This window comes from Bombyx mandarina, chromosome 23 (assembly GCF_030267445.1).
Source record: "Bombyx mandarina strain Sakado chromosome 23, ASM3026744v2".
Taxonomy (NCBI): Eukaryota; Metazoa; Arthropoda; class Insecta; order Lepidoptera; family Bombycidae; genus Bombyx; species Bombyx mandarina.
The window spans coordinates 20,198,091-20,342,269 of NC_143229.1; the positions used below are offsets into that span (position 1 = coordinate 20,198,091).

Genomic DNA, 144,179 nt, shown 5'->3' on the forward strand with positions numbered 1-144,179 from the left:
CTACATTAGTTTTAACTGTGTCTATGACTTGCTGAAACAGAGGGTAATCATAAATAGGATGTACATTAAGGTAATAATGAATGTAGGTCTTATTTTGGAATTTCTGTGCGTTGATTTTTTTTTATTGCTTAGTTGGGTGGACAAGCTCACAGTCCACCTGGTGTTAAGTGGTTACCGGAGCCCATAGACACCTACAACGTAAATGCGCCACCCACCTTGAGATATAAGTTCTAAGGTCTCAAGTATAGTTACAACGGCCCCACCCTTCAAACCGAAACGCATTACTGCTTCACGACAGAAATAGGCAGAGTGGTGGTACCTACCCGCGCGGACTCGCAAGAGGTCCTACCGCCAGTAATTAAATTATAATTTTGCGGGTTTGACATTTATTATACGATGTTATTCCTTCACCGTGGAAGTCAGTCGTGAACATTTGTTGAGTACGTATTTCATTAGAAAAATTGGTACCCGCCTGTGATTCTTACACCGGTGCATCGCTCAACACGAATGCACCGCACATCTTATCCTTCAGGCCAAGACGACTGACCAGCTATACGTATCTATAGTAGAATTATTTTCTCCGTGCAGTTTGGGTCATAAAAAATCGAAGCGGTGAAGCGAGTATTTCGCTCTCTCTTCCACTCACGAGCCTTGTGGACGGGCATAGTGATGCGCATTATTGTTGTCGATAAGCTTTATCGATAGTGTATTTAGTGTTGTCATTTTGTAGGTTAGTGATAGAAATAAAAGAAAAAATCACTAATCGAACACTTACAGCACACATCGCCGCAGCAAGTTCACGAGAACGGCAGAAATTAACACTTTGTAACTTTTCGGGATTTATTCTTATTTTAGTGAAAATTTTTAACACATTGTTGATACCAACACGTGCAAATATTATTTTGAATAAATTCTGCCGTTTTGATACAAAACAAAGGAGTAGCCAGCCATTGTGTCACTAAAGAAATTCAGAGAACGAATGCATAAAAACACCTTTCTCTTCGACATAATGTACTATAATTTGCAGGTAAGTACAAATGACTCATAACATAACAATGTCTCACCACCCTTCGTATACCACCCACCGCCGTGTACCTGCCTTCGATGACTCATTTGTTTTTATCGATAATGGCGTTGCGCCCGCGCAACAAGCTACCGCTCTAGCCGGGCTATGTTTTATGACCCAAACTGCATGGACAAAAATATAATTCTACTATAGTATCTTCTTTTTCTCCACCTTTTCCCACTATGTGGGGTCGGCACAGCAATTTTTTCTCTTCCAATCTCTTCTATCAGCCGTCATCTCAACACTCACTCCTCTTTCTCTCTCATATCGTCATTCACACGCTCCATCCATTTCTTCTTCGGTCGATCTCTTCCCCTCTACCTTGCACTACCGTTTCCATATTTCCATAGTATGTAAAGAGAAAATTCGATTGGCAATGTAATAAAAATCAAAAGAAATCAAATGCGAAGCCATTTTGAAGTTTGTACTCACACGTCTCTGTAAATGGTCATACACATTACATTGCAGTCTCTGTACAGCGACATTGAGCCGTTGATCACGTGCTTCTTCGGCGGACGGACGCCAGGAGGTGCGCCGGGTTTCAAGCGAGGTCCTATCGAAAAGAATAATCCTTGAGCCCTCTACGGATTCACCTCGGCTGTGATAAGTCCGTTCGGAAACGTTCGCGAAATTATAACGATTTGAAAGGACCTTTGAATGCCTAGTTTTATCAAAAGAATCTACTGCCTTTCTCAGTTCTGCATTAGAGCTCCTAATTTACTACACGAGTTAAGAAATACAAGTGAACATCAATATGAATCGGGCAGATCTTTTTTTATGAATAAGGCTTTACTGGTGGCCCGGAGGCTTCTCCAGTTTTACCAGGACATGTGGGCGAGCAAAGGTTCAGCCAGGAGGGGTGGGATTTGTTAACTGCTGCCCGAGCGCCTCCAAAGGAGACCTAACAGCTCAAGAGGCAGATCTCTATCAGCATTGCGAAAAGGATTCGCGACACGGAGGGTGTTTCAAAAAGTTACTTTTACTAGAGGTAATACCGAATTATTTTGGTTCAAGATAAGTAAGTACCTGTGACTGTATATATCGAGGGGCGAAAGGCTATTTATGTTTAAGCGACATTTCACTTAATAATATATCTTTTTTAAATAAAGGTCAGTTTATTTGGTATTAATATTAAGAATTCGATGTTTTTAATTGAACTTCAATTAAGTTTACTCCATATAAATAGCCGAATAAGTTATTTTATTAAAATTGCAAAAATGGCGTTTGAATGGTAGGTACATATGTATATGCCAATAAGGTATATTTTGAACCTTCTAGTACTATTATATATCAGACAGGGAAACCGAAAAGCCCATAGACATCTACAACGTAAATGCGCCACCCACCTTGAGATATAAGTTCCAAGGTCTCAGTATAGTTACAACGGCTGTCCCACCCTTCAAACCGAAACGCATTACTGCTTCACGGCAGAAATAGGCAGTATCTGTTTTACCAACACAGTCGAGACTTTAGGCCTTGTGGAGCGCGCGATTTATTGGAAAAGTCCTTTTGATATCAGGCGCTACAGCGCTCATCTCAAAACGGGTCAACCTCCAAAACAAGGATCAAACTTTAATCTCACGTTTGGTCATTCTACTTTTAGGAAGTCCCGTTGTTGTTAATCTGAAACAGTAATCATTAGACGTGAATAAAAATCGACATCGCGTCCTTGAGTAGTGCGTTGACCAATCGCGTCAAATCAATCAAATGTGTATCTATTAATAATAAAACATGCTTATGTATGTGATTTGTTTGTTGTCAATGCCAGTCACGCAGCCCAGCATAGACTGAGCAGGATAATCCAAGAGACAGTTATTCGGAGAAGCCACGACCTTCAGAATTAAAGTATTATCAACCCCAAGGGGAGAGATTTGTTGTTGGAGATGCCAGATCCGCATCAGTCTATACGCTACTGAAAAACGACTTACAATTTACCGACGGTGTGATGATGTTGATGATGATGATGATTATGATGAGTAGTTGAGGTCGGCAGCACGCAGCCCGGCTCCTGCTTACCTCAGAAACACCCATTGTCCATTCTGCCAGTACGGCTCATAGTAAGTTTCCTCGCGTCCATCATGGTTGTCTTCGTTCAAAAAGTCTTCCAGCTCGTTGAAGCCTTCAGGTTCGTTCTCGTAGTTACGGAACGCTATGTTGCTGGCGCTGTGGAAAGCTGATGATTAATTGGACTCAGCCATGCTCCTTTACTGGACCCTAACGGCCGAGAACACATGTATGTTAACCCTTTGACTGCCGTGTAGGTCACCGCATAGATAATACACACAAAATAGTCATGATGATGAATTAGTGATGTCAGTAACAAATTACCTATCCTATATTTTGTTTTTTAATGAAGGATTTTGTAAATTTTCAGAAACCACTAATAGATAAAATTTAATCAATTTGTCTTTATCAAATAAAGACGTTTTTTTTCTGTGTTTAGTTACACTCTGTTGCACAATAATTAGGTAAATGTCTTAACTTTAAGAACGTATAAGCTTACGGGCATCCGCTACAAGATGTCGATAGTTTCCATACAAAAAAAATATTTATCTTAAAGTATCGCAGTTTCAGGATCCTGGGTCACCAGTGCCCTACGCGGCGTACTGAAGTAACAGAAGGGTTTTGGGATATAATGATTAAAAATATTTATAATATCTATCTACTTACTATTTTTGATCTTTAAATTTTGCCGTTTCATTTCCAACAATGCACGTTTTTACTGTTAAATTAAATATAAACATTGAGATGAATTTCACTGGTGGTAGGACCTCTTGTGAGTCCGCGCGGGTAGGTACCACCACCCTGCCTATTTCTGCCGTGAAGCAGTAATGCGTTTCGGTTTGAAGGGTGGGGTAGCCGTTGTAACTATACTGAGATCTTACAACTGATATCTCAAGGTGGGTGGCGCATTTACGTTGTAGATGTCTATGGGCTCCAGTAACCACTTAACACCAGGTGGGCTGTGAGATCGTCCACCCATCTAAGCAATAAAAAAAAGATGATATCGAAACAAATATTGATTTCAAGAATTACAAAACTTACGAATACACGAAACGAAAATTAAAAAACAATAAAACATTATTATGTTGATGTTGTGCCCATGCTTTATCCAACACTATTAATTATTTACTGCTTCGTGAAACTACTGAATACAATACAAAAGTTAATCACACGGTTGACTAAGAAAGACATTTAGAACGAAAAACATTACGTAGGCAAGTTTAGTGGTGGTAGGACGGTAGCAACTCACCGATCCTGCCTATTTTCGCTGTGATTCTGTTAGGATGTCTTGTGAGTCCGCACGGGTAGCTACCACCACCCTGCTGCGTTTTTCTGCCGTGAGTAGTAATGCGTTTCGGTGAGGCAGCCGTTGTACTCTACAAACTGAGACCTTAGAACTCGAGGTGGGTGACGGCATTTACGTTGTAGATGTCCACGGGCTCCGGTAATCACAGCAGGTGGGCCGTAAATTCGTCCACCCATATGAATAATAAAAAAAATTAATTTCGTAGAGTATTTTTTGTACGTAAATTCACAAGCTTACATGCTATAATAATTATTATACGTCTGACAAAAATAAAATACCACATAAACTTGAAGGCTTTAGAAGTCGTCGTGGCCTAAAGGATAAGACGTCAGGTGCATTCGTATGTAGCGATGCACCGGTGTTCAAATCCCGCAGGCGGGTACCAATTTTTCTAATAAAATACGTACTCAACAAATGTTCACGATTGACTTCCACGGTGAAGGAATAACATTGTGTAATAAAAACCAAACCCGCAAAATTATAATTTGCGTAATCACTGGTGGTAGGACCTCTTGGGAGTCCGCACGGGTAGGTACCACCACTCCGCCTATTTCCGCCGTGAAGCAGTAATGCGTTTCGGTTCGAAGGGCGGGGTAGCCGTTGTAACTATACTGAGACCTTAGAACCTATATCTCGAGGTGGATGGCGCATTTACGTTGTAGATGTCTATGGGCTCCAGTAACCACTTAACACCAGGTGGGCTGTGAGCTCGTCCATCCATCTAAGCAATAAAAAAAAAAACTTGAGGGCAAAAATTAATTGTTAACTTAGTTTTAGAACTAAAACGATTTGCAGTTACAATACGGAAATAAAACAGAGTATCATTATAAATGTATTAATATATTATTATATAAAATGAATAATCACAATACAAAACCTTATTAACAGATTTGCTTAAACATCAACAGATGTTGTAAAAATGTCGTGTTCTCAAAGGCGTTGATTTTTTTATTTTTAGGTAATACGAAAAATTAGGAAATTATTATTTTAAATAACAATAATAATGGGTAAGGGTTTTTAGCAAATGAATGAATTTGATATTATTTTATTTGACGGTTGGTACTTCTAACGGCGTCCCATTTAAATGTATTCAAGATATGTTGAATGGTTTTTGAGTTATTTTAATTAACTTCGACAACAATCATGAACTCAGTTTATTTTGTTAAAGTCTTAACGCTGTTTCTCTCAACTTGGCAAAGCGGGGGCGCTGACCCGGCGCTTCGTTGAATTTCCATTGCGCGGTAAATAAAAACATTACTGAACACATTTTTTCTTAATGTTTTTTATGACTATCGTGTTACGGTATTACCGGCGGTTTTCGATTAACGGTTCCGTCTTATAACCAGCTTCATTTGACATTTAAATAAGTATTTATAAATTTTAAGTTAAATTAAATTAGGTGCTTCTTATGCTATATTCCCGCGCCGTTTCTGCGAATAAGAATGCGACAGGAACCAAGCGAAGATGATCGAGATGAACTGGAATCAGACAATTTTAGGTTAGTGCAATGTTGATAGGTGTTTCGACTTTATGGCGGGAACGCGAGATGTGGAGCTGTGTGATTTGTTTTATTTTGTCTTTTTAGTGTTTCTTGAGGTTTAAATGTGTAATAACGGTGGTTTATTAACCGTTTAATATCGGTGAAAGTGCACAAATGTGGCAAAATTAAACAAAGACGCTGGACATTAATTCCTGGGGATCCTCCAAAAAGTCCACTGAAAAAATCTCAGTAAATGACAACCATTTTACTGAGATTATATTTCATCCCATATCATATCATATCATCTCATCTCGTTTCATTTCATTTCACTCCATATTATCATTTTTCATAAAAATAAGAATGTGGATTGAAAAAAGATGTGACTTAGGGGTCTTAGTTACTAGGTCATAGAATCCCTTTAAAAAACATAGGTTTTTTAGTTGTCGAAGCTCGTAGGCTACGTGAGATCGATCAATTAGGCTGTATAACGATTGTCCCGCCCTTAGGACCAATAAGTTAACTGCTTCGTGACAGAAATGATTTTTTATCATTATTACTCGCTTGGTACCTAAATTGGCTCCTTAGAGGCGTCTTAAAAAGACTTGAATGGACTGTTTTAAAGAGGATAGGCGATAGAAGGATGTGAGTGCTGAGATGATATATGGTAGGTATGATCCGAGGAGATCGGAATGGAAACGCAGGACATGCTATGTCAACACCACACAGTGGAGGACAAGGGCACGAAGGGACAGAGGAATTTCTTGATGGCTCGTCTAACTGTCGCGGTTTCGATTGCCATCTCGCGAACCCTCGTCCTCTTAAGTAATTAGTAAATATTATTTACTTAGAAAACATTGAATAGATAGCGGCTTGGCTGTGCCCCCATGAGCGATGGTGACTCACCTTAAAGTGAGCGGTATGCCTCCAACGACACTAGCACCCCCGTCGAGTCGAACCGGGGTAAAATCGCATTGGCTTAACTCGGGCCTCTTATCCTTTAGGCCACGGTTCCAAATATGTTGCGATTAGTGCTTAGGGCTTAAGCGAATCTAATTACCTCAAGAAAGATGATAATGATCAGAACGCTGCCGATGGCCCCACCGAAGGTTTCGAAGTAATCAATCAGTCGAGTGGTGCAGCCGGGGAACGCGTTGGGGGCATAGCAGGTGTTGTCAACGGGGCTGGCGCAGCACGAGGGCGGCAGCTGTGACAAGATACCGTCGTACGAAGAGGGGCCGGTTGTTCCACAGCAATTGAACTGAAATTCAAAGAAGTTAAAATGATCGCCAGAAGAAGGAATCTTGAAGAATGCGGGCAGGATGACGGAGTAAATAGAATCCGGTATTAGTTTTTTTTTATTGCTTAGGTGGGTGGACCAGCTCACAGCCCACCCGTTGTTAAGTGGTTACTGGAGCCCATAAACGTCTACAACGTTAATGCGCCACCCACCTTGAGATATAAGTTCTAAGGTCTCAAGTATAGTTACAGTCAAGTATAGTTATAGTCAGTAAGTATAGTATAGTTCTAGTCTCAAGTATAGTTATAGTCAAGTATAGTTTGCTAAATATTGCCGATACTGCGAGTGTGTACGGTCAGGTCAACTTGTCGAAATCCAGCGGTAACACTCGATGGACTAGAGAGAAGGTAGACACGAATTTGTCTGCTCCTAACAACCCGCATACTTGTGAAGAAGGTAATTAGACTGCGATCAATAGAGATGAAATGAGATAAAGTCTTTGTAACATTCCGATTATAAAGAAAGTTCTTACTAGAGCTTCCATGACGTGATATACGTCTCTTAAGCTGCTCGTGTTGAACGCTGTGGTCACCCAGCTGGTTATTGTGCTGGTGACGTCGGACAGAAAACCGAATACCACGATAGCCAGGTAGATCTTCACGGCCACCAGTATCACCATGAATATGGAGTACTGAAATAAATAAAAACCCAAGTAATGTTGTGTAGATCTCTCAACTAGATCTAGGCTGGATCTGTGTCTGTTTGTGTACGAGAAGAGCTCGGGATCAGTACAGAGCTGCAGAGAACTGTGTCTGTAGTAGTGTAGTATAGGACTAGAGGCTAGATGTAGGTCGGATCTGTGTCTGTTTGTATACGAGAAGAGCTCGGGATCAGTACAGAGCTGCAGAGAACTGTGTCTGTAGTAGTGTAGTATAGAACTAGAGGCTAGATGTAGGTCGGATCTGTGTCTGTTTGTATACGAGAAGAGCTCGGGATCAGTACAGAGCTGCAGAGAACTGTGTCTGTAGTAGTGTAGTATAGAACTAGAGGCTAGATGTAGGTCGGATCTGTGTCTGTTTGTATACGAGAAGAGCTCGGGATCAGTACAGAGCTGCAGAGGACTGTGTCTGTAGTAGTGTAGTATAGGACTAGAGGCTAGATGTAGGTCGGATCTGTGTCTGTTTGTGTACGAGAAGAGCTCGGGATCAGTACAGAGCTGCAGAGAACTGTGTCTGTAGTAGTGTAGTATAGGACTAGAGGCTAGATGTAGGTCGGATCTGTGTCTGTTTGTATACGAGAAGAGCTCGGGATCAGTACAGAGCTGCAGAGGACTGTGTCTGTAGTAGTGCAGTATAGGACTAGAGGCTAGATGTAGGTCGGATCTGTGTCTGTTTGTATACGAGAAGAGCTCGGGATCAGTACAGAGCTGCAGAGAACTGTGTCTGTAGTAGTGTAGTATAGAACTAGAGGCTAGATGTAGGTCGGATCTGTGTCTGTTTGTATACGAGAAGAGCTCGGGATCAGTACAGAGCTGCAGAGAACTGTGTCTGTAGTAGTGTAGTATAGAACTAGAGGCTAGATGTAGGTCGGATCTGTGTCTGTTTGTATACGAGAAGAGCTCGGGATCAGTACAGAGCTGCAGAGGACTGTGTCTGTAGTAGTGTAGTATAGGACTAGAGGCTAGATGTAGGTCGGTTCTGTGTGTTTGTATACGAGAAGAGCTCGGGATCAGTACAGAGCTGCGGAGGACTGTGTCTGTAGTAGTGTAGTATAGGACTAGAGGCTAGATGTAGGTCGGATCTGTGTCTGTTTGTATACGAGAAGAGCTCGGGATCAGTACAGAGCTGCAGAGAACTGTGTCTGTAGTAGTGTAGTATAGAACTAGAGGCTAGATGTAGGTCGGATCTGTGTCTGTTTGTATACGAGAAGAGCTCGGGATCAGTACAGAGCTGCAGAGGACTGTGTCTGTAGTAGTGTAGTATAGGACTAGAGGCTAGATGTAGGTCGGATCTGTGTCTGTTTGTGTACGAGAAGAGCTCGGGATCAGTATAGAGCTGCAGAGGACTGTGTCTGTAGTAGTGTAGTATAGGACTAGAGGCTAGATGTAGGTCGGATCTGTGTCTGTTTGTGTACGAGAAGAGCTCGGGATCAGTACAGAGCTGCAGAGAACTGTGTCTGTAGTAGTGTAGTATAGGACTAGAGGCTAGATGTAGGTCGGATCTGTGTCTGTTTGTATACGAGAAGAGCTCGGGATCAGTACAGAGCTGCAGAGGACTGTGTCTGTAGTAGTGCAGTATAGGACTAGAGGCTAGATGTAGGTCGGATCTGTGTCTGTTTGTATACGAGAAGAGCTCGGGATCAGTACAGAGCTGCAGAGAACTGTGTCTGTAGTAGTGTAGTATAGAACTAGAGGCTAGATGTAGGTCGGATCTGTGTCTGTTTGTATACGAGAAGAGCTCGGGATCAGTACAGAGCTGCAGAGAACTGTGTCTGTAGTAGTGTAGTATAGAACTAGAGGCTAGATGTAGGTCGGATCTGTGTCTGTTTGTATACGAGAAGAGCTCGGGATCAGTACAGAGCTGCAGAGGACTGTGTCTGTAGTAGTGTAGTATAGGACTAGAGGCTAGATGTAGGTCGGTTCTGTGTGTTTGTATACGAGAAGAGCTCGGGATCAGTACAGAGCTGCGGAGGACTGTGTCTGTAGTAGTGTAGTATAGGACTAGAGGCTAGATGTAGGTCGGATCTGTGTCTGTTTGTATACGAGAAGAGCTCGGGATCAGTACAGAGCTGCAGAGAACTGTGTCTGTAGTAGTGTAGTATAGAACTAGAGGCTAGATGTAGGTCGGATCTGTGTCTGTTTGTATACGAGAAGAGCTCGGGATCAGTACAGAGCTGCGGAGGACTGTGTCTGTAGTAGTGTAGTATAGGACTAGAGGCTAGATGTAGGTCGGTTCTGTGTGTTTGTATACGAGAAGAGCTCGGGATCAGTACAGAGCTGCGGAGGACTGTGTCTGTAGTAGTGTAGTATAGGACTAGAGGCTAGATGTAGGTCGGATCTGTGTCTGTTTGTATACGAGAAGAGCTCGGGATCAGTACAGAGCTGCAGAGGACTGTGTCTGTAGTAGTGTAGTATAGGACTAGAGGCTAGATGTAGGTCGGATCTGTGTCTGTTTGTATACGAGAAGAGCTCGGGATCAGTACAGAGCTGCAGAGGACTGTGTCTGTAGTAGTGTAGTATAGGACTAGAGGCTAGATGTAGGTCGGATCTGTGTCTGTTTGTATACGAGAAGAGCTCGGGATCAGTACAGAGCTGCAGAGGACTGTGTCTGTAGTAGTGTAGTATAGAACTAGAGGCTAGATGTAGGTCGGATCTGCGTCTGTTTGTATACGAGAAGAGCTCGGGATCAGTACAGAGCTGCAGAGGACTGTGTCTGTAGTAGTGTAGTATAGGACTAGAGGCTAGATGTAGGTCGGATCTGTGTCTGTTTGTGTACGAGAAGAGCTCGGGATCAGTACAGAGCTGCAGAGGACTGTCTGTAGTAGTGTAGTATAGGACTAGAGGCTAGATGTAGGTCGGATCTGTGTCTGTTTGTGTACGAGAAGAGCTCGGGATCAGTACAGAGCTGCAGAGAACTGTGTCTGTAGTAGTGTAGTATAGGACTAAAGACTAGATGTAGGCCGGATCTGTGTCTGTTTGTGTACGAGAAGAGCTTGGAGTCAGTACAGAGCTGTACTTACGGTTATCAGCATACATCTTGATTCCTTTACCGCTCCACAACACGCTAGGAATGCAATGATGAATATGATGCATCCGAGGACGATTATCCCTATGGGCAAAGCGTTGACTGGTAGAATATCTTGAAGATCCCGTAGATTTATTAAGACGGCCACTCCAAGACCTATAATAGCTAGACCTGCCAACTGTGAAAGGGGAGAGGTTATTACTCGACCGCTTTGAGAACTCATGTTTGCGAGTTTATTTGTTTTTTTTTATAGATGGGTGGACGAGCTCACAGCCAACCTGGTGTTAAGTGGTTACCGGAGCCCATAGAGATCTATAACGTAAATGCCACCACCCACCTTGAGATGTGAGTTCTAAGGTCTCAGTATAATTACAACGGCTGCCCCACCCTTCAAACCGAAACGCACTACTGCTTCACGGCACAAATAGGCAGGGTGGTGGTACCTCCTGCCGACCGAGAGGGCTGGTGGTCGTGGCGCCGACGACCGCCAGTCCGGCGTCCCGAGGGGGAGGGTGATGGGAGAGATGTGCTCCGCACTAAACATTTCACTTTCCCCCCCCCTGCCTTTTCATGAGTTCTGTCTCATGTGAGATTTGGACGTTGGTTGTTGAGCGACAGGAGGTTTTTGCCCGGTTCGACTCCGACATGCTTCGCCCGCCGTCCCCAGTGGAAGGCGGAAGTCCGGCGATTTCCTCGTGACCAAAAAAGAAAAAGGGTAGTGGTACCTACCCGTACGGGCCCACAAGAGGACTTACCACTAGTAATTACGCAAATTATAATTTTGCGGGTTTGAGTTGTAATACACGATGTTATTCCTTCACCGTGGAAGTCAATCGTGAACATTTGTTAAGTACGTGTATTTCGTTACGAAAATTGGTACCCGCCTGCGGGATTAGAACATCGTTGCATCGATAGATACGAATGCACCGGACGCCTTATCCTTTAGGGCACGACGACTTCTATCTTGTTCCACCATAACTTTTAAATGCCTAGACAACTTTGGATTTGTGTAACGTTATTATCTATAATTAAATCCCGCGTGACATTGGCTCGATCTTTTTTTTCTCTCTTAACTTATTTTATATTTGGTTTATTCTTTAATTCACTATCAAAACTATTTAGTCTTTAATTTATTTTAAAATCTTCAATTGCAATTATTTCTAATAATTATTGTATCGTGATCATAAGTAACTCATTTTTATGTATTTTATTTTGATCTAAAAGATCGGCTTATTAAAAATTAAAACCGCAAAACTATAATTTGCGTTATTACTGGTGGTATGACGTTTTGAGTCCGCGCGGGTAGGTACCACCGCCCTGCTTATTTCTGCCGTGAAGCAGTAATGCGTTTCGGTTTGAAAGGTAGTGCAGCCGTTGTACAGTTAAAACTGAGACTTAGAACTTATGTCTCGAGGTAGGTGGAGGTAGGAGCCGTGAACTCGCCCACTCACCTCAGCAATAAAATTAAAAAAATATTTCCACACATCAACAACCGGACACCGTCGGTCTATCGAGCAATTTCGCACGTCCGGTGGATCCTCCACAACTCTTTTTAGAAAAAAGTCAGTAATCATCAATTACTTACCGAAAAAACAAGGTTGGCGATGAAGAGTACATATTTAGCTATAAACTCGGGGCAACACATTGTTCTTAGATGTTTTCTAAATTGACTTTTATCGTTGAACCACTTTTATCGAATGTTTGTACTGAAATGGCACAAACGGATAACGCTTAATTGTAGATAAGATAACTTTATATCTGATGGACTAAATCGCGGGCCTGGTTTCGGTTGTATAATCAGCCCCCGCGGGTCGGAGGAGCTCGGGCAGCTGTTAGCAAATCCCACCCCTCCTGGCTGAGCCTTTGCTCGCTCACCTGTCCTGGTGAAACTGGAAAGGCCTCAGGGCAACCAGTAATCCTTAAATCTTAAAGAAAAACATTAAGCTCTCGGCACATAATGCCAATTTTTTTTTTCCTTGCGTAAATGGCTGGACGAACTCATAGTCCACCTGGTGTTAAGTGGTTACTAGAGCCCATAGACAGCTACAACGTAAATGCGCCACCCACCTTGAGATATAAGTTCTAAGGTCTCAGTATAGTTACAACGGCTGCCCCGCCCTTCAAACCGAAACGCATTACTGCTTCACGGCAGAAATAGGCGGGGTGGTGGTACCTGTACCTACCCGTGCGGACTCACAAGAGGTCCTACCACCAGTTTAAATGAAAATATGGATATGGGTTCGTATGCCTCTAACACTGCAATTATTGAATTATAAAAACCTAAATTACTTCGTGCGAATGCTGGAACTCATAGTACTTAGTGGGTTCAGTGGCTCCTGGGCTTTACCAGCGCAGCACCGGAGCAGCGGACATCTGTGTTGTTTAAAACCTTTGCTGTCATAAACAGTACCTTACCAGAGATCGGCTTTCCCACGAGAGCGACTGATATCGATGTGAACTGTATGCTTATCTGCCATCGAAGTTAAGGCAGCCGTTGCATTTAAGTCCCCGGCTAACATCCGTTGCCATGGAGGCTAGTGTCGTCTAGAAACGTAACATACGGAAACACGTGCAACTTATTTCGCGATGTGTTCAAATAATCAGATTTCCTTATATTTGATCTTTGTTTTTTTAATCGTTCCTATTGTTTTACGATTACCGATAAGTGATAAGTCGATGACACGCCCGTCACAGACACTCGCTTCACGAGTGAGCGATGAGTCATTGAAAAATATCTCATTTTTATCGATTCCCCCTGAGTCTCCGCTATGGCTACACACAACATGTGGCCCGGAGCCTGCCACATGAAGCGCGACTGGTCACAAGGAGCCCTCGGGCAGCAGCTTGGCTGTATCCCCCTAGCGTTGCTAGTTCCGAGAGTGACAGTTACTCTTACCATCAGACCGGCTGCTGCTCTACCAACAAAGATATTTGAAAAAAGTGAAGCGTGTATACTTATATATTACAGCATAGCATATCATAGTATTCGCATAGCATTTAATATATAACATAATTAATAGGTGTTATCACGTATGTCCCCCCACCCAGAAACATAGGCTTCTTCATAATTGTAAACTAGGATTAAGATGATAATTAAACATGGAATACAGTATATATACAGAATGTAGTCGTCGTGGCCTAGAGGATAAGACGTCCGGTGCATTCGTGTTGAACGATGCACCGGTGTTCGAATCTCAGGCGGGTACCAATTTTTCTAATGAAATACGTACTCACCAAATGTTCGCGATTGACTTCCACGGTGAAGGAATAGCATCGTGTTATAAAATTCAAACCCGCAAAATTATAATTTGTGTAATTACTGGTGGTAGGACCTCTTGTGAGTCCGCGCGGGTAGGTACCACCACCCTGCCTATTTCTGCCGTGAAGCAGTAATGCGTTTCGGTTTGAAGGGTGGGGCAGCCGTTGTAACTATACTGAGACCTTAGAACTTATATCTCAAGGTGGGTGGCGCATTTACGTTGTAGCTGTCTATGGGCTCCAGTAACCACTTAGCACCAGGTGGGCTGTGAGCTCGTCCACCCATATAAGCAATAAAAAAAAACGCGCAAGAAGACGTTTTCCTTTAACACCTTCCAAAGTACAACATTAGAAAAGGAAATGACTCACTTATCATTTTGATACGGTACTGATGGAGAAAGAGCCCCAAACGTTGGTCCGACCAGATCTCCGAGCAAACCAGCGGACCACTTAGCGCTGCACTGCACACGCCAACTGATCTGAACCGATGGAGGGTGGTAGTCGACAAGCTGAAACGGAGTCACAATCCTCAGCAATCAGGGAGAGATGGAGAAGAAGAAGAAGAAGAAGGTGGAGAATTTGGATCGATTATTTAGAACGCGTTTTACTTGATAATTTAGGTGGGGATGGCGGGCGTAGTCTGCCAGAGTAACCATGATGGTTCAAAGGTCCTTAGGTGACCGCGACCAGCTATCATCGCTCTTCTTAGTTTCATGAGTCAACCATAAAATCTGTCGCAATGGATGTACCTGGGTGCTAGACCACGAAAGCGGTGCTTCAATGAAAAGTGCACGCAGCAAAAATGCGAATGTTGAGCTGGATGCTTGCAGTAACAATAATCTGGAAGTGGAAGATTATCTTTGTGTGGGAATTTCAGGCGAAGAGAGGATGATCGTGTGTCCAAGAAAAGTAGGTAAAAACTAGACGGTAATGTGAGGGATGTATTAAAAAGATTGGGAGGATCTGCAAGAAAATGGTATAAGGAGGATAAGGGAAGATGAAGAAGACGCTTCAAACCAGCAGTCCGTAGACATCATATACGATGTTCGTAGAGCGTCCTGTAGATATTGTATAATAATGCTTTCCAGTAGCTGCTACGGTTGCTTCGTATCTGCACTGCATCAAGAATGATTGCAGAACGCAACGTAGGCTTTATGCTGCCCTTCACAAGCAATGTGTGATATTGCTCGAGCCAACCCTGGCGTAGATGACAGCTGACTCGATCAACTCGCCGCACTGACTCGAGTGCCGTCTCGGGTGGGATTGAACGTCGGGAGAGGGTGATCGATGGGGCCGAGTCGGCAGGTTGAGCCCGTGAGCTTACCTACCATATACGAAAGAATATATACTGCTTATTCAGCAAATTAATAGTGTAACAGAAGAATATGGACAGTACTTATACAAGATGATGGATACTTCGACATGTCTTAATGTCAGCGTCGGCGTTGACTTGTGATATCATGGATGGAAACAAGAGTATTGTCGTCTGGTCAACAAACATGATATTGTTACCATAAATCACGCAGCTCTATAAGCTGCCTCGTTTGTAAATCCTATCCTCCATTATGACAATGACTCCTATAGACACGGTCCGCTGTTCCTTGCTGGATCCGGTGGTAGATTCAGCGAAGTACTGCTCTTGCTAGGGCTGGTGTTAACTCATTCAAACTGAGCTGGCCAGAATAGCCCTTCAACTCCACCACACGCTCCAATACATTTCATGTCATAATTAATAGAACAGTCAGATAACGTAATCAGTACGATCCCCAGAAAACCGATATAATGTTTACTGATAATCATAATTATACGCTTACGCACTGAATTTCCAACAATTTATAGACGGCATATGTTTGTGACAGATACGGCTAATTAGCTCCTGCCTCATTCTAACTGAACTGGTTTGCTTTTATAGAACAAATTAAACTTAAAAGCATTCCAGACATTGGTGTATAGTGAAATGTATTTTTTCGATGTATAGTGAAATGTATTTTTTCGGTATCAACGGTGACTAAGAGATTTTTTATTGCCCTAGTAGGCAGACGAGCATAAGGCCCACCTGATGGTGAATGGTTACCGTCGCCCGTGAACTTTAGCAATGCCAAGGGCAGAGCCAAACCGCTGCCTACCGTAAAGTACTTTTCATGAGTGTCGTTTGAAGAAGAACATGTCGTACCGCTCGGGAAACACCGTGGAGAGGAGCTCAATCCAAAGCCGGATGGTACGTGTCATGAAAGCCTACATACTGTCATACATACTGCATCAGGCCATACCAAACGCTCGATGGTCGGCCGGAGCTCATTCTGATTCGCTCATTGGCGTCAAGAATAGACGGATGTTGCACATTCGCGTGTTAACTTAGCTACCCAACTTTTGTCATTTCTATTTAAAATCATTCATTATTGAGAATTGGATTTTGTATCGCTTTACTTATATTTTTTATGTTTTGAGTCATCATTTCTAAATCCATATTATTTTTATTAAATATTCATTTCGTTGTAAGCGCACTAAAATTAATCATAATATCTGAACTTTATGATCACGAATGTAACTTGTATCTGATTAGATCATATCAGGCGACAGATAACATGGTGCTCCGACGCAATGGCCAGGACTTTAATGAAAAATGTATTTTTGAAGTGAAACTTCTTTAGGCGCATGAGGGTAAACTTTTTACAGATGTAACATCACGCAGGTATGCAACGGAAGTGTCGAGCCCTAGACACGTCCTTACGAATCCATCAGATCCAATAACCTTTGCATTAGACGCCTTCAGCTCTAACACTAGGAGCAGGCTTAGGGACCTCGGTAACCGTACTCGTCGAACTCGACAGAGTTCGCCGTGCAACCTAACCCATGAATCAGCTCGCTGAGTTTCTCGCCGGATCTTCTCAGCGGGTCGCGATTCCGATCCGCTAGTAGATTCATTCGCGAAGCAGCTGCTCTAGAGCTGTTAGGTCTCCTTCGCAGGCGCTCGGGTGGCTGTTAGCAAATCCCACCCCTCCTGGCTGAGCCTTTGCTCGCCCACCTGTTCTGGTGAAACTGGAAAGGCCTCCGGGCCACCAGTAATCCTTCAATCATAAAAAAAAGGAAGTGTCGAAAGAGAGAGAGAGAGCGATCGAGACCGATTGAGAGAGAGTAAGACAGGGCGAACGTAGCATGAAGCAACTAGCCATGGAGTGAGAGTAGGGAGCAAGCAAGTGAGAAAGATCGAGAGAAAAAGTGAGACAGAATGCTCAGTTCCTACATACTTTAAAACATACGTATAAAGTATTTTATTTTTAATACAGCGCCTTCTGTGAGATGTTTTAATACTAACGTGTGTATGAAACCTCTTGTAGTGAATTTTAATTTAGGATATACGTGAAGTTAAAATATCAATTCACAGAGGGCGCTACCTCATACTATAAAAGGTGATTTATAATTATTTACTAATGACAAAATTTTACTAATAATATACTTAGACATTTAGGATAATTGTATTTTAATTTTTGAAGGTTTCACTTCTAACACGTGTGAATTGCACACATGTTATTTTTTTTATTGCCCTTGTAGGCAGACGAGCATACGGTCCACCTGATGGTCAGTGGTTACCGTCGCCTATGGACTTCAGCAATGCCAGGGGCAGAGCCAAGCCGCTGCCTACCGCTAAAGGTAACGGTAACGGCTTGACTGTGGTGTAACCACGGCCACCCGGTGCTTTTTATTACTTAATGGACGAGCTCACCATCTGGTGTCCAGTGTGTGTCCAGAACGTAAATACCGCCAATCACCTTGATATATGAGTTCTAAGGTCTCAGTATAGTTAAAACGGCTGCCCCGCCCTTTAAACCGAAACAAATTATTGCTTCACGGCAGAAATACACAGGATGGTGGTACCTACCCGTGCGGACTCACAAGACGTCCTACCACCAGTAATAACGCTAATTATAATTTTTACGAGTTTATTTGACGTAATAAAATGTTTACCGCGAAACTCATTTATTAAGTACGTGTATTTCATCAGAAAAAGTGGTACACGTCTGCGCGATTCGAACACCGGTGCATATCTAGATACGAATGCACCGGGGGTCCTTATCCATTAGGCCACGATGACTTATCTACTATATCACCGATAAATCGCGAACCCGTTAAATAATAATGCTTACAATGTGTATACATGTAGTATATATTTGATATTCCACCGGAGCAGATTTCATCCATACTATAAAACTGCTGGGCTTATCGACAGTGCGTCTCCAGAAGTCTTTTCTGCCACGTACCAACCGGCTATAGAATGAGCTCCCCTCCACGGTGTTTCCCGAGCGCTATGACATGTACTTCTTCAAACGAGGCTTGTGGAGGGTACCTAACGGTAGGCAGCGGCTTGGCTCTGCCCCTAACATTGCTGATGTCCACGAGTGACGGCAATCACTCACCATCAGGTGGGTCGTATAATCGTCTGCCTACAAAGGCAATACATAGGTACCTATCTACGGAAGTTTGTAACATCAATCTGTTGTTGATTGGAGTATAAAAAAAATGCGCGTTTTAAAAATTGCATCGTCAAATCTTATATCTTTAAACGAGCGATTCTTGTATATACTTATATATAATCTGAATCTCGGAAACGGCCCCAACGGTTTTCATAAAATTTAGTAAACAGGTGATTTCGGGGGCGATAAATCGATCTAGCTACGATTTATTGTCAGAAAATGTTGTATTCTTGGTCTAAACTTAAACCAAACACTCATTGGCTTCGGGTTGCTGAACAACGCCATCTGCTGAAGTAGCTTTAGTGCTATTGTGTCTTTAAAGCAGTTAGTTGCTAGTTGCTAGTTGCTCTCAATTAAGAAAATAGTATTATTATTCGCCAGTAGATGTCGGGAAGAGTCATATTTTTCTGTTTAAGCGGCAATATTGGGCTACGCAAACGCCACATTCTTGTTATTTTCTTTCAATAAAAAAAAAATGTATAAGTTGACTATCGATAAAGTTGATCATTGAAAACACGAATAAGATAAGATTTCTAAAAAACACAATTTATCATCCAGGTACTTATTATTATAAATGTAATTATTATATATTTAAAAACTTGTTATATATTTAAAGAAGTTTATTTATATCATTTATTTATTGACTCAGATGCGTCATCAATGCCTTTATCTGAAATTCGTATGAAACTTATTTCAGGTGGACACTAGCGACGACTCAAAGTCGTGCGGGCGCCCCTCCAGCAACCACAACAGTCTCTCCGGTGATGTAGCCGGCGTCATCCGAAGCCAAAAACGCTACGGCACCAGCCATTTCTTCTGGTCTCCCGAATCTTTTCAATGGGACATTCGATAGGCTCTTCTCCGCCCCAGCCTCGGAGTTTGTTATCTGAAACAGTCAAGATAACTTCACTTTATTTTAAAAATCTCCACCACCCGACCACTCCTGCTTCAGGAGTTTTCTCGTATGTTATTTAACGTCATTTTTTACTGGTGGTAGGACGTCTTGTGGGTCCGCACGGGTAGGTACCACCACCCTGCCTATTTCTGCCGTGAAGCAGTAATGCGTTTCGGTTTGAAGGGTGGGGCAGCCGTTGTAACTATACTTGGTACCTTGGAACTTATATCTCAAGGTGGGTGGTATATTTGCGTTGTAGATGTCTATGGGCTCCAGTAACCACTTAACACCAGGTGGGCTGTGAGCTCGTACACATCTAAGCAATAAAAAAAAATGGCTACCAACGATAGGGTAGGGCATAGAAAAGTTTTAATTACACAAATCTTTTTCTACCATTTTTAGTTGCTCTAGAATCTATATGGTTGAACGGGGTCACGGTTCATCTGATCTAAGCAATAAAATAAAAATAAATGCTGAACGGGTACCGGAGCTCATGGCCAACACAACGTGAGTGCCGCCACCCACATTGCGATATCAGATCGAAAGGTCGATTGTGTAGGTCAACATTTCGACATTTGTGCGACCCGCAGAGTATTTAAGACCATATCACGACATAAACAGAATAATAAATCCATAATACACCAATCAAGTCCGGTCGGCTTGGCTGGCCGATGTTTGATTTTACTTTGATCCGATCTGTAGCAAACAGAATTATACGCTGGGCCAATCTGAAGGTTTGCTGAATGTATCATCGAAATCGGACGAGCTGTTTCAGAGTCTTTAAGAAATATGCACACATCCACTTTTTTAAAAAGCTTTAGATGTATCCAGCAGTTTTTTCTCCATCGAAGACGTGTTTACTTCAAGCTAACAATGTTTTGGAAAGTATACGTATATTAAGCTACTTACCGCGGATGCGAACTTTGTGGCGACGATCCCGGGAGCGACGCAGTTCACTCTGATGTTCTCGTGTACTATTTCGTTGGCTATCGCCTTCGTAAGTCCAAGGAGCGTCGTTTTACTAACACCATAGGCACCTAGGGGCTGAATGCACCAGACTATTACCATAAACAGTGTTGCTAAATGGATATGAGGTGACGTTCAGTCTTTTCGTTTGGATCCCGGCTGCACAGGAGTACAGTGGTAAAAGTGAATGGTTAGCAAATACCGGCTAGTTATGGGCGACGCATGATTTGAGTCCAATTCGATCGCAACCACTATTCCGTATGAATCACTCCGCCAAACCCTCCGCGCAGAATTCGTTCATACTACTTGGAACGGGGGTATGTATCCTGATACCTTTTTTCGCTACCCGGAATCCAGTTTTGAAATGAAATCGCTTCATATGTGCTCCCCGAGCGTTGTAACATGGCCTTCTTCAAACGATATTTGCAGCGGTAGGCAGCGACTTGGCTTACGATATTTTTGTTCCACCTACCCGCGCCTAGGGAGTGCGTGGGATATATGACACTCGGCGGGAGGCGGTACTATGCCATGTTCTCATCAGTAATCTACACAATTTCCAAGTTTGATGATGATCCAAGAATTAAAAGAGAGGAAAATGGAATTGAGAGATTCAGCGAATTCTACCTTTTTTGCGTGGATGAATGCTTACGGCGCATCTGGTGGAAGAACGTATTGTAAACCCGCACAAGTCGATAATTAATTGAAACTCTGCCTCTATACTCAAGGTAACGACAGGACACACTGTTCTATGTATCTCTAGAGAATTAGAAGTGTATATACCTCCGTTGGTTGATACGCTGCAATCGAAGATATGAATACGATACTGCCCCCTCCTCTCTTGACCAGCTCCGGATACGCCTCTTTGGCCAACAGCCAGGAGCTTTTCACGTTAACGTCAAATATTTTGTCCCAGATTTGTTCGTCAGTCTATAAATAATTATTACCAAATTATAACGGAAAAGGTAACGCTCCCTGGCTAGGTGCGGTGACCTGCGAAGGGTGGCCAGGATGTGGATGAGAAGAGCCGAAGGCCCGTCTATGTGGCGTGAATTGGGAGGGACCTATGTCCAGCAGTGGACGACTATGGGCTGATGATGATGACCTAATTATATAGGTATATTTCGGGAAACTGACTAACCGTACAGCCATATAAATTAAGCACAGGTTAATAAAAACCAAACAAATATCCATTACTAATACAAAGCATGAGTAGATGGTGACCGAAAATAATTGAAATTAATGACTTAAAGTTTACAAAAAGCTGACGACATACAAAAATAGGATATATAGGATTGTTAAAAATAGAACGTATGAAAAGAGTTTGGAACGGAGCATTAAAGTGTGAGTGAGAGAGAACGATAAAATAGAGAATGACAGAAAAAAGGAAGATAGCGAAGATTATAATATGAGCAAGGCGTGAAAAAGGTGTCAATTAATTTTTAATTATTACAATAATGAAGATTTTGAAAAAGCGCAAAAAAGCAATGTCTTTTGTTTATGTGTCACGATCCAAATTCTACATATATTTTGTAATACACAAACCACTCCTAAAATGCTTTTCTAAAAATTTCTTTTTTATAATTAATCTGCTAAACTATGACGGAAGCCATTATTGAAGTGCCAACCACCTTTAGGGATTACCGAGCGGTTTGATTAAGAACAAACAAAATCAATCGTATGCATGAAGGTAGGTATTTCAAGACACGAAATCTGGTACATCTGGTTCTTGCGTGTGCAAATTGTCAATATGACCAGGGGTCTTGAAGTCAGCGAGAATGACGTTCAAAGATATATGTAATTACATTCAAACAAACATACCGAGATAATAAGAGCGTGTTAAAACTAAAACGCTTCTTACATCTAAGATCGGAGCCACCGCTGGATTGACCGCAGCGTTTGATACCAGGATATCCACTCCGCCAAACTTACTTGTGGCCTGTAATAATAACGTATCGTACATTGAGTGACGCCTTGTAAATATTAAAATACAGGTATCCTCCTATAACACGGTAGATACTGCTACTTACTGGGGTTCGGGATAAAAAAAATACCAAAGTACAACTTAAAACTTTATTTATCACTTAGAACACACACACAAATACTTTAAAATTCTCAATTCGCTTCTTCCGCTTCGCTTCAGGTGATCCGTTCGCTGTTTCGCCTCGAGTAGTTCCGATTACTGACTGACTGCGTGCCATCCCTGCAACGCTTTTATAGTCGATACGCCATCCCTAGAATTGTCGAGAATATTCCACACAAGTCGAGTATTGTGTTTCCGCTATCTGACAATAGATGGCGTTGTACTTCTCGAGCGCTCTAGGTCCTTCGATATTCGTTTGACTATCGGCGATAGATGTCGTTACTCTAACCGAGAAGTATAACGCCATCTATTGTCAGATAGGGGAAACTACTACTAGAGATGTGTGGAATATTCTCGATAATTCTAGGGATGAGGTATCGGCTATAAATGCTTTACAGAGGTGGCAAGCAGTCAGTTAGTAATCAGAACTACTTGAAGTGAAACAGAAAACGGATCACCTGAAGCGAAGCGGAAGAAGCGAATTGAGAATTTTAAAGTATATGTGAAGTGTTCTAGGTGTTGAATACAGTTTTAATTTGTACTTCGGTATATTTTTTATTTATTCCGAACCCCAGCGCGTAACGGTAATTTTCTATATAATTTTAAACAAAAATCTCGTTATCGTGTTGTAGAAATACCGTGTTATAAGAAGGTTTTGGGGATTTTTTCATTCCGTGTTAGAATCGAACCATGTTACCGGTTGTCGTTACCATGTTATCGATAAGCTTAACCAAATGTGTGGCAGTCGTGGAGCTCCTAACTACTAGACAGAGGTCCTGGATTCGAATACTTCTTTGAGCCACCGGAATAGAGCTCATCCCTACCACTCCAAACTGCTTCTTGAGACTTCATGAGACTGTAACCCGTTCTGTTTTGAGAGTACAGCCACAAGCACAAGATGTCTATGAGCTAAGTCATCGAATACATCGGGCGTCTTCTTTAGGATTTAGCAACGAATTTCTTGCACACTATTACATATCCTTCTAAAGCCTAGGCTTCGCCAAAACGCTGTGTGGTAACTGGTAGGCAACGGACGCGCTGTGCCCGGACGTTATGACCAGGGCCCTGAAACTACGATACTTTAAGACAAAAAATTTTTGTTCGGAAAATAGCGACCTCTTGTAGCGGATGCCCCTAAACTTATATGTTGTTAAAGTTAAAGTATAACTAAACATAGAAAATAATTTTTTTTACTAAATCATAAAAGTCTTTATTTGTTATAGACAAAGTGATTAAATTTTATCAATTTGTGGTTCCTGAAAATTCACAAAATCCTTCATTAAAAATAAAATATAGGATAGGTAATATGCTACCGCCATCTACAGGAGCAATGAGAAACTAATCGTAATGAAGCCATCTAGTGGCCGACGCCCGCAAACATTTTTGTTGAGCGCTTGAGTTGCTTATCTATAACAATTTTTTGTGTATTATCTATAGTTATGACGGTCTGGTCGTTTGTCTTTGAATCATATTAAAAACCTTACCACTTCAAATAATCGTCTCCTTTGTTCATGATTGGCGACGTGACAGACGACTCCTTCCACTGTAATGCCCTCGTCGCGGAGGCTCCGCACTGCTTTCCCAACGTTGCTCTCTTTCCGGCTGCAGATGACTACGGAAGCACCTTCACTTCCCAGCCTCTTAGCTATTGCGTACCCAATTCTAAAACAAGCTCTAGTTAATAGGGCTCCAAAATACGACATTCTGAAGAAACCGGTTAGTGTAAACTGAGCAATTCCGATCCGGTGGTAGGTTCAGCTCTTGCTAGGGCCAGTGTGAGCAAATCCTCCCAGGTCTGAGCCCCGTGAGCTTACCTACCAAACCGCGTAGTTGGAATAGCCCTCAAGGCTACCAGCAATTAGGGAGGATACAAATTTAATCTAAAACGTTTTTTTAAGTTGTGAACTTTGTAACTATAACTATATTATATAGTGAGAAGCAACCAACGCTTCGCTATACATTTAAACGTAACATCCGGCCTTGGTATCCCATCCCCCCACAGTGTTTCCCGAGCGCTATGACACGTCCTTCTTCAAACGAGGCTTGTGGAGAGTATTAAGCGGTAGGCAGCGGCTTGGCTCTGCCCCTGGCATTGCTGAAGTCCATGGGCGACGGTAACCACTCACCATCGGGTGGGCCGTATGCTCGTCGCCTACAAGGGCAATAAATAAATAAAAAACTATGTATGTCAGTCTCCAGTACCCATAACACAGGGAAACTTAATTTGGGGCTGGATAATCGGACGTGATTCTAGTTTTATTTTAATATGTTTTTTTTTAATGCTTAGTTGGGTGGACGAGCACACAGCCCACCTGGTGTTAAGTGGTTACTGGAGTCCATAGACATCCACAACGTAAATGCACCACTCACCTTGAGATATAAGTTCTAAGGTCTCAAGTGCCTATAGTTACAACGGCTGCCCCGCCCTTCAAACCGAAACGCATTACTTTTTCACGGTAGAAATAGGCGGGGCGGTGGTACCCACCCGCGCGGACTCACAAGAGGTCCTACCACCAGTAATTACGCAAATTATAATTTTGCGGGTTTGATTTTTATTACACGATGTTATTCCTTCACCGTGGAAGTCAATCGCGAACATTTTTTGAGTAAACAAGTGTGTGTAAACAATTCACACGGTAAAATCCTAAAATGAGAATATCAATTCTACATCACAATCACGACTATTAAGCGAAGACAAACCTATGAAAATTCAACTGAGAAATCAACAAATAAGTTCCATTCAATTGTCTGTTGTACAAAAAAACGAAACGATTGACCTTTGAACCGAAGCAAGGCCGTTAGCTTCCCTCCTAATTGATAAATGACGTTTTGTCTATAGATTTTGAGACATCTTAATCCCCACTTACCCTTCAGTCGATGCTGTTACAATAGCCACCTTCCCACTGAACCGACCGCCCTGAATTGCACGAACAGGGTTTGCTGAAGTTGACATGTTAAAATCTTACTAATCAATGAAACAACGGACCTCTTAGTACCACTATAACAACAAAACAAAACTAGTTTGTTATTATTCGTCCCGAATACCACATAGTTTGATTTACACGATGTTCCCTGCGTATCTCTTTATCACAGATAAACAGCATAGATTACGGCAAGTTCAAGATAGAATCTGTCAAATTAAATGATGTAATTTGTTTTTTATTAAGTCGCTGTTAAATAAATGTTTCACGATTTTTTATCGATAACTAGATACTAATAATCGATTTCATTTAAAACCCGCGCCATGATGATTTGATGGGAACTTTTTTTTTGCATATATGGGTAGACGACCTTACAGCCTACCTGGTGTTAAGTGGTTACTGGAGCCCATAGACGTTTACAACGTAAAAGTCGCCACATACCTTGATGTATGAGTTCCAAGGTCTCAGTATAGTTACAACGGCTGCCCCACCCTTCAAACTGAAACGCATTACTGCTTCACGGCAGAAATAGGCAGGGTGGTGGTACCTACCCGTGAGGACTCACCAGAGGTCCTACCTAGCGGGTTTGATTTTTATTACACGATGTTATTCCTTCACCGTGGAAGCCGTTCGTGAAAATTTGTTGAGTACGTATTTCATTATAAAAATTGGTACCCGCCAGTGGGATTCGAACACCGGTGCATCGCTAAATGAATCGTCTCATCGTTTGAAACAGTACAGGTGTTTGTAAAATAGTATGTCTATGCAAGTTCTCTGTGTAAGTATATCCCTACCTAAACGTTGATAGCCTAAGAAACTATTCCAACTAGCTCACGGTGATAACCTGAGCGAGTTACTGACACTGATTCTAGAGCAGTGGTTCGTTGAATCTACCATTGGATCAGAACCGCGACCCACTGAGAAGATCCGGCGAAGAAGCTCAGTGGCTAAGTGTCTGTATAACGTACTCGCTTTGGGAGCCAAATATAAACCACAAGGTAAAAGCGTGTAGGAGTAGTAACCGGCAGTGATCCGGGTCGCATGCCCGTATCGACTTCTCAATATCCGGTTGAACTTTGTAGGTTTTGTAGGCAGCGGCTTGGCTTTGCCCCTAGCATTGCTGGAGTCCATGAACGACGGTTACCACTCACCATCAGGTGGGCCGTATGCTCGTCTACCTACAAGGGCAATAAAAAAAGAACTATCCGCATATCATTGGGAAACAAATAAATGAAAATCATCATCATCATCATCTTGGGCCTTACAGCCCGGGGTGGGCCTTAGCCTGGTCCAGTATGTCTCTCCAGACTGCTCTGTTCAGGGCTTTCTCCTTCCAGTTCCTGACACCGATAACTTTGAGACCGTGCTCGACGCCATCTAACCATCAGATTTTGGGTATACCACGACTCCTGGGGCCCTCTGGTTTTCCATATAGTAATGAAATGAAAATGCCTCCCTCAAAATGACACATTAATTTATTTCAAACCTTAAATTACAATGCTTTAAGTACATACATGCAAGCAAACATCAAGAATAATTATTTATATAAATAGTTTTGTGAGTTCGTACGTGAATTGCGGCACCGCAGTGGATACGCTTAGGTGCAAGCGACACAGTGCCCGGATAACTTGAGACAACAAAAGCTTGGATGTGTTTGGAATAAATAACATCCTGGGTTTGTTTCATTAAAATATACGTCGAAAAATGATAATTGGTGAGCTTGTTTTGTATCGCACGCAATGTACATCTATCTTTTATAAGACGCGCTGGGGTCGACGACCTAGGGGGAACGCAGAGGTCGAATTAGCACGTGCTACATTGCCGCGTGATATCGACTTACTAAATCGACTAATATCTGTTGTTTGTTTGAACAATGTTTTCTGATTATGTTATGCTAGAACTCACACATGTATCGGCACACTCTTTCAGGAAACTGGTATAAACTCGGACGTCACTTAAGAAATATCAAGGATTATATTTATATTAAACGTTTAGAATTCATCAAAAAAACTTACACAAATAAAAATTACAAAATACAAAATAATTTCTAAAACAGTGAAGTAAAAATAAAATATATCTTAGAACAATAAAACTATAATTAAAAAATGGTATATTCATTTGTAGAATCATTGAACGATATACAAAAAAAGCACCATTATTTTTTGTTTTTGTCTCCTAATAAATTAAAATACATGGACGGATATGCAGAGATTCTGGTTAAAAACAATTTAAAATCACTTAACTTAAAAAACAATTATCATTTAATTAATACTTTGTACCTTTGAACGTAGACAAAGTGTAGGCGAGGGTTATAACACAGTTCCCAGGCCCGGCGTACTGGCAAATTTACTGGTGGTAGGACCTATTGTGGGTCCGCGCGGGTAGGTACCACCACCCCGCCTATTTCTGCCGTGAAGCGTTTCGGTTTGAAGGGTGGGGCAGCTGTTGTAACTATACTTGAGACCTTAGAACTTATATCTCAAGGTTGGTGGCGCATTTATGTTGTAGATGTCTATGGGCTCCAGTAACTACTTAACACCAGGTGGGTGGCGAGATCGTCCACCCATCAAGCAATAAAAAAATTAAAATACAACTCCAGGTTCGACAACGAACAAACTGACAAACCGTCGAAGCTATCCTGATCAAATTTGTCCTTTAAGCTCTTAAGCTATACTCAATCGATTGAGATGAAGCTCGTTGCAGTTTCAGTTAGCTTCGACCCTACCGAAGACTTCCAAGACCTTCGAAGACTCTATTGTGTACCAGCTGTCCTTTACGTGGTATGTATGGGAATGACACGACATCTATTCATCATCCTCCTATCCAGTTATCCTGCTGAATAACGGACGAGGCTCTGGCGACCGGCTGATAGTGGTATGGCGCAGTCTGAACTTGACACAACTAAACCTGATCACCGACTTGCAGCAGTGTCAGTGGTTTAAAAAAGAGCTGCGTCTCCGACGATCTCCAACATGCCTACCCAGTGTGGAGATTATGGACATTTCCTCCATGAAAGAAATGAAAGACAAATATGACGGTCCCTAGTTGCCGGTCGCTCTGCTGTTCCTAGTCACGGTAGCGACGATGGTGGAGGGTTCTAAGAATCCCCGGGTTGCGGTAGGGACAAGCCTATGTCCAGCAGTGGACGACTGGGCTGATGACGACGATGATGATGTCCTTCACACCAGAATGCACGACTGCTTAGTGGCAGAAGTAAACAGGATGGCGGTGCCTACCCGCGCGGACTATTAGCACGCCTCTAGCCTCTACCACGAATATTTCAACAATATTGTCTGCGGTAGTCAGTGTTTCAACTATAATTATAAGTATATTTACGGTTTAATCTGGCGTTTTTTGATTATCATTATGTTACTACGATCGTTTTAAAGTTTTGCATGGTCACCGATGATTGTCGGTGTTGTCCATCGACAGCTCAATATCGCGTTGACTACCGTCATAATTGTCTATTAAAAATATTTATAGATTATTTTTTTTAGCTCAAGACCGGAATATATCCATATTGTGAAGTTGAAGACTCAAGTCGAGCAAACTGTCTGACCCAAAGATGCTGTTAGTCCGTACCGTGTGTAATTAATCGACAAACTTTCCGCGCGAGATTAAGCCGTCAAAATAATCCTAATTGTGTCCACGAGGCGACAGTCGAACGGTAACACTACACGCATTAGCCTCCGTGTTTACCCTGATTTGTATATTAATAAAATTAAACACTCTTGTGTGTGTGAAACTTTAGTGGTATGAGAGTCCCGTGTTGACATGGTCACTTGCAAAACAACCGCCATTTGTCATACACTTATTTATCTCATCGTGTCGCATCGTCAAATGTAGACATTCTGCAAATGAATTCAACTCTAACGCTAATAATAATGAAATTACAACATTTTGAATACATCTGTAAATCAAGATTTAGAAATTGGTATATACAAATTTTATTTAATTGTTTTTTTTTTGTTTTTTTTGTTTCAAACATAATCTAATGTTATTTTTATAAAATTTCATCCTTACTTATGTAAATTTATGGTATATATTATAATATTTAATTTGTCGCATCGGTGGATTCCCAAATATAATATAAAAATAATAATAATTCAAAGTTTGTGATGTGAAATTTCCTTGTCAACTTTCAAATTATGAAATGTTTAATTTCAAAACCAATATTAAGGACACACGTTTTTCGAAACACGTCACTGAACTTATACATCAAAAGAGTTTAATTACTAAATGAAGTGAATGTTAAAGTGAAAGTGAGAAAATGTGTTATTATATTTAATGATTTCTCCTGCTAGGGCTGGTCTTAACAATGTCCTCAGATTAGAGCCCTGTGAGCTCACCTACTGGTTCGGTGACGGTGGCATAGTCCTCAAAGACTACCAGTTGAGGAGGAAAAAAGAGGGGTGAAAGATTCGATATTATTATATATTTATAAATATCTATCGCCCGTCTCTCTCGCACCCTGATCGCACTGATGTTCGTCAATATACACAATATTTTCGATAAAAATTTCAATCGACATCCCTATTTGACAACGCTGTTACAATAGCGCATGCACAGCGAGACCTCAAGCGCAGACCTCAACAAAATAAACAGAATAAGCCGTCAGCGCGGATTCCCCGCTGCCGCAGCGCGAGTTTTATTATTAAAAGCTGACTGACACGTGCGTTTTGCAGTATTGAAATATAAAAAAAAAATGATGTATATTTTTTTCAAGGTGTTCAGATTTGTCCGTGTTCCTCGAAGTAAATCTTCTGTGAATTCGAGAGCATAAATCCTAAATCAGTTGACAGTGTCTTTAGATTGCGAAGAAGTACGTAAGACCATTATCTCTCTCAATTGGCTGTCAAAGAAATTTCACTTGCATTACACGTGCGACCAGCATACGTCTTCTTCTATTCTTTAACTTCCTTCTGGCCGGGCTGGTCCGTGTAGACTATTTCAGCGTACTCCGTTGACGGTGGAGGGGGCTTATCTGCTGAAGTCTGATCTCCGAGAGCTAATTCAGCGTAAATCACGCCTTTCTTCTCTTCTGATTGTGACTGAAACACATAATTATGTTTGTTTGAGAGACAATTCGGAACCATCTGATACTAGACGGTTAAACTGAGACTAGGAATAGAATAGAAGTAGATAGAGAAGGAGCTCTGTCAGTCTCCTATAGGCCACAGAATTGTTCGCGCGAAGACCGCGAAGATGCCGTCGTCATTAAGGCTGTCAGAGTTTGTATCCGATCCCACAATACGGCCTATGCGCCACAAAAGATCTCAAGACCTCTCAACAACTAAGGCCCGGTCCTACACTAAGCTTACCTCAGCGTCATGAGCGTCGGTGGCCTGGACGCGATCCTTGGCGCGCGGTATGACGGCCCTCACCCGCGCCCCCAGCGCCGCCAGCCGCGACCTCCCTGCGCCGGCCGCGCTCTCCGTGTCGCTACTGACAAGTGCCCACTGCTTAGTGCTTACCGTAACTAAAGCACCAAAACCGAACCAAAGCAGTTTAGGTAGGTAGCGGCTTGGCTGTCTCTAGCATTGCTGACGTCCATGAGCAACAGTAACCACTCATCACCAGGTCATTTCCCTACATGGGTAACACACAAACCAGCCTTCAGATAAAACGTGGCTCTTCAAACCTTCATCTTGGTGTGCCGGTGATTAGCGTCGACTGTCTATCAATCAGTAAAACTAGCAGTGTTTAATACGTGAATCAACTCTTTACAAACACATGCTGGTACAGTGAGGGTACACATGCACATCAACAACCCACCTCCACCAGTCCACGTGGAAGTGTCCAGGGTGTATTGGGAACCATTCCGAAACTGAAGACAGACAATAAAACTAGCGACGTGCACTTTACAAGTTGCGAATGATTTTGTGTTGTTCTTTTTTCACAGCAAGCAATGTAACGCAATAAGAAACGTCAGACGCGTGAGACGCGCGCTCAAGCTATAGACTGCGGGTAGTCAATGAAATGAAGAAAAAACTGTTTTTATTACTATTCGCATCTTTAGGGTAGGATAGGGTTCTGAAGTTCACGTTTCTCAGTGGAATATGCAGATCAATTAGATGTACACAAGTAAAGCTTAACTGTTACAGCTCAGATAAAGCTCTTCGTGATGATTAGGAAAAAAATATCGCGAGGTTCTAAGTCAGATCCTTCAGGAAGACGGAGGTTGGAGAACTAGAAACAACTCATCGATAGTTACAGTTCTCACCAAGCGAAATGGGATCAAGCTGAGATACTCTATGAGGTTCTGAGTGTCCACCAACCGGTATTGGTGGTACTCTCTATTGTCATCATCATTTCGTGTTAAAGAACAGTTCCCTTCACCGTGCATCAAGTTTACCAAACAGGTGTTAGTATTACCACTTACGAAGAAGGAACCACTTAGGACTTCATTGATGGAGTCCAACAAGAAGCCTTAAGAGAAACTCGCTTTAGAAAGACCTCTACACATGACTGCAGCAAGAGTACACGGTAGTGGCCTGTAGCCACAATAAATATAGCCATAACGAAAGGTCGCATTCGATCCCCCCCTCTGAACAGGTTGTCTGAGGGTCCTTGTTTCTTAAGCATGTGCTACAGCGGATGCCTTCTAATAATAAAGTGCAAATGACAAAGCAGCACACGGTGCGGTAACCTGGACACAACGTACGTCGGAGACGACAGAGGCAGCCCCGACTCTATGAGGACGTCCCCCGCCGGCGTCCTTCAGAAATACGCAGTTTATTTACATTACAATAATATATACATATGCTTAAAGACATGCGCGAGGCTGACTAGAGCGAAAGGACTTTTCAGATAACACAGAATTTTAACAAAAGAAGTAAAGCGAAATGAAACGAGAATATCATCAATGTTGTCGAAGGTAATTAAAAAAGTACTGATTGGATCTTGAAATTTAAATGGGAACACGCGAGAAGCATCTCGTTTGAAATAAGAATCGCCAAATTCGATTCATTTAAAAGAGAGTTCTGATACATAAAAACAATACGGACCTAATGAAAACCTCCCTCCGAAATAATATTGGCATACTTTTGCCCGATTCATTGTCTATTGATGTCTAGTTTTAAATCAGGTTTATAAATAGGGCCATAAATTTACTAACTCAAGTACCCCCTACTAGAATCATGACTAAATCTTAACATTAAAACTAAAAAAATAAAATCAGGTTGGATTTTGGGTGAATATTGTCCGGCAAGTGGGCCACTCGTACCGAGAAAAACTCGGCGCGTAATTACACTAGTCTGACGGAAATATGGATCACCCATTCTCTCCTAAAGTTAACTTTAGAAACAAATTTGTCGTCACTACCCAGACGCACCCAGATGCACGGATGGGCAATATCCAACAAGGATTAGTCACGTTATTGATTGGGATATATATTGCGAATACTTCTATTGCTTCTGCACATAAAAGGTATTGCATGCTCGAATCTGATTGACGGCTTATGATGAAATACTCAAAGAAGTCACCGATAGACAACCGCAGATGCGGTACCTACCCGAGCTGGCTCACAATGCGCCCTAATACCAGACCATGGTCACCTCATATCAAGCTCTTTCTGCCTGACCCTGGGTCAAGAGACGAACAAATTTGTTTGCCCTATATTTTTGAACATATGTAAATCAATCTGTTAGCACAAAGTCAGGGTTGAAGGTCACGACTATGAGGTGTGAGGCACATGTATAGAGGAAGAGGAGGATATATGTCTTTGGTACACATAATACATGGAATTGCAGCTTGGAACCAGACGACTTTGTATAATGTGTGCCCACTGAATTTCTCGCCAGATCTTATCAGTGGGTCGCGATTCTGATACGGTGGTAGATTATTAGTTTGCTCTTACGAGGGCTGGTGTTAGCAAATTCTCTGAGGTTGAGCTCGTGAGCTCACCTACCGGTCAAGGCGTAGCTGAAATAGCCTCTTAAGCTACCAGCGAATAGGTAGACAGGAAAGAAAATGTATAATGTGTGCCACATAATAAACTTCATTAACATATTTTCTGGTATAAGCTGAATTTATACGTACGATTCTCCGGAGTTTTTGGCGAGCTCGCGACCGCGACCTGGGGACAGACAACAGTTGGTTCAGCCGATACGTGGTCAAGCCTGCGCAACGCACCGACGTACAATTCACACATCACGTTTATTATTATATATATTATGCAGATCTCTTTCTGTGTGAGACAAGGTTGCAATTATCGTTCATATCGACGGTTGAAAGGTTGTTTAGTTTTAGGGTCATTTCGCTTAGCACGCGACTTTTATCTTTGTAATCAAAGGTCCGTTTTATTTGGTATCAGCATCAAAAATTTGATGTTTTTTCTTAAAACTTAATTGAAGTTCAATTAAGTTTAACTATTCAAATAGCTGAAGAAGTTTTTTTTTTCAATTAGAGTTGTTCAATTAGGAATAGAATCTATAATCTGACGAAGCGTGTTGCGGATAATAATATGTACTTTTAGGTTATTAAACGACCTTGCATTTAGATTTAATAAATTTATAAAGTATAGAAAATAATAGAATAGGTACATTAGGAAAAAAGTTCTAAAGTGACACATAAAAAATAACCTTCTCATTTTTTGGAGTCAAAGAGATCTTACCTTCCCTTCTCTTCTCAAGGCTGTGCCCTTCGTTGGAACCGCTAGAGATAACATTTAATATTTTGACATTCGACCCCTGAGTGGTTGTTGTACTTCAATTCGTAAATCTAGGTATTGCTTTGATGATTTGTTTTACTATGTCTATCTTTGTATATGGCAACACTGAAATGCAATTCCTGTGTCATGTAAATAAAAAAATGACATTTAATTTACCTTAAAAAAGGTATAGGTATTCTTTTTTTCTTTATGTAACAGTTTTTGAGATAACATACTCGCTACTATGTCGCAAAATTTTAATAAATAAAAACGGGTTAAATCGTTTGAAAATAAAACAAAGTGATTCTTAATCAATAAATATTTTAATATTTAAGTCGAAAGTGGTGGTTCAAGGGCAGTAAGTTGTCACATTAATTATAATTTATAAACATTCATAAGTAGCAGTATCACACGCTTAAACGAGTTTCACTTGATTTTAAGAAAAACATTCCGAGATAGAAAACACACACAAAAAGCTTTCCTTCCAACCTTAAATGCATGATTACCAGACTCTGAGAATGAAAGAGCAAGAAATTAAAAGATTGCCAGCCTGTGAACAAAATTTTCCTATTTTTTTCGGCACATTGTGATTGATTACTTTGGTGATATCACAAATAAGCTATATCTCACGAGTTCATAGTGAAAATTTTATTATAAACATTTAATAATCAACAAATTTACTATAAAATTCATAATATAAAATTGTATTATATATTTTTTTTAATTTCGTTTCAAATTTCTAAACTGCCAAATCTACTGAATTTATACGAATATATTTAAGAACATTGATTAAGCGTGTGAACAGATATGTAAATATAAAATTCTAATTATTATATTTTTTTATTAATATAAAAATGGCAATGTTTCGATCTTACTATTAAAGCGAAATACATACACAATAATTATATGACAGTTCTGTTTGTGAACTTTTACGGCATATTGGATCAATAATTGTCAAATGACAGTAACTTAAGACGCGAACAGTGTAATGTTACATATTTTTCGGCATAACATACTCTAGTATATAAAAAAAAATTCTCCTCATGATAATGTCTACATTACCTATCTAAAATAACAAGAAATGATAAATACATTCGGAAAAAGACTAAAGCAACTATGATTTGACAGAAATTCTTAAGTAAAGCGGTTTTGTAACATTATAGGAACCGTGCGAGAGAGATAGAAATACGCCTTCTCTCTCGATCGATTAAACATTCATCTCTAGGAAGGAATTTTCATTATTCAGGAAGGAATTTTTACAAAAAAAATATTTGTTTTAAAACAGAACTATCACCGCCACTAAAAAATAATCCGACGTAAAATTTAACTTAAAATTAAACTACAATAATATAATTCATTACAAAGAAAAAAATACAAAAAAATCACAATATCGGTGAAGCGAGACTTAAGCTTTAGAATACAACTAAATTTGATTTTTACATCTAAAATCGGCAGTTCATAAGCCGTGTCATGATTATTTAAGTAGTTTAAAATTCTATGTCATTTTATGAATTTCACTTATCTGTGAATTCATTGCTAGATTTATGAAAAGTACACATAAGCTAAACTGTAAAACAAGGTCCAAATTACTTAGAAATACGAATCATAAATGTCGGTTCATTCCTTAACGATATAGACGAGAAAGATCGTCTATATCGTTATATATATATAAAAAATACCTCGTCAGTAAATAAGTTTAGTAATAACTTTAAAAATCACTACGCAAATGACGTATTAAAATTTATAAATGCAAAAAAAAATCAAGTATTTTACCGCCATTTTGGATATTTTAGATAGTTTTTTTTCTTAGACAACACCGATCTTCTCTGTATTTGTATCGAATCCTTGAGAAATCCATTTTATTGACGCGAATCGACATTTATGATTGAAAATTTGTATGTAATTAGTTAATTAAAACGTTAGAAATAATAAAATAATAATTATAAGCGCGAACGCTAACAGTAGCTTTAATTGCGCGTAATGAAACTAATACTATTTTAATATTAACGTTACATACATTATCTGTACCTTTCTATGCATTAAACTAAACATTTATTTACACAACTTGGTGGTATGTATGCTATATAAAAATAAAGAGGCCGTCTCGGTGAGTTTTACCATAGCTTCAACTTTCAGTCACGGCGCATATTATACCAAAGCCTAGGTTTTCGATGTTACTCTTAGATTAGCGTCAGTTTCCGACAATATGCGAGGTTGGAACGGAAGTGTAATATGCGCCCGACCTTAGTCACGATCGCGTTTACGTCAAGAGCAGACCAATTCAATATATCATCAATACATTTTGTTGGCTGTTTGTTCAGGTCGAATTGTGGGAATATCAAGCGATCATATTCGAAATGCAGTGAGTTGTAATGGCGGACACACTGACAACTAGCTGTCAATGTCAAACATGTCAAACTGTCAGTGTCAAATTATTTCGTTTGCCATGTTGGACCGGCGACGAACCGGAGTCCAACCGGTTCCTGACGGAGACGTGGATCCCGCAGGCGCCCGGCGGACACTTCCGGCACAGGCCCGCGAGTATCTCCGCGGCCACGAATCATACATGAACAAACACTAACAGAGTGCACGTGACGTAAACATAAAATTTAAACTAATTCGAGACAATTTCATTCGAAATCTTCGTTTTTGTGTCCTTGATCATTATTAAACTAAAACTTATGATGTTACTATAAAACCCTTTCGATTTAAATTAGTAAGAAGCTGGGTATTCGTTGTAATATAAGCATTACAAACATTCTGAGAGATTCCTATCAACTATAATAAAATATTTCACGAAAAAATCATGCAAGTTTTTTAAGCAGCTGAAATTAAACCAGGCGCATATTGTACGACCGTCTCGATCTTATGTTCTTATCGGCTTGTAATGCGAGAATTCAAGAAGAATGATCAAGATTCTGGCGTCAAGAGTCGCAGTACAAATTGCATGTGAGTACTCAGTGGCCGTGAGTATTACCAGAGACACACCAACCGCTGCCCACCGCTGGGAAATATTTACTTTAAATAATTAATCTAAATATTATAGTCTAAGAGGTTGTCACGCTGAGACATAACAGTCTAATGCACAGGAGATCCCGCAGAAACAGCTTCTGCAAATTTGTATTTGAATTTTATCTCTTGCTGGCGAAGTTTGTTGATCGTTTTTGTAAAATTAAATAGTTGATTGCGTGATTTTTTCGTTTTATCGCCTTGAAGTTCTTTGATACGATCAAAAATTGTAAATCTAACTTAATCTTAACATAAATACAAGTTTGAATGTATTTCAATTAGATAGAATATGAATCGTTATAAAAGATAGAACTGTCATCATTTCAGCAGCGCTATTCTAAGTTGATTTATGAAAGCGACATTTTAATACGAATGTACATTCATTTAGATATAATATATTTTTGTTACAAAAATTTATTCAAAAAAGTCATTAAGTTATATATTTGTTATTAATATATTTGTGCCGTATATAAATATATAGATCTATTTTCTTTTTAAAATTAAATTAATTAATTAAGTAGAAATATGTTTTATCGATTGTTAGCATTGTTCCTGAGCTTTAAACGAATTTCAATTTCATTTACTGAAACGGAAACATAGCCGAGAGTCAATTATTAAAATTTAACTGTAACTGTGTAAGTATGTAATGAATTTCTATTTCGTTCTTGGCTCAAAAACTACACAAGACTTAATCAAATTTAAACGTCACTATGACATTTAACTGTCAATGTCATTTTGAGTTTGGCGGTAATCGATTTTAAACCAAGACAGCGGCGAACGAATACGGTATATCGATTATTTTCGTTATCAAAGCTCAACTTAAAACTGTAGCTCTGAATTAAGCAAGACCCAGGCTCCCAAGAGCCCCCAACATGATTATATTCATTCGCTGCTATTAAATTATATTTAAACATAGCTTTATTACAGACATTATCAACGCAAATCGATTCACAAGTTCCACGGGCATTATTAAAACCACTTTAACGGTTTTCTGGTCTACGTCGACCGTGAGGATGACATTTAAACATTTAACATTTAAAAATTTAACCCTTTGAGAGTGAGCCGTCGATAAATCGACTCTTTATTAATGCATATAAAGTGGGGAGCGTGGTAAAAAAGGTTAAGATTTTTTTGAATGTCAGAAATTGTAAAACAAATATGTGCATGATTCAAATCGTGAATGCAGTTTTAATAATACTCCTCGGGGAACAGGAGACGGTAATGTTCCACCGGCCATCGGGTAACATGGTTGTGGGCAGGGCGACTAAATTACCGTGACTTACTCATTACTCAAACGGCCGTGTCCGGTTTTTTTTCTGGTAGCTTAGAGTTCCCGTTCGTAATGTACTCGGCGTGGTCGTGGGTGGGATTCTCGGAGCCCTTGATGTCATCGTGGGATGGCAACGGCGCTTCCGAGTCCGCCCCGTCCGGCATATCGATCCGGTGGGATCGTCCTGCCACATGTCAACATTTGTAGCGATCAAGAACTCGTTCGTGTGACGATAGCCAGAGCCGGATATTTTTTTTGTGATTTGTCATTTTAGAATTTATATCACAAATTTACTGACAGCTGAATCTATTATAGTTATTGTTTTAAAGGCCTTTAGGGATACGATTATTTGTAAATTGAAGGGTGAGTAAATAGTGCGAACAATCCTCTCCCGAGTGATATTAAAAACACAAATAGTTGATTACCGTCACCGTAATAATATACATAAAACAAATTAACTTTTCATTAAAAATTTTAATGAGCTGTCTTAATATTAAATTAAACATTTTCTCATTAAAAAAGGAATTGATTTTCAGTTTTTTTTTACTTTTTAATCAATAAACTCAAGAAAATTGATAAAACGCATGCGAATTATTTTAGACTTGTTATTGTTATGAAAATTCATGCAAAATTTAAACACAAAATATATGTTTATGACTGCTAATTGTCAAATGTTTTATTAACCGGCAGACAGAGGGGCGATCTGAGCCAATCGGCACCATTGACGTTGTCAATACATTGTCAATAGACCGCTAGAGTACTACTAGTGTCACTTGTCTTTACTTAAAATAGAAACTATTTTCAAATACTCAATATAACAGTCAAAAAACATAACAAAAACACAATATTAGTTTTAAAACACTAGAGGTCATGCGTGTTTTGTTATAAGTTAGTTTCAATGCATGCAAATTATCAAATTAGATATTTATTTATATTAAAAAAAGAAGTTCTTGATCGCAATAAACATTGATACGGGGCTTACATACGTATAGTCAACACATACTAAAACCGTAAGGTCTAAACGTCCATATTTGCACAGGAGAAGAACTTTTCAATGCCAATAAGCATGTTAATTATTAAATCTACAGAACTTCTGACCTTTCGATTTTGCTATATAACCACTAAAATAACTAGAAGGCTTTAGGTTTTAGCGCTTTGAAACAAGCCACTGGTTAATTAGTTTAAAATAAATGAAAAATCTCACGAATTCTTTTTAAATAACCTTTACATATAGGATCAGCAAAAATGGCGCCATAATTTTTTCACCACGGCTTATGTATAGCTTCTTCCACAATGTCTTTTGACATTATTTTATGGAGAAATATCGCGTCTGAGCAAACTTTTGGCTTTTTTACGCGCTCAAATTATTTCTTCGTTCTGAAATTGTTTCAAATTTATATTACGTAAGGAAATAATTGATATCGGCTTCAAAATGTTATAAGTGAAATTTGTTTTAATCTTATTTTTTTGTACAGGAACTAGCTAGTATTTCGAATGACGATTGATTAACCATAGCATTGTCTACGAAACTAATAATATTCACCCAAAGCCTCCTTATAAATTGCCATTTTTATATAACTACGCAAGCAGAAATCATTGCATTTCCAAGATGCCTTAACTACATATAAATTTTCTACTACAATATTTTGATATTATTTCAATATTTGTGTTGTTGGGCCGTGTTAAAGCTATACTCATTATAAATTGCGGGCATTTTTTTGATAGTTTCTTTGAAGCGAAAACAATAAATTGTAAATTAATATTAATCTAACACTTAGCGTTTTAGGTTAAGTTTGAATTTAATTAAATGAATATTTAACAGGTTTTTGTTAAAATAATTATGCAAAGACTAATTCTATCAGTGAAAGTGTTTACGATTTGATCGGCTTTTTGCACAGATCACTCGAGATGGTGGTTCTCAAGTCGTGCCAACAATTGGATCCAAACTAATTTTGGCGGTTGGCTTTCGTCTCGGTCATACTTGACCAGCTCATTAGTGCCGCTTTGTATCGCCATAGCATTGATTTTGTTAAATAAAAAAATATGCCGCAAATTTATAATGAGACACATTAAAACAGTGATTTCGGTGATATTATTTCTACATTTATTTACCTATCGACCGACAGCCCTCGAGCCTAAAAAGGTATTTTGTTCGTTAATTTTGATAAAAATGATAAAGTATTTCAATTGAAAAAAGATATATTTTATTATTTAAAAAAACATGCGATGATTAAAAAAATATGGTAATAATATAATTGGAATAATTTGATGGCAAAACCATTTAGGTTTTTTAGAGTTGCCGATATAATGTTATTAAAGTCAGTTTAATTTTGTATTCGTTAAAAAGGTTTATTAAAATGTGGGAGTCAGATGACGAAATATTAAATGTTTTTTGTCATAAATGCTTGAAAAAAAACTATGGAATGCACTAAACTTGAAATTAACGTTTCAATTTTCACAATCCAAATTCGACAACATCGTCGAAACTCCTTGAGTTTAAAAAAAAATAAAAAACTAGAGACTAGAACGACTGACAGCATCTGTCCGAAAATTGAAACGTCAACTGTCAAAACTATTGTAAATGAAACGTCACTCACCAGCGAAGCACCATCTGTCGGTCGCGAACGCGAACACACCCAGGAACACCGCAATCAAGAGGACGAGCACGGCCACCACTATGCCGACTATGGCTCCGGTGTCTAATTCAACGCCTAGAAAAAAAAAAACTAACAGTCTAAGACTTATTTGGGCACGCTATTTTTTTTTATTTCCCTTGTAGGCAGACGAGAATACGGACTACCTAATGGTTACCGTCGCCCATGGACGTCAGCAATGCCAGGGGCAAAGTCAAGCTCCTGCCTACCGTTAATTCTCTGCAGGTCTCATTTGAAGAAGGCCTACACGTTAGCACGTGAATACTCTACCCACATAACAAACCACAAAGTCCCCTTATCCATTAATGCCTCCAGTTGTTGTCTCAACATCATGCGGCCAAGTGATTCCGTACAGACCGGGCACCATCAGGCTATTGACACTTCATTTGAAGCTCCTTATTTGTTATAGCGTCTACGTTGACACTGTACGAAAGATTTCAGGTGTAACCTTTTATATTAGTGTCTTAAATGACGAGCTGGAGAGTCGTAATAGTCTCCGGAGACATGAAATCCAAGTCTAAATCAGCCGCCTCAGCCTTCAAGCTGTAACTGTAGCTTTACCAAGCAATTTATAACACTATCTCGCCTCACACGTCAACGAACACCTGCATTGTCCGTCCATTCTTCTATAACTACCAAACACTAACTCATTTATAATATATTCCTTTAAATAATTTCTACGCTGATAGAGACATGCGCGTTCCACATGCGCATAGGTTTACATGCAGTTTTGTTACCATGCATCTTTTACTAGTAATCATTTTTAAGGATCTTATATTACTTTTTAGAATAATGAATATCCTGCCTAGTGACATACTGGTCAAACCTTTCTACCTCAATTATCCACAAAATAAGACCAAAATTGGTTATTATGTCTGATTGATTGGCCAAAAGGATGTGGTCTGTACAGTACCCGGCGATAAATGTTGCACCTCAACGACCTTTTCAAAGAGCCAATCGCCTAATTTTGGCTTCGTAAAACATTATTTGTGTCGCAAGAATCACGAACAGTCCTGTATCTATAGGACCACAAGCTATTGCACTTAAACAAACTGACAAACAGGGATAACGCTCGAAGAAAGCCGAAAATAGCCGATTGTGTTTGCAAAGACGATGTGCAATATTTATTGTCGGGTACTGTACAATCAATGCTCTTACAATATTGTATTTTAGACACAAATGTTACTCAAAAATTTAATTTTTAACTAAGGCACCATTATTACATGTTAGAAATGCTGAATTGACGAAACAACAGTTCACATAACTTCATTTTTGTGGCTCCCATAAAAAATATAGGACCCAATAAAATAGCTTTCTCATTAGGGAAAAACCACAAATTCTGTCCACTTAATATTTCTTCGAAAATTTAAAATGAATTTAAATAAATCATTCTTGCAACACCAAGCTCCTAAACTACCATTCAGTGACTTCAATTTCTTACCATATAATTGTAACAATAAAGCCGAGTTCACAGTAGACGCTGTCGACAATAAACCCCTTATGGGCATAATTTGGCATAGTCAAGTTTTATTTCAGTAAAATTCTGCTGAGATGCGAGGTTGATAATCAGACGTATAGTGCTGTCCCGCTCATTGTGACTGCTTTGCGGCAGAAACAGGCAGGACGGTGCTACCTACCCAAGTAGGCATCCAAACCCTCTATCAGAAAATTACCGCATACCACTATAATACTCAGATAACGCTGCTGTTCATTCTTAGTCATCTTCCGACACCCACGGAGAGAGGAAGACGTAGTGGACTGTATATCTTTATCCGGATGTGAATGTTCGTGTATATAAAGACCATTGCTTAGCCATGACTACCTTTTATAGCCGTAATTTCCTCGCTTTTCACTTAAACCCCCTCTCCCCCTCTAATTGTTGGTAATTGCTAATTCAATACTATCTACTGGAGAGTAACGTTAGCAAAGTGATCAATATGAGCCAAATCATATTAACGGGGAAGTATAGTAAAAAATTCAAGATATGCAGCGGAGACTTAGATCCCCTCGACGTGGGGAGGTAGACATTCAGTCCAGATGTGCTGCGACTGTGGCCAGCAAGACGTGATGCACTTACCAGCAGGCTCGTCCATAGTGCTCATTCGGAGTGTGAACTCCTCCCTCCCAAGGTCGTTGAAGACTTGAAGGTAATACGTTCTCTCAACGTCTTCTTTGGTGATGCGAGCGAGATGGAGGCTCACATTGTAGTGTCCATTACCCTGGTTAAGGAGAATTTTTGTAAGCCTTTATTATTCCACTTCGTTCTTTACTCTTGAAACTTTCGTTTCTTAGCTTCAAAGCTTTGAACCGATTTCATTTAAATTTGGTATAGAAATAGTTTGAGCTCTGCGAGAGAATAAGGTTATCAGTTCATCCTACTGCTGGGTATCCGTCCACGCCAGTAAAGCTGCAGGCGGAAAGCTAGCCTCGATTAGTTTACCTTTCTTGAGTCATGAAACAGAATCCCCATACCCTTAAAATCCTAGTTGTCCTCACTCCACTTCACGGTCACCTCAATCGGTGTTAAATAGTCAGTGAACCAACGTCAGGATGTGGATGCCGCCACCCACCTGGAGCCATGAGGCCAAAGCTTCGAAGTCTAAGATTAAAGTAGAGTTTGCAAATATTTGTTTTCGTAAACTTTGTGGTTTTGTTTTCATTCTGGGTGAGGGAGGACGTTGTGGCGGTCCAGGATTCGACCACTAAGCACCAGGAGGTGGACGTGGAACACATTTACTAACAAAGTAATACGCACCAAATGAAGAGGCTCCAAGGCCGTGATGGCTCCGTTGTCAGTGGAATGTGGGGCAGTTATCCTGATGTCACCCACCATCCACACCGCAGTGGGAGGGGGGTTGGAGCGGACGGTCACGTTCAGCTTCCCTTCAGCTCCGAGCTTCAGTCCGAAGACGGTGATAGGACCGGATTCAAGGCGCTTGGGTGGATCTGCAGGGGGACACCAACGCTTCATTAAAACCAAAAATTATCAAGAGGTTTTTAATAGCACAGACAGATAAACAATAGCTCAACTGTTTGTGGTTACTGTAGCCTATAGACATCGAAAGTTTCAAAGGTCGAAAGATAATTGTATAATAGCAAAGATGTCCCGATCTTTAAAACCGAAGATATCATTGCTTCGTTGCAGAAATAGACAAGTTGGCAATACCTACCCGTGCGGGCTCATAAAGATCTCACGGACGATCTCCAACACGATGGACCGACCTCATAAAATCTGTGACTCACTTCAAATAAATGATTGCTCTCACTCTGCGGAAAATCGTGCCGCATGGCGTCGCATCGCGAGAGCATCAGTATCGCAGGATTCGACTGATAGATGACCACGACCACTCTGTCAAGAATATACGACTAGGAAGAAGAACCCTAGCCCCAAAGAATCCTATACACTTACAATGCACAATGAGTTGTCTCTTCGCTTCTCTGGGCTGGTCCAAGGCCTCGTGTTCCGCCCGGCAGGCCAGCATTCGGTTGTTGTCGTCAGCCCTGATGGTCCTCGTGATGTTCTGGCTGACGGTCTGCAGGTCGGAGCCTGGCTCGTCGGTGACAACTGGCTGATGGACCCCTTCAAGCAGTTGCTCGTCATCTGGAAGTTAAACGATAAATCGACTTCAAATCCGTGAAAAATACATCAAGATTTTGAATATCAATAACAAAGATACTGACGTCGGCTGACATCAAATCCAGTGCTCGTGCCTCCAAACTCTGTTAACTACTTACCGTAGTCTATACAACGTAAATGCCGCCACCTACCTTGAGACATGACTTATACCGTGTCGGTTTAACAGTACAGCGGCTGCCCCGCCCTTCAAGCCGAAACGCATTACTGCTTCACAGCAGAAATAGGCAGGGTGGTGGTATCTACTTTCGCGGACTCACAAAACGTCCTACCACCAAATTACAATTTTGTGAGTTTGATTTTCATTACACGATGTTATTCCTTAATTGTGGAAGTCAATCGTGAACCTTTAATAAGTACGTGTATTTCATTAGAAAAATTTGTACCCGCCTGCGGGATTCGAACACCGGTGCATCGCTCAACACGAATGCACCGGACGTCTTATCCTTTAGGCCACGACGAGTTAAGTCGAAGGGTTAAGTGTTTTATTTAGATATCCTACTGGTCGATTTTTGTATAAACAATTTTCTGCATATTGTCTGTCACTGTTGGTTACGTAAATCAAAGAAACTATTATTTTATATACATATACGGATTGTTGTCCGCTTGTCCTATTATTAATTTCGACGACGAGCATACGGCCCACCGGATGGTGAGTGGTTACCGTCGCCCATGCACTTCAGCAATGTCAGGGGCAGAGCCAAGCCGCTGCCTACCGTAACTGCACGTATATTGGCAAAAGCAAATTTCCAGCTACACGTTTGTCGTTTTCAATCTTACCTAAGAACCACAGGATCTTGGCGGCCGGTCTGCCGTTCGGTACAACGCACTGCGCCGAGAATATGTCCTCTTCTTTGAACTGAGGCTGGGGGGGAGAGATCAGGTGCGGGTCTCCGGGGGGCCCTGTAATGCAATCGTCACATATTCCAGAGCGTCCGCAAATGATTATTATAACTCTTATAACTAAAACTTAATCTTACATTACTCGTCTTTTTAGATGTTATGTCATTTTGAAAATCGGTGCGAATGATTACTGTCCTGTAGAAATAGGCAAAACAGTGATGCCTGATCGTGAGGTTTTAAAATACGTTGTATAAACAGCAATTGCCGGCAATCGCATTACGCCGGAGTAATTTTTGTTTTTTATGTATTGCATTGATGGGTGGACGAGCTCACGGCTTGCCTTATGTTAAGTAGTTACCGGAGCCCATAGACATCTACAACGTAAATACCGCCACCCACCTTGTGATATGAGTTGTAGAGTTATGCGTTGCCCCACCCTTCAGACCGAAACGCATTACTGCTTCACGGCAGAAATAGGCAGGATGGTGGCACCTACCCGCGCGGACTCACAAGAGGTCCTACCACCAGTAATTACGCAAATTATAATTTTGCGGGTTAAATTGTTATTACACTATGTTATTTCTTCACCGTGGAAGTCAATCGTGAACATTTGATATTACGTATTTCATTAGAAAAATTGGTACCCGCCTGCGGGATTCGAACACCGGTGCATCGCTAGATACGAATGCACCAGACGCCTTATCATGACGAAAAATCATGGTACATAAGGATTATTTGTAAAGCGTGTTTAGTAATCTCAAACTGACTGGCGACAAGCAGCCTCATGGTGCCGGTGACCTCGATGTTGCTGGACTGTGGCGGCAGGACGCAGGTGACATTGCCGTTCCAGTCTTCCCTGATGTTCTTGATGTGCGCGCCACATTCTCCGGTCTGCGGACGACAGACATGTGTATTATCAATAGGGCATGAGTCTCCGCATCACCGGATTTTCTCCGTGGGTCGCGATCCGGTGGTAGATTCAGCGAAGCACTGCTCTTGCTAGGGCTAGTGTTAACAAACTCTTTCAGTTCGAGCCCGTGAGCCCACCTATGGGCGTAGCTGGAATAGCCTCTTAGGCTACCAGCGAATAGATAGAGAAAGAAAAGGCTCCGCAGATAATTTTGCTTAGGCCGGTGGTAATAAGGTCGTCGCTCTCTGAGACATGAGGGCTTAGGTCCAATCAGGAATACAGAGAAACACATGCTAGACATGATGCCATCCCACCCCCTTGCCATCAAATTCCTCAATTCTGACGGTCGTGACCTCTCTTCTGAATCACTTTCTCGCACACGATTTATGAAGCATATGAAACAAAATTTCAGCATCAGCAATTTATTATTTAAAGAGTCAGCAGTTATGGCCGTAATCCCATCGTTGGTCGAAAAATCGGTTAATCGAGGAAAATTTCACTATTAAACTTTGGTTTGGTTTCCTTTACTACACACACACACACACACACACACACACACACACACACACACACACACACACACACACACACACACACACACACACACACACACACACACACACACACACACACTTACTGTGAGTCCTTGTCCGGAGTACACGACGTCGCCTTCCTGGTTACCAGGTATCAGCCTGTACGAAGTGGTGCCGACGATCATTCTGTAACCACAAGATATATAGGGTCATGCCATATCCCGTGTCACTATAGAAGATTCTGAGAACTGGAGGAGTGGATGAGATCCGAGACAAGTTTCGGTCTAAGAACAATATGGCGCTAATGTCGCCTCAATAGAACACTTACCGACAGGAGTCTATCTGATACGGCACTTTGCAGAGAACGATGAGTTCGTCGCCGATCCGACGGACAGCTTTGATTGGGGTGATCTCCACATTTTGACCTGGAACAGAGAGGAAACAATTAAGAATCATTACGCAGACTTCCGGAAAATCCGTCGTGCATACTGTACGTTAGAGCGAACGGTATTACGACGGTTTATTTAGTCGTCATTCGGATAAAGAACTCGAATAGGCTGGTTTAGGGCATAATGAGTGGGGTATCATCTTGCTTAATTCTAAAGGCAGCATCCTTCATGGCCTGAAGGATAGGACGAATCGTCGTGCAGCTGGTACTTTAAAATTAGGCATCACGAATATTTAAGCCCCGGCGACTTATCACCGGATCGCTAACCAGCCTGTGCAATAAAGAGAAACAAGTGTTTAGTGCCCGTGAGCCCCGGGATCTGCTTCACGCAGTTGAGTCGTCATTACGTCTATGTGAAACTACTGATTTAATGTTTCCAATACACTAATTTTGCCTAGCACGAACTGGCTGGAACTGGATCCCGCCGGTTCACAGCGGTCCCTCACTCCGGGGACTCATAGAAAGCTTTGTTCTGTTCCCTAAATTAGTACGAGAAGCTTCTAAGTAACGAGATAACTACAAACGCTAATGCGTCTGTCTCTGTCCGAAGACCGTTTTCGCCAAAAATACTAGTATCATACATAACATATATTTTTTAAGATGATACAGATCCGTATTTTAGTTTTAGTGTATTATTTTTTTGTATCATTGTTTTACCTATTTGTAAATTTAATTTATTCTCCTTGACTATCTTACTCACGCGTTGTGTTAGCAATGGAAACTTATTTGGTTTTTGTCAACCTATCTTTAGTTTCCGTGTATACATTGTGTTAGTTTCTCATATAAATAAACAATGGCTGAGAAAGTTAAATATAATTACAATTATAAAATAATAATAACATGACACCCGACAAAGAAAGGGAAAAGCGATTTGTTAAAAACCGTCTCCGAATGCAACACAAAAGGATGCAAGAGGATTGGGGTCTCGTCTGAGGAAAGTATTTTAAATAATTGACTGTTGTTAAGAGAAGCCAAACAAAATTGATTGAATAAGCGGGCGTTACACTGAGTGATCAATGTTATCTTTAGAATAAAGAAATATATTGAGCGAACTGTTCTAGAAAGTTTAACTATTAAATTTTAAGTTTAAAGTTCTTCACTCAAAGTTGAACTGTCGGAAATCAATAGAGATAAATAAAATAAAATCGTCCGTTTGTAATTTCGATATCGTTTATCGTTTGTAATTTTCTTGAGACGGGTCATTTACAAATTTGGGGCCAAAAGCGAGTTATTTGATTTAATTCTCATACCGTAATTGACATGACAACAGACCCGTGGTCCTATAACTATATATTCGTAAACACCATTAAATTAGGAGTTATACATTAAAAACTACCCCAAATCTCATTCGTATCACTGGTTCGAAATTAAAAATATAACTTGTTTGCTATTTTTCCAGTAAAGAGTGTTGAAATTCGACAATATTATTTAATCAATATATAATACCTACAATAATAAAGGAAAACTTACCGGTTATTAGAGCCTTATCAAAAACAAATAAGTACGATTTCTAAGCTTTTTAAAAAAGTTCCTATTTAAATTGTCATCCGTGTGGCGTTATCAAATGCGTAAAATGAAAAATATAAATAAATATTATATAATATTATCAATAAATGAGTGATTGACTTCATTATGATGAAGCACTTTTAATTTTGAACATGCCTGATTACAAAAAAATGGAAAATTAGAGAAAATTTAAATTAATGAAATCGTTACTTTTTTGGCCGCAAAATTGAAAACGACCCAGACGTGTTGAACACTTTTTGGTAGAGTAAAATCTTATGGGTTCGCGTCATCGACACACTAATGTTATGTATACATGTATAACACACCTTAAATACCTGACCATGTATTGTGCGCGTTACACTTTTTAACTCACAATATTTCGTTATGACAAAAACTAAACAATTTTTTTGTCAGTTTTTATCAGCCCGTACAAAGATAAAATTAATTCCTAAAATATTTTCAGTGATATCGTCGGCCGTCTGTGCTTCTGTATTACAAATATTAAAGATCCAACTAGCTTGATGACTATTTACTACATCATAGGTCACGGGCTATCCATTTATAGCGTTATTTATGGAGCGTACGAAGTGAGAGTTGACGTGTGGAAATAAATTGAACATTTAGGATGTTTATGAACCTTACCGTGTATTGTTCATAGACCTATATAGTAGTATTGTTTGTTGACTGACAGTGACATCTAGTGACAGCTGCGTGTTCTGTTATTCCGATCGCACCCGAAAACTCCCGATGATTCCCGAGTGCGACTTGGTGTGCTAATGTTGCACGCTACAACATCTAATGCAATAAAAAAGACTCCAGTCAAATATCTAATCAAGTAATGCGCTTATCAACTCCCCCGAGCATCGAAACGATCTTGCAAAGCTATGAACCGTTCGTTATTATTTTCTGTCTACCCCAATTTGTAGGGTCGTAATGGTATGTCATGTAAATGACAAGGATTCTAATAATTTTACTGCAGCCGGTGTTGTTACACTGAGTCAACTGTGGAAGACATTTATATCGAAACATGAGTTCCAAGACTCAACATCAGCATAATTCTCTTGCTTCTTCTAATTTACTTAGAAGTTTTCGACTTTCCCCGATCATTTATTTCCGACCTTCTCATCCCTCCACCTGGCCGGGGGTGCCTCACATTACGAAGACTTAATTGCTATTAAATAATCAGTCTTTTATCTAGAACGCATAATTTCCTTGCAGCTAATAGAAGCTAATAAAAGATTTTTTAATCTAAATCTTACACATTAACCATTCATCTATTAGAGCGACCGGGATACGACCGCAATCGCTGACAAATTGCTCAACCGCCTCAGGGGTGCGCTAGCCTCAACTGATTTTATTGAGTGCTCAATAACGCGGGGCTCTACCAAACAATTACGAGCCCCTGTGTTGAGGGATGATTTTGAAAGTGTTACGTGGGTGCTTGCCGCGCCCGTACGGACTGGTACCACGAAGCAAGTATAATCTGGTAGCTTACAGTAGTAGATACTTGATATCAGATTAGAGAGAGAGAGAGAATAAACTTTATTGCACAGCAAAACGCTATTAACATTAACAAAATAAATTTATTGTCTGTAAAGTCGAGTTACGGATGATAGTTTTACGTGATAACGTTAGTAGCGGAACTATTGGAACTGCCAGCTGAGACGTCACGTGAGAAGAGAGATAGACGTGTCACAAGCCAACGCTTGGGCCGATCGTGTCTCTCTAGCGCTTGTTCCGCGCTCTCGCTTGCACGCTCAAGCTAGGGCGGAACTTGACAATTTTTCATGCGTGCAGCCTCGTCGATGTATAAGACAAAAAAGCAATCAACATGCAGATATATTTGTACAATAGGCGGTCTTGTCGCTAAAAGCGATCTCTTTCAGACAACTGTTTTATTTACGGAAATTCTGAAAATGATAAAGATACAGCAGGTATGTTGCGGTGTGCTTATTAATAATACATTATTAAACAAAATACATACATACCACAAATAGATATATACCGTTTACATATGATATAAAATCACTACTATATGATTTATAGTATACGAAATATAGCATAGATTACCGTTTTTAAAATATTTTTTTAGAGATTTTATGACCTGGTATTTAAGACCTTTAAGTCATGTCTTATTTTAATTTATATTCTTATTTTTATGAAAAATGATAATATGGACTGAAACGAAATGTAATGAAGATGATTAATCTGAGACATTAATCAACTGGGATCAAAATTAAATGAAATGAGATGAGATGAAATATAATCTCAGTACAAATGGTGGTCAATTACTGAGATTTTTTCAGTGGATTTTTTGGAAGATCCCGAGAAGTTACGTCCAGCGGCTTTGTTTCATTTTCCCACATTTGTGCACTTTCACAGATATTAAACAGTTAATGAACCACCGTTATACCACACATATAAACATGAAGAAACACTAAATAGGCAAAATAAAACAAATCACACAACTTCACTCCTCGCGTTCCCGCCAAAAAGTCTATATTCCGTTTTTTTAATCTTTATTTTTATACACAGATCCAATCATTGGGTTTAAACTTATGTTAACAAATTCGAGTCAAAAAGTTATTTTACGTAAAAACTGACATAGAGAATTTTCAGATTTATACAATTTTCATTAGTATCTACGGGTAGGTACCACCACCCTGCATATTACTGCCGTGAAGCAGTAATGCGTTTCGGTTTGAAAGGTGGGGCAGTCGTTGTCACTATACTGAGACCTTAGAACTTATGTCTCAAGGTGGGTGGTGGTGTTAACGTTGTAGAGGTCTATAGGCTACGGTAACAACTCAACACCAGGTGGGCTGTGAGCTCGTCCACCCATTTATGCAATAAGAAAACAATAAAAAATATATTTCGTAGGGTATTCAAAATAATCACAAAAAAAAAGATTTTGTTTTTTGTATATTAAAAAAAAAGTAACAAGATATGCGAATAGGCCACTTGCAGTGTCGAGTGTCTATTGTGATAACGAGGGGGAATATCCCTTTATTTGGCGGTTTTATGGTCACCCTATTCATAACGTTTTTATACTATTTCGTTGAGTGCTATAATTTTGATAGAGTTATATATATATATATTTTTTTTTTTTTTTTTTTTAAATTTTCAAGCAGAGTCATTGTCTTTTTTTAGCCTACGATACAGATACAGCATGCTTCTTTAGTTATTGTCACTTTCCGTATCGATTCAAAATATTTAAAATGTTTTGGAAGTTCACGTACCTACTGCGCAATGTATTATTATAAATTATTTTATTTGTTAAATAGTAAGCTCTGAGCTTCTCGTCGCTACCTCGCAGTGGTGAAACTGCCATCTCTACCAAATACCAGTTACGTCCTATACCAAATTTTTTTTATTGCCCTTGTAGGCAGACGAGCATACGGCCCACCTGATGGTGAGTGGTTACCGTCGCCCATGGACTTCAGCAATGCCAGGGGCAGAGCCAAGCCGCTGCCTACCGCTTAATAGTCTACACAAGCCTCGTTTGAAGAAGGACCTGTCATAGCGCTCGGTAAGCACCGTGGAGGGGAGCTCATACCAAAGCAGGATGGTACGTGGCAAAAAAGATCTTTGGAAACGCACTGTCAATGAACGCATCGGTTTCAGATAATATGGATGAACTCTGCTCCGATGGCGGGAGGTGCGATGATAAAAAGGAGATGACGGGATCATCTCAAACTATTCCTCAGAGCACTCTCATGGAATATACGGTATAAAATACAGAGGGAACAAATTAAAAACAGTATAACAGTTATTTATATAACGTTTATTAGTTGCTTAATAAAATTACAAATACCAAATATTCTGGAAACCAATTAGTGGACACTTCTTGTAGTGTAGGCATTAACTAGTTCGTGGAACTGACTTTTTACTACTTTTTTCAAGGCGAGTGTACGTCTCATCTGATGATGAATTGTCAGCGTCGCTCATGGACGGCTTGTGGTTTTTATTTGTAACCCAGCGGACGCAGCCAAAGCTGCTATTGCTCTTTTCAAACCTAGATTAAATGTTCCTCAGATGCGATAGCACTCCAGAAACACCGTCATCTTTCTTGAGACCTAATATTCGCGAATATACTCAAAGCTCACTGGTGCTAAGTGATTTCCCGAGCGCATAGTCGCCTCAACGTAAATGCTCCACTCAGATAGACATGAGTTCGACAGCTTCGTTTGTATAACGGCTTCACCACCTTTCAGACCATAAGGCATGACTTTGAAGGTCGGAGCAGCCGTTGTAATTACACGGAGACCTTAATCTCAAGGTGGGTGACGGCATTTACATTATAGATGTCTATGGGCTGCGGTAACCACTTAACTCCAGGTGGGCTGTGAGCTCGTCCACACATCTATGCAATAAAAAAATCCTTCAGCATAAAAGTCTGTCCGTATACCCTGTGAAGTATTGGTACCCGCCTGCGGAATTCGAATCTAGGTAAAGTAACTTGGCACCAGGCGTCTTTACGTCACGTTTTCAAAGCATCTGTTTCATTATTACAACTGGATCTGAGTTGCTGCCTTATCTATTTAGTCATACGCATACACTCACTCATGCTCAGACTCATTACACACAGAGGGTACATTAATACACTCATCTCGATATTTTAAGCTCAATTAATGTCACTTTTATGCAATCCATGAATTTCAGTAAAATTTTTGTCTAATAATTTTCTATTTTTGTGTATCTGAAGCAAGTAAAGCTGTTGTATTCTTTGCACGAGGAGCACTGCTGCTTGAGATACAGGTTTTATTACCCAGTTTAAGCACAGATGCAAGTTGTGTTTCTCCTTCTATGTTAACAATAAAAAAAGAAAAAAAATGCTGCAATTGATATCTTGGCGTCTACCGAATGTATTCCGTGCCCAGTTATGACTCCATCTCCTGTTTCATTAGTTGCACCTTATTTCTAGCGAGGGTCACCAATTCGGCATGCGTCACAATTTCGCAGATTCTCAATCGAATTTTGGCTATTTCATCCGGGGGCATTTGGCAAACCACATCAGCCATGCTACTGAAGAACGCGTGGACCGGACTGTTGCCCTTATCCCTTATCCGGCTCAAGATAACTTCGTTCTCCTCTTTATACGTGCTTAATTCTTCCGAAAGACTATGGTCTCTTCTTTTTTCTGGTCTTACGCTATGAGCTGCCGCCGGTTGCTGTGTCAAGAGATCTTCGAAGCATTGCGTTGAAGTAGACGATGCTGGACTTGAACAAACTATATGCACGGGCGTTTGCTCTTCTTCGTAAGTTTCTAGATTGCTGCTGGGGTTCGTGCAAGCATCGACAGCGTCGCTGGTTCTACAGGACTCGCCCTCGCCTTCGTCACAACTAGAATCAATGAACTTCAGTCTTTCGTCGTCATATTTCGAAAACGATGTGGCGCAGCCGGACTTCTTCTTGTTTTTGTTCTTTTTGTAGTTGTCGCGTATGTTACGCCATTTATTTTTACATTCCTCGGCTGTAACAAAGTTTGGATATGTTTATACTTTTAAGGCCCTTGTGGGCAGACGAGAATTTAGCTCATCTCATGGTGAGTGGTTATACCAGGGGCATAGCCAAACCGCTGCCTACCGCTAGGGACTCTTTGCAAGCCTCGTTTGGAGAAAGGCATGTCATGGCGCTCGGGAGACACCGTGGACGGGAACTCATTTCAAAGCCGGATGGTACGTGGCAAAAAAGATCTCTGGAAACGCACTGTCGATGAACACAGTGGTCCCAGATAATTTGGATGAGCTGTGTTCCGATGCGAACGCTGGAGGTGCGATGGTAAAAGGGAGACGAAGGATCAAGTCGAACAATTTCTCAGACTTCTCAAATTAGATTGGACGACATTGAACGGTTCGATTCTCAGATATAGAGACATGACACCTAAGTTTCGAGGAGGATGAATTAGGCGGTAAGCAGACTTAGCTTCTTCACAATACGCCCGCCCTTCATAAATAATTACGCAAACTTATTATATTTTCCTTACATTTTATGAAGCGATCACTGAAGATGTCTGCCTTTCCTCTGTTATAGTTAGATTAGACTCTTACTTTTATGTCATGAATTAGTGACAAGATAATGGATGCATTACGATACCGAGAATAAGATTAATTATTTTAATTGCTATTTTTGTTTCACAAGACAATGGCCGCAGTAATGTAGTGGCCTCGTTAATTTGCCTAATTACTGCACTAATATCTTTTAAGTAAATACGTAACTGTATGTCAAATGTATTGACGCATTTCTACCATTAAGGAACAGCATCGAATTGCCGAAGTGTAAGCTGCAGGAGTTATAAATGTGCGTAATTACTGGGCGTACTGTGGGCCTAAATGGGAAGGCATCACTGGCCTGCCCATTTTTTGCCTAGAAGCTGTCATACAATCCGGTTAGATCCCGGACAGGGGTATCAGTTATACAAATAAAAGGCAGACTTCTATCTTACGTTTCAAGGTAGCGGCATTTAGGTAGTGAAAGCAACCACTTAATAATAGCCACAATAAAGAATAAGAATATGTTGTGAAAGGTGTTGTCAAGACGAATGTAGTTGAAACAGTCTCGTGTTTGAAGCGACACGTTTAAACCCCCTCTCCCCGCCCCGCGCCGCCTCAGAAAAAATCCCAGTACGCGGCAAGACGTGCACAAAATCCACAACAATTACTCACGTTTTTTATTGGAGTTTACTCCTTTAGAATCGATTTACATATATAGGCCCGGGGTATGAAAATTATGGGGACCAAAATCGTACTAGCATGTCACACGAAATGCGTTATGCGCATTTCGTGTGACATGCTAGTACATGCGCCGGCAGTCCGCCACAAAGCCTCGTACTGATCGCGCGTTTCTCTCATTATTGTATTTTCATATATTTGTTAGTCGTTTGTTTTGTGTCTCGTTAATTTGTTAATAATCTGTAGTGTATCGTGTTGTCGTAATATAGAACTATTTCTCGTATTGTTTCGTTTAATTTTTTATATCCAGTAAACTCCAGTCGTGCGTCGGAGCGGACACACACACTTTTTTTTAAACTCTTCGCTATCTCCTTCCAACAATTCTCCTTTAAGATCAGACTTTTGTGTTTTTTATCTTTGTTTCTGTATAGTGTCGGATGAGAACGAATTAATTCCAATAGATTGTCTTCGAAGGAATTCATGGTGACGCGGTGACGCGCGACGCTGCGACCGAACAGACCGCGTGTGTGTGCGGTGGCGCGCCGCGTTGCGTGTGCGGAGTGCGGAGTCCGGACCGCCCGCCGCGCACCTCACCGCCGTGCCGCCGCCGCGTGAACCGACGCGACAATGGAACTTTCTAGATAATATATTTTTCCAATCCAATGTCCAACGCGTGTTTATTTAAACTAGAGGTCGTAGAGTGGCCGAAATTCGACCATAATTAATTTAAACTATAAGTTCGAACATTATTATAGTTCTATTGTCACATTTCCATAATCATCATTTTTATATTAATAATTATTGTTCTATAATCACAGATTTTGTCATGATTGCACTATAGACAAATAATAATATTTAAAGACACACTATATTAATCTATTCTGAATTTGATCAAAGATTGATAAACAATATACAAAAGAGTATAAATACGTGTAGGTATGTGTGTGTCAAACACATGGTAGTGTGTGTAATGTTTTTTATTGATTTAATGTATTGGCATATTTTTTTTTAAATATTAGCATTCTGCACTACTTCTAGTCTCTCTAAGTGTGGAAAATTTCATACTCCTCCGACCGCGCAATTTTCGTAAAAAGGGGTAAATCATTTTTGCTTCACGTATTAATTTAAAAAATTCCATTTTTAGTGGATTTTTGTCACCACAAAATAAAGGTCTTGCAATGTAGTTACTTACCTAAATGTTGTTTTAAAATGTAGTCATTACGTAAATGTACATGTTAGAAATGTTAAATATTTAATGTACCTATTCTGTGGTTGTAACTAGCTGCGGTCGTGGATTCAGCTCATTTCGTTTTCATTTCATATTATCATTTTTCATTTAAATAAAATTTTCATCTATATACATATATATAAAAATGAATTGCTGTTCGTTAGTCTTACTAAAACTAGAGAACGGCTGGACCGATTGGGCTAATTTTGATTGATGATTTTGGGGGTTTGTTTAAAATTTATTTTATACACAAGTTTAGGTATTTTATTTATCGATTGAGGCACTACAAGTCTGCCGGGTCAGCTAGTTATAATTAAAATAAGACTTGACCTAAAGGTCTTAGTTATCAGGTCATAAAAACATTTAAAAAAAAATCGCGGTCATGGAATTTGCACACGCACAAAAGACCCAAACATACAAAGAAACAATTTTCTAACTACACTGTAATAACCATTGACCAGTGCCAGCATGCTCAAAAAATTGCTAATTTTAATAGGTTGTTTGGATTCAATATTCAAACACGTTTTTTTAGTCTTTAACCTACATAAATATATTATTATTTAATTTAGCTAAAAAACCAATCAGGTAATTTTAGCGGAGGCCATTATATTATCTAAAACAGCTAAACGAAGACCTCAAGGCTAATGAGACTTATTGTGACCAGTCGCCGAAAGGTTACTTATAATTAATGCTTTTTGGTAGAGACATGAGGAAGAAACAATTTTCAATAATTTGTTCGGAGCTCGAATGGCGGGAATTTTTCTGGAACTCACGACTTTTAGACAAAGGGCCAGTGATTGTGACTTTCGCAGATTCTAGGCGAGAAAAAAGGCCAATAGGTATTGTACGTTTAAATTAGGTAGATATTACGAGTATAACCAAACACAAAGCATACTTTCGCGCCAAAAAACAGAATGTCAATAATAATTATGTCAAAATAAGTCAGTTTTAAGAGATTTTATGACCTGTGTGCTTAGTGCGAGTTTTATAAAGTTCTCGATAGCGTAAAAGTCAACCCAATTTTGTATGCAGTTGGAACAGCGCCCCTAACAGAAAACGTAGGCAAACGATCCTATTCCATACAAATATGAGCTAACTTTTACGCTATCGAGAACGTTAAAAAACTCGCACTAAGCACACTGGTAACTAAGACCTTAGGTCAAGTCTTATTTTAATTTTAATGAAAACTTTTTTTATATGAAAAATGATAATAATATTATGAAATGAAATGAAGTTCATTAATATGAAACATGGCATGAAATGAAATGAGATGAGATCAGATGGTATGAGATGAAATATTTCAGTAAAATTGTGGTCATTTACTGAAACTTTTTCAGTGGATTTTTTGGAGGATTCCGAGAAGTTACGTTCAGCGGCTTTGTTTCATATTCCCACATTTGTGCACTTTCACAGATACTAAACAGTTAATAAACCACCGTTATTACACATTTAAAGACATAATAAACCAAATCACACAACTTCACTCCTCGAGTTCCCGCCAAAAAGTCTCAAAATAAGTCATAAACGCGGCAACGGGTTTAATTCTTTTGCAAGTAGGTACCTACCTAATAATAATTTTGCTAATGGTTCACGCGGAATTCGCGGTTTATTTTGGCGCGAAATGGTGTTAAATCGATACAATGTATTGCGCTTCGAGTCTGTAGTTTACGCGACAATTCACAATAATATTATCAAACTTTTTCTTCTATTCTCTTAAATATGTGGAAATTTTATTAACATCGACCATAATTTTGCAGTTTTCGAATTAATTCCTTGTTTTCATAGCGATAGCGATGAGTTTTATGTGTGCTAAGCAAACCTACACAAAATCGTGTTTGACATAGTCATTGTTGCCCAACATTGTATTCAGTTCCCGTGCGTAAATAAATATTTGAATAGGCACCGTTTTTGATTAGACACAGAGCTGTCATTTCAATAACCCCGTGATTATCTCTGCGCAAATAAGCACAGTAATAGTGAATTATTACGCAAAAAGAATTGAATTTTTTTTATTTACGACCAGAAGCGATTTTTAGATACAAATAGACGTTTTGCAGCGGTTTAGGGTACAATAAATCCATTAATTTGAAGTTTAGTCTGGAGTCAATTAGATCGATGTCATTAACAATGTCGATATTTTGTTGATTTAATACTAATCACCCTAAATCGCTTCTGATCGCTCAGATTGAGAGAATATGGCAATGATTGTATTATACATAGACCAGTCAGCATATGTGGAGTATCTGTCAAGTCCAGCAATAGCTTAATTGGAACTAGGCAGTGAACTCCTTTGTCTGTCTTTTAAAGAATAAAAAAGATGTGTGGTGTTGTGGGACACACCGGATAGGAACGAAGTTCCTTATTATTAAAATATTAATTTTAAGTTCTATTCGAGGTATAAAGAAAATAAAACTGGAGGTTTCGCAACAACCCACGGTCATTCGGTAACGTGCCAACTTATTGTGGCACACTTCATTCACGGTTGCTTGCATAAGAGTTAGTATATTGCACAAACGAACGCTCTGAGATCGTGATCAATGAATGATAAAAAAATGTTATTTTTTGTACGTTATTACAAAGTTAAGTTGTACACCGTGTGGATTACTATTATAATAAAAATCTTACGTTACGGACGTTTTTTTCTCGGTTAGGGTACCCCTCCGCATCGTCCCATAAGGAACTTCGTTCCAAAAAACACTAAGTTCAACAAATCATAGCATATCTTTGTTAGTAATTAAAATTTTATGAATCTCTGGACGAATGTAGAAGTGGAAAATGTATTATATGTCTGATGAGGGGCTGATAGTTGGACGCGGGGTTCTCATTTCAATGGGGCAGCGATAATCTCGGTGCAAATAACCGCAGAGCTGCCGCTGGGGATGGATTAATTGTTCGTGTGACAATGAAGTTTAAAAAAAAATACTAATCTCAACTATTTAATATTGAAATGGTTTAACTTGAGCAAATATTAGGTTATTACTTAACTTTTATGTATATATATTAACATGATATAACATACATTGAAAAAGATATTATATGAATAGTTGAGAGCTACATACGTTCACAGTGCCGCTGCCGTGTGCGCGAGAGAGAAAGGGAAGCAAGACGGACTGGCGCCGTAACGCGTTACGTTACGAAACGGTTTACCTTCACATAAGAAGTTATCACTACAAAAAACCTAAGAGTATTGGGAAAACCGTTTTAACCCGTTTTAGTGCTGAGGTTATTTTCATATATTTTGCAGAAATTGTTATAGAATTTTTGAAACAAAAGTACGTCACAAAAAGGTTTAACTTAAAAATAATACTAAGTTCATTGAAAAAAAATTTTTAAATTATTATTGGTAAATGTTATTAAATTCCGTACGGGCCGATAATTGAACTGAGCAATAGTCGGTATTCCGACTTTCCGCATTTTATACGCGTTAATAGAGTCGATGTATCGACGTTTGCGCTCAAAGGGTTATTATAATAAAGAGATATTGACCGTTTATGGCTAGTTCTTTAAAACAGGTTAATGCGCCATGAAAGTTTTAACCTTACAAACATTATTAAATATACATACAAGCCCCAGAAACGAATATAGCCACTGGTTTAGCAAATTTGAGGTCACTAACTCTTTGTTTGTGTGTGTCTTCTTCCGCTGTTCTAGCGAGGATCTGGCATAGCTAAAATTGCTGATATCCATAGCAATAAAGTTATAAGCTTCTATGTGTATAAAGAAAAGATATAAAAATAATACATCGAAATCTTTGTCACCCTATACTCATACACTTAACTAACGAGGGGTGCATATATTATAACACTTTTTTGTGTATTTATCCTGATTTTTATTGGTCGTCATTGTGTTTTTTTTTGTCGCACTGAATATCTGATTTGTAAGTGGTCAAAGCGCGCATCTGCGATTGCATTTTATTTGCAACTGTTCGAAGATTTGTTTGTTGTCACACGCCGAAATACAGGATGTTTGTCTTTAATTATTCAAAAACCAGGATCACACGTATTGAAAGCGCCTTTAAATTAATACTATACTATATGGCACTATAGTATAGCGTAGTCTGAAACCAGCTTTAAGCGGTTACCGGAGTTAATTGATATCGCAGCGTAAATGCCGTCATCCTGGTCCAGAGGTCGAATCCCCACTAACTCAACTGATTTTTTGTTCCTACCTAAGCTGATGGTCTAGAGAGACCATATCAGCGTAACCTTAACTAATAGGTGAGCTCACGGGGCTCAAACCTAACGATCTTGCTAACACGAACCCTAGCAAGAGCTGTGCTTCACAGGATCTACCACGGATCGGAATCGCGGCCCACTGAGAGGATTTGGCGAGAAACTCAGTGGGCTGTGTCTATAGGTTAATTTACTCGTCGAGCCCTTCGTCACAAGCGACGGGTTCGACAAGAACGATAACCGGACTGACGCTAGTGTTGTTCGTAAAAAAATATCCAATAATTTGGAACGAAGGGTTGCGGTCAAACGAGGTCTTTGGAATAATAAAAATCGGCTTAAGTTCGGTCGTCTGAGGGGGCGAGCGAGAAGAGCCCAGGGGCTATAATCCATTTTGTCTCTTCGACGTGTACGTATGTATGTATGTACAGAGCGTATATTTATTGGAACTAGTATCGAAACGAGGCTCCGGTCAAAAAAGCGTTCGCTTTTGACACCACAGCGGTAAACAAATGTACGTCTGTTTAATTGCAAGCAATGTATGATAAATTGTAAGTCAAATGTTGCGTCAGGTTCAACGGCCTCGAGCGAACGCAAGCTAGCTTTGTGTTACATTGCAGGCTCGCAAAATACGTTATAACTAATACCATAAGTTGTCATATTTAGTTTAGTAAGTGAATAATGCTTAAATTTACGTATTTAGGTAAAACATCACCCTGTATATTGTGTGACAGATAGAAATATGTACACAAAATATTGTATTAACTCCGGTTTCAGGACTTATTATTTATTCGTAGGATTACTTAGTAGAATTGTTTGTTTTTTATTTCATGTAGTTTGAGATGTGTAGACGAAATTTTGGATGTTAAGCCGCCGCCACTGACTGAAACGTTACACCGGACTCTAAAATTATGTTCATTGGCATCAACTAAACTGCTCAAGGCACCTTGACCTGTCTCTCTCTCTTTCTCAGACCTCGTTTGAAGAAGGATCATAAGAGAAGAAAAATCGACTATTTACTCGTTATTTTCGTACCTGCCGTAGGATGTGACCACCGGCATCAGTCGCGCTTGCATAACTCAACTCCACCCTTCAAGTTCTAGTACATGCAGCGACGTGTACCTTCACGGCTGACTGGCAGGGGGGTAGACAGAAGGATTGAACGAGCCCGTGAAATTGTCAGAAGCTCATTTCGGAGTCGACATGTCGGAATGAATTAAATGAGACACCCTAAATATGTAGATTTGGTTTTCATGCCATTTGTAAACTATGCGAACTGAATTTAACTGATTCTAAACTATCTTTGCTATGGATCATCTTGAGAAATGTGATCTTTGTGCGTTCCTACGTATGCCGCCAGGGGCGCTGTTCCAACTCCATGCAAATTTGAGTTAACTTATACGCGAGCGAGAACGTTAAAAAACTCGCACTAAGCACAATGAAGTCGCTGTTTCCTCTAGGACCTGTCTCACTAGAAGGGCTTGCTTTGTACTTTGTGCTTTGGGCTTTCTAAGTCATCTTCTATCAGCTCTGTAGGACTGCATCGCAACCAATAAACTGGGTCTTCCGCTTTACTTTAGAGACCGAACATTTTACGAAGAAAATAGTCACATTTTGTAGCGATAGATATGGCTCTTAAATAAGTTCTCCAAACAACAGACGTGAGCTTTACTCTGAATTTTATCAACATTAACAGCATTAAAACTTGCAAAGAATATACGGGCATAAGCTCCCCTTTTTCCAAATCGGTTGACAAACGTACCTAAATCACCCATAGACAATATACGGACCGGAAATGAAGGCTATATACAAGTGCACAGACCATAAACAAGGGGAGTTATGTAGCGACTGTATTCAATGACTTCCGGTGTGTGCTGAGATGCGAGGGTCCAACTCCAGGGTCGGACGAATGCAAGCGAAACTCATTTGCTTTGTGCGTTTTTTGAGCCGATTTAGAAAAAAGATGTTTTTTAATTATTAGAAGTCAAGATCGCCAACAAAGATCTGGTAGCGGACCGCCCAAATTGGGAATAGGATCTGTGACTATTTACAGGAAACAGGATCAGAATAGGACATATCTCTCACGATGATACTAACTCCGATTGAGCATGGAATCGTTTGGTTTTTAATACACTTTTATTAGCTTCATATATGTCGCTATCCACTGCGCAGAGGACAGAAGGGAATGGAAAAAACATAGTACAAACAAAAGTGCTCCGTTAAGGTCACGACCCTCAGCACTAAGAAACACGACGCAAGGAACAGTATAAGTATGTTTTTTTTTTTGTTGCTAAGATGGGTAGATGAGCCCACAGACACTTATTTTTTATTACACGACGTTATTCCTTCACCGTGGAAGTCAATCGTGAAAGGACAAACCCGAAATCCATACAAACTTGGGCCTGGCGTTACAGTGCTAGAATTTGGGCATAAGTTACAATACCTAAGAAGGTTTCATGAGCCCAATTTTCAGGTCTCCCAGCAATGGCCAAATTGGTAAAATCAGACAATGTTTACATTTTAGGTTATGTTTATTGTTCGAGATATTTTAATAAAAACGATATTTTTGAGGCTGTTTCCTACTAAATATGAGTAATTTTTTACGAAACCTGTTGCAGCAACAGGTTGCTTTGAAAATAAAAATGTAACCTGTTACGAGAAATACGCATTAGGTTGTTTACGAAAACGAACGAAAGCCAAAAATTAAAAACAACGTAATGCGAAACGCGCTGCGCACGAAATGATTTTTTAAGGGATTTTATGACCTGGTAACTAAGACCTTTAGGTCAGTCTTATTTTAATTTTAATGAAAACTTTTTTATATGAAAAACTATATTTATATGATAACTTTTTTATACAAAATATAAATAATTACGTGCTCCCATATTATCTCATCACATTTCATTTCATTTTATTTCATGCCTTTTAATTTTTATTTTTTATTGCTTAGATGGGTGGACGAGCTCACAGCCCACCTGATGTTAAGTGGTTACTGGAGTCCATAGACATCTACGACGTAAATGCGCCACCCACCTTGAGATATAAGTTCTAAGGTCTCAGTATAGTTACAACGGCTGCCCCGCCCTTCAAACCGAAACGCATTACTGCTTTACGGCAGAAATAGGCGGGCGGGAGGCGCGGACTCACAAGAGATTCTACCACCAGTAAAATTATTAATGTAACTACACCATAGAAAAACTCAAAGTACCAAATCGACTTTTTCATGTTATATTTAAGATTGCCAGTTGAAAATATTTTGAATTGCCGCAGTTGCCGACATGATTTCGTGTCATAACTAAATGGCACAGTTATTTATTTCTTTTAATGATTTTTGTTAGTAGATTTTGGTGCTTTACGTTACGTTATTCAATGAGATTAAGTTTATAGTCTGGCCAGCGAATCATGGCTCAACTAGATAGCGGCAATCCAAAATATCTTCAGTTGGCAACATTAAAGATAACATAACACGAATGCTATAAGGTCTTGTACCATTGGCCGTAAAGTAATTAAAAAAAAATACTTAACACGATTTAATACATTTGTGTTTTTCTATGGCTTATTCACATTAATATAAAAATTCAAAACTATCCTTTCATGCTATATTTAATTTTAATGTTGTCAGTTGTAGATATTTTGAATTGTCGCCATTGTAAGTAGTTGTGTCACGATTCGATGGCCATACTCTATTTACATTGATTAAAATACCTATAAAAACAGTCATTTATCCTAAAGCAAAAGAGTATTAATTATTTTTTACACTCGATTTCCACTAAATCGATCCTATTTTATGGATGCTCTAATTCTAATCCGCACGTTTGTGGAGCTAGTTACGTATATTGAAATAACTGTTGCAGATGTTTACAAAGATTGTTTAAAACAAAAAATTGAATTCAACTTATTTTCTATACTTGGCCATTGCCAATGAAGCTAAGATTTCAACAGGTTAATTAAGCAAAATAGACGAATTTTTTGGTACATATCCCATTCGTGTAACGCTTAGGCCCAGAATGGGGTTTCTCCTTTGATAAGTACGTGTATTTCATTAGAAAAATTGGTTCCCGCTTGCGAGATTCGAACACCGGTGCATCGCTAGATACGAATGCACCGGACGCCTTATCCTTTAGGCCACGACGACACCTGAGGCAAGTGGTGGAGGAGCTAATCCCAGCCACCCCACAGCCAAGTGTAGGTACTATATCGGCGTGGTACACACTCGTACTGTCATGTGTCATTAATTCAACCGACGTAACAAAAATCATACAAATATTTACTCGCGCAAACGTTTCTCGGAACTAATATCGTTTAGTATTCAATCGCGAGTGTCCATTGTGCTCCGTGTTTGTTTCCAATATCTATAGAGAACGTACGTACGTTTGCCATTCAATGTATTGACGCATTGAATGGCAAAAGGCATGACATGCATTAATTGGCATGTGGTGAGTCCTGACGTGTAGAACTTTTTATTTCCTAACTATTCTCTTGTAGCCTAAGGGGGTATTCCAGTTACGCGCGGACGGGTAAGTGAGCTCACGGGCTCACCCTAAAAGATTTTGTTAACATTGGCCCTAGCAAGAGCAGTGCTTCTCTGAATCTACCACCGGATCGGAATCGCGACCCACCCGGGAGATCTGGCGAGAAACTCAATCAAGTCAAGTTCTTATACAACCTAATTTTGGACTAACATCTATTTACGGCAATAATAGTCGATTAATGCTGACCTATATACGGAAAGCTATAAAAATTAATATAAGCATTCTCGTATCGTCCTCGACAACGTGAACGAACCGTAACAGTACTGTGACCGTGTTACACATAATTTGCATGTGTGTGCGTGCACCGTTATCTTCCCGCTGAACACGCAATGGACAGTAAATAGCAGATTGGAAGAGGTTATTAAGGGTCTGTCCAGTTCAGAGGAAACCTGGCTGCTCTGGCTCGTTCGAACCGATCTTGCTACTTCAACATTAACATTAATATTTATCTATCTCACTCCCAACCTAATAGCATCTTCCTTCACATTTCTACCCCATGTTAGTGTTACGTTTCCCGGTCACCGTCTTCGCTGAACCCGTCTCTTGCGACGAAGGGCTCGACGGGCGAATTAACCCACAGACAGCCCACTGAGTTTCTCGCCAGATCTTCTCAGTGGGTTGCGTTTCCAATGCGGTGGTAGATTCCACTCAAACCGGAGTGGTTCTAACACTGGCCCTAGCAAGACCAGTGCTTCGCAGAATCTACCTCACCTACATGCTAGGGTGAAGCTGAAATAGCCTCTCAAGGCTATCAACGTAGACAAAAAAAGTTACCTTACGTGTTTAATTTGCTTTGCTATAACAAAGAGGGAATTAAAATCAAGTTTGCGTGAAGAAACCAACTGTTTTATTGGCCTGAATCGAATAGAGGATCCCACATATACCTATATAGTATTATTTATTTATTTATTACGCTCACAATACACATCACAAGCTAAAAAGATACATAAAACATACAAGTAACTCTCACAACAAATATATTTCCGTTTCAAATAAATAGTTTTGTTCTTTCAACTAGAACAATCGATAAGACGATATCGATTTTAGTATCGTTGCGGTCTGGTTAATCGATTTAACATCCGATATTTTTTTTTATTACTTAGATGGGTGGACGAGCTCACAGCCCACATGGTGTTAAGTGGTTACTGGAGCCCATAGACATTTTCAACTTAAATGTGCCACCCACCTAGAGATATAAATTCTAAGGTCTCGGTATAGTTGCAATGGCTAACCCTTCAAAGCCGAAACGCATTACTGCTTCACAGCAGAAATAGGCGGGGTGGTGGTACCTACCCGCGCGGTCTCAGAAGAGTTACAGTTTTTATTCTTCTACGCTTCTATTATAACAATCCCGCACAAGAGACGAAGTAGACCCGGACTGCGTAATACATATGATAAAGATGGTTCCTAACGGGCGAAGAAATTCCGTTGCACAGCGAACACGGTCACTAAATATTATAAAGCATTCAATTTGAGCGTAAAAGAAAATAAAAATCACAATAATAACATATCGCGAGGTGAAATGCCATTTGGTTAAGCGACATTTCGCTTAAGTAATACGCGACATTTATTATTGCAATTAAATGCATTTTTAGCCGACTTCAAAAAAGGAGGGGTTCTCAATTCGACTGTAAGTTTTTTTATGTTTGTTACCTCATAACTTTTGACTGGGTGAATCGATTTTGATGATTCTTTTTTTATTAGAAAGCTGACGCTTCCTGTGTAGTCCCATTTCAATTTAGTCTAGTTCTGATAATGGTACCTATGAGAAAACTATATAAGTCTTAAATTTGCTATAATTACGTGCGCGACAAATAGATGAATAACTCAAAAACTCAATATCACGCCAACCGATTTCGATGATTATTGTTTTAGTGTATATGTTAATTTGTTTTGGAATATATATCTGTTTCTATTTGAAGTCGGTTTTTTTGTTAAAGCATGTCTATTAACAATTATTCAAGTAGGATTTTCTATAAAGACGTGTTTCTTAGTTTTTTTTTAATACTATTACTTACTTGTTTATATAAGTAGCATTATGTATCATAAATTATATTTGGTATTAGCATCAACAGTTCGATGTTTTTAATTAAACAGCAATTAAGTCTACTCCATTCAAATAGCCGAAGAAGATTTTTGTTTAGTACATTTTTTCCAAAATTTAAACATCAAATGGTTTTCCTGTAAAGTTGCAACAATGTCCCTTAAACCAAACACCCTTCACCTGTCGATATGAAAAATCGAAATGACTTACCGTCAAACACTAAAGAAACGTTCTTAGCACGAATTACAATAAAAAGTGATCGCGCTGTTATAGTTAATGATCGCACGTCGTAACGTATTGTAACGAGATATTTGGATTACGTGTTCTGCGCCTCAATTACAGCAGACAGAGGGCAATTAACGAATTAGTGCGTGCTCTTGAGACGAGGAATTGATGACATAGGCTTTAGCGTTCCCACGGTATTAAAATATATCAACTCACATCTATCCGACCTACATCTAGCCTCTAGTCCTATACTGCACTACTTCAGACACAGTCCTCTGTAGCTCTGTACTGATCCCGAGCTCTATAAGTACGTACCGTATCGCTGAGATTAGAAAGTCGTATTACCTGTAACAAAACCGGTTCATTTATTAAATTATAAAGCACAAATAGAGAAAGTACTGATGTTACAAACGTCGATAACATTATTTATGTCTATTGCATCGTATAATAATAACATGAACTTATTAACACGTCTACAGATCGTGTCTATTGGCCTGCGTGAACCGTTGATACAGAGCATTGTTAAACTTTGTGTTCCGTTGCGTGCTATTTTTATTTATGACTTAATAATTAAAATACAGCAGAAAATTTTAGCTAAATCAGCAGAATAATGCTTCGTTCTATTTAGAGGATGTCTTACGTCTTACATGATATCCGACAATGCGCATTAAGTGGAATAAGTAAATAATTAAGTACACAAGTGTTATCGCTTACCGTCAAATACATAGTAGTCAATATAAAGGATTTTGTATGTGTAACGTAAGCACTGAGTGTAAACAAATATCATTGTTAGCAATTGTTTATTAATTTTAAAGCAAAATTGTTACATTTTTAACAAAATAACTCGTCCTACCTACTTAAATGTACAATTATAACAGTTCGTTGCTTAAAGTCATCGAAGTCTTTTTTATTGCTTAGATTGATGGACGAGCTCACAGCCCACCTGGTGTTAAGTGGTTATTGGAGCCCATAGACATCTACAACATAAATGCGGCACCCACTTTGAGATATAAGTGCTAAGGTCTCAATATAGTTACAATGGCTGCCCCACCCTTCAAATCGAAACGCATTACTGCTTCACGGCACAAAAAGGCGGGATAGTGGTACCTACCCGTGGTGATTCACAAGAGGTCCTACCACCAGTAAAAAGTAAGTAAGTCACCATTACAATAGCTCCAGTCATAAAAACCTTCAATGTAAAGCGAATCTTTTATGTAAAAGTACCGACCTGTTTAAATGGGCACGTTTCTTGCACGGCTCGCAGTTAGTGATCGGAAAGAAATAACATATGTTAGCGCTAGCACGGCACGCAATTTACGATCGGCTGGTCAGTCTATTTGACTTTGACTCCTGATCGGAATGGGTAGGTAAATAATTTCTGGTAGATCTGTATATAGATCTTTTTGCCACCTACCACCACCAGTCTTTGGAATTAACTTCTGTGCTCTGTGTTTCCAGCGCGCCAAGACAAGAACTGCTGTCTTTTCTTGTCTTGGCTATTGCTGAGTACTTCAAAACTCGTTTGAAGAATAACACGTCATAGCACTCTTGAAGCATCGTGGATGGGAGCACATTCCAAAGCCTGATGGCAGACAAGGTCTTTGAAAACCTACTAAACGCAGTGGGTTCCAGGTAGTGTAGATGAGCTTTGCTCCAGTAGGACGATGGTAAAAAGGAGACGAATGAATCATCAAGAACAGTTCTTCAGAGCGCTGAGAAATTTTAATAGATTACTTCTTTTAAACAGCAGTACAAAGCGCGGGTTTCTCGCTGCGACTGCGTGAGTTTACTTAGCGAAATCGCACTACGCGGTCCCTAACTAGAGAAAGCTTTTAGCCAGCTCGAGAGCTTAAAAGTATATAAATGTGATACGGATTCTTTTAATATTTACAAAGGTATGGACACTATACCAGAACAAAACTTAATGTTTTATAGTTAAAATAAATGATTGCTGGTGTCCTTCGTGATAATGTATTCTTAGTTTTTAATAAATAGATAAACTTAACAGGTTAAGGACCGAGTTTTTTTGCAATTTTTGCCAAAAGTAATTAGATGCATATGGGTAAAGATTTATTCAAATAAGATATTCCTACTTTTAGTTTTTTCGTTATGCAATTATATTGTCAAATAGTCCTCCTTCAATATGTTATAGCTATATGGGCCATGGTGGTACGCGTTTCTTATAAATTCAATAGACAACTTGCGGTCAAGGTTATTCTAGGCAGGTGAGTTGCGGCGATCCCAAGGGACCGCTAATGTTGTTTTGGCAAAGTAACAGTATCCACCCACAGGGACCGCTCCGGTCCTTAACCTGTTAAATCAATTGACATTTGCCAGTTACACAGAAAACAAAATGGCGCACTAAAGAAAACCAAGACTTTTTGGGCGGGAACTGTAGGTGTTCACTTGTGTCAAATGTTTTCTTTTTAAGATAATTTAGAGCTTCTTCAAGTTTAGAGAAGTAAAATTGGGCGTTCTCTCCCTTTTTCCCATCTGTAAAAGTGCAAAAGTGTCGGGGATAATGTAATGAAATGTGGAGCTAACTTCTAGAATGTTTTGAACAAATTGATTGAGTTCTCAGTGAATTGCCACTGTTTTACTTAAGACGTTATTTCATTCCATATCATCCGACAACGGAGTTATATTACACGTCATTACGGATCCTCCCGATCCATTAACGGTGCTTTTAGGTACCTCAAGCGCCGGTCACCGTCGGTAAATAAAATCACAGGGACAGCCCACTGAGTTTTTCGCCGGATTTTCTCAGTGGGTCGCGTTTCCGATCCGGTGGTAGATTCTGCGAAGCACGGCTCTTGCTAGGGCCAGTGTTAGCGACACCTCCGATGTGAGCCCCGAGAGCTCACCTACACGCTAGGGTAACGATGATATAGCCTCTCAAGACTATCAGCATAGGTAGGAAAAAAAAGGAGTTGCATCACCTCGTTAAATCGATTTCATTACATCACGTTCTGTGAATGTGAAATCACTTTTCGTACAACATGACCTCCGCCTTTGTTGCAAAAGGTTTGGTTGTATGCGGCACGTTCCCTTTGTCTGACTAATCAAAAACATATTTACTTAAATTTGTATTAGTTTTTCTAGAGCTGCGTAACAAAAGAATTGCGCGAAACACTAGTCGAATTGCGACTCGATGTTCACACAATATCAAAAATACGGTCAAAATAGATGTGAATACGCGAGAAGCCACACCTTCACACCTAGCAGTGTGCTCTATATTTTAATGGCCGCGCTAATGGGTGTCGCCGGGGAGCGCCATTTCTCATAACAGAATTATGGGAAAAGGGTTTTCGCTACCCATATTACTCTGGCACTAAAACAGGTGAAACAAAAGAAAAATCCCTCCTTATGACACGTTGCAAGGGATACACTACAGGAGTTATAGCCCCCCAAGGAGGGTTGGTATCAGGCAACCGGCCGTACAACTTACGCCAAATTTCTGTTCAACATTATAAGAGGACATGCTACGCCAACGCCACATGACGTGGGATAAGGGCCAAACTTCTTTCAGACACAAAACCAACCGTCTTCTTCGCTATACTAGTTCGTATGTAATCGTATCTCCGTGATCTCTCCTCATTATTGAAACTCTTTACTGCTTTTACTATTTCGAACCGCGTTTTTTTTTAATTATATTATATCCGATGTTTCGAGTACTTTAATCTTCGTCGTCACGGAGAACAGAAAATAAACTAGGTTAGTAATAATTGAAATACAACGTTCCCTCGTTGAGGAGTGCGATTCGCTGTTTCGCTCCTCCTATTCCTGTTTTTGGCCTGGCAGAGAGCTTCCTTGGACTGCTGCCTCACCTGGTCAGACCGCCACTGTGGTCTTTAGCCATCAGGCCTTCTGTTATTGGTAGCGATGAACCTTTCGCTATTTCCAGTTCGTGTACTAATTTAATGACATTAAAATTCACAGCCTAATTACCTGATTACCCAATTAATGTATAGTTCAATTATGTATCATAATAAGCGTGTTGTTAGCTCACCCGGGCGCCATGCTGTCTATTTTTAAGTGTCCCTTTATAGGATTCAACCTGCCTTAACATGACTGCGTTTACATTGTGATGCCCACAGACCCACAGACCAGTGGCATGGTCCCGCGCGGATCCAACATGTGACGGGACAATGATGACCTCAGATTATTCAGGGAATTTAATTAGAACACAGCGTACCAGGGTGACCGCTATCCCCGAGTTATTAACCCAATTAATAAAATGATGGCATTTTGTATTCAGTAATGACGTGTGCCCGTTTTTTTAGTTGATATATGAAAATTCATTAAGTGCCATTGTTATTTTTGGCGCGAACCAAGCCCTTTTGGAGGAATCGACAAATCGAAGATCTTTTATCGAGCGGGTGATGTTACTAGATAAGTCCATGGTCTGAATATTGTTCGGAACTTGTGTATATGCAAAATTATCTTGAAATTGTCATAAGAACGATTCAGGTATCTTCGAATACCTTATTTTCTGTGACCGTCATGACGGTAGCCTGACATTCCGGTCTGAAAAGCGGTCCTTTTGCACTATTCAGATCAGATCACTCAATGTTCATTTAAATATGATTAAATGTGTAGTGGAAAATTCAACTTTTGTTGTCTCCGAGCTCTGTTCTGCGCCACTCGAAGCCACGCCTTTATCTAAATAATCACGCTATTTGACAAATTAAATTTAACCCGCAAACAGGCGCAGCTAAGTGTCTCACACGCGAAGTATGTGTAGTGCGTTAAGCTAATTACTGTTCACGGAACAGAATGTCATTTTTGACAGGCTCGCTGCCGGCCTTGTCACGGAATTCTGAGGCTGTGCCTGACCGGGTGATTTCGGAGTAGGCAGCAGCTTGGCTCTGCCCCTGGCATTGCTGAAGTCCATGGGCGACGGTAAACACTCACCATCAAGTGGGCCGTGTGCTTCGTCTGCTTACAAGGACAATAAAAAATATATATAGACCCAAACGCAGTATTAATTCATCAGTATGACAGTTACAATTACCAATTATACCAAAACAAAAGAAAAAAGCTATAATTATTTATCATTTTTAATACGCTTTTATTAGCTTCAGACGTATGTATGTTAGTATGTAACGGAATCTTTGAACATGATTTTGACCCCCTTCAAAACGTCGGATTAACTCGAAATTTGGCATACTTATTAAGGACCGATGACAATTCAATATTTTAAACAGTATGATCCGTTATCCGTACTAGGATAATCAGGATTAACGATTTTTTTGTTTTCCTGAGACCCGGAGTGTCTGCGTCAGGAAGAGAAATTACCAGGCGCGCCGATCACCCATTTCTCGGATAAGTTACCGACTTAGAATAAATATCAATGATGGCTCAATTTTATTGAAAATCATTGATTTTAATAATAGTTTAATAAATTAAAATAGTTTAAAAAACGCTTTTTTTACAATAAAATATTTTTTTCTTACACTATTTTTAATTCAAATTTATTAATATTTATTACATCCTGTTGATGCTCTGGAGTCGGAGTCTGGAGTCGGTGAGAATGACCTTTAAAAATATCGGTACATTTTTTTGTATCTTTTTTATTGCATATATGGATGGACGAGCTCACAGTCCACCTGGTGTTAAGTGGTTACTGGAGCCCATAGATATTACAACGTAAATGCGCCACCCATCTTGAGATATAAGTTCTAAGGTCTCAAGTATAGTTACAACGGCTGCCCCACCCTTCAAACCGAAACGCATTACTGCTTCACGGCAGAAATAGGCAGGGTGGTGATACCTATCCGTCCAGACTCACAAGACGTCCTACCACCAGTAATTACGCAAATTATAATTTTGCGGGTTTGATTTTTAAGTCTATCGTGAACATTTGTTAAGTACGTATTCCATTAGAAAAATTGGTACCCGCCTGCGGGATTCGAACACCGTTGCATCGCTAGACACGAATACACTGGACGTCTTATCGTTTAGGCCTTTCACATACCAACAAACATACATACTATATAACAAAAGCGTTGCGTCGTTATATTTAGTAAAAATGTTTTCCGAAATGCATATCCGACCTCGCGACACGGAATATTACATCATTAGACCGTTGACTAAGTAGTTCGTGGGAATGACCTCAAGCAGCTTGTTTTTTGTGAGCCAAAAGAGTCGATAAAAAAATTATCGATATTTTATGCCTGACACCTGTGTGGCACCAGTGACAGAGAAGTTAAGAAGCGCGCGTTTGGGAGGCTATGGACTTGTGATGAGTCGAAGTGACAATTAGGTTGTTCAGAGTTTTAATTGTGAATGTGGAAGGCTTTAGAGAAAAAGGTAGAAAAAAATATGGAGGGAGCGAAGAAATGGTATATGATAGAGAAGTATGAAAAGAAAAATATGTTACGCCGACCCCAGGTGACTGGGAGAAGGGCAGGAGATTTTTTTTCCTCCTACCTATTCTAGTAACCTCGAAGGATTAGTCTAGATTCACCGAAATAGTAGGTGAGCTCACGGGGCTCAAACCTGACGACGTTGCTAGCACGAATCCTAGCAAGAGCAGCACTTCGCGGAATCTACCACCGGATCGGAAACGTGACCCACTGAGAAGATCCGGCGAGAAACTCAGTCGGCTTCAGGAGAATGATGACACGGCGAAGTAAGATAATTTCCAGTATTTTTGCGCCATGTTTATTTTGCCTTTGTCAGTCAACCGACTATCTACCGTATGAGAATCTTTTCACAGATCGTTTGAAGTTTTCATCTCCTCCTTACCATAATCCTCAATGCTGAGGGTCATGGGGTACTCTAATAAATTTCTGCTGGATTATCCTGCGCCACCCCTGCCTATCCTCGGCTGTGTGCATAGCAACGTGGACTGAAGTATTGAGAGTAGAGTGGTCCGACCAACGCATTGGACTTCTGCTTCTTCTCATAGAACTCAAGAAACAAGGGGCAAAAATTGTCACCACTGCAAGTGAAGTCGCAGGGACGAACTCTGCTCCAATGTGGGTGATGGAACACATTACTGCTTCACGGCAGAAATAGGCAGAGTGATGGTATCTACCCGTGCGGACTCAAGAGGTCCTACTACCAGTACGTTTTAGATTAATCGTTTTATCCAATCTTCATGACGGTTGTGACAAAGTGACTAGGCCACGTACGTCACACATCTTGTTATTTATAGAAAAAAAACACTTTCTCTGTATATGCCTTCGTTATAGAAATGAATAAACTAGGGGCAGTTAGTGCCTGACCAATATCCCAAACTTCACTGATAGAATAAAATCAATGTATCAGCCCACAGACGTCCACTGTTGGACATAGGCCTCCTCGCTGACCAATCACAACGACCGGATTCCCGCTACCTACCTAGCGAGAGCGTACTCACGCTTTCTTTATCTCCAATAGAAAGTAAACCGAAATACAATCACATATAGCTGTGGCTCAACTACCCTTGCCATTGGGTAGCTCTATTCGCACTCCGTCAGATAAAGACAGTGTAAAAAGTACTGTAAAAACCGAGACCTTAGGACTCAAGTCTCGAGGTGGGTGGCGGCATTTGCACTGTAGGCGTCTACGGTAACTACTTAATACCTGGTGGGCCGTGAGCTCGTCCACCTATCTAAGCAATAAAAAATACAGATTAAAACGAATACAATTTAGTCGATAAAATATATCGATATGCGGATAGTACGCGGATTGTACAACACTAAATTTAAAGCTGATTACGAAGAACGCTTTCACTTGAACAGTTACTGGAAACATTCGTCTGTTTACTGTCCGAAGATACCGTCGAGGTGTTTGACTCACATCACTACTTTTTTTTCTTTTGTTTCGAAGGTAGTTGAGCTTATAGTCTGCCTGATGTGTATCCTCTGAGGACGCTGGTTAAGTCAACGGTACACCCAAAAAGCCGTTATTTTTTCCCCTTCCTATTCTAGTAGCCTCGAGGGGCTATGCTAGATTCGCAGAACGAGTGGGTGAGCTCTAACCTGAGGACGTTGCTAACACTGGCCCAAGCAAGGGCAGTGCTTCGCGGAATCTACTACCAGATCGGAAACCTAATCCACCCACTTTGAGATAAGAGTTCTAAGGTCTCAGTATAATGACTGTGCATTCTCACACGCTCACGTGCTAATGGCACAGTGGTTTCGGATAGGTTAGTGGTGCGTGACACAGGCTGACCGGAAACGCCGACCGTTAAAATAATTACAGCCCCGTCACATCCGGTGCTGTGCATGTAATAAGCCGTTTTAGATTTCGGGGAAATTATTGTTTAGTGATGTCGCGCCACCCGACCGTGGGGTTCACGGTTCGAGACCAGGTGTCCGACTGTTTATTCAATTTTTTGACAGTTTTTGTTTTTGTTTTTCAAATCAGAAGAGCGGATTATTCACGTGACGGTGAACGGTCGTTCTTTGACATCTGCAATGCTAAGAGGAAGGCAAAGCCAGGGAATACCAGTGGTTAATCAAACCTCGTTTAAAAAATCTTTTTTTTTTTGCTTTCTAGGCAGACGAGCATGGCCCACCGGATGGTGAGTGGTTACCGTCGCCCATGGACTTCAGCAATGCCAGGGGCAGAGCCAAGCCGCTGCCTACCTGCCTACCTGCTATGGTGGTTAGTAAGCACAGCGTTTCCAACTCAGTTTGTTAGTTCACGACTTCTTTTGATATGAGTAAAATCCCAGGTCTGTGTCTTGTAGTAATTCCCTTCCTAGAGCCCACAGCCTTTGTCTTTCGTTCAAAATTCCCTCGATTAAAGCAAAAGTAAGTAGTAAAAGTGTTGCTACAAGCGGAAATAGCGAAATTTTAAGTGCAGAAGCGGACACGGAGCGAATTTTAAAATAATCCGACCTGGAACTTATATTTAAGTTACTACTCTAAAGACTCTGAAGTCGTCGTGGCCTAAAGGAGACGCCCGGTGCTTTCGTATTGAGCTATACCACTGTACCGGGATTCGAACTCCGCCAACAGGTGATTCACATTATTTCAACAAATAATACGTACTTTACACATATTCAACACGTCATTTCCTCCCGATCTACTAACGGTGCTTTTAGGTACCTCAAGCACTGGTCATCGTCACCGCTCGCGACGAAGGGCTCGACGAGTAAACTAACCCACAGACACAGCCCACTGAGTTTCTCGCCTGATCTTCTCAGTGGATAGCGTTTCCGATCGGTGGTAGATTCTGCGAAGCACGGCTCTTGCTAGGGTTCGTGTTAGCAACGTCGTCATGTTTGAGCCCCGTGAGCTCAACTACTAGTTAAGGTTACGCTGAAATAGCCTCTCAAAGCTATCATCTTAGGTAGGAAAAAAAAGAACATATTCAACAGCAACTTCGATGATAAAATTTTAATTTACGCAATTACTGATAGTAGGTAGGACGTCATGCGAATCCATACAAGTATGTACCACAGCCCTACCTATTTCTGCTGCAAAGCAATAAAGGATTTTTCAGATCTGATGTCTCAATGGGCGCTGCGATATCCATGAGCACCCACCACTAACATCAGATAGTCCGTGAGATAGATTACCGTCTATACAATAAAATTAAAATCCTAAGAGCACAGAGACTTCCTTAAGGAGTTTCTGTGTGGTGTCCTTGTCTTGGCGTTTTGTAACAACAGGATACCACCTGTCGGGGCATATGGCAAACGGTTCTGCTCCCAAACAATTAAAAATCAACCTTAACACGCGCCTCGTGCGACTTACATTCAACCGAACTCGCCCGAGCTACTTAAAATTCAAGGTCACTGTCATCTAATAAAGATAGTTTGGAATTTGCTAAATACGTGTGTTTATTGAATATGATAATTTATGTACAAATCCAACGTAGCAACTCCGACGGCAGCGCAACACACAAGGTTTTATAATAATAATAATAATAATAATTTATTTCAGACCATATTTTTGCCCATATATGAAAATACAATTTAGAGATTTTTATTTTATTTATTTTTAGTTTATTCTATTTGGAAGACAAACAGTGAACTTAAACTATATAAACTCTAACCTTACAACTAAACACCATTTAAATGTCTCCGCATTTAAATAACTACAAACGATTGTGGCTTCGCATTGCCTAGAATTAAATAATTAAAGTAAAAGGTAAAACAAAAACAAAAATAGCAACAATTTGAAAAAAATGTAGTAGATAGAAAATAATTAATTGAATATTTGCATTCAACCATCGACTGACTAATGTTCTCCTAATACTCATAGTAGAAGTGTTGTAAATGTCCAGTTCAGGGCAGTCAGCTAGAGCATTGAAACTGTTAGCAGCTCTTATAAAGTATGCACTACGTCTGTACTTTACATATACTTATCCCGCCACGTGTAGACGAGTCCAAGTTGAGAAGAATGGACAATCCATCTCCATTCTATTCGTCACGAATTGCAGGTAACCGTTGGAGCCGCCACGCATCCGCCGCATCAGGGATGTCGTATTGCGGCAAAGCCTCAACACCGGCGTCTGCAAACATCCCCGACGCACTACAGAAACGCGGCAGCCCCATCAGTACCCTGTACCCATTGTTATATTGGACGCGCAAGGCACTGCAAGCCAGTTGCGTATATTAACCCATAGGCCGCAGGTGTAAAAAGACTGACAGGCCTTAAATAATGTGATTAAAATTTGAAGTAGTCAAACCAAGCTAGCTTTGCTGGCCGAGCTTCGATTGAACTTGGGTCCTATAGCTACCAAACTGTACACAATCACCCGTGAAGCCTGTCCGAACATTTCCTGATACACCACAATCGGTCCAAGGGCATATAATGAGCACGCACGGGTATCTAACATTCATATTTACGATATGGTCTGATTTCTAATAACCTCTTACAAGAAGATCAACTGTGAGCTCGTTCAGAGACCAATTTCACTTTTCTCTGCAGCTCCTCTCCTCCTTCAGTCGATCGCTCATTGCTGAGCATCGTGATGCGCCCGCCTGTGACCTTTTTTTGTAATTTGTAGCCACTTTTGTCGGTCAGTGGCACAGTGAAGTGCGTGGCTCAGTCTCATGTCCAGACAGTCGGACACTTGGTCACTCCATCTCTTTCGGCTCCGACTTCTGGATCGTCTTCCATCCACTTTACCTGTCACTATGAGTCTCTCTAGGTTGTCAGAGGGTTTTCTTGCTATATGACCAAAGTATTGGAGCAGCTAAACGTCCGTAAATTAATAAAAAATTAAATAATTAAATATTTTTCATTAATATACTCCGTTCACACTACGACTGCAGGCGTTAATATATTCGCTTCAATTTAAGACAATGGGCAACCGTTTTCAGAAATGTCATTCTTATGCAAAGCTGCGAATGATGACAAATGCCAGTGGGCTGCGAAAACAGCGAGCTTATGAGCTGAGCGATTAGCGATCTTCAAATGTTATAGCGTTAAAGCACTGTGAGAACAACAGCGCCATCTATCCAAATTAACCAATCAAGGACCTTTTCTATTCCCGAATAAATAACTCGACTGATGTTTTTAAGGATCTAGTTTCATCTAGAACGCTCGAGAAGTACAACGCCATCTATTGTCAGATAGCGGAAACCACCAAACCTAAACTTCTGTGGAATATTCTCAACGATTCTAGGGATTTCGTCTCGACTATAAAAGCGTTGCAGAGACGGCAGACAGTCAGTCAATAATCGAAATACTCGAAGCGAAACAGCGAACGGATCACCTGAAGCGAAGCGGAAGAAGAGAATTGAGAGTTTTAAAGTGTTTGTTAAGTGTTCTAAGTGTTGAATACAGTTTTAATTTGTACTTCGGTATAATTTTTCTTCATCCCGAAGCCCAGTGTATAACAATACATAAGCCGTTATGTATTGGACCACGACTCGTTATTGTTCAGGGGTTGTGGCGAAACTATGTTTTCATGGCCACAATCATATGAACAATGCAAAAAGCAATAACTCCGTTGTAAGAATACGTATTAGGTTTGCTTCTGTGTATTACGCCGCATGTGTACTTATGTATTATATTGTGTACTTTCGTCAATGAACAATTTTATTGGAATGTGAAGTTGAATGTCGGCGACCTTTCTAATAATATTTCTTTCATCCTTGTTTTTGGTTAGATAGGTGCACGAGTTCACGGCCCACGTAGTTTTAAGTGGTTATCAGAGCCACATCTACAACCTTGAGACGTGAGTCCTAAGGTCTGACTTTTAACAGTACAACGGCTACCTCACCCTTTTTTTTATTTTTATTGCTTAGATGGGTGGACGAGCTCACAGCCCACCTAGTGTTAAGTGGTTGCTGGAGCCCATAGACATCCACAACATAAATGCGCCACCCACCTTGAGATATAAATTCTAAGGTCTCAAGTATAGTTACAACGGCTGCCCCACCCTTCAAACCGAAACGCATTACTGCTTCACGGCAGAAATAGGCAGGGTGGTGGTACCCACCCGCGCGGACTCATAAGAGGTCCTACCACCAGTAAACTAAAATCGAGGGGAACTAACCTCTCTTACCAAGTTACTTTTTCATCACGGAAATCTTTCGTGAACATAACTTAGTGGCCAGGAATTGTTTTTAATTTAACGTGCCTATTTCTGCCGTGAAGCAGTAATGCGTTCTCTTCTGTGTGGTGGGGCAGCCGTTGTACTGAGATACTTATCGACCCTCGATGCGTGTATAAATTGTTAAGTTAATGTGTTGAACTAGATGGAAATTACATCAAAAGATTGCTTACATAGACTTAGTACAAATACAAAGCTATTTTGTGTTTATTATATCTATTACTAGCTGACCCGGCAGACTTCGTAGTGCCTCAATCGATAAATAAAATAACTAAACTTTTGTATAAAATAATTTTAAAACAAACAAAAGAAATCCGTCCGACGAGGGACACATTAAAGGAAAAACAAAATTGTTATTCTTATTTAACTCCGAGCATTTTCATATTTATCTACCTTTTAAACCTTCTCTGGACTTCCACAAATAATTCAAGACCAAAATTAGCCAAATCGGTCTAGCTGTTCTCGAGTTTTAGCGAGACTAACGAATAACAATTCATTTATATATATATAAAAGATAGAAGAAGATAGACAGATTGTAGGTGAGGGCAGCCATTGTACTATAGAACTGAGACTTGTAACTCATGTCTGGAGGTGTTTGGCGATAATTAAGTTATTGATGTCTGTCTAAGATCATAAGTTTTAAAAGCAAAAAGCTTATTCGTATCAGGGTCGTGTGAGCCAAATGAACTTCCATGCAATGTAGCGTGTCAGTTCGAGATTTAAGGTTCACTGACTTTTTGATTTAATACTTAAAAGATGAGAACTTTAATTGAAGACTGAAGTTCGCCCTTGTATAGGACGAACGTGGGCGGCGATACACACAGACGCGAGGGATGAGCGACATGTTCGATGAATCAAATTATATCTGGAGCTCAGTAACGATGGAAGTCGGGTTTCGTTCAATTAATACTGACCGTCATGCACTAAGCTATCCATCGGGATGAGCTCCTCCCGATCATCACCCGTGCTCAGTTCCTCGTTGTCAGTCATTTGTCGGTTAGACTCGAAATAAGAATACAAATAATAGCAGACTAGAAATGCGGTGATCTCAGAGATGCGTGCGATCGCACCAACGTGTCGATCCTCCAAGGACTCCAGATAAAGACAAGGCTTTTTACCATCTGCCTGTGCGGAGTTCTGGAATACTTTGTCCACATTGCAACAAAGAATGAAGCTTGAAGAAGCTACTGATGACTCACAAGGTGGACAGAAAAAGACCACGAGGTAGAGGCCTAACACGTTGGACTGACCAGATCCGCACTACCCTCGACACCACAGCTCACGACACTCGGCGGCGGACAGGAGCAAATGGCGTGGAATGATCCGGAATAAGCTCTTGTTGCGAGGAGGTGGCCACGACCCTCAGTATTGAGGAAACCGAAGCGAGAAGAAGAAGTATAATTGAATCGGCTTTGAGCTTTTTACAAAAAAATCTAACACCACCGAGACAATATGCACATAAACTCACTGAGTATACTGTATAGTATAGTATACTATACTGAGTATATGTAATATGTCTATAATTTTATGATGAATTTTATGTTAGTTGTCTGTACCATCACCCGCCCGTGAGTCCCAACATTATTTTCACAGAGCACATCTAGATTACAGTCTGGGTGCAACGAACGTGCAACGACCTTCAATTCCAGACAGATTTTATAAATATCTAGCTGTTTTCAGAGTGAATTTCTGAAACACAATTTCCAAAGTATCGGATCGGTTGTGTCTTCTGACTCATGGCGCTGGCGTCGTTTTCGTATAAGACATTAAGCCACGTTCAGGATTTATTGGAATTGAAGCCGATACAAGGATACGATACTCCTTCACCACCTTGCATTGATAATCTTCAATTCTGAGGGTTGTCATTATCATCATCATCAGCCTAGAATCGTCCACTGCTGCCTCTCCCAACCCACACCAGTCTGAGGGTCATGGCCTCCTTTAGACATTTTCTTCTGGGTTATCCTGGATGCGATACTAGCTTCTAGTAAATATAGCGTAAGTACTAGCGTAGTTTATAAGAGATGGGTAGAGACACCAGAGCCACAGTCTTCAATTACTGGTGGTAGGATCTCTTGTGCGTCCGCACGGCTAGGTACCACCACCCTGTCTATTTCAGCCGTGGTGAAGCAGTAATGTATTTCGGCTTGAAGGACGGGGCAGCCGCTGTAACTATACTTGAGACTTTAGAACTTATATCTCAATGTGGGTGGCACATTTACCTCGTATATGTCTATAGGCTCCAGTAACTACTTAACACCAGGTGGGCTGTGAGTTCGTCCACCCATCTAAGTAATAAAAAAAGGTGAATCTTCAGTTTAAACAAAACTTGTTTACTGATAAGTTCGGTGCCCTGTCGAAGCATTGAACTCGCTGCCCTTCCGTCTATTGTCAATTCATCACCGCGGCTTCTCCGGGACAGTGTCAATTTAACGATCAATGTCTCTCGCGTTTCGTAACTGGAATTAATGCGGCGTGGTTCCGAAGTTAGAAGAGAGATAGATAGCTTCGACTGTCTCTGTCACTCTAATTGTGCTCTAATAAAGAACTTGCGTCGGAAAAAAAATGAAGTCTTCCTGGCCTAAAAGATAAGACGATATACTCGTATCGATGCGAGCGGGTCAGTGTTCAAATCCCGCAGGCAGCTACCAATTTTTTTATATAAACACGATCATCTTCCACGATGAAGAAGTTGCATCGTGCAATTAAAATGAAACATGCATTTTTTATGTTCATATTAGGAGCACGCGTGAACGGTGACCACTTATTGAGTTAATTAATTAAACTTTTCTTCTTTCTTTTTTACCTATAATAATCTGTGTGAAAGACAATAAGAGATTTATTATTACCATTATAATCATTATTATTTCTAAACACAGCAGTTTTATTGGCAACTAATAAATAATTGATCAAAACTTAAGTCACGTATTGCTGAAATTCACGTAAACAAAAAAAACTGCGAATGGAAATCGAATTGCAGTCCCGTGGCACAACAGCCAAGTTCACTAACCTCCCGAACAATTAAACTATCTTTCACGTGTAATTTTAGTAAAGGCTTACGTAAACCAAAGCGAGTATTCAATAAGAAAATTTAAATTATTCGAGTAAATAGTGAAAGCTCGCATTGCAGCTTTCTCTTGCCTTTTATATCAAGTTTTATATTGTGTGGCTGCGTGCGTGGCCCTAATGCGACCCGGCACGTGCCCCGTACGCTCGAGGTCTGGAAGTCATGTTTCCCGGACACAAAATATTTCCTTACAATTAAGTAATTCATTTTCGTAAGGCTTATTGTAGGATCATATGCTCCCGTGAGAAGACCGGAGCCTTCAAGGAGTGAGGTAGATGGAGTCTGGTAGCCGCTTCTGAGCTTCGCAACGTGAATTTCTCAACCATCACAGCATAACAGTAGGTATCTTGTAGTCGTGACATGCTAGGTGTCTTTGGAATTTTCCATGAGATTTCCTTTTAATAGCTTAAGCTAAATCAAAGTGAAGAATCAAAGAAACGTACAGTCGTCTCTTTCTAACGCATCAGGTATTTTTTGGCTATAAATATTAAAGTATTTAGTGAAGTGTGAACGAGGAAAGCGAAAAAGACGGTTTTATTGAAAACCAGGGCGCATATTGTCACGTACGGAGCTCGAGGCGATTGTGAAATGACGAGACACATAGCGGAATAGTTGTTTTTTGTGATGATTTTTGCGAATCTTATTACCTTGATACAAAATTCTCCTCGTTCTTTGTGGAAGTGTTTTTTTTTGTTTTTAATCAAATCGCGACTGCTTCATTTGTATGGGTGGATGACCGCACGCCCCACCTGGCGTTAAACGCGATGCTTATGGACATCTGCGTGCCGCTACTCACATTTAGACAAGAGCTCTAAGGTCTCAATTTTACAGTACAACGGCTGCCTCGAGTGTGGAAGGATATACAGGAAGGGGTAGACATAAGAAGACAAGGATGGATTGCGTGAAAGACGATATGTGTGAGAGGGGAGTGAGCGAAGAAATGGTATATGATAGAGGAGTATGGAAGCAGAAAACATGTTGCGCCAACCCCGGGTGACTGGGAGAAGGGCAGGAGAATGATGGTGATGATGAAAGCGTGCATTGGAAACGTACTCATTTCTGCTTTTTTTTATTGCTTAGATGGGTGGACGAGCTCACAGCCCTCCTGGTGTTGAGTGGTTACTGGAGCCCATAGACATCTACAACGTAAATGCGCCACCCACCTTGAGATATAAGTTCTAAGGTCTCAGTATGGTTACAACAGCTGCCCCGGCCTTCAAACCGAAACGCATTACTAGTTCACGGCAAAATATAGTCAGGGTGGTGGTACCTACCCGTGCGGACTCTCAAGAGGTTCTACCGCCAGTAAATATTCGCTGTATCGACGTTATCTTAACAAACGGTAACAACCACAACCATGGAAATTCGTTCCGCAAAAGCATTCGTCACAAGAACCCACCCAACACAGTACTGCAGTAGTGCAGTGCAAAATAAAAACAACAATTAAAATGTGTTTTAACGGAACATAATAATTTAAAATAAGCACTTAAACAGCAAATTGAACTAAAAAATAATTTCATATTTTTTTGTCCTTTTAATCCTGTAGGGTATTAAGACAGTTAGCGTGGTGTGGACATGTGATGCGTAGAGAGAAGATGCATGTGACTAGGAGATGTATGGACATGGTAATACAAGGTAGGGGGGGAAGACGTCGATCGAAGAAGACATGGATGGAGTGCGTGAATGACGATATGAGAGAGAGAGAGAGAGAGAGAGAGAGAGAGAGAGAGAGAGAGAGAGAGGAGTGATGGAAGAGATTGGAAGAGAAAAATTAGTTGTGCCAACCTCACCTAGTGGGATAAGGCGAAGAAAAGAGATGGTATTAAGACGATGTTATAAAATTATTGTATCGTTTCGGTTCTTAAAGTCGGTGAAAATGACATTCAAAGATTTCCTTATGTACTAACATACCTAATGAAAGCGCGCTAATATCGAATTCGTTATTTTTTATTAGTGTGTTATGTGCTTTCTTCAAAGGTATATATCGGCATTCCGTGTACTTCTATGCTAGAAGCAGTTAATCATTTATATGGTGGAACATTCTTTATACGCTGGTTTGAATCTCGGAATGCTGCCATCCATTTGCCGTGAAGCAGTAATGCGTTTCGGTTTGAAGGGCGGGGCAGCCGTTGCAACTATACTTGAGACCTTAGAACTTATATCTCAAGGTGGGTGGCACATTTACGTTGTAGATGTCTATGGGCTCCGGTAACCCCTTAACACGAGGTGGGCTGTGAGCTCGTCCACCCATTTAAGCAATAAAAAATAATAATCTAAAAGCTTAATCAACTCAAACAGACCGAAGTAGCGGGCAGCCTTAACAATAATATTGCCTTAGTTTGCGACTGTTGATGTCGGATATCTTTACGTGTCCTTCAATTAAGTTTCTCAACGCATAGTGAATCAGCAGTGAGGTGAGATTGCGCATAACGATTGGTCAATGTAACTTTGTTGCGCACTCCGCGTTTTAAATAACCGGTCCAGAGAAAGGCTTGTCTTTCAAGATCCATAGTTAATTGTGGAAAAATTTGTTTGAAACTCTAGTAAAGTGGTAAGCCCTAGTAAGCCCTAAAGTGCCCTATTTTAACAAACGTACTCAGTGTTCCTGGTCGTCCCAATCGGGGACTGGCACCAGGACACGCCTCCTGCCGTCCACCTTTAACCATCTGAGTTTGGCATAAACTGCAATACGAGCCGACGTGCAATACCATTAGACAATATGGAAAAGGGCATCATCTGCGGTGGGCATTGGCTTGGCTGTGCCCCTGGCGTTTTTAAGTCGTCGTGGCCTAAAGGATAAGACATCCGGTGCATTCCTATGTAGCGATGGACCGGTGTTCGAATCCCGCTGGCGGGTACCAATTTTTCTAATGAAATACATACATACTTAACAAATGTTCACAATTGACTTCCACGGTGAAGGAATAACATCGTATAATAAAAATCAAAGCCGCAAAATTATAATTTGCGTAATCACTGGTGGTAGGACCTCTTGCGAGTCCGCGCGGGTAGGTGCCACCACCCCGCCTATTTCTGCCGTGAAGCAGTAATGCGTTTCGGTTTGAAGGATGGGGTAGCCGTTGTAACTATACTACCTTAGAACTTACATCTCAAGGTGGGTGGCGCATTTACATTGTAGATGTCTATGGGCTCCAGTAACCACTTAACACCAGGTGGGCTGTGAGCTCGTCCAACCATCTAAGCAATAAAAAAAAAATAACGACAGTGAACGACGGTAACCACTCACCATCATGCCAATTATATGCTCGTCTGCATACATAGGCTATAAAAACAAAATCTGCAAGTCTAAGTCCAAAGATTGGACATAAATCATGGAAAATATTCCACTAATTGAGGAATCTTTGTCGTCCGTGGTTGGTATCGTATCAATCCTGGGAGTGTGCTGATGAAATGACGCAGCGAAAATAATAAAATAGGTATTAATATTACTTTCAAAATCTTTTCTGACTATTATTGTATGAGAGTGGAAGGCTCTCGAATTTCAAATTAAATGAAGTGATTTAGTTTTCTAGCTTTTCCATCCTTAGGAGCGATGAATGATATCTTCATAATTTAAGATACTATAATAGAACACAGAATCTAGTGTCGGCAGTAGTTAGTAGTCATAACAATTAGGCCACGGACGGGTCTGGTCGTGATGCATCGCACTGAGAGCCCATGTCGGTACCGGCGATCTCTGACTAATGGCTAGCCGTTATAAAGCTACACACAAAACTGACCAGTATAGAAATCTGTCGCATTTGTGTCATTGACCGTTTGTGATGGTGACCACACACCGTGACCGTGCGGTGACCGTTCGACAATCACCGTTTCGCAGTTGAATTATTTTTTTGTGTAATCAATTAATCATTGTGCTCGTTATTTTACGAAGTAGATTAGCGGTATTTATTTCAACGACGCTTAGGAATAATTCTATAGTTTCCTATTGTACTGCTGAATCTTCTGAATTCCCTCAGACAATCATTCAGACATCCTCATGTATTTTGGCATTTGTCTAATTCCTATTTCCCTCATTATCTTATCATTACATATCCCTCATTATCCCTCATCAACCCTATCCTCCACTCTTGCTACCTGAGGCACCATTAAGATATTATAACTCAAGCCGCAAATTACCATCTTCTTCTCCTTCTTTCTAGCGTTTTCCTGGTCTAATACCAGGGTTCGCTTTCCTACCTAAACTCTTCCACTTTGCCCGGTAGATTACCACCAGTCAGCCGATTTCTGAAGTGAAACTATAAGGTGTTTCTAAGTTCTCCACAATAAGTACTCCAGCAAAGGACGTTTTCATATCAACGTTGGCCGATGTGTCACGACTCATTGACGTAACACACCAATTAAAATATCTGAGACATCGCTGACTCAGAGGCGTAGCTACTGCTCGTAAATGAGTCAGGTTTGACTCAAACAACAGTAAGGGCATTATGGTTTTTACAAGGACGCAAAAACGGTAACACTGAAAATGAAAACAAGTTGTATGTGGGAAAGTAGTTACTGGTGGTAGGACGTTTTGTGAGTCCGCGCGGGTAGGTACCACCTCCCTGCTTATTTCTGCCGTGAAGCAGTAATGCGTTTCGGCTTGAAGGGTGCGGCAGCCGTTGTAAAAACGGAGGCCTAAGAACTCAAATCTCAAGGTAGGTGGCGGCATTTACGTTGTAGATGTCTATGGGCTCCGGTAACCACTTAACACTAGGTGGGCCGTGAGCTCGTCCACCCACCTAAGCAATAAAATAAAATAAAATAAAAAAGTATATCTTTTTTCAAGCTATTTTTATGGGCTCTGTAAGCAGACACGAATCTCTCTTTCAATTGGACTCTCCAGCCCAGAGATCGCGACACAGCACTGCTGCGGTCTTTGGTGAAATATTCTCATTAAGCCTTGTTACAAAGAATATACATATATCGCAGCAAAATACAGTAAGGAAAGGTCTTTTCGATTTCAAGGTACGACGCAGTAAGACATATCGCAGAAGCCGCACTGACGTTACTGGTTCTAGGTAAAACTGGTTTGTATGCTTCAAATCCATTTAACACGCGATGTGACACGATTTTACTTCCCTTCCTCTATTCCCTTTTTTGGCTGCGAGGCGTGGATTCTGTTTCGAAGGGTGAGGACTTGGAACTCATGTCTCAAAGCGGTACCTACTGTGATGAATATGGGCCTCTGATAGCCCCTGATAGACCACTCCATTACTGAAAACTTCGAATATCCGTTCTATCATGTGTCAAACGGCATAATTCTGGCGACTCCAGCTCCCTCTAGCCTCCCCGTCTCCGATAACAAACAATAATACGTAGCTTTCGAAATGAAAAGCAACAAGGGAATCCATGAAGCTCGAAAGCTGTAAATAACGAATTATGTACGGCCAGAGCTTAAAATAGAATTAGTTTACTGAACTGGTTCAACCTTTGTTTATGTTTGGAAATAGCAGTCAGGGTCAATGAAGAATAGCAGACACCTTTTTACTGTATTTATACATGCGCCGCTCCTTCCGACCCTAATTACGGAGTTAAACATGGAAGCCGTATTGGATTGTTTATAAGTTTGCGTTCTTTTTTTTTATTGCTTATATCGGTGGACGAGCTCACAGCCTACCTGATGTTAAGTGGTTACTGGAGCCCATAGACATCTATAACGTAAATGCGCCACCCATCTTGAGATATAAGCTCCAAGGTCTCAAGTATAGTTACAACCGCTGCCCTGCCCATCAAATCGAAACGCATTACTGCTTCACGCCAGAAATAGGCAGGGTGGTGGTACCAACCCGTGCGGACTCACAAGAGGTCCTACCACCAGTAATTACGCAAATTATAAATTTTCGGGTTTGATTTTTATTACACGATGTTATTATACCTTCACCGTGGAAGTCAATCGTGAACATTTGTTAAGTACATATTAGAAAAATTGGCACCTGCCTGCGAGATTCGAACACCGCTGCATCGCTAGATACGATTGCACCGGACGTCTTATCCTTTAGGCCACGACGACTTGCGCTTCAAGTAGTATTTGAAGTCATATGTAGATCCTTTGAGTGAAGGTCTTCCTGGTGTCAAGCGGTTGCAGGATCGTCAGTGTCGTCATCTTGAGACTTGAGGTCGCAGTCTCGATCATAACGGTTCTCTCTCGCGCTTATTAAACACCATCGTCGTAGAAATACCTAGGCTGGTGGTACCAACCCGTGAGGGCTTCGGAAATGACGTGATTTTATAATTTTTATTACACGATCTTATTCTTTCATCGTAAAACTTATTCGTGAATATGAGTTAGTACGTATTTTCTTAGTAAAAAGATAGTCTCCTGCGGGATTCGAACACCGGTACTGTCGCATCGCTTGATAAGAATACACCGGCCGTCCTATCGCTTAGGGCACAACGACTACCAAACATACATATGTATATGCTTCTATAAGATCCTTCATTTTTATGCAAAGAAATATCTGTCTTTTGGTCCATAAAAATGTCGTGTGAATGTTTTATGTACATAATTAAGTTTTCTTTATATACCTATATAACCATTTGATATGGCGAATCATTAACCGTTTTTTTTTATTTGTTAAAATTCATGAGTATGGGGCAATGCTACAAATTCACAGCATTGAGCTCTGTGTAAAGTCACACAATTTCACGCACAGTACTATCGTAAGCTATTAATTTAACTAAGATACAGCTAAAGGTCGCGTTGCCAATAGCCGTGAATAAAATGATAAAAAATTAAATACGTCGATGGCATTGACTCATTTATATCATCAATACCACGCCTCGTGCTGGAGCTAACACTTTCTTAGCTTCACAAATAGAATGTTGGTTTATACAATTATATCGCTTCTCTTAAATATTTAGAAAGAAAAACTTTCTTATTTATATTACAGAAAACGCAATTAAGTATGTTATTGTTCATTCACTGTGGAATGTTTGATATCATTATAAAACCAACATTTAATGCCCTTAATCTCTTTTTAAATGAATACTTTAAACAGTATTATTATACAATGCAAAACTTAACTATTCTCTTCACTGAATGACAGGTGAGTGATTCTAAGAAAAATATATTTTATAACTAAAAAAGTTTTAAAGGTTTTAAATACTAAAGGTTTTTCATTACATATTTATCAAAAACTTTTGAGATTTACATTTCTTTGTACTGCGGCTCATCAGTCGCTACAAGATACAGTCTCATTAAAGCTCACGACAACAATATCCTACTGGTATAGCATAGATACGTCTTTAAAAAACTTCTAAAATACTGCGCTTATTCGACCACTATTTAGCCGGGTATCCACAAGAGGCAAACTTGGGTCGGGCAGCCTCGACTTGAAGCAAACATCCCGAACTGCGGCTGTTTGCTCTGAGGCAAGCAAGTTGGCGTCCAAAATGCTGGGAATCCTCAACAGAGCGAAGCGGTACTTCACACCTGGACAAAGGCTTTTGCTTTACAAAGCGTCGGGCCGGCCTCGCGTGGAGTACTGCTCCCACCTCTGGGCTAGGGCTCCCAAATACCAGCTAGTTCCATTTGACTCCATACAGAAAAGAGCCGTTCGGATTGTCCTGAGTTTGCCTCTAGTGGATACCTGGCCTTTGAGACACAGACCGAACGGTGAATCAAAGATATTCAATAACTATCTTTTAATAACCTAATCGGACTTAAGCCGTTCAACAATCCGACTTGTTGATATTAAAATAACACATTTATCTGTTTAAGCGACTCGCTCTGTAAGCTGTCTGTACACAGTTTTTAAGAAAGGCAAGTTACGTTTATGGGTTTGATCGTTCATTGTGACATCATAGATCCCGAGCGGTAGTCATTAGTACTGTGGACTCATTTATTAGAGTTAAAATGCCCGTGTATTTCTTGAATACCCCACCACTGAACTGAGCTGCTATTTAGACATGATCCACTGCGATGACCACAAGAAACGACAGAGAACTGAAGCTCTGGTCACCCGTGAAAAGGTATTCAGTTTTAGGTTCCGCAACAAACTAAATCAGATTATAATATCGAGGGTTGAAAGGATATTTGATTTAAGGGACATTTCGTTAATCGGCGTTAATTCTTTGTAATTAAACGTCCGTTTTATTTAGCATTAGCAACAACTGTTCGACGTTTTTAATTGATTCAAATAGCAAATATTTTTTCTCTTATGATATTTTAACCAAATTTTAAACACTAAATGGCTCTGCTGTAAAGTTTAAAAATTTCGCTTAAACCAAATAAATAGCCTTTCGCCCCTCGATGAGTCGTAAGAATTTAGATTCCCGCTTCCCTCGCCACAAAGCGGAAATAAACAGCGGCGAGGTAGCCAGAAACCGACAGAAATGACAGCCGAGGAAAAATCTACTTAAATTAAAGACACGCATACTAACAGCGCCGGTTAAAATTGAGGTAATATTCATTTCTTACCTGACACAAAGGCGATCACGAGCAAACCGAAAAGGGCGGTAATAGCGGCCATTTTGTATAACCACGGACACTGTTACTGACTAACTACACGATCGGGCATCACTCAATGTGCCCACGGAACGAAACTGAACTGTCTCACGCACGGGTCGCTTCTGAAACAAAAAAAAACTTTCATTTAGAGAATATATCGGCTTTATTATAATTACATTAAGGACAACCTTCAAGTTAATGTTTTATCTCTCGTTAAATGGTTACCAGGTGTCGGGCATTAATGATATCGGCGACCTTAAATATCTATAGTGAAACTAAAGTTGAATTTCAGATTCAAACCTTTATGAGTTTGTCATCGTTTCTGAAGCCAGGGTCTACAAGGTTGAGTTATTATAATAAACAAAGTATAAATTAATCCTCCGACTTATTCAGTCGTGCTCCTCATGGCTTAGCATCGTGACCACCTGAAGTATGATTTACGTCTTCGGGATGTTGTTATCTCGTCCTGTCTTCGGCTACTCTAAGAGCATCTTAGACGGTCCTATCGGGGGTGTTACCAATCTGATTACACCAGTCAATTAAACCAAATTTGCAATACAATATATATTTCAGAACAATGTTAAGACTTATTTCATTTCCCTAGAGGCCCAGTGCAGAACTATATATTTACAATAATTGCTTAATGTCAAAAGATATTTAAAAATAAGAACATTCTTAAATTTCGTTACACATAAATAACTGTTACGGTATTTTTTCAAATGGTCTGATGTACATACTTTCGCTGCAGCATAGTACCCCAAGGCGTTTCGGTAAAGATAATTGGCCTTAATAAGACAATTGTAATACTTTTAGGTTAATCTCCGGTTAGTAAAGAATTTTATTGATTAAGCGACAGTCCTAACTCCCTAATTCCTGATCGCTAATTATTGTTAATTCTTAAGTGATAATGATATTTAATTTTGTCTGCCTTGCGTGACGTTACGAATATATGCGAACTACGGTCGGTACGAAAATTACTAGTGTTTATTTATTATTATTATTATTATGAAATTCATTTATTTCAGATAATATTAATCCATATTAATGTTAGTAACAGTGATTTCTTAAAAATATTTTGGTAAGGACATAGTAACAAAAGAAAAGAACAACATACATAGTTTACCATTACGAGCCAATTTTGTAAACCTCTCTACAATGATTGAGAAAAGGTCCAATCTCGAATATATCCTTTGTGGAACTTCGGCAGAGTGTTCACTGATTATGACAAAAGACAACGCGAATTTTACCAAAAATTATGAATCCAGTGATAGCAGTGGACGAAGGAGGGAAGATCTTCCACCGAGCAAGTAATATTGCTCGGTAGACTGACGGTCCTTTGCTGAACAGGTCTTGTGCTTCGAGTCTGCCTAATATCTTGTGTTCCGTGAAGGCTACCACCACAGCAGTTTTGAAGGTAAATTGTTGGCCCCAATAGTTCGGAACTTGTGGACATGCGAACTTATCTTGACAATGTCGTTAGAGATATTCAGGAATCTGTCAAAGATATTTTTTTATGACTGAAGGATTACTGGTAGCCCGGAGGCCTTTTCAGTTTCATCAGGACAGGTGGGCGAGCAAAGGCTCAGCCAGGAGTGGTGGGATTAGCTAACATTTGCCCGAGCGCCTCCGAAGGAGACCTAACAACTCAAGAGCATCTGCTTCGCTGAATCTACTATGGGATCGGAATCGCGACCCGCTGAGAAGATCCGACGAGAAACTCAGCGGGCTGATGCATGGGTTAGCCAAACATCTGCAGTTCTATGACGGCCGCCGTCACAAAACTTTTTTACATGTCGTTAGTCGGAACCGTACGACACTAAATGTCACTTATGACATTTGGTAGAAGAAATCTCGCTCAGCTGACATACTTGTTGTCGAAGCTTCCTACTTAACATGTCGAGGGGTGAAAGGCGGTTTAAGCGACATTTCGCTGAGCACGCGACATTTATCTTTGTAATGAAAGGTCCTTTTTATTTGGTATTAGCATCAACGATTGATTGTTTTTAATTGAACTTCAACTAAGTTTACCTCATTTTAATAGCTGAAGAAGTTTTTTTGTTATGATATTTTTTTCCAAATTTTAAACTTTAAATGGCTATCATGTAAAGTTGCAAAAATATCACTTAAACCAAATATCCTGCCACCTGTCGATATGTATGTATGTAGTAGCTTTCTACACGGAGAAGCTTAATGTTTGTAAGCTTATTAAAACATTTTTCGTTCTAATTTGTATAATTTGATAAAGGCAATGTGTTAGAGTTAAGAATATCTTGTTATGGTGAGTCCCGGGCTATTTATGGTTACGTCCAAGCGGATGCGTCTGTGCCCTGTACCGTCAGCACAAAAAGAAACGAGACATCAAATAAATATAACGTACTTTGAAGGTACGTTATAAAATTAATTTATTGTTATATTTTTTTATTGCTTAGGTGGACGAGTTCACAGCCCACCTGGTGTTAAGTGGTTACTGGAGCCCATAGATATCTACAACGTAAATGCGCCACCCACCTTGAGATACAAGTTCTAAGGTCTCACTATAGTTATAACGGTTGTCCCACCCTTCAAACCGAAACGCATTACTGCTTCACGGCAGAAATAGACGAGGCGGAACCTACCCGTGCGGACTCACAAGAGGTCCTACCACCAGTAATTACGCAAATTATAATTGTGCGGGTTTGATTTTCATTGCACGATGTTATTCCTTCACTGTGCAAGTCAATCGTAAGCATTTGTCAAGTACGTATTTCATTACAAAAATTGGTACCCGCTTGCGGAATTCGAACACCGTTGCATCGCTCGATACGAATGCGTCGGACGTCTTATCCTTTAAGCTACGACGACTTTCACATATAAATTTTTGTTTCCTTGTTCTCGCGAGGCATTTTAATATTTACCTATGCTGATAGCATTGAGAGATTATGCCAACTTAGGCAAGCTCAAGGGGTTCAAGCCTGTCAAAATTCCCACACTAGCCTTAGCAAAGAGCAGTGCCTCGCGGAATCGACCATCAGATCAGAATCGCGACCCACGTAGAAGATCTTGCGGCTTGGGTCTGCCCCTGGCATTGCTGAAGTCCATGGGCGACGGTAACCACTCACCATCAGGTGGGCCGTATGCTCGTCTGCCTACAAGGGCAATAAAAATAAAAATAAAAACCAGCGAGAACAGCAAGGTGAAGATGTAAATCTACTGTTATGAATTTCACTCTTACTGTCATTACATTATTCGCGACGTTTTAATTACAAGTTTCGTGGTCACAGCGGACTGAAGTGCAGTTGAGTCTAATGCCCGTATCTTTAGACGTTTCGTAAAATACTCCTCCACTCTTAACTCATCCGATGATGCTCGAGAATTCCCTCCAAACTTACTCGAGTTTGGTATTTTTAGTCGACCATTACAATGTCCTCAACTGTCCTCGAGTGAGGTAATAATGATGAAAACTTGATCAAGCTAGCATCAAACCTATAGAGTTCTGTAGTCTATGGTCATTGTTTAATGTCAAAGTCAAGCTGCCGCTGTCTGTTTGACACTAGATGAACTTGTTGATGTTTTGGTTGCTGAGTTATTCGTAAATATGTGTGCGTGCGGTAAATCTGAAAGAGTATTATTTATTTTCTAACCTATTATTATTTTAGATTTCGGATCCGGCTTTGTATTTTTATTCGCCGCTTTTGTGTGATTTTGGTTGCATCGTGTTGTTGAAGTGCTTTTCCACAACCACCAGTTTATTATAATATAAATAAAACTTATAATCGCATTGACTTTATTTATCAGGTAGTAAGCAAAATATGTCTCTTATGTAGGTAAATAAAATAAAGAGTTTCAAATGTCTAACCTCGAACTATTTACTTTAATAATAAATATTATCAAACTTAAATTATCAAAATATGCGGGAATCATGCACAGATCCAGGCCATTGCACAACAATATCATATATGAGTCGACTATTATCAAAGCCGGCAATCTGACTTTTGAACAATGATTGGTAAATCAGAAAAACGAATTATTGACTTTGTATTCCATTGGCAGTCACAAAACTCTTCGGAACGACATCTTAGATAAATAACAGGTTAACTATTAACCTTTATTTAATGCAGGTTTTGAACCGTATTCTTTGAAGGAGACGATTATATTCAAATCAATCTGTATTGACATATCAAAAAAAATTTTTTGTCCAAATTCACAGATTGCCACCTTTGATAATAGACGACTCATATTTCCATTTGCGGTCCACATACTATTTGGACATTGATAGAAAACCAGCCTCGAGGAACGTGACTTGACAGTTTGCTTACTTCACTCCGGTTAGGAAATTTTTCCAAGGGCGTTTGAGTGGAGTTTATTTTTACGACTAATCATACCAAAACGCGCGTTGGAGGTTGAGTCGAGTCGAGTTAAGCTCGTGTAAACGACTAAAGATACGGGGGTAAGTCTACAACGTGCCATAAGAAGGGACTTTTCTGACTTAGCTACTCTTCTCGTACCTTAGTAAGTGGAGATACGTTCCGCGAAGGTTTTAATTGGTGCCACCGCATGTATACCACTAGATACGTTATGCTGCCTATTTCTCCGGCGGGAGTTATGAATTCTCAATAAATTGTTTTTTTTAACTCAAGCCCGGATTCACATAAGCGACGATCTATCTGTGATGCCTAAATAATTCTACTAAATAAACCATCCCGAATATTCATAAGACACGAAGATGTTGTTTTTATTACAAGATTATTGTGATTTCCTTTTCTGTCCGTACATTGCTTTAGGCGTGTGAACCCCGGTAGCACAGACACGCAAACAGACAAACAAAACGTCACACTATAAATAAACACACGCACGTCACTGTTTTTGTATGCTCACGCTGTGCGCCTTAGTTTTTAGGTGTAGACAGGATAATGTATTTTTTTTAAACCCGGCGAGGCATGTCCGCGACCAGCAAAAAGTATTTGAAGCTGTAGGATCGTGGCGCTAGGGAATTCCTGGCATTCTGCAGACTGAATTCTGAGAAAATTCCTCCACTATCCAAGAACTAGACGTCAATTAGCGTCCATCAACGCGGTAGTTGGGCATTGACCTTTAAATACACAGGTTTCTTGGGAAATTTCTCGCCGGGTCTACTCCGTGGATCCCTACTCTGGTCAGCTGCTAGTCTCAGTATTGCTATTGCAAAGGGAGGCGATAGCAAGTTCTTTCAGACGGAGCCCTGCGAGCTAGCCCAACATTCAACATGATTCTATCGAACTACTCGTAAGCTAGCATAGCATATATTACTGGTAGTAGAACATCTTGTGAGTCCGCAGGGGTAGGTACCTACCACCGCCCTGCCTATTTCTGCCGTTAAGCAGTAATGCGTTTCGGTTTGAAGGGCGGGGCAGCCGTTGTACTGTTAAAACTAAGATCTTACTGCTCACATCTCGAGGTGGTTGGCGGCTTTTACGTTATAGATGCCTATGGGCTCCGGTTACCACTTAGCCCCCGGGTGGGCTGTGAGCTCGTCCACACATCTAAGCTACAAAAAATAATAGTTTTAAAAAACTAATAAAACACGCTTTTATAGAAAATCCAACTGAAAAATAGTTAATAAATTTGAATTAAAAATAGTCTTAGAAAAAAATATTTGATGGTAAAAAAGCATGGGGTGCTTTTCAGGATATTATCAAAATAATCCTTCTACTCATATCTGTATATTTATAACTACTGATACCATGCACCCCACGCTTTTTTTACCTTAAAATAATTTTTTCTTACATAATTTTTAATTCAAATTTATTTTCTATTTTTAGTTGGATTTTCTTTAAAAGGGTATTTTGTTAGTTTTTTTAAACTACTATTTATTTTTAATTTTTTAGTTGATTTTAAATTTTGTCAATTTTTTAAAATATTTTATTGTCATTGGTCCTTCATAAGTATACCAAATTTCGAGTTAATCCGACGTTTTGACCAGGGTCAAAATCATGTTCAAAGATTCCGTGACATACTAACATACATACGTCTGAAGCTAATAAAAGCGTATTAAAAAATGTTACATTTGGGATGAGGTGTCAAATCTGGTGTATTACTTGAACCGTTTAAAATCCCTTCGTAGCTTCTCCACTTAAACGTCAGATGTCCAGACATGATTCGGATTGCAGAACTGTCGATACGTCAGACTCGTCTTATTTTCTCCAGCAGACTCTCCAGATCCTGCCTAAGCGATACCATTAAATCAGAAAGTATGACTTTTGTTTGTCCTTGTTTGTCCTGTGCCGAATTTCGCTAATGAAAGAAGAAAGAACAAAAAAGTTGAATAGTATACGGAATAACCAAACATAAAACTAAGCTAAGGACCTTCATACCAATTTACTGATGGATCCACATTTACGTTGTTGCTATCAATGGGCTCCGATAACCACTTAACAATAAGCGGACAGTAAGCTTGTCTGCCCAGGAGGACCAATAAAAAATCTTTAAATAAGTCTCCTTAATGAAAAAGTTTATTTGAGCAGACATTTTTTTAATGTCCCTCATTATAATGTCATTAGCGACATCGGAAGTGTGGTATGAACGGGCGGGGTGAACAAACCCTCAATCAATGGCTCCCTGGAAACGGGAGTACAACAATGACGTCACAACATGGCCGACAACCCTCACAACCACTGGGTTTTTACGAGCTACCATGACAATCCTTATTGTCCTTTTGTCTACTAATGATCACCTGACGTTCAATCGAAGCACTGACAGTAAGGCTGAGTTGTCAGTTTTGGCCATAGACCAATCATGTATTAGCTAGTATGGTTAATAGCACTTGAGCAAGGTTCACATAGAAGTCGAAGTCCAAAATAAATCCTGTCCCAGCCTTCAAAATGGAAAGCACGACGGCTTTACGACAGAAATCTAAAGCATGACGACTAATGGTTTGCTTGGAGGTATCAACATTAGCATGATACTTCAATGAGATCTTCCACAGCCCGAGAGGAATTGCTCGGTAGACCGACAGGCAAATTTTATTGTTCGGAATTTGTATATTGCAAACATATATTAGAAATATTCTTATCATGCTTCTGCCAAATACCTTCTGTTCTATGATAGCTAGAATAATTAGATAATAAAACTAGTTTAGCTATCCCATTCCTCCTGATAGAGGATAAAAGAGACGGTTTCTCGGACTGAAAATAGACATGACAAAAGTAGAAACCGAAGTTTCGCCTTATGAAACAGGGCTCTTTATTTGGTTCAATAATATTGTCATATCTAATAAATAGACTTAGTTACACTTGTGTATTTTATATTCACCTTGTTTTAGTTAAAGCATTTGTTTGCTGCTTTTGGGTCTTTACGATAAGATTAATATAAGATTTGTTATTCTTTTAATAATCGCCATAAATAAGGACATGGCGGGATAGATGTAGATGATACAATACTCTCTATTCTAGTATCCATACCCAGCGACGGAACGTAATACTTGTTGGAATTGGTTGGTTGTGCAATTGTGTGGACTAAATGCAACATTAGCCCACATTTGTTCACTGATGGACATAGCCTTTCACCCAGACACAGCCCACTGAGTTTCTCGCCGGATCTTCTCAGCGGGTCGCGTTTCCGATCCGGTGGTAGATTCTGCGAAGCACTGCTCTTGCGTGGGCTAGTGTCAGCAACTCATCAGGATAGAGCCCCGTGAGCTCACCTACTCTCCCGGTGGAGCTGACATAGTTAACAGCATAGATAGCATAGATTCACGTATGGTGGCCATTAAAAATACCAATAACCTCTTAACATCACGCTCACTTAGAAACTGTGCATCTTGTAGGGACGAACATACAATACCATTTTATATGTTGTTCAATTTCTGAACGTCAAAGTGTCAGCTAGCGATGTCCGCCATGACACCAGCTCTTTTTCAAATGCAGCCGGTAAGAGCATCGCATCAATTTTATATTTCTCTTATACTAAGCCTTGAAATTTTATTAAGAAGGTTCAATAAATATCTTAAAACAATAAATGCAGTCCACGCTCAATTGCCACATATGTAGACGTTGTCTTTCACAGTCAATAACATTTTCTACTTTTCTATAATCTAATATCTAAGGAATGCGAAATTTTAAATCCAGGTTAGTTCGATAAACATTTTATTAGTATTAATGCCTGCGCAATTACTTCAATCCGAGCGTGAAGATATAACATAGCAAGTACAAGATTGAACACGTATTGTTGAGAAAGTGCAGTGCGTACAGTTCCGATATGCAGATAAGGTCTCGGTTTCACAGTAGCGGTGTTAAGCACTAAAATGATGACGCGGTTTCAGTCGCGTTAATGAAGTGTTGTTATTGCGTTACGACATTAAACCATCCGCACAATTTAAAACATCTATCAGCTTATTGTCAATGAACAGAAAACACGAATACAGAAGGAGAAGAAAGTGAAAATACGTGTAACATTCATATGATTTTTTTGGTAATTACCGGAGCCCATAGACATCTACAACGTAAATGCTGTCACCCTACACAACTACAACCTTGAGATATGAGTTATAAGGTCTCAGTATAGTTACGGCTGTCCCACCCTTCAAACCGAATCGTATTACTGCTTCACGGCAGAAATAGGCGGGGTGGTGGTACCTACCCGTGTGGACTCACAAGACGTCCTACCACCAGTAAAGCGACAGAAACACTACTAGAAACTACTTTTAAACCGTAGGCCAAAGTTATCATAAAATTGTAAACGTCTCGCAGTAACTCGACCATCTGGCTGGTTGGCGAAGGCCGGATACCATGTGTACCTAGATGTACATATCTATTTTATATTTCTATATTAAAAACCAATTTGCTCAGCCGCAATCAGTATATAAGTCGAATCGTTTGTCCGTTTAAAATACAATTAAGTATTATTTTATGAGGTTATTAAAAACATGCTACATTAACTTTGGTAATTAAAAACATTAACTTAACATACATTAACTTTGTTAATTATAGTTATAATAAAAGACTATCGCTTCCAAAAACGCTTGACGCTGCTACAGAGACCTTCGCTTTTAATTACAACGACCCATAAAGCTATTTACTAGTGCTCAATAAACATGTCGTATGTGTGTTTTAGCTGCGCTTGCGACCTTGGCTCATCAACAAATCGTATTCATAGGAAATTAAAGGCTTCATAGAACCAAAGCTGACTTTGAGTAACTTCTCATGCTACGTGGTATTTGATAAGCTTAGCAAGAATAAGTCAACTTTGCACTTTTCCATTTAAACTTCCGAATGTCGACCGGCCGGGCGTGTTTTTGTCATATGTGAGGGAGTTCGTATAATCCCTTCTTTATTTCGCGTGAAAATCGTGTTTTTGGATCACTCGTAATTAACGCCACAATAGAAACAATAGGAGTTTTATTGTTGCAACGACTTACACAGTTTTAAGTTAAACCTTTTTTTTTGTCGCCGGGCGATAAATTTTTTTTAAGGGATTTTATGATCTGGTAACTAAGGCCTTTAGATCATGTTTTATTTTAATTTATATTCTTATTTTTATGAAAAATGTTAATATGAAATGAAATGAAGATGATTAATTTGAGACATTAATGAGCTGGGATGAAATTAAATTAAATGAGATGATATGGGATGAAATATAATCTCAGTAAAATGGTGGTGATTTACTGAGATTTTTTCACTGGACTGTTTGGGAGATCCCGAGAAGCTACGTCCAGCGGCTTTGTTTCATTTTCCCACATTTGTGCACTTTCACAGATATTAAACAGTTAATAAACCACCGTTATTACACATTTAAACCTGAAGAAACACTAAATAGACAAAATAAAACAAATGACACAACTTCACTCCTTGCGTTCCCGCCAAAAAGTCACCTCGGCGGTAAAAGGTCTGGTGTCACAGACTATCTTCTTTTTTCCACCTCTCGTGCGTTCCGGCTTACGCATGATAAAAAGGTGCGTTCTTAAACGCCACACATGTGTCCACGAATAGTGTGGTTAATATTTAAACATTGTTCTCTAGCTTTTGGACTACGCAGCGACCAAAGCGCGCTACTTTCACTTCTCGAAGGGCGACTCAGGTTACCGATGCACCTCCTATTGTTAGAGCTACACGGCTAAAAACACGGTCCTTTATTGGTTGTGTCGTCTGTGATAGTTCAGAGTTCTTCTGCTACACAATTGAACCTAGAGTTCGATACTTTTATTTATTTATTTTTTATTGCTTAGATGTGTGGACGAGCTCACAGCCCACCTGGTGTTAAGTGGTTACTGGAGCCCATAGACATCTACAACGTAAATGCGCCACCCACCTTGAGATATAAGTTCTAAGGTCTCAGTATAGTTAAAATGGCTACCCCACCCTTCGAACCGAAACGCATTACTGCTTCACGGCGGAAATAGGCGGGGTGGTGGTACCTACCCGTGCCGACTCCCAAGAGGTCCTACCACCAGTGATTACGCAAATTATAATTTTGTGGGTTTAATTTTTACTACACGATGTTATTCCTTCACCGTGGAAGTCAATCGTGAACATCTGTTGAGTACGTATTTCATTAGAAAAATTGGTACCCGCCTGCGAGATTCGAACACCGGTGCATCGCTACACACGAATGCACCGGACGTCTTATCCTTTAAGCCACGACGACTTTAAACTACTATGCACTACTATGAACAGGCTGTGTAATAGAATAGCACCACCGCATCTCTTCCTGTGGTTGTTGTAAAGGCGACTCCCTTATCCTTGTATCGATAATCCTCAATGCTGAGGGTCGTGGCCTCATGAGGCTTTCTTGAGAGATTATTTTCCAAAAAAATGTAGTTCTTCGAGGCCGCTGAAGTCTTGCTTGGGTCCGGCTAATTAACCGCAGCCAGACATTCCGCGCTGACTGTTTTACGGTGGAAAGGTTTGACTTCAGCTGAACCCTCTTTTCTCGTCATAAAGGCTACTAATTCCCCGGAAAATGGGCAGCGGTGTATTTTTCGGGGAATTTGAGTAGGGTAAATTCGGGATAGTTGCCACACTTTTTGAAACTGGCGAACAACTTATCTAAAATACGCAAAATCAAATCGTAATCTTTTGTGATTTATTGTGTATATATATATGAATGTAAAAACTAATAATGATTATTTAATTTAATCTGTTTTATTTATTTAGTAGTAAATAAAATAAAATAAAAGCTTTATAAATTAGGATAGATGCCTATTGTGTGGGTTAGATGCTGCAGTGATATTTCGGCTTGTGGGATAGTTGCCCTATATCATTATATGAAAGATAAACAGATCTTACAACTTTAGTCTCTCATTTTCAACTTCAACTTTCAACTTTAGTCAACTCATGTGGCGGTATTTACGTTGTAGATGTCTATGGACTCCAGTAACTACTTAACCCCGGGTGGGCTGTGACCTCTTCCACCCACATAAGCAATAAAAAAAAGACTAGCAATAAATTCCTTTTTTTCCCTACATATTCTAGTAACTTCGAGAGGTTGTACTAGGTTCACAGAATTAGTAGGTGCTCACGGGGCTAAATTCCTTTAATAAGCAATAAAAGTCTCTACACTGATGAATGTGAAATATACGTCTGCCCCGCCAGTAGGTCACGCCAGGTATAATAACCTCATTGCATGAACTAATGACCCGGTGTAAACAGAAACTTACAATTTAGTAATTTTTCCGTGAGATTTAGGACAGCGATACGGTATGCAATGGTTTTTGGACACACACACACACACATGCTTTCATGCATTTTTATTTATGTGACGCGAAATCACAGATTACAAAGGACGAACGCCCTGTTCACTAAATAAAGAAATGTTTGCGAGTCTTTTTGTGGTAGGTACGTGGTTACGTGGGTATATGGTACGTTTTGTGGTACCACGTTATCACGTAAAACTATGTCCGTAAACCGACTTTACAAACAACCGATTATTGTATTTAAATGAGTGCTATTACGCTATTACACCACATACTGTAAAAACAGACGTGATAGCTCGGTTTGTATCGCTGGTACTTCTCTCGACTGTGGCTCTTCTTCGAACCGGCCAGTTTAGTTTCACTTACAAGAAGAATATTCAATGACATCCAAATTGAAACCAATTGTTTTGAATTTGAATTATGGATTGCGAATATTCGTAGGTGCGTTAACTTGTTCGTGGTGAGACGCGTCATAGTATCTACAGAATCACTGGTAGTTTATGGCAACGTTCACACAAGCAAATCTGTATCCCGAGGAAATGTACATAACGTGTCTTATTCTTTTAAATTAGTTTCCATTTAACTAGTATTATTTTTAAATAGTTTGAACTTAAGTAGCATCCCTAGTAGACATAATTAAAAGTATTTTATCGGGTTTGTTTTTATTATCATGATATTATTTCTGACGAGAGATCAAGCTGGAAAGTAGTTTTAAACATATCAACGACCTACGAAGAAAATAGTACCTTAAGTAGATATTTTCATTATCAGTGTCCGATTGACAAATTAAGTCTATGTTTGCTCCGGTGCCGATGCTCACTTTGTGTCAGATATAAATGTCACCACGTTTATTTATACCTTCATTGCGTATTCTAATCGCGTGAATATAATCTTTATCGATATTCAAATAAGCCAAGGTCGTTTTTTGTGTTCATCTAAAATTTTATATGTATTGTTGACGTGTGAAATTTTTTGGCGGTTAAATATAGCGCTGCCAAATGCCGCGCGACATGGCAAAGGGATCTTAACTGTATATCCAGAGATAACAAGACACGTAAGACAGGAGCACTGAAGTATACTATATAGGTCTAGGAGCGAGCAATTTCAAATCTCGAAGATTCTTCGAGAGATATATTAGCTCCGAACGAGCCAAACTCCGATCTAGCCACCCACATGACTGTAATTGTATTTATATATACATAAATACATAAATCAAAAAAAAAATTCAACACATATGTCCGTACAATATGAAAAATTAGGTATCCAATTTACGTAAATTAATAAATAGAATATTCAAGGTAACTAAGAAATTACCATAATAACCGAATGCCAAAACCAAATAAATATATTTTTTAAGTCAATTAAAGAAAAATTAAAGTTTACGTAATGCGAATAATTTTATAAACAAATATTCAAAGAAGGAATTACGTTGCAAGACGCCATATTGAGAATTAACGGTTGCTCAGAGGTTAAAGACCTTTCTATATCGATCACGCTTCTACAACTATCGCTTTTATCTTGTGTGCGATAAAGCTTATATTACTATGAAATGTTTCAACGAAAAATACTAATCTATTGTTTTTGCCTTTAGTACTTATGCCAATGCAATAAAGACTGTTTTGGGGGACAGATAAAAAAATCATACAATTTCTCCAGTTGGATATTTAACTCTTACCCTGACGAATTAAGATTTAATTTCGTGTAAACATTTTTGTGAAACATTCGTGACCTAATTTTTGCTGGTTTTTGGTTATCGTTTGTGTTAACCAAAAAATAATCACAGATTTCATCGTTTTTTGCATGGGTTCGCAATTCCGAATACTTGTTATTTTTATTGAAACACGCAAGTATTTTCATCGAACGACGCGTGTGTGCGAAAATGTATTTACAGATTTTAGTTTTGTATGTTTTTTTATCATTCAAGAGGGAAGCAAAGGAATCTTTGTTAATACGATACCTACGAGTATTTTTAAATTCAATGTTTAGCTATCATTGAAATCTTCAAAATTGATACATCAAGCGCCATAAATGCTTTCGGTCCTAAGATAATAATAAGACGGCAGTTCAATATCGGTATAGGTAACTGCTATTATTTTCGTTATTAACTTACTTTTTTCAGAAAACAGTCTTGTTTAAAAAAAACAATATTACCCTTGTAGGTAAACGAGCATCCGGCTCAACTTGTCGTGAGTGGTTAACGTCGCCCATGGACTTCAGCAATGCCAGGGGCAGAGCCAGAGAGGATTAAACACATTACTACATTTTTGAGAGCTCAGTTGCGTTTAAAGCGTACACGAGAATTTCACACGACAATCATGAGTGACGTCATCTGTATGACGGGCTAAGGCAAAGGGCCTGAAGGAATTTTTAAAAAAAACCGTTTCCCGCGTTTCATAACTGACAGATGTGAATAGATGTTTCAAAATGGACGAAACTTAAAACAAACAAAATAATTGGTGTTCATTACACTTGCTTACATTGTTCTACTGTACACGACGAATACATCCTTCGACATAGGCCACTGCACTTCGAACGGGCGTCGTAAAATGCCGCCACGAAATTCATCGGAGATTTTTTTTCTTACCTATTCGCTGGTAGCCTAAAAAGCTATCCCAGCTTCACCCGGACTGGAGGTGAGCTCACGGGCTCAACCTGAGAGAACTTGCTGATACTAGCCGTAGCAAGAGCAGTGCTTCACTGAATCTAACATCGGATCGGAATAGCGGCCACTGAGAAGATCCGGCGAACAACTCAGTGGGCTGTGTCTATGGGTTACTTCGCGGTGACCGGTGTTTGACAGGCCTAAAAGCACCGAGAGTGAAGCCGGGGGATCCGACAAGACAAACTTCGGGCAATGGCGGCCTTGCCTTGCCCCGCCACGGTCGGATAAGGCGCTGAAAAATGAGCAACAACGTATTCTGAGTATTAGACCAGAGCGCTGCCATCACCGACCGGCATTTCCTACTAGAGTTTTTATTTTATTTATATTTACCGCATATATGGGTGAACGAGCTCACAGCCCACCTAGTGTTAGGTGGTTATCGGAGTCCACAGACAAAGTAAATGCCGCCACCCACCTTTAGATATGAGTTCTAAGGTTTCAGTATAGTTACAACGGCTGCCCCACCCTTCAAACCGAAACGCATTACGGGTTCTCGACAGAAATAGGCACGACGGTGGTACCTACCCGTGCGGACGTCCTACCACCAGTAAATGTGCATTATAAACCCGTCCCACAGGGTATGGCAATCCTGCTTATTCTGCAATTTGTCATGCAATTGGTATCCACACAATCAATCCAAATGATGCCGGAAAGCAATCATGATCTCCAGTCCGGTAGCACATTTATTCAAACGCCCAATACATTGATATCAAATAAGTTAAAGCATGAGTCATTTGTCATTTCCCAATTGATTCGTCTAAATACAACGGTGGCTCCAGTAATCTATGTCGTACGTTGTCAATGAAAAAACCTTCTGTTTTATCATGACGATGACGCATCAAACTCGTCTCAATTGAGGACGTTTTTAATTAGATCGTTTATATCGCCACAACGGCTCTCTATAGAGTCTATTGATACATATGTTTAACAAATTTTATTGTTCCGATAAGACGTTGCTTTCTGGTATTAAAGCGAACGTTCCGGCGTTTTGAGCCGGGGAACAGCGTGCTTTGTATGGACTTGGAACAACGCCCCTAGCCGCAAACGAAGGGAGGCTGTTCCAACTCCATACAAATTTGAGTTGACTTTTACACGATCGAGAAGTTAAAAAACTCGCTCTAAGCACACGGTTAACCATCGATCCAAGATAATACGCACTTCGCACTATGAAGTGTAACTAAAGCCCACTGAGCTTCTCGCCGGATCTTCTCATTGGGTCGTAATTCCGATCCGGTGATAGATTCTGCGAAGCATGGCTCTTGCTAGGGCCAGTGTTAGCATCACTCCCGGTTCGAGCCCCGTGAGCTCCCTGCACGTCAATGAGAAGCTGATATAGGCTCTTAAGGCTATCAGCATAGGTAGGAATAAAAAAAAAAAGAAGGCGCCGCTGTCTGGCCTATTTCTACCGTGAAGCAGTCACGTGTAGCGGCAAAAAAGTGGGAGTAGCGGGAAAAAAGAGCCCATACTCAATACAATCAAATTGGACGGTGGAACGTTTGAGGACTTGAGACCAGGAGCACAAAGTCCAATATCACGAAACAGTTTAAAAAAATCAAACTTTATCGTACATCGCTTGCGTTCATACGCAATTAATTAACAATCAACAGCACTAATTAGCTAAATAATCAACAAAAAATTAAATTCAACTATTACGACACCGAATATTTGTGTCTGCCCTAGAATCGACGAAGCGTGAAGATAAACATCATTACACCCGTCTAATTACATAAAAAGTTGCCACATTGTCTATGTACAATAACGCGGATTCTTCACTTTCCAACTTCTTCGATGCGGCTAAAAACTCAGAAAGGGACAGTTACTATCTATTTCTGAGAGCTTATCGCGAGTTCTTTAACTTCTCAATAGCGTAAAAGTTAAGTCAAATCTGTATGGAGTTGAAACAGCGCCCCTAGCGGCAAACGAAAGGAAGATAGATGTTCCGACTCTATACAAATTTGAGTTAACTTTTACGCTATCGAGAACGTTAAAAAACTCGCACTAAGCACACTGATTTACAGTTTTTTGACAGGCGACTTGACACTAAATAGATGTGTAGCTCTCATCTCTCTGAGATGTCAGGAGGTGGGTTTTGGATATGTTTTGTACCGAGTGTTCCACGGGGGTGCGCTACACATACCTCTGGAATGAACACGATGCTCTCGGCTCCGACAGCGGCCTGTATCCTTGAGCATTGCTGACCAATGACCATCAGTTAAATTCTTCAGCCTTGAAAGACAATAAAACAGAAAAAAATGGTGCGCGTGCAACTTGGTGCACGTGAAGAAGTGAAACTTCTTTTGCGGTGTGTAGTATTGTCGTTTTTCTCATTTTTCATCCTTAAACCATATTTCTCTTGTAATACGGAATAATGTGTATAAGAGAAACGACCTAGCTCGCGTTGTCACTCTCTCCACGGTCGAATGTTTCGCGAGACGCTCTGTCTACTTTCTCACTCTCGCACGTACTAGGTTGTATCGTTTCTCTCCAGCCGTAACGAATTTGTTATGAGTTAAATTTTACTCTCAACGCGCCTAAAGAAGTTTTACTGAAAAAAAAACTCAAAGATAAAGATAAAGAAGGCTTTATTAACAATCTTAATTCATATTTAGGTACATACTATTAATGTAATTTTTCTAAACATTTGACATCGGCAAAGATTGTTTTGCTTTTGCATATGCCTTGGAATAAATCTTACACATGTTTAATTCTGCTGATTCTACAATTTGGATCGCGTTATCACGTCGCCATAGCTCTAGTCAGGGCAGCGGTACCAATTCGTGCAGACAGAATACTACTCTTGACTATGCATTTCAAGATATAAGGAGGAAGGAAGGCCCTTGAACTTTTTAAGGGTGCACGTGTTTAACGTCAAACTTGTCGAAATTATTGACGATTGACTTAAAGCAAACACGAAGCCAATACGCAAAAAATATAGTATTTAGAAGCTACAATGAATAAAACTCATATGACGAGGTTTGTTATCTCGCAGTGTTGTTTGGGGTGACCTTGGACCCGGTATATCTGACGTACATAAATTATATAGCATTATAGTGTTTATTAAGATAATAAAAAGGTGACTTTATCACTGAACTTTAATAACCAAGGAAGCTAAAGAAATTATATTGTGTAGCATCTTATTTTAACCCTTTACGGTTCTAAGACTAATGTAATGTAAGACTATAATAATATGTCCAATACGTGTGAACACTGGACCTGGACTGATTTAAGTATTTCAACAATGCCTCTTTGAATAACAAAATTAAAGCCGTTTTCTTTCTTTTGAGCTTAATTTTATCGGATTTAACGAAAACTCCCTCTACCGATCATCTCTGACATCCAGATTAGTGCAAGCGACAAATTAACGTTTGAAGTAGTGAGATCAACTACACATTTTTTCAGCTAAGAGAACTACATTGATTCTACACAACAGTCTCATACGTTATTTAAAAAAAAAAAACTTTTTGCACAACCAGGACTCTCTGGGTTTCTTAGTTTTTTACTCACAAGCGGCTTTGAAGATTTATCTCAAACATAAGCCAGCTAGCTTGTCTGAATTGAAAAACAAAGTTACTTAATGATTAACCAACGTTCTCACTCGATGCAACATGACAGAGCTACCGGCTCCCAAACGAATCTATCCAATGCTAATATGTACTTAATTTTCCCAAGCCCAGAGAATATTATGTGTGCAAAGATATTTATGATCATATTTCCATATTTGTGTTTGTAACAAGTCAATCGTCACATCGATCCAAAGGGTAAATTTTTTTTAGTACACGGTAGCTGGCGGCAGATTAGCTATGTTTATCTGTCGAAAAAAATTTCGGTTAAGCTTATTTTAACTTTTGTAGTTGATAAAGGCAAAATTATTTTTTGTAGATGTTGCATGTTCAGTGTTGTGTTTCAAAATGTTTTTTTTAATTTCGTTCTTAATAACACACAGCACACTATATCTGTGTTCGTATCTAGGTATGCAAATATTTATGTCTATATTTTTAAAGCAAACTTGAATATTATTGTATCATTTAATATAAATATGAATATTTACTAACAATCACGCCACGTTAACTAGTCCCGTGATAAGTTCGTAAAGAACTTGTGTTACAGGTACCAGATAACGGAAATAAATGTAAGATTTTTATTATACACATACATATTTAATATACATCCATAACCCTGGAAAAGACATTTGTATTTATCATACAAATATCTTCCCTTGGCGGGATTCGAACCCGCGACCCCCTTGTGTAGTGACTTTGTCACTTACCACTACACCAGACGGGCGTTGATCATATACCAAGGATATCTAGTTGTGTGTTAACTTTTAACTTAATTTTACTCAATTACCTTTCTTTACAATGAAACATTTATAGGCATGGCATTCCATTCACAATGATTATTTATAAAACGACTTCACATCCTCATTTCATCCGAAAAAGAAAAACAAGTCGGCCATCTTAAAACGTCAAATATAAAACTTGGATTCCATGTAACGCGTAGGTACATAACGATCCTAGAAGGATTTAAAAATAAAAACGATCGACTACCTACGGGGAAACGAGTTTTTCGAAACTGGTACCGGCCGCTCTAGCTATGCATCCGTGGCATTACGTAACTAACCACCTTTGCCCATTTCGTCAGTTTAAAAAGTTACATTGCATTTTGGCGGGAACTGAACGTATTGTTTTTGGGACAATTTTGAATAAAATTGTTTTTAATTTTGATCGCGTGCAGTGCAGTACTTTTAGTCAATTACAGGAAAATTTAAGTTAAAATGTGTACATAAATGTGTTTATCGTATATTCTTGCGTTAATAACACAAAATGACTTTGGCATTGTAATAGTTATAATAATATAAACCAATTAACCATTTTGTAAATGACAAAAAAAACAACTTTAGAAGTGCTATACTTGAGACTTCAGAACTTGTATCTCAAGGTGGGTGACGCATTTACGTTGTGGATGTCTATGGGCTCCAATAACCACTTAACACCAGGTGGGCTGTGAGCTCGTCCATCCATCTTAGCAATAAATAAAAAAAACTGCATCTAGAAGTTAACAGGAAGAATTTTTCAATCAGAGACCGAAAACAGTGATAATTCTCCTCAAAATAATGCTGAATTCATAATCCGTTCTTTTGATACTTATAACGTATTGGGTATGAGTGTAAGCAATGTAGGGCCAAGTTTAATTTTTGTAACTGTTTTTGTTGCTCAGAGAAATCTCCGTAGTAGAAAAAGTTGAGGAAACTACCAATATACAACTAGTGGTAGTTAAGTGTTCGAAGAGTTATTGCAGTAACTTAAGGAAATTGCACGCACGGTTATTCTGAATAGCTTATAAAAAAAAAGTTCAGGTATGTACGTACCGTAATGATAAACTTTTAAAGCTGTGTAATATTGATATTATTGGAATTGGATGTCGCTTGCCATTAAGACGGCGTAAGGTAATCATAAAAAAAATTCACAAAAATTTTTTTTTTCCTACCTAAGCTTATGGCCCTGAGAGACCATTTCAGCGTAACCCTAACAAGTAGGTGAGCTCACGGGGCTCAAATTTGACGACGTTGCTAACACTAACCCTAGCAAGTAGCAAGAGCAGTGCTTCGCAGAATCTATCACCGAATCGGAAACGCGACCCACTGAGAAGATCCGGCGAAAAACTCAGCGGGCTGTGTCTGTGAGTTAATTTACTCGCCAAGCCTTTCGTCGAAAAACAGACGCGAATTTAATCTTGATAAATAAAACTTTAAAAAAAATTGCACATTCCCGGTTATGAATGTCATGACAGTGTACCAAAAGGGCGCGGTTGTTCGCCATGCCATCTACACGCGAATCTTTAATTTTCCCGGACACGCAACTCCCCAGTTCAATTTCATTATGGTGAGTTAGAAAATGTAATATTAATCAAGTGAGTTTTTTTTATCTATCGAAATATAGTTACGGGAACCGATACTTATTTCTCTTTGTTGCCAGTGTGTTTAGGGCGAGTTTTTTTAACGTTCTCGATAGCTTAAAAGTTAACTCAAATTTGTATGCAGTTGGAACAGCGCCCCTAGCGGCAAACGTAGGCAAACGTTCCAATTCCATAGAAATTTGAGTTAACTTTTACGCTATCGAGAAAGTTAAAAAGCACGATGTAGAAATCAAAAAGTTTTTTACTGGCGTCGTTAAGTATTTTAGTATGTTTTATTTCAATAGAAACGAACACGAGCTCACCATCTCTTTGATGGTAAGTGGTCACCGAAGTCGATAGGTTATAAAACGCGAATTCAACCATCCACTTGAGATATGATTTCGTGGTCGTGGTAGGTTCCTATTTCTGCCGTGAAGCAGTAATGCGTTTCGGTTTGAAGGGCGGGGCAGCCGTTGTACTGTAAAACCTGAGACCTAAGAACTCATATCTCAAGGCAGCTCATATCTCGGCATTTACATTGTAGATGTCTATGGGCTCCGGTAACCACTTAGCACCAGGTGGGCCGTGAACTCGACCAACCACATAAGCAAAAAAAAAAAGCATAACACTGACATGACAATAGTTTACCAATAATGCTAATTATTTAATGGCCCTTGAAAATAGACATGCATATTAGATATTCACCTTGACATATCACCATGGAGAATAGGGTTTTATCTGTGGTTTTATGGTTGAGCGAAGATTTTATGTTTTTTTTTGGGTCCACGCGTTCGTTAAATGTCGTTGAATTGAAACCTTACTGCAATTTATTCGAAGAAAGATTCTGACATAGCAGCGCCCACGCACCAAGTACCTAATGTCGCTTTTATTAGCCAAATAAATCTTATCTCTCTCTCAACCTATTTACGAAAACGAGCATTAATCCCATCCAAACTTATTTGAATACATACTTGTAGATTTCATTTTAAATGCTATTTAAAACCTTCGTTTTCTTCGTGTCCAAATTATCAATATAATAGTCCATAACTGAAAACTAAATTGAAATTGAGTGTTATTGAGAGCATTAAGGTGGACAACCACACAAGCGATAAGTCTATTTTCAATAAAAGATATTATATGCTGAACAGCTGAACAATGAACTCAAATTTTACTTTACATGGTGTTAATTTTGATGTTTTCACATCTAAAGCGTTTCAAACAGTTAAAATTTCGAAGCTGTCATTCACGAAATTACCTTAAAGTTTAACAATCCTATCACAGACATCTTGAAAGACAAATTAATGAAAAAACTACCCTCCAAAAAAACACAGGTAGGTAGACGGCCCGTTGACCACCTGTCTCCGAAATAAAACACGACCGCTTTGACTATTGACTGCACTGGCCTTTTTCCATAACGATGTTGCTTAAACAGCCATCGATATCAGAGCAGAAGCTTGATACGTGAGATCGACATCTCAATAGACCACAGTTATTTTAGCTTACAAATCGAAGGCATAATTTTAACAAACCAAAACGATTCAAGTATCAACGTAACGTTATATTTGATTCAAATCAACACAAAGAACTAATGACAGTGACTCATTAGATCTCACAGAGGCGCTCCGATTTTCGATACTCTATAATACTTTCATACTGATACCCAGACAAGATTTGCCATGTAAAATTTATTTATTAGGTAGTACAATATTTTGCCGTACACTGTACATCATCACGTCACGAATATCGCAGCCGACCCACTTTGAAACCATGTAAGAAGAGTCTTTATGCCAACATTAACGACAATCCTTCTATTTTGTACAAATAAACACTAAGATTGGTGGAGAATGCGTAATTTTATTACCTACACAATTTGCTATTCGCATGCTTTAACTTTAAAAAAAATATACAAAAGATAATAAATTTATCTGATAGATTACCTGCCTCGATTCTGATATCCAACGGCAATTCACTTTTACTCCTCAAAAATAGTTTTTGTTACACGAATGTCGGTAGTTTCATGTATTTTTTCTCTTCTTTTTTTTGTTACGGTCGAACGCGGTACCACAATCGCCCACGCCACACCTCACTTTCAAACCGGTTTTCCCGAGGATCGCGTAAAAGTACGAACGCGCGCGAGTCAAATACAACCTATCACCATAAACGCTAGCGTCAAACTAGTTCGCGTTCAAAAAAAGTTACCCGGTGTTGCTGAGTTTTGATTATGAGATAGATAGTGTTTTTTCTTAGAAAATGTTGGGTTTTTGTGTTTTGTTTGATTGGACTGGTGAGTAAAGTTTTAGTGCGCGTCACAATATACACATAATGAGGTTTCATACATAATATTAGATCGTTATCGAACAACCCTTCAAATTATATTTATAATTCTAAATTATGAAGTTTTTTTTTTTAACAGTAGTTAACTTTCTATATCTATATCTATAACGACGTAGGATCTAATCTAGTGTGATGGTTTAATCCCAATAATTCTTTTATTTTTCCAACAAAACAACTTTGATCTCGATGCGGGCGGGCATGCGTTTTTTTTCATCAAGACCAGAAAAAAGCTCTAAAAATGAGCCGGGTTCTCCAATTTATTAAAAAATAAGTTCCGTTTATTAAAAAAAGTCTTTTTTTCTGTCCGTTTTCAAATTTAATAGTTAATTAATAGTTCTTATGGTGTCACGTTTAATAGCCAGTAGAGTCGTTGTGCGCAATCCCATTGGTAATGTATGTGTAAAATGTAACTGCTCACCATCAAGTAAGCTGTTTGATCATATGGCTGCAAAAAAATAAGCGGCTAACTATTAAATTAATGAGCTTAGACACTGAGTCGCTGGTGTATATCATCAGGCCACGATTAAACACAAGCGTCTCTATCATTCATTATGTTTTTAAAATATAATACACAGTCCACTGTTGAAGAAAATCTCAAAGCAGTCCACGTTAAATAAAATGTACAAATTCCCAAAATTACATATAAATGGCAACTCCAAAGCGCAACAGCTTTCATCGTCCGTTCGGTTTCCGTCGGCAAGACTCGGCCGTGCTCGTGTTGAACGACGTTTCGCTCGAAAGATTCAAAAAGTGTTCTATGAGGCCGCAACTGGACAATACGTTATTTCACTATTTCCCATTTCTTTATTACATTCGTGAGTGACGCTAAGTCTAAGAGTGGGCAATGCTCATGACATCAACAGGCTCACGTGGGTCAGTAGATGTTACCGCCTTTCTATTTTTGCTATAAACAATGCGTGATTGAAGGCTAAAACGGTGTTACTCTATTAACTTCCGACTGGATATTCTAATCTTAGAATAAATTGGACGTGACTTTTGAAGGATCAGGTAGACCTTAAACGTAAGGATCTCATATAAACTTTAAAGTACGTAATAGTTTTGTGAGGCCACAGAATTAGACACCGGGATAAATTAAAAACATAAAAGCTCATTTCTGTTTTGTAGGTGAAGAAAATCTGCTGCTAGTATTGTCGATGTCCAGTTAGTCTGCGGGAAACTACAATCCATTACTAATAGGTGTTCTTATAACGATTAATATTGAAATAGTATGTTTTCTCCATTACTAGTAGGTGTTTTTGATCGAAAGCTCCTTAACACATTAAATGCCATGTAGGTCACTGGTGCCTTACGCGGCGCACTCATGTAATTAATCGATTTCGGCTACTAAAGCGCCGAAATATCTAGTAGATACTGGGAAAGACGAATCCAAACATACTGAGTATGAATCTATTTCAAACAGACCTAAAATATTAAAACATAGGTACATACAGAAATCGACATAATTACTTCAGTGCGCCACGTAGGGTACCGGTGACCTGCATGGCAGTCGAAGGGTTAAAAGGACAGACTAAAGTAAAATTTTAACAAATTAACTCATTACCCAATTATCCATTAAATTTACTATAAACCCCCTTTTTTATTGCGCAGATGAGTGGACGAGCTCACAGCCCACCTGGTGTTAAGTGGTTACTGGAGTATACTTTGAATTACGAACAAGCGATTCCGTGGTCGAGTCGCGTGTGATACTTCCGACTCAGGTCACGGAGTAAGCTATAAATTGATTCGTAAGTTTTCGTGAAAGTAAACTTACTGTATCAACGCTAATTGTACAAATGGGAGCGCTCTGTTCACAGCATCGTCATAACTGGACGGTCTTATGCAATGAACGGCTAAGAACTTTCAAGAATCTTTTTCATAACAATCATATCGAGGAGAAAAAAGCTATTTACTTTAAGCGACATTTTTGCAACTTTACAGGACTTTTGCAAATGCACAGATTACTGGCGGTAAGACCTCTGGTGAGTCCGCACGGGTAGGACCATCACCTCGTCTATTTCTGCCGTGAACCAGTAATGCGTTTCAGATTGAAGGGTTGCCGTTGTAACTATACTGAAACCTTAGAACTCATATCTCAAGCTGAATGACGGCATTTACGTTATTGATGTCAATGGGTTCCGGTAACCACTTTACACTAAGTGGACTGTGAGCTCGTCCACTCACCTATGCAATAAAAAATTAAAATAAAAAAGCCATTTAAAGTTTTAAATTTGGAAAAAATAACATAACAAAAAAACTTCTTCAGTTTTTTTGAATGGGGTAAACTTAATTGAAGTTCAATTAAAAAAATTAGAATGGTTGATGCTAATACCAAATAAAATGGACCTTTAATTACAAAAATAAATGTCGCGTCTTAAGCGAAATGTCGCTTAAACCAAATAGCCTTTCAGCCCTCGATATTTAGTTCTATTCCTTAAGATTACATATTCGACGCCTCCAAACGAAGGTTAGCTCCTTTATGAGTAGGTACCGGAAAGACACTATGAGACAGGCGGACAGTATAATAGATACTTCGACCTCATGTTACAAAGTGGGTCACGTTGTGACTTCTCTGGGCTCGGACGACCACATTAAACTAGGTGGGCCGCGAGTTGATTTACCCATCTACGCAAATACGGGAGGTAATGCAGTAGAAGATGGAATCCGAAACCAATATCCATTATATATGAGGGTCATGCATCACCAGACTAAAGAGGTGATCAACATTTTTTTTATTGCTTAGATGGGTGGACGAACTCACAGTCCACCTGGTGTTAAGTGGTTACTGGAGCCCATAGACATCCACAACGTAAATGCGCCACCCACCTTGAGATATAAGTTCTAGGGTCTCAAGTATAGTTACAACGGCTGCCCCACCCTTCAAACCGAAACGCATTACTGCTGCACGGCAGAAATAGGCAGCGCGGTGGTACCCACCCGCGCTGACTCACAAGAGGTCCTACCACCAGTAATTACGCAAATTATAATTTTGCCGGTTTCATTTTTATTACACGATAGCGACCCGCCCTCGCTTCGCTTCGGAAACATTAAAACAGACATGAAACCAAAAAAACAAAATAAAAAATAAATAAAAAAAAGTAGCCTATGTTCATCAGGGACAAAGTCGGCTTCTAATGGAAAAATAATTTTTCAAATCGGTCCAGTAGTTTCGGAGCCTATTCGAAACAAACAAACAAACAAATCTTTCCTCTTTATAATATTAGTATAGATGTTATTCCTTCATCGTGGAAATCAATATTGAACATTTGTTGAGTACGTATTTCATTAGAAATATTGGTACCCGCCTGCGGGATTCGAACATCGGTGCATCGCTCAACACGAATGCACCGGACGTCTTATCCGTTAGGCCACGACGACATTTTGATTCAAGCGTTGTCGCCGGAAGATATAGAGCATTTTAAACTGGACTTGATAATGTAGAAGGCAGTATGACGATACTGAATACCATGACACTAAAAAAATCGCTAATGTTTACATCGCCACAACATCCATTAGTGGTCACTGTATCTCTAGAAAATTTTGCGAAATCGGTTGGCTCCCTCCTGCATTGTTCGAGTGTCGAATCGTTGGAGAACAATAGTTCGTGGTAGCAAAGGCGCTGAAGTTCGCTGTTCACTGAACACAGGAATTTGAAATGTTCAGACAGGGACCGTAAATATCTCTCAAACTTTAAGTTAAATACGAGTCAATGGATCTCCATTCAGTAAAAATGTATGATGTTTTACAACCAATAAACTGATAATGTACAGTTTTAAGGAAAAATAGAGCCGACCTCAACGAAATAAAGTGAGAATATGATAATATAGTCAAAGTCAAATAAATATGTGTTATAATAACTCACTAACTTCAAAAGTACCAATCAGTTCTTGGTAAATTTTTAAATGGAACTACACGGGAAGAACCAGCTTTCAAATAAAAGATGATGATCAAAATCAGACAAACCGCCGACGAATCTCCTCCTTTCTTTGAAATCTGTTAAAAAAACAACACCATGTTTTAAGAGCAGTTCGAACAAAAAAATTGCTTATTGTGTTGATCGGCTTTTTAAGCTTTCCTCGGCAAGATGCGAAATACTCGGTCAATATATCTACTAGAATTGTTTGTTTAAAATTTGTGCTGTGTTTTTATGTACCATAAATACTAATAAAAAGAACGTGACCATTTTTTTGGATACCCTCATTTTAAACACGGATCGTCAAGAACCATTGCTAGCTAGTCTTTTTATCAGATCTACCTCCAGAATTTCATTGAAATATTAAAAGCTTCCTAATTCTGAACGAATGTACCTAAAACTTACTTTGCTATTAATCATTTTGAATAAAAAGGCTCAGTAATGACGAAGTTCTGGGCTGATAAACATTTAACAATAAAAGGAAATCCAAACCCCCCTTCTTTACTGGAAGTCCATTAAAAATACAAGAGCAGAAATCCTAATTCAACTGGATACATAACGATGAACCGAAATAACATTAGAACCGTTCATCAATAGTTTCAGCTACTTTTTAATTACAATTGCGTGTCGCGCTTCTCTTTAACCAATTAAAATACATCAATGAACTAGTTCAGACGACCGTTGCTTTCGAATAGACGCCAAACAAACTGTCTGTATTCGGGGCCTTGATGAGTCCCTGCAACACGCAGCAACTTACACCGTTTTGACCACGGAATGGATAATTAAGGTACCTTAATTATCTATTCCGTGGTTTTGTCTCTGCTTCGAGCCACGTCATCGTGACGAGAACATATTTGGCTAGTGTTTAAAAGGATTTGCTCCCGGACGAGTCGGGCGGTGGTACCGTTGGCGATTGACATAATCATAATACTAAAATAATGTCAATCTCTATATTCCATTATTGAATTTTAGCAACAAAAAAAACCTAAAAGACGATCGGCGGCCAAAATTTTCAAGATTTATTCATAGATTCTAGTTTTCACTAAGATAAATGTATAGACGAGGTTATGGCCGAAAAATCAATTTTCTATCTAACAAAGTCTGCCCATCCTTAAAACAGTAAAACAATAAATAATTAAATTAATTAGATTGTACTCATCTACCCACTCATGTAAAGCTTTCCTTCTTTGAGAACGGTTAGCTGGTAGATAACTCAATTGTTGAGTTAAGCTCGCCATTTTTTATATCTTATCGCAATTACTGTATTATATTAACAGTGTGTACAAATAAAGAATAAATAATAATACTTGGTAGTGGAAATCGGCACTCAATGACGAACCCGTTGAGTTTCATTTAAATTATATTTTGTCATTTTGTTATTGGCTAACGGTAAACGTATGATTTCCAGCCAATTATCTGAACTTACACGGAAGGTTCACTTCGTCTTTTATACTTTCACTTTAGAGTGTGGCTTAATTTAAAGACTTTTTTATTGTTCGTTCGATCCCGCTATTTCCTATTTGTACTCATTAAGTCAAGTTATTATAATGTATATACATAAGGTACAATTCATTTTATTTATTTATACTTTATTTAATACAAAAAATTAATTACAACAACAAAAAACAGTTTGAATATTCATATAAATGAAACGTACAAAAGCAGACTTATCCCATCCATAAGTTATCTTCCAACCAATTACTATTAGAAAGAAATGGGGTGTAGAATATGATGGTGTACAATATTAAACATTAAGTGATTAGGATTAAACGGAACAACTTAGTTAATATAATTTTAACATTTTATTGCACTTTTCTTTCTTTCTTTGTCGTATCACTCTTATCGGAGCGGTTGTGGTCATCATTCAGTATCATTGCTGTGGGCAGATGTTATGTACCTCACGAGCAATCGCCACTCCTCTCGATTTGTGGTGAGTCTGGTACACTCATGCAAACAGCTGCCAACTGCTGACTTGACTTGGTCGATCCATAACATTCCATTATTGCACTTAGGTACACCAAAATAATGACAATGCATAAAAAGTAAATGAGAAAATAAACTTAAAACTATAGTACAATGGGCGGACTTATCGCTGAAAGCGATTTCTTCCAGCTGACAATGAGCTTAAGAACTAGTGGGATGCTAGGACAAGATTATCATGTCTGGCTCCTTAATCATTAGTAATTTATCATAGGAAGATACTGTTACGCCCGTAAGAGTAACGCCATCTGTCGTCGAAGCCGTCAGCCCAAACGAATATCAACAGAACTAATAGTTTTACTAGCTCTTCTGAGAGCGCTCGAGAAGTGCAACGCCATCTATTATGAAATAGCTGAAACACATAAAAAGACTTCTTGCTGGGAATGTTCTCGATAAATGTAGAGATATCGTCTTGACTATAAAAGCGTTGCTTTTTTTTTCCTACCTAAGTTGATAGCCTTGAGAGTTATTTCAGCGTACCCTTAACTAGTAGATGAACTTACGGGGCTCAAACTTGACCACGTTGCTAACACGAATCCTAAGAACCGTGCTTCACAGAATCTACCACCGGATCGGAAACGCGACCCACTGAGAAGATCCGGCGAGAAACTCAGTGGAATGTGTCTGTGGGTTAATTTACTCGCCGAGCCCTTCGTCACAAGCAACAGGTTCGACAAAAACGATGACCGGTGCTTGAAGTACCTAAAAGCACCGTTAGTGGATCGGGAGGATTCCAAATGACGTGTTTTGGGCGATGTCGACTGCTTTCATTTTGTCCGCAGGATCGGGAATGAATAAGCGTGGCAGAGATGACACGAAGACAGTAAGTGATCGGATCTACTCGAATCGAAACTGCAAACGGATCACCTGAAGCGAAGCGGAAGAAGTGAATTGAGAATTTAAAGCGTTCTACCTGTTTAATAGAGTTTTAATTTGTACTTAGGTGTAAGTTTTATTTATCCCGAACTCCAGCGCGTATATTACAATCGCTTTAGACCATAACATAGACCACACACATTTCATTGTATTCCAATCATTACATAGAAGATCGTATAGTTTGTACTCGCACCGTGGGAGAATGTACGTCCGATAATAGCATACTTTAACAAAAGAGTGCTTCTAGATTTGTCTGTTTACGTAAGCCAAAGATTGTCGCTCAAAAATGTAATTGCTGTCTGCCAAGGGGTACCGCTGTGGGATTGTGCGCGTACCGTAACTACATACCACCAGTCGACGCAGTTATGTGGTGGCACAGCGGATTTATAGAACAGAGACTTCAACCTCATGGTGTGAAACCCGATGACCTGTCGGAGCGACAGCTCCTTTGTCTGCTGATACTACTTCAACAATTTTAATATTTTGAAAAAAGGTCACTAGTATTGAAGTATGATTTTTGTAAATTGTTTTATCATTTACGTATGGGCTGTGGAGGAGTTGTTTGAATGTCGCCAATAGATGGCGTTAGCGGTAAAATTAAAGTCCGCATTCCGCTATCTATGTAGGTTCCTAAATTATATATGAGTCGTCAAACAGAAGTCATCAGGATTGAGTCCCGTGAGCTCACCTACTCGCCCGGTTACGCTAATATTGTCTCTCAAGACCATCAGCATAGGCAGGAGAAAAAATAAAATAAAAAAACAGGCGTAGCCGATAAGCAGTCGTGTTAGAATCTTCAGAGACGCATCATTAGCGTTACGCCGTATTTTCCTCATAGTCTAAAGAGCTGGACCATCATACTGTGGTTCGCTCACGCCTCTCACGGTTTTTTTTTTTATTTTTTATTTTTTATTGCCCTTGTAGGCAGACGAGCATACGGCCCACCTGATGGTGAGTGGTTACCGTTGCCCATGGACTTCAGCAATGCCAGGGGCAGAACCAAGCCGCTGCCTACCGCTTAATACTCTCCACAAGCCTCGTTTGAAGAAGGACATGTCATAGCGTTCGGGAAACACCGTGGAGGGGAGCTCATTCCATAGCCGGATGGTACGTGGCAAAAAAGATCTCTGGAAACGCACTGTGGATGACCGCAGTGGCTCCAGGTAGTACGGATGAACTCTACTCCGGTGGCGGGCGGTGCGATGGTAAAAACGAGATGCCGGTATCATCTCGAACAATTCCTCAGAGCACTCCCCATGGAACATACGGTACAAAATACAGAGGGAACCGAAGTCCCTCCGCAGACCCAGAGGTTCCAAACGGTTCTGCGAAACCAGATCGTCCGGAGTCCGGAGCTGTGAATTTCTTGTAGTATACAGTCTATAATATAGAGTGCGCTGCGAATCTGACGTTACATCAATTTAATTGGACTCCAGGCAACAGTGTACTTAAACTTCAGTGAGGTTAATTTGCGGATAGCCCCGCTGCCCTCTGCGAGTTTTGTCTCGATATGAGAATCGGACGCTCTCGTGGAAAGCAATCGAAGAACTTCTTAGACAGTTCAAATCCCATACACTAACTCTGAGCTTCGATTACCACTGAGCGCTAGTTAAGCGGTGTGCTTGTCTACTGATATAGTGAAGTCTAACAAATTCAACAATTATTATTGAAACTTCAACTTATTCGATGCTGTTTTAATGTTTACCTGTTCTGTTCAAAGCTTAACACCAAGCACACCGTAAGCCTGTCAGCAAATCTACTCTAATAAAAGCTTTTACAGTTATAGAAAGCTCAGGGAAAGCTTAACTCAGTGAAGGTTAAAACTTACTTTCTATAGATGATTTGCTGATTTAAAAAAGAAATAATTAATTTCAATGCTAAGCCTACTGCCGGCGCGGCTTATTGTATAAACGGGACAACGTTACAATGCAGCTTTCCATGCTGACGAGTGCGTTCATAATTTGATCAGCAGGCGAGCATATAGACGTGACTCGAAGTTTTGCAGCTCAAATCGTAACCCCGAAATTCAAAACTTACTAACATAAACTCACGAATGGGGCTCGTGGGGTAGGACCTCTTGTGAGTCCATACGGGTAGGTACCCTGCCTATTTCTGCCGTGAAGCAGTAATGCGTTTCGGTTTGAAGAGTGTGGCAGCCGTTGTAACTATACTGAGACCTTAGAACTTATAACTCAAGGTGGGTGGTGCATTTGCGTTGTAAATGTCTATGGGGTCCAGTAACCACTTAACACCAGGTGGGCTGTGAGCTCGTCCACCCATGTAAGCAATAAAAAAAAAGCATAAGAAAGAAGTAGTAAATACATCAGATTGTGTGTTTTTATAATAATAATAATAAATATATAATATAATATTAAGCGCAACGTTGGGCGTCCCCTTGCCCCTTGCCCGTTGGACCGATGACTTGCGGCGATATGCTGGAAAATATTGGATGCGGAAGGCGGAGGATCGTTCATTGTGGCGGACTATGGGAGAGGCCTACATCCAGCAGTGGAGAGATACAGGCTGATGATGATGATGAATATTATATTATGCCTGAAACATACATTGGTACATTTAATTCCAGTTTGGTTTTTTCCTTCTTTCTTGTTGTAAATACAAAAAAACATAAAGTTATTAAACTTTCTTGTGTAACTCGAGAATATTTTCACAAATTCGACTTTAACCTAGTTTAAACTAATTTCTTGTGAAATATAATAAAAAAGAGTTACAATCGTTATAAAACATAATTGGCCGACTGTATTAACATCATTGGTTCTCGTGAAAGTAAATAAAAAATAATATTAAAGTGTTGCAAAGTGTAAGTTAGTTGACGTTTATCGTCCAATAAATGTAGATTGTGACAAAGAAGTTATTTTGTTGTACAAAAAATGCATTGTACATTGAAATAAATGTGCCTATTACGTTATGCTAACATTTTAATGTAGAATATTAAAAAAAATCCATCCCTTCCTAATAATATCATAAATGCGGAAGTGAGTTTGTTAATATGCTTTCGTCTTACCTGCTGAGTTATTGAGTAAGTGGTTTTTGAAGACCATAGATATCACTAAGAGAATGTTGACATCAATCTTGAAACTTGAGGTCTAAATCTCAATTGTATAGCATAAATGATATCCCACCCCACAAACTGTAACCTAATGTAGCATGAGTAGACAAAGTGGCTACCCGTGCAAAATCCCCTGCCACCAGATAGAATGCAATAGTTATTTGTGCAACCAGAGAGCAAAGTTGTTTTTTTGTGTCGAGTGCTGATTTTAAGTCCCGAGCAAGTGAAGGGTTCTATGATTGATTCACGAGGGTAGCGAGTGATTCAAAGTTAGAATCCTGAGCGTAGTCAGGGACTCAACAGCACGAGATGCAAAAAACTTTGCTCTCGTGTAGCTCACATAACTTTTCACCTCAGCAGTGAGAACACATATTACTTAGGAGACATAGAAATGAACAGGAATAGATTGAAATAACGTTTAATACGTTACGCTATACGCTATCAGCATTAGCGAAATTTTTATTCCCACAATTTTTTCAAATCGCGTTTTGATACCGCGTCCCTGATGTTTATTTTTCAAATGTATCAATGTTGAAATTCCAAATAAAAATGTTATAGGTTATATACCAATTTTATACTATTAATTAGACTTATTTTTATTAAAATCCAATAATAAACTAAACATATAAACAATAACATTTAAAAAAAAAGTAATTTCTTTATTACAAATATTTTTAATTTTAGGGTATTACGCGTTTCCAAACGTGTTTTCTTTGAGGTCGAATTCCAAAATCGAATTTCGAAGGGGTTTGTTTTTTTCACTCGCTTTTTAACATGCATGTGAAAGAGACAGAGCACAGTAAAATTCAAATGTTTCAAATTTATGGCTGAACAATGTCAATTCGTGGCACTGAAGATTGAAAAATTAAAAAGCTTTTTTTTTTTATTGCCTTTGTAGGCAGACGAGCATACGGCCCACCTGATGGTAAGTGGTTACCGTCGCTCATGGACGCCAGCAATGCCAGGGGCAGAGCCAAGCCGCTGCCTACCATAAAGTACTCTCCGCAAGCCTCGTTTGAAGAAGGACATATCATAGCGCTTGGAAAATAGCGTGGAGGGTTGGGGAAAGGGTGGGGGGGGAAGCTACTTGTACCCCACGCTCGAATCAAAATCGCGTTTTGTTCACTGGTGTCTCGCAGCAAAAGCGGCATGTTTGAGCTGCTGGGTTGAAAATACAATTATTGTGCGATTGATTTTTATTAAACGATATGATTCTCTTCCTACATCGTGAATGTCCATTGTGAACTTAATAATATGCTAAGTATGTATCTCATTACAAAAATTAATACCTATCTGCAGAATTTCAATACAGGTACAGTTGTATCGCTCGATACGAGTACACTGGACGAGTCCTGTAGACCACGATGCAGGATTGCACATATATATTTATAAAAAAAAAACAGGTCTTTAATCATGAGTTGGAGTTTGAAACACACACATCATTTAGTTTATTAAGAAATCCTCTTGGCGTTACACACCACTTCTGGAATAGTTTCATTACTGACCCATTGCTTAATTATTAATTGAATGCATCTCGATATTATTCCATCCGGACTTTCAAACTTAGCAGCCGCTCCCCACTGGAACTCTCGTCAAAAACTACATGGCCTAAAGGTCTAGATACCAGGCCATAAACTCAAAAAAAAAAGTTGTCAAAACCTACCAGTAATAAAACCAATTGTCAAAAATAATTGTCCGGTGCATTCGTATCGAGCGATGCAACGGTGTTCGAATCCCGCAGGCGGCTACCAATTTTTCTAATGAAATATGTACTTAACAAATGTTCACGATTGGCTTCCACGGTGAAGGAATAACATCGTGTAATAAAAATGAAATCCGTAAAATTATGATTTGCGTAATTACTGGTGGTAGGACCTCTTGTGAGTCCGCGCGGGTGGGTACCACCACCCTGCCTATTTCTGCCGTGAAGCAGTAATGCGTTTCGGTTTGAAGGGTGGGGCAGCCGTTGTAACTATACTTGAGACCTTAGAACTTATATCTCAAGGTGGGTGGCGCATTTACGTTGTGGATGTCTATGGGCTCCAGTAACCACTTCACACCAGGTGGGCTGTGAGCTCGTCCACCCATCCAAGCAATAAAAAAAAAAAAAAAGCTTTTTGGCGGGAACGCCAGGAGTGAAGTTGTGTGATTTGTTTTATTTTGTCTATTGATTGTTTCTTCAGGTTTAAATGCGTAATAACGTTGGCTTATTGACGATTTAGTATCAGTGAAAGTGCACAAATGTGGTAAAATAAAACAAGCGCAGCTGGATGTAACTTCTGGGGATCCTCCAAAAAGTTCATTGATAAATCTCAATAAATGACCACCATTTTACTGAGATTATAATATTTCATCCCATATCATCTCATTTCATTTTTTATTTTTTTTATTGCTTAGATGGGTGGACGAGCTCACAGCCCTCCTGGTGTTAAGTGGTTACTGGAGCCCATAGACATCCACAACGTAAATGCGCCACCCACCTTGAGATATAAGTTCTAGGGTCTCAAGTATAGTTACAACGGCTGCCCCACCCTTCAAACCGAAACACATTACTGCTTCACGGCAGAAATAGGTAGGGTGGTGGTACCTACCCGTGCGGACTCTCAAGAGGTCCTACCACCAGTATTCATCATTTCACTTCCTATAATATAAAAAATAATAATTTTTCATATAATATAATATAAATATATTAGATTAGGTTGTTTGGTACGACACTTTTGCCTTTCTACTGGAAAAATAAAACTACTACTACTGCTGTCAAAGATGACATTTACAAGATTTCATTGTTATTGAGAGTGTGTACATAATGTTTTCATTATAAATTGGCCCATACAATTTAATTTAAAATCAAAAAATTATTCTAAACAACAGTGTTGCAATTCATACAATTATTTTGACGTAACGCAACCTATTTAAAACAACTGCAACGCTAGAATTTAATGAAAATCATCGGTATGTAACATAATGCAAGAAATTAATAAATTATGCTAATTATTAACGTTACGATACGCGTACTCGCTTCTAGTTTATCTTAATCGATAGTTGCTGTATCCGCCCACGCTTGTAAATATGTTTAACGTTATAAATATTGCATTTTTGTCCATAAATATTCCTGACCACTTAGTCTCAGCTGTGTACACAAAATACTTTATTATGGTGTATTGTTTGATGAGCAATATTAGCCCATACAGCCTATAATGTTTGAATATAGTTGGTGTGACTTGGTATTATGTAGGCACTGGGTGATAAACTATAAATAAACACTGGTGATAAATATTACAATGTATAAAATTAATACTTGTAAGAATTTAACACTATAGGCACTGTTGTGGCTGGTCCTAGTGATATCGGTGTTTATAGGCAACGGTAACTGCTTACCTTCAAAAGTAGATTGCATTTCCTTAACAGCCAAAAAATTTAAATTACTGAATAGTCATATCACTTGAAATTAATACACTGGACAAAAAGTATCACATATTTTACAATGATACTTGATAGTTTTATGTTCTTTCTTTCTTTGAAGTTTAAATTCCATTTTGCCACTTACTGGGATTATTATAATAGGGTTAACACAAGGGTTTCTGTAGATATATTTTATGTTGAATTCAAATACACATCAAAATAAATAGTCCGTTTTCAATTTATTAAGCCAACTCTACTTCTGAAGACCATTCTTGATTTAGTAATATTTTTAAACAGAAAATTGTTGCTAACAATACTGTATTTGTTCTAGTATAAAATGGATATGAATAATAATACTGACTATCTAAGGAACCTTGCTCCTAAATGGAGCCTGGCAGGAGATGAGAAACTGCTAGAACTCCTTCAAAGCACACATCAGGTATTGAATACATTACACAAATATACATGTTAATTCACACAATAATTCTCATCACAACAACATCTGGAAAAAATTAATATCAATACTGTATTCTACTTTCATTTTTGTGCATATTCAAACACCTTAATTTCCACAGAACATCGTATCAAAGAGTCAAAACGTTAACAAGATGCTAAGTGAAATGTCAGCTGGTCTGAACGATGCAAACATTAGCTTGCAAAATGTAAATAACAGGTGAGAAAAATTAAACAATACACACACTTATACTGGTAGTAAGACTTCTTGTAAGTCCGCACGTGTAGGTACCACCGCCCTGCCTATTTCTGTCGTGAAGCAGTAATGAATTTTGGTTTGAAGGGTGGTGCAGCTGTTGTATTGTAAAAACTGAGACCTCCTAAGGTCTAACTTATGTCTCAAGGTGGGTGGTGGAATTTACGTTGTAGATGGCTATGGGCTCCGGTAACCACTTAACACCAGGTGAACTCGTCCACCCATCTAAGCTATAAAAATAAATAAAAATAAAACATTAATATTCTGTACTCTATTGCATATTCTGCAGTAAATTCATCTCATTTTCGGCATTAAAAAGTGCGACACAATTTTCTGTATGGCTTAGTTGAATGAAAGAGCTTGTGGCCCATCCTTTGTTAACTGCTTTTTGAAGCCGGAGCATAGAGATAACAACAGATCACATGATTGAAGTTCCTGTGTCTAAATAATAATAATAAAATTACATATAGTTCTCAATTTTAGCTGCAGCTGCTATATTGGACAATCAATTTAAGGTGCAGGCCGTTATTGAGATTGAGACATCGACCTCACGTCTCAAGCTGAGCGACGACTGTCGCGTTGTCGTGTGTCAGCCTCATTCTCGCTAATAGAAGAATGTTTTTTCTAGATTCATGAGTTTAAGTAACAGTCAATTTATAGAGAGCAGGGTGTATGAGGACGAGTCGGACACGGCGCCAGAAGCGGCTGAGATAAAGGTAAACAATCCACGGATCAGACTTAGTAAGACTTCTTGTTTGACATACGCCACAAAAAAAAACCGCTAACAGTAACTTTAGAGAATCGATTTTCGCCTAAAGTAGAAAGTCTTTAAGCTTCTGACCTGATAATTATTTGAATTCGACTACAAGTGTCAGTGATAATCGCCTTTAACACACACAATCTCCCCGCTCATAAAAGGTTCTATTTATATTTGTCTATTTCAGGATCCGCCCAAACCCTCTGTAATACCTCCAGACATAGCCAAATTGAAACATAGCTTATCGATATTGGAGCGACTTCACGACCCCGTCACGATACTGTCAGACAGTGACACTGACAGCGACAGCGATGATGAAAGAATACCCACGTGAGTAGGATGCACTCAGTTTTACAGTACAATTTTCAGGATTTCAGTTACAAAAAAATGTCATTTAAAAGTCCTGAAATAATGTTTTTTTTTATTACCCTAGTAGGCAGACGAGCGTACGGCCCACCTGATGTGAGTAGTTACCGTCGCCCATAGACTTCAGCAATGCCAGAGGCAGAGCCAAGCCGCTGCCTACCGTTAAGTGTTATCTATGGTTTTAGCGAGTTGTAGATATTAGTTAAGTTTACTTTTACGGTTTAATCTCTGGTAATATATATGAAGGTAACGACACTGATCGGGAATGTAAACGTGGTTCTAGCTGTGGCAGTCATTACATAATAGTTCACTATAAACCCGAAGTGACGTTGACAGACAACCGGCTGTCAATTATGCTTTCAAACGTCGGCTCACATCGGGTGGCGTGCTTCGGCAGAGTCGAGATGTCGTCGCTTATTTATTTTTTTAGTCTTCTTACAAATTAACTGTATAACCAAAACATTTGTAAAGTATTAATAATATTAGCTTAAGTAATTTTTAGCAACAGCTATAAACTGCTGCAAACCATCATGGAATATATCCGTATCTGAAGCATAGGCCAGCGAGCCATTGAGCAACGAGACAGCACGATGTGTCGGAGAGTTAGCGGTGTGGCTAATTCCACACTGTGGAGGGTAGAGGTAAGGAGACCCGTCTCATATGGGAGAAGCTTGAAAAAGTGTCCCACTTTCAGCACTAAGTAACAGTTCGAAAATCCTCCAGAATGGCGCTAGCATAGGCACAGGGTGTGATATGAATTGAGCAGTTGTTAACTGATTGAAGTATGCTGTATGCTGAAGTATTGCGGTAGGCACCGGCTTGGCTCTGCCTCTGGCATTGCTGAAGTCCATGGGCGACGGTAACCATTCACCATCAGGTGGGCCGTATTCTCGTCTACCTATAAGGGCAATAAAAAAAAAAGTTAGGAAATTTAATATATTTAATGACTAGAGTTAGTGACGGTGTAATATACAAGACCTCACATGTTTACGTAGTCTAAACTAATTTCGTCAATATAACCTAAAATTATTGCAGTGGGTAAAACGCGGAGACATCGATTGCATTTTCTTATCAGCTTTAAATAAAATACTTTTTGTGATTTTGTATTACTTACAGCTCTTTCGTCCTTTTTTATTTCTCTATCTTATTCTAATAATTTTCAGCGCCTTTTTTTAAATTTACCCGGTCGCTACTGTAGCGCCGCCCTTATTTAGCTGATTTTAACGGACACTTTCATACACAGAGACGGTTCTCCTTACCTCTACCCTCCATACTCCACATATCAGGCACATATAGCGACACTGGATTCAGTGCAGTGGAGCTATCAATGATGTGTACACGTGTGTGTAATTCCAGGGTCGTGTTGAAACCTAAGGACGTGTACTCCGGCCGGCCGCTGCCGCACGTCATCGGCTCGCAGCCGTGGCAGGACAAGTGGCACGCAGGTCAGTGGGTTGGGGGGGGGGTGACAACGTCAGCGCTTCCTACAAGCTATAGAAGTGAGGCGCGGGGCTCGTTAGCCGAAACGAACGGCGTGGTTTTCAAATCCAATAAACACTTGTAGTTTTTATCAAGCTTATAAAATATATCGTAAAAATTAGACGGTAAAAGGCAGTAATTTTTTAAAAATTTTAGATTGAAAATCTCAAGTTGATAAAAATTACTGATTCCTTGATTTTGGCTCTGCCCGAATGGTACAGTACGCGAAGTTACGCAGAGTTCAACGTGTTAAATCAGAATGTGTTCATTTTTCAATGGAAACTTTAACTGTAAATGTGGCAGGACCGCGCGGGGGGAGGGGTCGCGGCGCCGCACTAATGACGTCACTACATGATGACATGACGACTCACAGTCTGTTGCGTTGTGGTGAATAAGAGTGGACTGTATTATTAGTTTGATATTTTTATTGGTAGTGTTGGTAAAAGGGGGAAAGAGTCATCGCGGACGTCGCTCGTTGACACCTGTGACGTTCCGAATTCAAACACAGTTATAATTTTTGTTATATAGATAACTTTGAATTTGAAGCACGAAAAGTATTTTTGTTTTAGGAGGACACAAATATTTAAAATGTCTTCATTTTGGTTTGATGTGAGCAAAGATATTGTCTGCGCTCGTCTGTGGCGCTGAGCGTCGATGTGTTAACGGAGACGACGTTTGCAGGGCTGGTAGTCGAGGACAGTGACAGTGACAGCGACAGTTCCACGAGGGAGGGCGCGCGCTCCCCAGAGTACTCCGCGTCGGACTCCGGCGGCGCGGACCAACTCCCGGACCGACCCTGCGACGAGGTCAGTACCGACGCTCGACTGCGAGCCGGGATGAAAATAGTGATATCCAAGGGCTACGGTGATCATTGGCAGGGACTCAACAGAGACCTGTGTGTTGTAGGTCCCGGAGCTGCCCGCGGCGCCGGACCCCCCGCCCGCCGAGATCGCGGCCGGGCTGGCCAGGAGGCTCGCGGGGACCGCGCCCCACGGACCCCAGGTAACGTTCTCGTGTGCGCAGGGAACAGTTAGCAAGAGATATAGAAGTGAAGACCATCCTGCGGTCCGCCTGACCAGAAATGGCCGTCAGAGACACCAGCAAGCTTACTGGATAGATACCTTGTGGAGCACGTGACCGCGCCACAGCACTCACAGTGCTTGTAGGTACCCCAAGCACCGGTCACCGTTCTCGTCGAACCACAGACACAGCCCACTGAGTTCCTTCCCTGGATCTCCTCAGTGGGTCGCGTTTCCGTCACCTACCCATCCGGTCTTGCTAATATAGTCTCTTTGGCTACTAGCGTATGGGCAGAAAAAAAAGAGTTCTTTACATTTATTTACACACAGATACCGGAACCGGAACTGGACTACGTTCCGCCGCCGGGACCGATCGTGAAAACCGTGTACAAACCGGAAGTGCCTCAAGTCGGTGAGTCTGCTTTTTATTTAGTGTCGCCTCCACTCTACTCTACATCGATTATAATACATCTAATGAATTATTGGCTTAAAAGACTGAAACTATAATTGAATATATAATTAATATGTTCAAAAAGTTTGTTTACATTCATTACCGAACTTTAAAAACCAAATTGTGAATGTGTGGTTGTGAAATTCATTTCGTTTTGTGAATGACGCTGACAATCTACAATCACAAGCAAACATGAACCGTCAGTAATTACAAACAACAACAACAAATCATACACATCCGCAGCCTCACACCACAATTTCTTAACCATCACAATCGAACAATAAGCTGCCAACAATACAGTAACCGTACATCATAGATCCCAATCATCCCATTATCGTTCAAAACCACCTTAGACCTGTAGTCGCAATAAACGAATGGGATCGATCAACCCAGGTACGACGTTCCGCGACTCGCCCCCCCCGCTGGACTCCCCGCCCCGCCTGGACTCGCCCCCCCCGCTGGACTCGGACTCCAGCCACGAGGACATCTTCGCGGAACTACACAGAGGTGGGCCCGGCGGCCGCAGACCCCGCGCCGCCGCCGACGACCTGTTCGACTTCACGGACCCCGGCGCGGGACCGGTACGTCGGCGGACCCCCCGAGCGCCGTCCTATATAACACTCGCCATTTGTGTGCGAGGGACATGTGTCTTTAAACATAATAAATAGTGCGCGTGCGGCTTGGTTTTTTTCTTATTGCTTAGATAGGTGGACAAGCTCACAGCCCGCCTGGTCTTAAGCGGTTACTGGAGCCCATATACATCTACCACGTAAATGCGCCACCCACCTTGAAATATAAGTTCTAAGGTCTCAGTATAGTTACAACGGCTGCCCCACCCTTCAAACCGAAACGCATTACTGCTTCACGGCAGAAAGAGGCAGGGTGGTAACTACCCGCGCGGACTCACAAGAGTCCTACCACCAGTAAACGTGAACCAGAACGCACCAGTTGGTGCACGTGAAAGAAGTGAAATTTCTTTTGCGGTGTGTAGCATTGTGGTTTTCCTCATTTTTCATCTTTTAAATCATATTGCTCTTGTAATAGGAAATGCTGTGTGTAAGAGAAACGATCTAGCTCGCTTTGTCCCTCTCTCCACAGTCGAGTGCTTCGCGAGACGCTCAGTCTGTTTTTTCTCTCTCGCTCGTCCTAAATTGTATCTTTCGTCTCTAGTCGTAACGAATCTGTCGCGAGTTGAATTTTACTCTCAATAAATTCCACTTCAATAAATATAATTCGAATCGATGGGGAGACGTCTTGTGAGCCCGCACGGGTACGTACCGCTACCTTGCCCGTGTCTGCCGCGGAGCAGTATCACCCGGACACGAGACTAAAAACTAATAATAAACAATCAAAAACAAGCGCTCGTCACTATTTGTATTTAAGTTAAATGACTCCCGCAGACAGCAGCGACCGCGCGTCCCACTGATGTCATTTTGTATGCGCAGGTACCGACGCACACCGGACCTGGTGCACGTCGCGTGGGGACCCCGGATACGACGCCCGTGTCCCCGGGGGAGCGGAGCGCACGGCCCGGGGGTGGAGCGCCCGCCGCCGCCGGGACCAGGGTGAGTTGGTCCGCCGTCGACCGTGACCACACACGGACGGGCGGGACACTAACAAAAGCATTTATGGAATCAAACCGGAACGTTGTTTATATTTTGGCGGGTTAGACTACACCGAAATTGCCCTCGGCAGTGACAATCAATACACAACTGACACCCATCGCGTCGCGTGTGTAAGACCGTCCCGAACAAAGCTCTGTTTAAAATGATATTAATTTTCAGAAGCCGATCGGTGGCGTGCCCGTGTTTGGTGTAGACGTAGGAGCCGCCGCCCCGGGGCGCGACCTGCGCGGGGCGCCGCCCCCCGGGGCCGGGCCCGGGGACCGACCAGGAAATGAGAACGTGGATCAAACGGATGCCAGCAGAACACAAACAGAGATATTCAACGACTTGTTTAGTAAAAAGAAAGACAAAGTTAAACAAGAAAAAGTTGTCCCCAAAGTTGACCTGTTCGCTGACAGTCTGTTCGAGGACACGGACGACATATTCACCAGTGGCGTCCACTCCGGACACAAGGAGAAGTCTATCTTTGAAGACGACGACGAGTTGTTTGCAGAAGTCGCCGCGCCCGCCCCCCGGGGGGCAGCGCCCGGACCGCGGGGGGGCGGGGGCGCGGCGGCGGGGGGCGGCTTGTTCGACAGCGGCGACGAACTGTTCGGCGACGGAGCGACCGACCCCGCCACTCGCGGCGCCGCGGGGGCGGGGGCGGGGCGCGCGGGGGCCGGGGCGGGGCGCGCGGGGGCCGGGGCGGGGCGCGCGGGGGCGTCCACTAACACAATAAAGGGGACAACTAAGAGCATCTTCGACTCGGACAGCGACAGCGACATATTCGCCAGCGTGCACGCGCCCGCCATGCGCCCGGCAGACAGCGCCCTCACAGTAAATAACGGAACAAACAGCTACCGGAGTCCCTCGCTGTTCGACGATGACGATTGTGACGACACCGCTCAGACATTACACACGAATGACGTCACATCGGCGCCAAATACACCAGACAAACCAGACGCGGCTCTGTGTACTTCTAGTTCAGAAGTCGAAACAACTCCGAAGTCTAACGCTGCACCAGAAACCGTGGCGGCGGAGTCTAGCATCATGACCAACGGTGCACATAGTACATTAGGAACCTCCAATATTGTTAGTCAAAACAATTCAAAATCCAAAGAAGTTAAACATTTTAATGCCGACACTACGACGGTCCTCGACCCGCGCCCCCCCGCGGACCCGCAGTCCCCGGGGGGCGGCCTCACTAGAGGCGTCGCAAATGGGACTCTAAGCGCAACCACGGAGAGGTCAGATCACGACGACGGATTGACGTTACCTGGTGCGCCCTCCCGTGCAGACAGCACAGTGGACGATAACATTCCCAATGAACCTCCGGCGGCTGTCGGCGGCGCTGCTGGCGAGGCGGCCGTGGCGGCTACACTCAATGGCGCTTTCGCTAACATTTTGACGGAACCGCCGGCTTTTGAAAAGAAAGAGTTTAAAAATTCGAATGTCAACGCGCTTTTTGAAGACGATTCCGAAGATGAAGGGTTCTTCAAGAGAAGCGACGTCCCGGACGAGGCGCCGCGGGACCTCGCGCCCGGGGACCTGTTCTTGTTTATGGACGAGCCGCCGGAACTGGACGCCGGGGCGAGCGGGGGGGCGCGCGGGGGGGCGGCACCCCCGAGCGGCGCGGGGGGGCGCGGCGCGGCGAGCGGTACCGACGCGAACCTGACGCCTACTGAAGTGAACGAGGAGTACGAAAGTGAACGAACATCTGGCGGAGCAGTAAATATTGATGAAATCGATGAGTTGTTCAAGGCGTCACATTCTAGAAGTAACCTTAGCACTTCTAATTATCTAGATATAGATATAGACGCCGACATATTTGGTCCTAAAGTAGGGACAAGTGCCGGCAGCATCGCAAGTAAAATCACAACTTCTAAAATTCTTGATCCGAATATAATTAAGGAAGACCCTGATATATCACAAAAACCATCAACATTACCGTCTGCAGATGTGACCACGGACGACGCCAGGGAACAAGGTCTGTTCGCTACTAGTGGACGCGCAGACACGGAATCTAAAGATGTCAATGAAAAAGATAACAAGAAGTCAGTCAACAAGGTGCGATCCATGAACCTCCCGATAGACGTGGCAGCGCTGCTGCCCGGCGCCTCGCCCAAGAAGACAGTTGAGGTCAAGCCTCACGGACCCTCGGAGGGCGCCCGCCGGTCCCCCGCGGATGACGACCCAGAACTTGTCAAATCGGTTTCTTTCGGCGGCGAACCCAATGCTGAAGTCCTGGACAGCACCTTGTCCAAGCAGCGCGCCAGGATACAAGTGAAGAGGCGCCCTTCGTCTCGCAGGGCCAGGAGGGAGGCCGTCAGGACATCGGCTATAGACATCAACAATTCTGAATGTAGCCCCGACCCGGCTCCCTCCGCCGCCCCACACCGCGCCCCCCGACTCCAGGATGCAGCAGTAGAAGCGGACCAGCCTGATGTAACACACGATTATAAGTCAGATTTGGTGAAAGATCAGAAAATAACTAAAGTAGTTTACGTTTTGAACGATGAAGACATTTTTGAGACGGAGAATAAGAGAAGCAACGAGTCCGACGACGACTTGTTCAGAGGCAGCGCGCGGGCGGCGGGGGGCGGGGGGGCGAGCCGTCCCCCCAACACCCCGCCCGCGCCCCCCGCACCCCCCGGCGAGACCAGAGCGGCGTGGTTCGACAGCGACGAGGAGTTGTTCGGCGACACCGCCACGGACCGCGGGTTCGGCAAAACTAAACCACACAGAGTGGACGTGATGACGTCACTGTTCGACGGAGAGGACGACGATGAGCTGTTCGGCGGCGCGCCCCGCGACCCCGCACCCCGCGGCCCCGCGCCCCGCGACGAGCACTCCGCCGGTGAGTGCAGTCCACGGACTCATCAGTAAGACACCCGACAACTCACTGAGTTTCTCGCCGGATCTTCTCAGTGGATCCGGTGGTAGATTCAGCGAAGCACTGCTCTTGCTAGGGCTAGTGTTAGCAAATTATCTCAGGTTGGGACGTTGAACTAATTAACCCGTCCAGGCGTAGCTGAAATAGCTCCTTAAGCTACCAACGAATAGGTAGGGGGGAAAACTCTTATCTCACATTCAGGTTTTTTCACATTTCAATGACAGAAAAGTTCGTCCAATTTACTGGTATAAATCATTACTGGTAGTAGGACCTCTTGTGAGTCCGCGCGGGTGGGTACCACCACCCCGCCTATTTCTGCCGTGAAGCAGTAATACCTTTCGGTTTGAAGGGTGGGGCAGCCGTTATAACTATACTTGAGACCTTAGAACTTATATCTCAAGGCTCCAGTAATCACTTCACACCAAGTGGGCTGTGAGCTCGTCCATCCATCTAAGCAATAAAAAAAAATAAAAATAAAAATTTGCACGCCGGCTACCGGCTAGTCAGGGAACGCTCTGTGACCTGTGGCTATTCACAACACAGTAAAGATTTAATTAATTAAATTAATTTAATGCTGGAGCTAGGATACGTCAGTGCTAAACTAATTCAAAATCGAATTTAAGTTTGCAAATAATTTAATTTTCATTAATATTGCTTTACAGAATATAAACCAGTAATAATTAAATCGTCTAAGGAGACCTCGCGGAGCACGCAGCCGGCGTACGAGGACCCGCTGTCCCTGTTGGGGGGGGACGACTGAGGGAACCAAACCCCCCCCACCCGGTACTATAAGGACGTCGAACTATAAGGTGACCGTCTCCACACAAGGGACGGTCACCGTCGGTGCCCGCGGGACGAGACGGCGCGTCCACCGTCGCTACACCGTCGCCTTAATTATATACGAGTTTATTGTTGAAATTATTATTATTATGTAGTCTATAACTGTACTTGTTAAAAAAAACAATATTTTCCGAGATTATTTTATAGGTAGATATTAATTTCATTTTAACGAATTTATATTTATGAAAACAAATTAAATACTGTTGAACTGTGATGTAATGTGTTTAATTGTAATGTAACACGTGAACTAATGTGAACTACCCAGTGTAAATATTTCAGTTTGTCTGGCGAAGCAGCGATGTAACGCAGACCCGTCCCAATTCATTGACCCACATTACTCAATTGCCGACCAATGTGCGTTACATTGCGTGTAGTGCATAAAAATTATACTTCAACTGGCGGACCTGACGTACGTCCTGCACACACAAAATGAATGAAATGAATGCATACATAAAAATTAAGTCTATCCAGCCCTTTAGTTGCAGTATAGATAAATAGATACCGACTGCAGTGCCATCTGCCGGGCTGATTTGTAAATCTAAACCATCCAGGGCGCCACCCAAACGCATACAAAAAAAATCATTCAAATCAGTCCAGCTGTTTTGGAGTTCAGTGACACACACGCACAGAAAAATTATATTTAAAGAAAATTATATTAAAAAAGATTCTTTTGAAGTTATTATTTTGTGTATTTAATTAGTTAGGTATTTCTAACGTCAGCACCATTAGGTAATTGTTGCTCATTTTCTCCTATAATATTGCATTTTAAAATAAACATACCAAAAACGAAATAATACAACTCGGATCTTTTATAGAACAATGTTTATTTCTGGCTAATCAACATTTCGTTACTCGACGAACTCTTCCACGGCACAATAATATAATAATCTTACAAGAATATTTACTATACAAATAGGCCCGGGACAACATTAGTTAGAATACAGTTTTGAGGTTCAACGGGTGCTTCCTGCTCAGAACTGAACTGTACAGCTAGTGGTGTCTGTGTCGCAAAGGAGCAGTGTTTGTATGCCTCTTGTATGTCTATTCTCGTGCACAGAAACATTGGACTACTCATTTTAAATTGATTTGAATTATTTATGATTTTTTTAATACACTTCTAGAGTTAAATCCATAAAAGTGATGTCAACAATCCAAGAAGCACTTAAAAGAAAATAACAATTCATTTTTGTATCGTTGCTTAATCAGTCTGAAACTGTTATTTGAGTCTGAGTTTCTTCTTGAAGAATGGGTTGATGGGTGACGGTGTGGAAGGTTTGAGATTAGTCCTGGCCGGTGTCTTGGAGCTGTCGAACGGTATGCTGGGGCTCTGTCGGACACTCTTATAGTAGTCCACGGGCTTCTGCATACAATTATTTTTCAAAACGAACTTGACCTTCTTGGGGCTGTGAATCGAATCATTCGTTTTATTAAATTTCTTTACTTTATTCACTAGCACTGTGGGCTTCGCTTCTACATTGTGATTTTTGCTGACCGGGGTCTGTGTCTTGACAGTTTTATTGTCAACAGTCAATAATTGTTTTATTTTATTCTTATTATTGTTATTTTTAACCTTGTCGACTTTAATGAGTTTACGGGGCTTTTGTTTGTCCGTTAGTTTGTGTGGTGTCGCGTTGATATTGTTCTGAACTGAAGTCAATATTTTAGTTTTAGCTTTTTGTTTGAGTTTACGTTTCTTTGTTTTCTCAATGTCATTATTTTGTTTTCTATCGGGGGGGGAGGGGCGGGAGGGCGCGGCCGCCTCCCCTCCGCCGCGCTCGGCTGCCCGCTGCTCGTCGCTCGGGCTCGGTCCGGGTTTGGTTGCGTTCAATTTCATCTTTTTGGCAGCTTTTTGTGTTGAATCTGCTTTCCTCTTTTTATTCTGTAAATTATTTATTTATTAACTGTAAAGCATCTGTGATCAAAGTCATTTAGTGGAACAACATCTGAACTTAATGTTGTTATCTAAAACCTATGTCTCCTTTTAGTATCGACAGTATCGTCGAGCTCGCAGCCCACCTGATGATGTGAGCACGGTTCTTCGACGTGCATCCCGTATCTCAAGGCAGACGGTGCCGGACGGTAGCTGGTCCCCAGCGGACCCTGCGCGAGGAGGACTGTGAGCTCATTTCACAAAACTTAAAAAACGACATGTTTTAAAAACTCACATTATGTTTGTCAGTGTTATTGTCTCCCTTGAGGTTCTGCACGTCGTCTACGATACTAATGCCGGCGCGCGACTTCGCCAGGAGACGTTTCCGATGTTTACGACTCAAACCTGAATAAATAAACAAATATATGTGAATATAAATAATTGTTTGTCGTAAACTGTTGATCTGGTGGTAGGACGTCTTGTGAGTCTGCGCGGGTGGGTACCACCACCCTGCCTATTTCTGCCATGAAGCAGTAATGGGTTTCGGTTTGAAGGGTGGGGCAGCCATTATACTGTTAAAAGTGAGACCTTACAACTCACGTCTCAAGATGGGTGGTGGCATTTACGTTGTAGATGTCTATGAGCTCCGGTAACCACTTAATAACAGGTGGGCCGTGAGCTAGTTCACCCATCTAAGCAATAAAAAAAATCTGGTGTGTAGGGCTCCTCGGGGAGGGTACCTCGGAGGGCCAGATCGTCGGAGGCCGCGACGCTCATCCTCTCGACCTTCTGCAGCTTGGCGACGGCGCGCGCGGTGGGGAGGCGCGGAGACAGCTTGGGGACGTCCGTGTCGCGAGCGGCCATCTTAAGCGGGTACTGGCCCCGCGCGTACTTTTCAAACCTTTATTTTAATTCATAACAGTTACAGATACTTAACGTTATTTTTTGTTTAAGAGATTTTATGACCTGGTAACAAAGTCCTTCAAATCATGTCTAATTTTAATTTATATTCTTATTTTTATGAAAAATGATATTGTGGAGTGAAATGAAATGAAGATGATTAATTTGAGACATTAATCAACTAGGATGAAATATAATCTCAGTAAAATGGTGGTCTGTTATTGAGATTTTTTTAGTGGACTTTTTGGAGGGTTCCGAGAAGCTACGTCCAGCGGCTTTGTTTCATTTTCCCACATTTGTGCACTTTCACAGATATTCAACAGTTAATAAATTACCGTTATTACACATTTAAACCTGAAGAAATACTAAATAGACAAAATAAAACAAATTACACAACTGCACTCTTCGCGTTCCCGCCAAAAATTCGAACGTTTTTAATTGTCGTATATGCGATGAGGTAAAGAGGGGTCGTGTACTTGCGCATGCACACGCGCACGCGGCCCTGCGCGGACACGCGCGTGCGGGCCAGCAGCGCGCGCAGCAGCCTCGCCAGCGCCGCGCCCGGCACCGCCAGCGTGCGCAGCCACACCGACACGCCGCCCGCGCGCGGGTCCAGCGCGCCCCTGCAACACCCCTGCACTGTACACACATGCTGCACCGGTGCTCGAGTCCCGCAGCCGGGTACCACCAATTTTTCTAATGAAATACGTACTCCACAAATGTTCATGATTGACTTCCACGGTGAAGAAATAACATCGTGTAATAAAAATCAAACCCGCAAAATTATAATTTGCGTAATTACTGGTGGTAGGACCTCTTGTGAGTCCGCACGGATAGGTACCACCGCCCCTGCCTATTTCTGCCGTGAAGCAGTAATGCGTTTCGGTCTGAAGGGTAGGGCAGCCATTGTAACTGTACCGATAGAAGACCTAAGAACTTATGTTTTAAGGTGGGAGGCGCATTTACGTTGTAAATGTCTATGGGCTCCAGTAACCACTTAACACCAGGTGGGCTGTGAGCTCGTCCATCCATATAAGTAATAAAAAAAAGAAAAAAGTCCATTTATTTATTGGAAAAGTGTGACTCACGTATCTTCATCTTCATCATCGCTGTCTTCATTGTTCATAGACTCATCTTCAACCACCAATTCCAAGGCGTCAGGACCTCCTTTAGGGCAACCCATCTATAGAGCAATTATCATTATCAGAAAATTTGTACGAAGTTATTCATAACAAACTTCATATTAATTTGATGGAATATTCAACAAAATTATAAAAGCTTACTAGTATAATTTTAAAGTGCAAGGCAGATGCTATACGGCGCAATTAAGAGTTCGTCTCAAGTGTGACTTGTGTCTCGAGGCTTGTTTAACATTTTGTTGATACGTTTGAGTAACTTCTCATAAGTAAAGTACTTTGTAAAATTAAAATGAATTAACATAATTAAATAAATGTGTATTGTAGATATAAGATTTTGCTAAATTCTCAAATGAGCAGTATACCTGTTTCCATGCTCTAGTTGCTTCAGCGTACATGATGCCTTCCTTGCTCTGCCGCAGCAGCGCCATCAGGAGTCTCTGAGAAGCCTCGGTCAGCGCGGGGACTTCACCTTGCGCCGTGTACTCACAGAACGGACGAAGCAGTTCCACCATACTGTCTTCTGGTACCTTCCCTTTCGATACCTGAAACGGACATTTCTCAACTAATCATTTACAACTAGGTAGACACAAAACCTCCATATAATTTGATAAAACCAATCACCCGTGAACTATATTTATGCATAAATAGATAAACAAGCCACACACTGTCTATAGAGAACACAAAGTGTAGACACAGATACTAGATACTGTTTCATTTGATGGTCACCATTGGGAAACAAACTAGCTACACTGTCTCAATAAAGTAGTTGTTCTGTTTCAAAATATGCTTGGAGTATGACACTCGGCTTACCTTGGCCAATTCTTCTAGGAAGCAATCAATGAAATGTAATATCAAAGAAATCGCATTCCTGGCATAATGCGGAGTCTTCATTGACAACAAACCTGAAATAAATAAACAGTTCACAGACTTAAATGACTATCTAAACTCTTTGTAGCAACTATTTCCACACCATCCTTATAACTATCTCGGCTCACTACCTGTTCATCCTTTAATATTTTTAATAGTTTTTTAGCTCAGTAGAGACTGGCTACCTATTGAAAACCTTAAAATATTGAAAATTGTACTGCTGAATTAACGAAAACCATTATAACCAATGCCAAAACTAATAATGCTTCAAAACATATTGCCATATTTGGCAGAAATAGATTAAGAGTCAGGACACAATCTTACTGTTTATAATATTTATGTCTGCATGCTTACCGTCAGCATCAGTAAGCATCTCAGCATACTTCTTACAGCTGTCCACACTCCACTCACAACGTTGCAGACACCAGATACTCCCACGTAAATATCTACGGGCAAGCTGTGTAAAAAAATGTGTATAAAGACAACATAATAAGATGTATATATGGACAACAATTGCCATGATGGTGCCTTCCTTGAGAATGGTGCGTTTGACGGGTGTGTGTGTGTGTGTGAAGATATGTTACCATAGAAATTTGTTTTCACCGAATGCTCATGTTAAAATTTTCAAAGAGCATTACCAGGTTTCCCTAATTATTAAAAAACATTTTTATCATTGGGATTGGATTAGCTCCTGAAGGCTGCATTACACAAACAGTTATCTTGACCAGCACAACCCTGCAACTTTGTGATACAACAAGTAATTTCTAATTTTATGCTTTTCTCCTTTATTATCTCACTAGCGACTCGCCCTCGCTTCGCTTCGGAAACATTAAAACACACATGAAACCAAAAAAATAAAATATTTTTTTTTTTTTTAAAAGTAGCCTATGTTCATCAGGGACAATGTCAGCTTCTAATGGAAAAATAATTTTTCAAATCGGTCCAGTAGTTTCGGAGCCTATTCGAAACAAACAAACAAACAAATCTTTCCTCTTTATAATATTAGTATAGATCATGGCTTTGTTTCGACATGAAAAAGAAAATCACATTTTTTTATCTAAAGATAATGAAACACGGTATCCTGTGGAAATGAGATTAGGAGATCAGGTTTAAAGGTAGCCTATGTCATTCTCCTCTCCTCTCCAAACAAAATATCATTCAGTAATTGGTATGTTAGTACACAAATAGAAACAAAATACACTAAATTTCTCTTGTTTCCCCTATTTTTTTAAACTCTCTAGTAACTCTGCCCTTTATGCCCATACCATAAGAAATTTATCAATTCTATGTTGATCGATTCCAAACCACTCCGTGGCCAACACCTTGAAGCCAGCTTTTGTCATAAGCATTGCATGATGAAGATGTTCTGGTGGAAAATGATCCAGGATGCCTGCTATATTCTCCGCTAGGTCTTCCTAAAATATAAACAGCATATAGTATTTACAGTTGCAGTATTTGGAATTAACCAGGAAACACACTTCAAAATAATATTCCTATTTTTTATGAGATATTATTAGTGGCTCTAAGGCCTTTCCAGTTTCAACAGGATATGTAGGCAAGGGCACTTGCTTAGCCAGGAGGAGTGGGATTTGCTAACAGCTGCTCAAGCACCTCCCAAAGCTGATAAGCGTAGTTGCTCTGAAAATTCATCTAGTACCAGACCAGAATGGCGACCTGCTGAGAAAATCAGGCAAGAAACTCAGCAAGTTGATGTATGGTTTATGTTTTGGTTTATGGT

The 144,179-nt window shown here is 40.3% G+C and overlaps 6 protein-coding genes across 22 annotated transcripts in view; 1 reads left to right on the forward strand and 5 right to left on the reverse strand.

Moving 5' to 3' along the window:
* Nucleotides 1–5,260: 5,260 nt before the first annotated feature.
* On the reverse strand, nt 5,261–12,581 carry LOC114249017 (23 kDa integral membrane protein). The gene is made up of 5 exons (XM_089737475.1): nt 12,422–12,581; nt 10,832–11,014; nt 7,626–7,784; nt 6,914–7,114; nt 5,261–5,854 (listed from the first exon to the last, which is right to left on the reverse strand). The coding sequence occupies exons 1-5, from the start codon at nt 12,479–12,481 to the stop codon at nt 5,783–5,785; spliced, it is 675 nt and encodes a 224-aa protein (XP_089593601.1). The 5' UTR covers nt 12,482–12,581; the 3' UTR covers nt 5,261–5,782.
* Nucleotides 12,582–19,165: 6,584 nt separating this feature from the next.
* On the reverse strand, nt 19,166–25,697 carry LOC114252238 (dehydrogenase/reductase SDR family member 4). 2 transcript variants are annotated; one of them, XM_089737447.1, is made up of 6 exons: nt 25,375–25,686; nt 23,992–24,169; nt 22,286–22,363; nt 21,208–21,354; nt 20,371–20,505; nt 19,166–19,452 (listed from the first exon to the last, which is right to left on the reverse strand). In XM_089737447.1, exons 1-6 carry the CDS (start codon nt 25,458–25,460, stop codon nt 19,282–19,284), a joined length of 795 nt encoding a protein of 264 aa, XP_089593573.1. In that variant the 5' UTR covers nt 25,461–25,686; the 3' UTR covers nt 19,166–19,281. The 2 variants fall into 2 exon arrangements, with proteins under 2 accessions (XP_089593573.1, XP_089593574.1); XM_089737448.1 differs by lacking the exon at nt 21,208–21,354 and having other exon boundaries at nt 25,375–25,697.
* A 1,188-nt stretch (nt 25,698–26,885) lies between these two features.
* On the reverse strand, nt 26,886–114,159 carry Fas3 (fasciclin 3). Of its 15 annotated transcripts, none has more exons than XM_089737452.1 (15): nt 113,916–114,159; nt 91,748–91,899; nt 47,260–47,356; nt 47,036–47,117; nt 46,256–46,379; nt 45,426–45,548; nt 44,421–44,612; nt 43,767–43,957; nt 43,089–43,230; nt 42,453–42,491; nt 40,955–41,068; nt 33,469–33,505; nt 32,093–32,146; nt 30,750–30,870; nt 26,886–30,479 (listed from the first exon to the last, which is right to left on the reverse strand). In XM_089737452.1, the coding sequence occupies exons 2-15, from the start codon at nt 91,797–91,799 to the stop codon at nt 30,333–30,335; spliced, it is 1,515 nt and encodes a 504-aa protein (XP_089593578.1). In that variant the 5' UTR covers nt 91,800–91,899; nt 113,916–114,159; the 3' UTR covers nt 26,886–30,332. The 15 variants fall into 15 exon arrangements, with proteins under 15 accessions (XP_089593578.1, XP_089593576.1, XP_089593577.1 ...); XM_089737450.1 differs by having other exon boundaries at nt 30,750–30,873; XM_089737451.1 differs by having other exon boundaries at nt 30,750–30,873; nt 113,920–114,155.
* Nucleotides 52,649–54,380, reverse strand: LOC149500266 (uncharacterized; the record flags this gene model as incomplete). The annotated part of the gene is made up of 1 exon (XM_089737639.1): nt 52,649–54,380. A coding segment is annotated over one exon (615 nt), but the record flags the coding sequence as incomplete, so codon positions are not given.
* Nucleotides 114,160–126,912: 12,753 nt separating the features above from the next.
* On the forward strand, nt 126,913–137,879 carry FAM21 (Family with sequence similarity 21). Of its 2 annotated transcripts, none has more exons than XM_089737478.1 (13): nt 126,913–127,097; nt 127,879–127,986; nt 128,123–128,220; nt 128,885–128,972; nt 129,201–129,343; nt 130,736–130,824; nt 131,540–131,664; nt 131,765–131,860; nt 132,208–132,289; nt 132,722–132,909; nt 133,774–133,893; nt 134,113–136,814; nt 137,488–137,879. In XM_089737478.1, exons 2-13 carry the CDS (start codon nt 127,885–127,887, stop codon nt 137,492–137,494), a joined length of 3,840 nt encoding a protein of 1,279 aa, XP_089593604.1. In that variant the 5' UTR covers nt 126,913–127,097; nt 127,879–127,884; the 3' UTR covers nt 137,495–137,879. The 2 variants fall into 2 exon arrangements, with proteins under 2 accessions (XP_089593604.1, XP_028033818.2); XM_028178017.2 differs by having other exon boundaries at nt 134,113–136,789.
* Nucleotides 137,880–138,470: 591 nt separating this feature from the next.
* Nucleotides 138,471–144,179, reverse strand: part of Nnp-1 (Ribosomal RNA processing protein 1 homolog Nnp-1) — a 6,586-nt gene continuing 877 nt past the window's right edge. Inside the window, exons 3-11 of the mRNA XM_028178018.2 lie at nt 143,707–143,856; nt 142,796–142,898; nt 142,385–142,476; nt 141,937–142,116; nt 141,524–141,618; nt 140,912–141,058; nt 140,276–140,436; nt 139,831–139,940; nt 138,471–139,544 (exon numbers count right to left, since the gene is read on the reverse strand). Coding sequence (XP_028033819.2) covers nt 138,882–139,544; nt 139,831–139,940; nt 140,276–140,436; nt 140,912–141,058; nt 141,524–141,618; nt 141,937–142,116; nt 142,385–142,476; nt 142,796–142,898; nt 143,707–143,856 — 1,701 coding nt within the window. The 3' untranslated portion in view covers nt 138,471–138,881. The remainder of the gene's footprint in view (nt 139,545–139,830; nt 139,941–140,275; nt 140,437–140,911; nt 141,059–141,523; nt 141,619–141,936; nt 142,117–142,384; nt 142,477–142,795; nt 142,899–143,706; nt 143,857–144,179) is intronic.

Coding starts and splice junctions, on each gene's coding strand:
- Fas3 (XM_089737463.1), bottom strand. CDS start 56,038: ATGAATTCCTTCGAAGACAATCTATTGGAATTAATTCGTTCTCATCCG. Junction 45,549..46,255: donor CATGAGGCTGCTTGTCGCCA/GTCAGTTTGAGA, acceptor ATTGCATTACAG/GGCCCCCCGGAGACCCGCAC. Junction 44,613..45,425: donor CAAGATCCTGTGGTTCTTAG/GTAAGATTGAAA, acceptor TTTAACTTCCAG/ATGACGAGCAACTGCTTGAA.
- LOC114249017 (XM_089737475.1), bottom strand. CDS start 12,481: ATGTGTTGCCCCGAGTTTATAGCTAAATATGTACTCTTCATCGCCAAC. Junction 11,015..12,421: donor TCGCCAACCTTGTTTTTTCG/GTAAGTAATTGA, acceptor CCCCTTTCACAG/TTGGCAGGTCTAGCTATTAT. Junction 7,115..7,625: donor ATCACGTCATGGAAGCTCTA/GTAAGAACTTTC, acceptor TTTGAATTTCAG/TTCAATTGCTGTGGAACAAC.
- LOC114252238 (XM_089737447.1), bottom strand. CDS start 25,460: ATGTCAACTTCAGCAAACCCTGTTCGTGCAATTCAGGGCGGTCGGTTC. Junction 20,506..21,207: donor CAGCGTATCAACCAACGGAG/GTATATACACTT, acceptor TGGTGCATTCAG/CCCCTAGGTGCCTATGGTGT. Junction 19,453..20,370: donor CCACAAAGTTCGCATCCGCG/GTAAGTAGCTTA, acceptor TGACTGTTTCAG/ATAACAAACTCCGAGGCTGG.
- FAM21 (XM_028178017.2), top strand. CDS start 127,885: ATGGATATGAATAATAATACTGACTATCTAAGGAACCTTGCTCCTAAA. Junction 132,290..132,721: donor ACCGGAAGTGCCTCAAGTCG/GTGAGTCTGCTT, acceptor CGATCAACCCAG/GTACGACGTTCCGCGACTCG. Junction 132,910..133,773: donor CGGACCCCGGCGCGGGACCG/GTACGTCGGCGG, acceptor TTGTATGCGCAG/GTACCGACGCACACCGGACC.